General features: G+C 41.0%; 5 protein-coding genes across 11 annotated transcripts; 1 reads left to right on the top strand and 4 right to left on the bottom strand.

Annotated features, from left to right (window-relative positions):
• Positions 1–7,941: 7,941 nt before the first annotated feature.
• Positions 7,942–30,547, bottom strand: TDRD12 (tudor domain containing 12). Its single transcript, XM_050311268.1, has 30 exons — positions 30,503–30,547; positions 30,156–30,314; positions 29,722–29,858; positions 28,218–28,337; positions 27,441–27,496; positions 26,366–26,451; positions 25,256–25,457; positions 24,684–24,760; positions 24,481–24,539; positions 23,698–23,758; positions 22,904–23,008; positions 22,320–22,505; positions 21,522–21,675; positions 20,317–20,444; positions 19,435–19,623; positions 17,978–18,106; positions 16,920–17,037; positions 16,021–16,154; positions 15,708–15,928; positions 15,414–15,513; positions 14,328–14,515; positions 13,802–14,012; positions 13,152–13,244; positions 11,869–12,038; positions 10,338–10,447; positions 9,389–9,443; positions 8,774–8,887; positions 8,534–8,687; positions 8,379–8,445; positions 7,942–8,027 (listed from the first exon to the last, which is right to left on the bottom strand). Exons 1-30 carry the CDS (start codon positions 30,545–30,547, stop codon positions 7,942–7,944), a joined length of 3,714 nt encoding a protein of 1,237 aa, XP_050167225.1.
• A 2,676-nt stretch (positions 30,548–33,223) lies between these two features.
• Positions 33,224–38,059, bottom strand: NUDT19 (nudix hydrolase 19). The gene is made up of 3 exons (XM_050311085.1): positions 37,382–38,059; positions 35,406–35,613; positions 33,224–34,374 (listed from the first exon to the last, which is right to left on the bottom strand). Exons 1-3 carry the CDS (start codon positions 38,042–38,044, stop codon positions 34,148–34,150), a joined length of 1,098 nt encoding a protein of 365 aa, XP_050167042.1. The 5' UTR covers positions 38,045–38,059; the 3' UTR covers positions 33,224–34,147.
• ANKRD27 (ankyrin repeat domain 27) lies at positions 38,046–91,025 on the top strand. 5 transcript variants are annotated; one of them, XM_050311081.1, is made up of 29 exons: positions 38,046–38,205; positions 58,434–58,564; positions 59,502–59,612; positions 60,511–60,667; positions 62,136–62,290; positions 62,607–62,666; positions 62,762–62,815; positions 62,902–62,967; positions 63,046–63,122; positions 63,482–63,603; positions 64,551–64,629; positions 65,209–65,341; positions 70,010–70,102; positions 70,937–71,064; positions 71,505–71,587; positions 72,342–72,457; positions 73,172–73,264; positions 73,665–73,862; positions 74,169–74,228; positions 74,339–74,458; positions 77,943–77,987; positions 81,517–81,639; positions 83,148–83,345; positions 84,427–84,546; positions 85,093–85,254; positions 86,119–86,227; positions 87,029–87,110; positions 87,623–87,695; positions 89,260–91,025. In XM_050311081.1, the coding sequence occupies exons 2-29, from the start codon at positions 58,463–58,465 to the stop codon at positions 89,533–89,535; spliced, it is 3,195 nt and encodes a 1,064-aa protein (XP_050167038.1). In that variant the 5' UTR covers positions 38,046–38,205; positions 58,434–58,462; the 3' UTR covers positions 89,536–91,025. The 5 variants fall into 5 exon arrangements, with proteins under 5 accessions (XP_050167038.1, XP_050167041.1, XP_050167037.1 ...); XM_050311080.1 differs by lacking the exon at positions 38,046–38,205 and adding an exon at positions 48,254–48,481; XM_050311083.1 differs by lacking the exon at positions 38,046–38,205 and adding an exon at positions 49,007–49,479.
• RGS9BP (regulator of G protein signaling 9 binding protein) lies at positions 43,957–48,363 on the bottom strand. Of its 2 annotated transcripts, XM_050311088.1 has the most exons (2): positions 47,427–48,363; positions 43,957–46,826 (listed from the first exon to the last, which is right to left on the bottom strand). In XM_050311088.1, the coding sequence occupies exons 1-2, from the start codon at positions 47,892–47,894 to the stop codon at positions 46,617–46,619; spliced, it is 678 nt and encodes a 225-aa protein (XP_050167045.1). In that variant the 5' UTR covers positions 47,895–48,363; the 3' UTR covers positions 43,957–46,616. The 2 variants fall into 2 exon arrangements, with proteins under 2 accessions (XP_050167045.1, XP_050167043.1); XM_050311086.1 differs by having other exon boundaries at positions 46,685–48,352.
• Positions 91,026–91,426: 401 nt separating the features above from the next.
• PDCD5 (programmed cell death 5) lies at positions 91,427–95,494 on the bottom strand. 2 transcript variants are annotated; one of them, XM_050311089.1, is made up of 6 exons: positions 95,354–95,494; positions 93,729–93,769; positions 93,397–93,458; positions 92,865–92,956; positions 92,571–92,642; positions 91,427–92,247 (listed from the first exon to the last, which is right to left on the bottom strand). In XM_050311089.1, the coding sequence occupies exons 1-6, from the start codon at positions 95,417–95,419 to the stop codon at positions 92,200–92,202; spliced, it is 381 nt and encodes a 126-aa protein (XP_050167046.1). In that variant the 5' UTR covers positions 95,420–95,494; the 3' UTR covers positions 91,427–92,199. The 2 variants fall into 2 exon arrangements, with proteins under 2 accessions (XP_050167046.1, XP_050167047.1); XM_050311090.1 differs by lacking the exon at positions 95,354–95,494 and adding an exon at positions 95,186–95,243.
• Positions 95,495–120,102: the final 24,608 nt, after the last annotated feature.

Here is a 120,102-nt window from a genome sequence, read left to right on the forward strand (position 1 = left end):
GCCCTGAATATCCCACTGTCTCGAGCACAGACATATCCCTCCATCCTGAGTGCAGGGTCTGAGTGGGAATGTGGGGGACAGCTGAGTGGGAATGTGTGTGTGGGAACAGCACAGAGACTGACCAGGCAGGAGGATCCAGGTCCCAGATAACAAGGATGCCAGCTGGGAGAGCGAGGAAGGCAAGCATTATTCCTGCCACAACTACTCTGTCCTCTCACAGGGACCATGAATTTGCCTTCTATAAAAAAAAGAAGCCCATCTCAAATTAACTTTATTTTTGATTCCTGGATCGGGTAATGCTGTATTAAACATTCAATTGACAAATATTATCTTTCATAGTTACCCCAGTATGTCCAGACTAATTCTGTTAGTGCACACCACGTGATCAGTGTAGCCAATAATGAGTTACAGTAGAACTGCTCTATAAATCTACCATGCGCTTAAACTAATTACCATTCTACATATTTAGCTGAGCAATCAGTCTAAGCTAGATAAAGCAAAGTGAAAAATATCAAGATTAGAAGGATGAAACAAACTGGGCTTGTATCTGATTAGGCACAGAACAATATGCTGAAGTGCAAACATGGATGCTGCAGGCAAATGTGTTTTAGGAAACCTGTCCAAGTTTGAGAAGGCACTATTTCAGGTATTTTCACTGTAGCCGGATGAAGACTGAGATATTTGTCCTGGTTCAAATATGTATATTATATTTATAATGTTACAATTTTAATTGGTTAGAGAAATGAAAACTACATCTGTTCCTATTGCAAATATATTTCATACATGCTGCACAAACTTAAACCATTTACTATAAAAATATGGCAGATACAAAGATTTAAGACTGTGTAGTCTGTAGTGTTGAGGCATAATTAGGTCCACTAGGTGCGAAACAGCTTCCTCTGTTCCAAGCACCAAGGCCAGAGGTTCAAGCATTGTCTTCAAAGATGTTTACTCATCTAACTTTCTCTTGGCTCTGGGGTTATTGACATTATCAACCCATTCTTATTGTTAATCATCATATGTATGACCTGCAACCATCTAGCATGGTCTCTTGCTTATTAAAACACAACATTTGCTGAGAATATTGTTTACCAAGAACCACTGTAACCATTTTTGAACATTATAAAAGATAGTTGAAAGGCATTGCTAATAAAATCTGTTGTGTGAAGACAATGATGTAAATATTGCTTAGTCTCCAGTTTATAAAACCTTTGGTACCAATTCTCTTTTGCATTTACTAATGCAAAAAGCTCAGTGGAATTTCTCCACTGCTTTAAATTAAATTAAATTCTAACTGCCTTATCTCCTAGGCTGCTTCCCATGTCTGTAAAATGGAACATATATAACTGTTTCAAAATGGTATCAGGTGCAAAATTTTACTAATATGCTGCAGTACTTGGAGATCTTCCTAAAGAATTGCTATGTGTGTTTAATCTGGACAAGAGATCTTCCAGTGAGGTGTAATGTTTTTGTTTATGTTTTCTTGTAATTTATTCCTGAGTTTAACTGACACAGGACTACATTCTCATGGGCTGCTTTTGGTGTTCCCAAAGAAGGTGAACCACTTCATGCAGTTTCCCTAGCAAGTAAATCACATATGAATATTGTCTTTTAAAGGTTCTTTTCAGGTGATCCTGTAAGAAAGCATTTATCTTGAGACTAGCCAAAAAGCCCCTGTGACAGTGGATGGATCTTGTGGAGAATCCAGCTGAGTTCCTGGGATCAGCCCAGATTACATTGTGGAATCCTGGAATGCATATGAAGCAAATGCAGCTTTTGAGATCAGAGTCAGGTACCAAAGAAAACATCTTCAGCTTTCCCTTGAACACTCTGCTATGGAGACACCGGAAAAATGGAAGACAATGGGCTCATAGGGATTCTATAAGCATGTGAATCTTCCCAGACTTTGCCCTGCATGGCACTATAAATCTTCCTGCAATATATTTGCCAATACATGGCATTTAAGTAGCATCCACTGGATCTTGCAAACATATCAGGGGCACTAGGAGACTTGATGCAGTCCCTGTCCACCAGATACATGCTTTTATGCCTTTTTTTCAGAATTTTAAATCCAGATTTTTCAGTCTTCATTAGATGCCCTACTGAAACTTGGTGCTGTACCAGTGTTAAAATAAAACCAGAAGGTTTCTTAGGAAATATTAACTGTACCTGCTGACGTGTGTGTCTGTGTGTGTTTGCAGCTGTTCAGTAATGTTAATGACTAGAATCTAAGTTCTTAAGTACACTTCTAGAAAGAGTTAATGAAGAGTTAATGAATAATAGCACCTTCCCTAAAAAGTGTATACCATACATCACTATACCTCAACCTGGAACACTGATGGTCTGCCAGACACCACAAGGTAGCCTGAAAAATGGTCTCTCTCCTTTCAAAAAATCAGTCCCATGCAGATGACCAAACTATCAAGACAAAATAAAGAGATATGTTAATACGAATAATAAAAATATAATAAAGTTGCATGAAATACGTTATGGCAGTGATGCATAAAATATTCCATTTCCACAAGATAGTAGGTGCCTTTTGGTTTTCGTAAAGGTTGAGAAGCACTCTAAGCACAACAGAAGAGCTTTTGTAGTTATAAGCAATTTATTGGTTGGTTGGTCCATGTAATAACTGTTTATTATGGAATACATCAAGCACTCTGTAACCTCTGACAAATTATTTATAAGTGTTAATTAATGAAAAATATCTTTTTCTTAGCATGCTGCCAACATGATCAATCTGTTCTCAGTATCATGAAAGACATATGCCCCCAATAGCCTCATTTGGTTTTCTTGGCAAGCGGGAATAAGTAGGAGTGAATAAGCAAGGTCACATATGAAACACTGATTAGAAGGAAATGATTACCATATGAATTGGGTAATTCTACTGAAATATTGAGGGAAGGTGATCAGAATAGAATGTTCTGGAGACTCTGCCAGGTTTTTTTCCCAGGCATTGCATTTAGTAGTATTGCACTGAAAGAAAAGAGAAAAAGGCCATTGGTCAATAGGCAGGGAAATGTCAAGCTTTACTCAAGGTACAGATGTTCTTAATTACGCAGGATACATAAAATCTGAGAAAGAAACTCATTAGTAGAGTTGGGTAAATAATGGGTTGTCTGGTTTTGTGGTCAAGCAAAAAAAAAGCAGGAGGAGAAAAATGATCAAGCAAAGCAGAAAATTTTTGAGGGTTTGGGGTTTTATTAGTTCTATTTTCTTGGAGGAAAGAAGAAAGAGAGATTAGATACAGAGAAGGGGGCTAGGGAGAAAAGAAGCAAAAAAAAAAAAAAAAAAAAAAAAAAAAAAAAAAAAGAAGAAGAAGAGCTGATCTCTGATCTCTAATCAGCTTTACCTGGTAGCAATTTTACAAGGTATCCTCTCCAGAACAGCTGATGAGAGCAGAAAATTTTCAGAATTGAATGATAAGGGTATGTCTACAGTGTCAAATCCTTTAAGTTACACATCCTGAGACAGCTAGCCATGAGTTTCCTCTTTGGAAGCTATGTAGTCACTAATCATAGAGCAGAAGAGCTTTGCTGATAACTGTCTGCCCCAGATGCTAAGGGTGCACCTTTTGTCTTTAAACTCAAACCTGATAAGGAAGAACATATCAACTGTTCCATAAGTCTTCCTTAACTGCCATGTCAATCAGATACTATTAAAAGATTATTTTAATACTTCCTTTTGTCATGATACAGTAAACTTTGCTGGAAATATCTTGGTAGGTTAAGAACTTCTCTTACCTGTGCTTCTTTCCACCTTCCTGCTTGACAGTGCTGTATACACTACACAGGCATCTCTGCTTCCCTCTTGTGTCAGGAAATAGTTTAGGTCTTCACATTCCTCTGTTAGATCAAGATACAGCTGACTTTTATTGAGGAAAAAGTTAAATAGTACCTTATCAAGCTCTGCTGCCAAAGGGATGACATTTGTTGTTAGAAGCCAATGAATCACGTGAAAAACATTCAGGAATATGATCTTTAGCTGAGAGGACTGAGATCTGCTTTTCAACACTGCTATATGTTACATTTGACTACTCCAATCACTTGCTGAATATTTGTAGCAGAGGGTACCCCCATTAGAGTCTTGTGGGTAGCTTAGGGCTACAAAAGTGTGTGGAGATTTTTATTAACCTATTTTGGGAGTTCCATATTACCACTGAAGACAGAATAATTGTGAAGAGTTTTGTGAGTTGCATTAAAGAGTTAAAACGCTGGATTCTCTCCAGCAGTGGAACAGAGACTCCACCACAGAAGTATTTTGTGCCAAGAAAAGTAATTTAAAAATGAGTAATGAGGGCATATTGTTAACCATTACTCTTTAAAGATGTATTTTTCATTTTTAAAGTCTGCACAAGCCACAGACTATTTTTGGAGGTAACTCTCCCTTTGGTCCCTCTTCAAAACCACAGAATATATATATTCTCATTCAGTAGGGAAAGGTGAATACCCCAAATCAAACGTCTTGTGCATGACTTTCAGGGTAACTCATGACCAGGTTTTGAGGAGTACATTTAGACTTGAGACCCAAGGTCCAACAGGGTTAAACACTAAGCAATTAAGACCCGTTGAAAATCCAGCTACTTGGTGCCAACATGAGATTCTAGCCATTGGAAATTTCTCTGACAGGGACATACCAATGCACTGTTTTTTCCAGGTTGAAATGAAATCCAATATATCCATTAATTTGCACTTCCACAAATGCTTTTTTTCCTCATTAGATCATCTTAACACTAAGTTAGTAGATTAGGCAACTGTGGCTGCTTTTTTTTGTTACTCAATTACAGGATCAGCAGATGTCAGGTTGTAAATGAATGTAGTACTAGCCTCCTATTGAATTCAAATTGATTTTCAGGCAGAACAAAAATTAGCTGAGAGTCCATAAAATAGTCCACTGAGTTGTATTTAATGTGCATAGGGGGAGAATTCCTACAGTCTTGCCAAGGAAATAGAGTTATGACTGCAACCAGATGTGATGTTCTTCACTGGGATGACAAAGATTCAGATAGAGAGTGAAACAAAGGCAAGATAAACAGATAAACAGTGCACAGTCATCCAAAGGAAAATGAGAGGGGAAGTGTAGGACTTATGATACTTCTTTCTCCAAATGCATCACACACTGAAGTTCCTTTAAAACATAAACTGGATTCAAATCCCTCACAAATGAAATGTCACTATATTACCTGCTTTTAACAGCCTTCAACCCAGTGGCATCCCCAAACCAGAAATAACCCTTAAACCTTGGTGGCATTGCCCAAATCCAGGAACAAACCCTAAATCCAGACGCACCCCACACCTGGCAGCACTCACCAAATCTGGCAGGACACACCTGACACAAATGGTAACCCTCCCAAACCCTGGAGTTTCACCCCAAACTGGCAGCAGACACCACACCCACGTACACCCCCAAAACCTGTTGGCAATCTCCAAACCCACAAACACTCCCAAGCCCAGGGACACATCTTAAACCTGCCAAAGGTCCCACAAGTCCAGAAAGAACCCCCAGACACACCCCTGAATCAGGCACCTTCTCCCAGGCCAGGCAGCCCCCCCAAAGCTGGCAGCACCTCCCAAAAGCTGGCAGCACCTCCCAAAAGCTGGCAGCACAGTGTGCTGAGGCTGTGCCATGACCCCCCAGCTCAGCCAGGACAGGGAATGGAGGCCAGAGCATGGAAGGCGCTACCAACCCTGAGGGACGAGACAACCCCTCCCTGAGCAGTTCCCTCGAGAAAGGCGGAGGAGGATGACTGACAAACGAGTGTGGCATCTCCCAGAGCAGACCAGCAGAGTTTAATGTGCCGGGTGAGAGGGTTCAGCACCGGGGGCTGGCACACGGCTGGCCCTGCGCTGCCCTCCTGGACGGCTGTAGGGCTTTCTGGCCCGCCGTTCCTGCCGTAAGAGGTGCCGGATCCGTATGGGCCCAAAGTGGGAGCAGTTGTCCCTCTTGGTGGCCACGGTGCCGTGGGAGCCTCCCGAGCCGGGGTTGTGCTGCACCATTGTGAAATGGAACAGGCTGATGGCGAGCACCGGGAGAGCCTCTGTCCCAGCAGTGCCGGGCTTTGGTTTCCTGATGCTCCACCACCAACCCAGAGGGAACAGAGGCCCCAGAGCCCCTGCAACTACCCTCTCCTCCCTGAGCAGCCCAGGGCAAGCAAGCTCCTTCCTCCACAGCCCTCTCCTCAGATCACTGCAGCTCACACTGATGCCCAGTATCCTTTGATGCTGGCCTGGGTGATGGTGTCACAGTGGCTGCCGTGACATCACCACCGCCCATTTGTGTGCACCCGTCTCCCCTGATCTGGGGGACTTCACTGAGCCTGGAGCTGGTGACAGCATTGAGAATGTGCACGGGTTTTGGATTTGTGACCAAAGCAGTGCGGGTGACACAGCACTGCCTGAGCCATGGCTGAGCAGGGAGAGCACAGTGCTGAGGCCTTTTCTGCTCCTCAGCCCAGCACCAGTGAGCAGGACGGGCACCAGACACAGGGGACAGAGCTGGGAAAGCAGACCCCCTCTAACCAAAGGGATCATCACACACCTCATGATGCTCAGCCCCACGACTGCTGCAGCTCCTGGACCAGCAAGGCAGTGGGTGGCTGGTCACGAACCATTCTTTTTGCATCACTTGTTTGGTTCTGCTTTGTTTTCCATAATAAACTGTCTTACCTGAGCCCAAGAGATTTTGCATTTTTACCTTTCTGATTGTGTCCCCCCTCCCCGCGTGGAGGGAGGAGGGCGAGTGGCTGCGAGGGTCTCAGCTGGCCCCTGGGATTAATTAGACCCGGACAGCACAGGACACGGGCACTGCTGGGCACAGGGTGGCATATCTTTTGCTGCCTGCTGTGGCAAGAAGGGAGGATGGAGTACGGAATTCACAGCTCAGTTTCAGGCTGCAGCACCGGGCGGTACCACAGGGCAGCAGCAGCGGCCTGAGCCAGCTCTGGCACTCAGCCTGTGAGGGACAGCGGGAGCAGCTCCCGCCTCTCCTCCCGCAGGGAACACCAAGCACAGCAGCTCCCACCCGGCCCGGGAAACAAGGGATTAGCCCCTGCAACCACTGACCCACTTGCAATGGTACCACTGGGGACAAAGCCCTGCAGCTCCCACCTCTGGTTATGGCCAGGAGGGAAACATGCTGATGGCCAAAGTCAAGCCTCTTGTGACCCTATAAACAGCGGTCCTGGGTGATGTCCTCTGAGCTCTCCAGGGCTGCAGGACCCCTCTCAGAGCTCACAAACCCTCAAGCTGCTGCTCTGACTACCACAGTCACGGACGAGGCCTGGGCTTGAGGCCAGAACAATAGCACTGGAATATAGTAATGTATTTTATACAGTGTTCTTTATAGACTGGCACTTTCAGCTGTTAATAATGTATGGCTAAACCCAGCTTTGGCTTCAACTTCATGTAAGGGGTCTTATTTTTCAAACAAAAACTTGAGGTAACTTACATCTCCTTAAATAACGCAGTAGGACTATGGTACCAGCAAACAAACAAACAAAAACCAAACACAAAAACAAACAAGTAAAACAAAAACACCAAAAAGAAAACAAAACAAACAAAAAAAACCCCACACAAAACCCCCCACTTTATATTTAGATATTGGACAAGTCAAAGAAGAACAAAACAGGCAAAAGAAAACATCAGCCCCGGGGCTCTTTTTTTCAAGTAGGTGATTTGACAGTTCTCTGTTTGCCTCACAGTACAGAGGAAGACCAAAACACAGGTACATCAGTTTTTAAGTACTGTTGCAACAGGTACAGCTTTGCAGATACCTGTTCTCAGGTGAAGGTTAGAATTAAAGCATAGTTGTAGTCAGGTCCTGAGTGCACTAATGTTTTTAATTAACAATTACATCAACAATCAAATCAACAATAACCAATTACATTAACTGTTTATTTAAAAATTAACAATTCTTATCAGAGAAGAAAGGAATTTCTCTTCCCTATTCATCACTTTCTGTATCACTGTGTTCTGAGGAGTCAAACCATTCCTCACTTCCTGCAGCAGGGAAAGTCAGTTTTCCAGCACCTAAAAGTAATTAACAAAGTGCAACACTTATAAACCAAGAAAAAAATGAACTTCAGAACAAGTATGTGATGGTATTAAATGACCATAACCTAGCAAAACACACTTTAGACCACAAACTAGACCAAAACACCCCAAACTACTTTTAACTGCCAAATTTTGTCTGTGGCATTCTGATAGAAGAATGTCTGCCCCTAGGTTGCTATTAGAGGTCCTCTCACCTCTTTCTAGAGAATCTGAGCAAGCTGGCAAGTGTCACATCTCTGAAATAAATGAGTATTTCAGAGAAAGCTGATGCAGAAACGAGAATGTTCATTGTTTCATGTATTATAAACAGACTCATTCAATCCTTACCAACTGTAAGAGAGCTTTCCTCTTCAGGCTCCTCCCAATGTTCAAAATCTAAAGACACGTGAATATTCTGTTGACAAAAACATTGTTTGAAGTATCTGCTCTGATGCACAACAAATACTTTCAAAACATTCAATAATTCTCAAATGAATTTTCACCTTTTTCTTCAGCAATTTGCACCATGCTCCTTGTTTTTCTTTTGCCAGAACAATCACAGCCTCTGTATCCTTAATCACACACATGGACTTCTCTGCAAATACAGACTCTTGAAGCTCCAGGTCAGCCAAATAAAGTTTTTCTCCTGACCTAGCACTGCAACATACAAGGAGTTTAAAAAAATTAAATGCAAACTGATCATAAACCACTTTTTTTGTTATACTTAAGTTTCTTAAACCTACCTGAAAACCACCTTGTCTTTAGAGAACTCGCATTTAGTGTCAGCTGCACTCGGTATTTTTACCTTCAGTGTAACAGTCTCGTTATCTTGAAACCACTTGATTTCTGGATGATAGCTGAAAGAAAGGTACTTCAATAGGATTATTTTCCAAAAGAGAAACCCACAAAGAGGTCTAACCAGGCTGTCCCACACACTCAGCCGAGTGTCCCTGTCTGAAGGGGCACTGACACCAGCAGCAGTGCCGGGCAAGCAGGTGACAGGGCACCACTCAAGCTTCCCACAAAAGCACCACAGTCCCAAGTCTTTGGAGGAGCAAATCTACTAATTCAAGTGGGGAGGCACACTCCATTGTTTGATATCCAAAAGAATCACACTTATTTCAGGATGACACCACAGTCTGGTCTTGAAATGCCAAAGGAAAGGCTAACTGTGGTTCTTGTAGCTTATTAAATAGCTGTTCTAATTGTGTTCTGCAGCAAATACTGTGCTATGTGCTAGCAAGACCAATCTCTGACAGAGTGAAGAAGCTTTTCAGCTGACTACAGACACAAATACAGCCCTTTCTGGTAGTTCTCATAAAAGCAAGATGGGAACCAATCACTCTCCATTTTCTTACCATTTATGCTGATATAGAACAGAGTCTTCTGCTTCCTCTGCTGGAGCTACATCATCTGAAAAGACAACATCCAGAAACATCTCTTATACTACAGAAACATGTATTTCCAGAATATCCCAGTACCATCACAAAAATAACTTGCTAGCACTGAAATTACTACCGCAAGACTGAAATTACTATTGCAAGACTCTATGAGTACTTCCTATCCTGAATGATTTCATAAAGTTAATAATTAAATGAAAATTTTAAGTAACAACAGTATTACTGATGGTGTAAGAAAATAAAATAGTAAAAACCAAAACAAACAAAACACACACACACAAAAACACACAACACAAAAAAACCACACACAAAAAAAAACAAAAACAAAAAACCAAAACCACACAAAACACAAACAAACAAACAAAACCACCACACATGCAGTTTTCCAGGTCAGGTAAAAAAGTTTATTGCAGTTTCAAGATGTATTTATTTGAAACCCAAAACATGCCATTTTGGAAACTGATGGGGACTTTCAGGGATGAAACAACTCACATTGGTGTCACCACCAGAGTTGGAAATGCAGCATTAATGTGACTCTACCACATCAGGGGAAAAAAGCCTTCTATGATAAGCAGCCCTGGATCTCACTTGACTTTTGTCTGCTGCAACTTTTGCATCTCTCAGTTTTCACTGCTCCAAACTCATGTGCCAGCTGCTGGCAGGTAATGCTCTTCCCCCTGCTATGCCTGAACACTTCTAAGCCTCTACTAAAAATACCACATCCTTGAGATTAGATTATAAAGGAAGGGGGGTGGTGGGAGAAAGAGCTATTTTCTGCCACCTCAAATCTCAGGAAAAAAAATAACCTCCCGGATAACACTGTTATTCAAGCTGATATTTCAACAGACTTTAAGCACCTAACTTGAATTCAAGTTTGAAAACCTTAGGAAATTATGAGAAGGTTTACCACATGGATAACTCCCAGAAGTATTACAGCTTTCAGGAAAATCTTCTTCTGTTGACATATCCTGTGGACTGGACACCTTCTCAAGATCAGCTGTGCCCTCCTTTATGCTTCTGAACATAGAAAAAAGATGTTTTAAAAGAAACTCACAAATGATACCCAGTCAACCTTACAGAAGCTCTCTGAGTCCCCCTTACTTTACCTCTAGCTTACTAACAAGGCCTGCAATAAGTTCTGAATGTTTTCACAGTACTATCAGGCTTAGTGAATCTATAAAAAGTGATCCAAGCACTTGAATTACACATATCTGAGATGGAGCCACAGCACACAGCACAATAAAGTTGGGTGGTCTCTGGCATTACACGCTTTGGTGACCATGTGGAAGTTCCCAACCTTTCTCTCCTGTTCACTAACAGCATGAAAGAAGAAATGAATGCAAAAAGGTTCTGCCTGAGGCTGCAGAAATCTCACAGCCTGAGAATCCTCTGTAAGGAACAAAACCTGAAAAAAAAGCCTTCCAAGCATCAGCAGTGCAAACACTGTTCTCATACACCAAGTCTGAACAGGGAAAGCCAAATGCTTTGGTTAAGATTAAAATCCAGCACAGTTCTAGACAGGATTTCAAGAGCCTCAATCTAAGATGGAAGTGGAGTATGGAGAAGGTCAGGGTTCCTCCTCTTGCTGATCAGTGAAGTCACAGAACCAACAGCCTAAATGAACTTGCTCAGCCCTGTGACAGCACAGCCTGTGCTGGTATTCCAGGACCTTTCTTGTCTACCAAGCAATAGCCACTCTGGAAGAAAGATATTTGAGATTTCTTTCTTCCTTATAAATACTTTAAAAACCCTTGGCTGGTCAGACAGAAGTACTAAAATTTATTTTCAATGACGGCTCCCAGACTGAAGATCAAGTGGCTGCACTGAGGGCCATGAAGGGGCCAGAACAAAAACACTACAGACATCTTGCTCATAAATATTTTACATCAAGGGCCTAAGGATCTGCAGCAGAGTGAGATGTGCCCTCCCACCACACACTGTATTTACTCAGTTCTAGAAGTTTCCAGTTTACAAGGGAAAAAAAGTTCAGCGCTGCTTCTGCAGAACTCCCCCTGCAGCCACAGTCCTTAAATGTACAGCTCTAATCAATTCAAAGGAAACTGGTTACATTTTCCAGCTTGCACTCTGCAGTTGAACACACACAAACAACATGCTCAGCTGCTCTGACTCAGTACTAGGTACTGACTGGTAAGCATTCAAACCAGCCACTGACCATACTGAACAATCCATTATTTTAATCATTAACTTGACTGTCTGCATCAAATTCTGGTGTAACATTTCCTAGAACTACAATTTTCTTTCTCTTGTGGTTACGTGGCTAAAGAATAGTTAACGAGAAGCAGACAAATCACAAACACAATTGTTTCTACGTTTAAATGAAGATCACTGTATTAATAAAAAAAATATTCCATTAAAATTAAATAGTATTTTTTTCCTCAGAAAAAGATCTGCTGAAAAAAAAATCTGTGAACACTTACAAGTGCTCCAAGTTCTCTGCATAATCTGACACTCGCACATGTCTGCACAGCTTCTGAATTTCTTCTAGATGTTCTGGATTGTCAGTTCCCAGACCGGTGGACAGAATCTCAGATCGAATGTTGTATTCATTGATCCACACCTTGACACTGGAAAGGCTGGAAACCCTGATCTTGAATTACACAACACAACAAAGACAAACCACAGTTCTTAAATGGTCTCAACTCCAACTCAAAGCTGCTCTTTAAGTCTAACTTCAAGCACAGCCCTAACTAACTTATACCTGTAAGCAATTTGTTTTCTCTGATTTTCAAACAGGAACCCACCCATGTTTGTTTTCCAAGTGTCATCACCTTTTCCGTTGTGATTATGGCTCAAGTACCTGGCAGTGTGTCCTGTCTAACAGAACCAGGGGGGGCAATGAAGTAAACAATCCCAGCCCTCATCATGTAAGTGACACCAAAAATACACAACATATACTTGGAGTAACTGTGATTCCCAAACGGGAAACTGCTGGGGAAAGGAGGGTGAGGGGCACAGTAAGAAAAACTGTTAAGTAAAACCAAAGCCTAAAAATTGGTGAAAGGTTGAGATACACCGTATGAAAAGAAGTTACTGAAGAGAATGACTTCCAGATCCCTTTCCACTCAATTTTTCAGCTGACTCACTCCGCAAGATCAAGTCACCTGCTGGATGTTAACATATGTGAAACTGTAAAACAAAGAAAATTCAAGAAGAGCAGCCATTCTTCCTATTCTGATCAAGAAAATGAAGGAGAAAAGCTTCAGTATTTTTTAATTTGCAAAAAAATTTACACTAACTAGCAAAGTAGTGCAAGAGCTGTAAGAGACAGCAGACTCAGAAATGTAAATAGAATAAATTAAACTTAGTTCAAGAGCTCTTTGGATATCAGAAAACCATCTTGGAGCATCCAAGTTTCATTCTTCCAGAGGGATGTGTGAGGAACTGCAGAACTGATTTTACATAACAAACTCCTGAAAACTAGCACTGCCAAAATACACTTTTGTTACTAACTTTGTGGAGTAGTCTTGGACCATGTCCAGATTGCTTCTAAGCACCTCCAGGGATGGAGACTCTACCACCCCTGAGCAACCTGTTCCAGTGCTCAGACACCATCACAGCAAATTAACCAGCACCACTACGTGAGTATCACACAGGATAAAATCACTTACAGGGACAGACACAAGGAGAGAGAATAATGGGTGCTCTTGTTATAATGCAGGTAAGACACCAAGATTTCACAGTGCTGTCATTCTATACCTACCACTGGGTCAACCCAAGCTGTCTTTCCCAAGGTATGGACTATTTTTGCATGATGTAGTCTTCCTTTAATTTTGTGACGAATGTGATCAGTCACCTGGGAAAAAACAAGGTGTCACTGCACCTGAGATGTATCAACACCAACACAGCTTTACAGTTACTTTAACTATAGAACTCACTATAATGGAACAATCTTCTGAGCTTAACAATGCAAAGCAAAGTCAATAAATAAATAACAGTTTTCAGTAAAACAGTGGAATACTCCACCTTAACTGTAGGTTAGAATAGTATTAGCCTTTAAGGAAGGAGCTTCCTCAATGGAAGAGCACTCATACATAAGTCAATTTACAGAGGCTACCCTTCTGCTGTTTCTCCCCCAGATTCAAAAGCAGCAGTAATCTGTTCTGGTAGAAACTATTTAAATCACAGAGAAGAAAATCCCATTAAGTTCACTGTATTATTTTGTAGGAAAACAAAAATGGAAATTGACTTCTTGGAATCTGGCCATTCACAGATATTTAGTGGTAATACTGATGAAGCAGAAATTTGGTACCGAAGTTTACAGTTTGAAACTCTTTCCTTGTAGGAAGTAACACAGAGCAAGGAAGGTAAAGAATGTAAAGGAAATAGCATACAAAACCTGCTCAATATTACCTTTGGGTTCCATTCAATTTCATTATCAATGGGTTTCACTCTACAAACTACAAATTCCACAGCCTGAGGTGGCAGACTCTGAAACTTTGCAGGTAAGTGAAGCAGCTGATCACTACTGACTTGACTTGTTCTGCCTTCATCTATATATTTAATTGTGACCTTACAGTTAAAATTTTCTTCCTCTTTTGCTGGAATGTCTACCACCTGAACCCTTCATTTGGTAGGAAAAGAAACACAGAATTATTATTCATGTAACCAGTGGTAAAAGGATTTTTTCATCTCTCATTTTAAAAATGGCATTTTCACAGCACTCTTAACTGGGGAAGTGGGGGGACCATCCTGTTTGCCATTCACCAAGTTAGAGAGTAAGTGAGAGCTTTTGAAAAGCATGATTTGAACAGCAGTGATTTTTTTTTGCTCCTTTTGGGGATGGACTGACTTTTTTTTTTAACAGAACAGTCACATATTTAAAAAGCTTTGTATAAAAACATGCACATGAATTAAGTAGAAAGCCAATGAATTTTACCTGTGGTAAAGGGCTCCCTCACATAACCCATAAAACGCTGACTTCTCCACGGGGTCTACAAAAATCCTGTGTCCTGGTACCTTAAAATAATTCTGCATTTCTTCAGCAAGAATTGCATATTGGTCATTTTCTTTATCCACTATTCGGCCAAAGTAGTTTGTTGCATGTACAATGTGGAGAGGTAGAATCTGAAAGGATCAAACACATCAAGCAGAAAGGAGGGCTGCAGGATTCCTTAAATCAATGGAATGTAAGCCTTTATACCCAAGAGTACCTACCTCTTTGCAGCCCCAAAAGGTGCCAGATGCTGCTGTACACACACATTTCAGAAGATGAGTTATTGTTATTATTATTATTCTCAATCCTAAGTGCCCGTAGTTCAGTGGACAGGGATTTATGGAGCAAGAGCTGCTAGGTCTCAGCTGATGATATCCCACTGCAGTGAACACCAGTGAACCCTGCCAAGGCTGCTCACCAAGGCATTCCACACCATTCCAACTCAACACTAAGTGCTCTCCAGCCTTAAAGGGAGTTTAAGAAGAACTGACTGCTCTTTTTGCACTAAAATGGCTTAAAAATGAAAGACTATGAATGTCTGTACGAAAATGTCAGTTAAGAAAAAATCCTCACTTCCAACAACACACCTGTCACCCTCCACTTCAACTTCCCTTCACTCCCAAAGATTGTGTTTCCTCTACAAGAAATATAACTGATGTTTCTGTAAACCTTCATCTTTGTTAATTTTGGTACAAGGTCTCAACTTATAAAGAGAAAGAATAAGCAGAATACAAGTCCTCCTCCCATGAAACGTGAATCTTCAAAGCAGAAAAGAATCTGAAGTAAGCTCAGAATCACCTGCAAAACAGTTCCAGTTCAAGCTCAGGACACAAGGAAAATCTGGCACACTTACTTAGGTAAGGGAGAAGGGGGGAAAGCTAAAAAATAACAAATAGCCAAGACAAATGGGGTACATACTGCAGCAGGATTAATGGAAAACAAACAAACAAAAAAAAGGAAGTAACAAGCTAAGTAGCTGTTTAAGACCTGTCCTCTTGGTACTCAAACCCAAGGAAAACTCTAACTCACCATCACACGTTCAGGTGTTTTTATCATTTCATCTGGGATATTCTGGGCCATGTCTATTGATACATTAATTTGGTGCCGATCTGGACACGCTGTTCTATTCCTACATTAAAAAACACCGCAGGTTTAGAAAAAAGCTCTTTGTTTTCAGTTATAAACTATTTTTACGTGACTTGTAACAGACAACATGGGAAAAAAAAAAAGAAAAAAATCATGAGCAAAACCTGTTTCAGATAAATTCATCAAGGAAGAAGCAGCAGTCGTCATTCAGAGCACAAAAACTTGACATCTCCTTACCTGCAAATGCCAAATGTTTTAAGAGAGGCACACAGGGGCCGTGACAATTTTTCACCTTCTTCAGATTCCAGCACCCTGGCAGCCAAATCATGCAGCTGTTGTGGAATTTCAGCCCCTGCATGCTTCAGATAGCCCAAAATCTCAGGTGCATGACGCGGACTGTTCTCTGTCAGCAGAATGACTGATCTGGCATTTGTACGTTCCTGACCTACAGAAGAATCCTAAAAATCATAAAAAAATGTTTTTTAAGGCTTTCATGTATCCACCACTAACAACCCAAAGTGGCATTAACCCACTGAAGGTTTACTCAAACCTTTCTCAGGGTGCAGAAGTTGTCAGTCATGCTCTGTAGGCGTTGGCCCAAGATCCTTAGAGAAGGAAAACTGAAATGGATCACACAACTTGCATCTGTAATTCCCAAGGGCTCCAGGCAGTCATCTGTTAAAACTAAACACATGTTTCACACAGACATGTAAACTTCAAACATTAGAAATATCACATCACATGAATAATGGCTGATTTCCTTCTCCCTTTCACTGACTGGAAAATGAAGAAAAAGGTCTTTTCCCAATATACTTCCATAGGACATTAGATTTTTCCAATCAATAAATTCCATCAGCGTATGGCAGACACGCCATTTCTTGCCAAGCTCTAGCAATCTGGCATAATTCTGTATCTCCTGTCAGCATCACAGAACACACAGAACTGAGCACAGCCAAGTATTTCACAGGAGTGAGACACAACACACTTGAAATACTGCAGGAATGCTCACAGCTCTGTATGAACCTACAAAGCAGAGAGAAATCCACCTTCTTGCTTTCAGCGTATAAAATGGAAAACTAATTCAGTTTGAAAATGGATAAAAAGCCTTTGTTACTGAAAAAAACTTACAGAAAATTCTACTGAAACTTATGGGAAATTATTACAATATATCTTTTTTTCAGACTTAAAATCTCTGTAGTGGATACAATTGTGAAATTATGGTAAATCTTTGAAAACATTGGTAATTATTAACTTACGCAGGGACAACAGTAACAGGGAAAAAGAAAACAAGAAACACCAGCTGCAGCACTGAGAAGTAAATGTACAATTGGAAAGAGTTCACAGGGATCTGCTTCAGTGTAAGTGATAACTTCAGTGTAAGAACTTAGTGTAGATCTTAACTCAGCATGAAGACATAACCCCAACTGGACAGAGAGAGAGAATCCTCACCCAACACAACAGGAGAGCCAGAACTGTGCATTTTTCTCCACTTCTCTGAGACACAACTGGCATTACACTTGCTCTCTTTATGTTTCTTCAAGGTAACTATTGAGTTGCTCTTTAGTGCCTGGATGACAAAGTGAAAAAAAAAAATTAGACATTTCTCCAATGCAGCAGTAACTTCTCTAATCAACTCTAATAAGCACTGACTCTTACTAGAATTCAGCACACTCCAGATACTGCAAAGACACACGTGGAAAGAGTTACTGAAATTTAGGTTCCTTCTATGAAAAAAAAAATAATATGGCAACTAAGTTCCTTAATTTCCTGTATAAAAGAAAACTAAAATCTCAGGTTCCCATGGATTAATAGATTAGGGAAATGTTTAAGAAAGTAAGTTTCACTTCAAGCTTTTCCCACCATTAATGTGTCCTCTCTGAGTCGATCCCATCATCTAACAACATGCAGACTCACCTTTCAGTCTCTGAGAACAAGCACTCTTAAAGTTAACCCTTGGAATATTTTCGTAGGCCAGGTAAGATACTTGAAGTTGGTGTACACAAGGATTACTATGAACAGATTCAACCTGACTTTGCATCAACAAGCACTTCCCTAAGTGTTGGCAGGTAAGCAATTCTGATATGCTTGAAGAAATGAACCCTCAAATATTCAAGAAGAACGTGTTAAATAGTCACAAGCCCGGACCAAATTTGCTTCCATTAACAATTATCAAAAAATAAACACTCCAGATACACTAATGTTTGCATAAGAAGAAACCTTCAAGTAGCACAGGATCTATGCCAGCTTCTGCTGGAAAAAAGTCAGTCTGATTCAACTCAAAGTCCCAATCTGACAGGCAGAAGGCAGGTAAGAATTCAGGAATGAATTAGCCTTTTTTTTTTTTTTTTTTTTTTAACTAGCAGGGCAGGCTGGGGTTACTTTTAGCAGAAATAATTAAATTCCATAATTTGCACTCCTCCTTTATTTTCAGAAACCAAGGTATTTTTGTTTAACTTCACTATTAAAAAAAAACCTACTTACTTATGTAAGTTTAAATACTTTCTTACCTTATGAATCATCTCTACTTCATTTTCTGAGTCAGTGAATACCAGCACCTTCTGAAGATTCGTGTGGGTAAAATCCAGTATTTTGAGTAATTCAGCAATTTTGCTGCTGTTCATGCAAGGCTGCACGACCTAGAGACAGGACAAAACAGAGGGCTGGTAATTCATGTCACCCAGACATATTTCACCATATAATTCTTCTTTTTAATAACCACTAAGCTTTATTCTGTAATACCAAAGAGAATGTAGTACATGGCAGCTCTGGTAAGTGGCAGGCCTTTTGTTGAACCTACAGGAGATACAACTCTCAGAATGCATGCATTCAGCACAGCTTCCAGAAGCATAATTAAAATCCATCACATCATCAAAATCCCACACTAAGGTTTTACATCAGTTTGAATTGATTTACAAGTTTAAGTTTGGAATTTTCAATCACCACTAAAAACAGAAAAGGAAGGAAAGACGGGGCAAGATTATTTACTAGAGCATGCAGTGACAGGACAAGGGGGAATGGCTTCAAATTGAAAGAGAATAGGTTTAGATTGGATATTAGGGAGAAACTCTTCCCTGAGAGGGTGGAGAGGCCCTGGCACAGGTTGCCCACAGAAGCTGTGGCTACTGCAGATCCCTGAAAGTGTCCAAGGCCAGGCTGGATGGGGCTTGGAGCAACCTGGGCTAGTGGAAGGTGTCCCTGCCCATGGCAGGTGGGTGGAATGAGATGATCTTCAAAGTCCTAACTCAAATCCTTCTATGATTCTACAAAAAGTTTCACACTCCCAAAGCATTCTGCACCAGCGCAATACTCTTAATAACTAATGCATCCACACACCAACATGTTTTGTCCTGCTGAATGATTAAGACTTCTCACAGGAACTCGTGGTCTTTCAGTTTCCTGTCATGCTTGAGAACGGCTAGTCTTGGAGATTTCCAGCATTTTAAATCCTCAAACTATTCCATTTTTAAACACAGAACAATTCAAATTACACTTAAACCATTTTGTATTATTCTTAAGGGCTACACCACACTGACTGGAAATTAGGTGAGAAGACACCCAAGAACATGTAATAGACTTTCTGGGAATCTGAGGTCAGAAGTTCAGTACTGTGTGGCACAGAGCAACATAACAAGTATTTTACTATGTCTGCCTTGTAGTTCTGCCACTCAGAGTTAAATGCAAAAACATTCTGATAACACTCTGGTCACAAACTATACTGTTTGCGAATAACTCACATCAATTTAGACTCATTTGCACTAACTATGCACTAACTATCTGAGGGACTATCTTCACCTCAGTCCTAAAACAGACCTTCAGCTCATTCAGTGAGTCCCTTGCAAAGGACTTGAACATTCCTTCCAGCTCACACATGGGAGATGCACCTCAGCAGCCCGAGCTCCACCTGCTTCCAACAAACCATCCGCAGCCACACGCACAAGCAGTGACATCATTCCCCAATTTTTACCTGTTGCACATTCCCACAGATGGCAGCTTCTTCGACAACTGTTATCACAATGTAAGGATTGTTCATGAACTCCTCCATCAAGGGTGGGATGTGTTTGTTCCACTGAGTTCCCACAGCAATGATCTGATGTGGTGGATTCCCCCACGCTCGAGCAGTGGCCTTCTTGTAACAATCTAATATAGTGAACACCTACAAAGAAAAAAGGAGTTTTCTCTCCTCTCATCCTATTCCAGGGAGCATGTGACAGCATGGAAAAGTAACACTGAGCACAGTGGGTTTTCCAGTCACAAAACCACAACCACAGCACACCACAAATTTCACATCCCATAAGGAAGTGTTTGGTATGTACACTTTTATCCTATTCTTTAAATGACTTCTGAAGGAAGAGAAGTGACAGGACAGCATGAAGTAACAGCATGTGCATGTACACAGACTGTAATGCAGGATTCTGTCCAAAGATGGAAAACTCAGGAAAAGGATTTGTTCAAATCTACAAAGTACTAAGGCTACACAAAGTAGATCCAAGAGGCCAGAGGCAGTCAGCAAAAACTAGGAGGTAACCAGAAGACAAACCCAACCTGCCAATACAGTAATTTACAATTAAAAAAAATTAAAAAAGAAGAAGAATCTGTTCCTGATGACACTACCTTAAATAAATGACAAGCAGTCCAGTTGTGGAACAATGTCAGGATGACCAAGAGCTTTGATTAAAGAAAAAAAAAAAACAAAACCAAAAACAACCCACCACCACCTAACAGGGCAAGTCAGATTCAATATACCAGAGCTCACATCTTCCGGTGTTATTTCCCCTCAGTATGAGCCACTGTTTCAGACACGCACAACTGGAACAGCATTTTACCAACTTAATGTGTAAGCCCTTACCTGTTCAGAGGTGTCAGACAACAGCACCTCAATCTCATCAAGAACAAGATGGCAAAGTCTACACAATAACCAGCTCTTACGTTCCAGCAGTCTCAGAAGGCTGTGTGGTGTAGTCACTAACACTTCACCTACCAGTCAGAAGAAAGACTTGACATTAACTTACAACTTCAAATAATATTATTAAGACACCAAAGAACACAGTAGCTTTATTAAAAAGGCCACATTTGCCTTTCAAATGCAACATCTTGAAGCTGGGGAGTTTTCTGTTGTTTGGTTTTGGATTTTGGTTTTTGTTTATTTGTTGTTATTATGTTGTTGTCTAAATAGAGAACATTCAACTCCATTTTCTGACTTCTGGTCGATAGTTGTTTTAAGTTTCCTTGTATTTTTCTACTCCTGCATGTCTTCCAAGACCTGAGTGGGCAAAGCTCTGAGATTTTGGAATTGAGTGAAATGTCTGAAGGCCAACAAGTTCACAAAGCAGGATGCCATTCATTTTCCAATAAGGTACTGAAAGTAGAGATAACTTCAGAACCAAACAGACAGAAGGGAAATAATGAAATATGTGCAAGAGTAACTACAAAAGTTCAGTTTCAAAAGTGGAATAAAGCACACACTGTAGCTTAGCTATCTACACACATGTGTATGTGTGTACCTATATATATAAATAAAACCACACCAATCCTCATCAGTGCAAATACACCAACAGCTCCACTACTAAAAGATCTGGATTCATCCACCAGCCTCAAACCTGAATGATGGATGAAAGTAGACAAATTGCTGAAATGGAAAGTCTTACATAGTTTTATCCACAGTTCTTGCTCCCTTGGCACAAGAAAAGCCACTTTTGAAAATGCAATTATCAACCAAGGCTTAACAAAGGGACCAAACTGGACTAATAAACTGAATTGTTCTAACTACATATACTTAAGCAGGGCAAGTCTCCCTACAGCTTTTTTATTACTTCCATGCTGTTTCTCCATTGAGCACCCTCTGCATACTACTGAGTTATATGCACAAAGTACTGAGCATTTATTGCATTAACAAGTTGTAAACCACCATTTAAACAAACAAACAAAACCAAACCCCCTTCACTTTACAGAACCAAAAACTTAAGAAGCAGAAATTGCTTCTTTCATGCGTTCCTGCAATTAAGGCTGCCCACATTGCCCTCAAGCACAGCTAAGATGACAAAGTATTCTTACAGCCTCGGGTTTCCACATGGTTGGCTGCTTCCTTGTTCTGCTCAAGGGTTATCAACACTGGATGAAGGTCTCTGCAGCCTTTCTTGTACGTTTTCAGTAGGTCAAAAACAAGTTGTGCCTTCTTCCATCCAGGACATACAATAAGTGCTAGTGGCTAAACACATGGGTACAAAAAAATGTGACACCACAGTACTAGACAGAAGTAAAGAACCTGAAGAATTGTACTATTTCAGGATTTAGGGCAAAGCCACAATCTACAACACAGCTTTTAAGTACTTCAAAACTGAGGCTGTCAGTACTATAACACCTCCTGAATGCAGATGTTGCACACCCAAAGGGATGCATGCAACAGTAAAAGGTCCAAAAATTTAACAGAAGCAGGAGCATCTTGTCACACTTGTTTTACTGGGCCATTTTCAGAGGTCCCTTATAAGTTCAACAATTCTGTTTCTCTTATCTAATACAAGTTAGAAAATGAATTATAGTATTTAAAACAGGTAATACCCATTTTAATTTAATGATTACATACCACTCCTATAGAAATAAAGCTTTATCACAAACTGAAGTTCCAGCACATGAACCACTTGTTAGGGATTACGTGATAGGTAAGTCTGGAACTCCCCTATTCACACAGCCCAACTCTGTAAGTTTCTAAGCAGAGGCCTTATAGACACTGGTAGGTATCATGAAGATACACTGAGATCACATTCCCAACATTCACTGGCTTTCTGATCATTATTCTACCGTTGCACTTGACAGGAGTAACAGGTTTTCTCTTCTAGTATAGTATATACATACTCCACTCGTGTGTGGCAAGGCTTGGGAGGCACTTTTCAGCTGCAAAAATGTAAGAACTGGTGGAATATATAACAGAGGATCATTTCCCTGCTGGGAGACGGCAACAACATCATATCCTGAAGCTACTGGCGGCCAACAGTAAGACTCTGTGAAGTTAGGGCCTGAAAACTTGTTCTGAGCAAGTTCCTGCAGAGAAAGAAATTAAGAGTTCCACATGAAAACTGTGTGCTTAAACAATAACAAACCATGACAAAACACAACACCGAGCAATTTAAAAGCTGACCCACTACAGACTACATGTCCTTAGTGGGTAATACGAAAAAAAAGTTCTTCTGGGCTGAGCTGTTAAATCACTGTATTAAAATTCAAGTCCCAGGACTCGCAGCAGTGGTTGATATACCAGAAGAAATAGGTACAACTCTTACAGCATCTCTCCGAAGCTTCACTTACTCAACCACATGAACAACCTCCTACACATTCCTCAACCAACCTGAGTTATTACTTTCATATTTAGTATATAAAGTTAAGGTACGATACTTGCCTTAAAAAAGATAAAAAGTGCAACATCATGGTGTTAGCAATACCTTTTTCAGACCATCAGAAAGTGGTGCTGTTTTCAAAACTGGTGATGGCTCAATTTTCTTGCTAAGGAACACGAATCCTTCCCCAAGATTTTGAAAATCCTGAAACTAATGACAAATATGTGATGAAGGCAACACTTAAAAAACCAAAAGCTTACACTCAACTCAAAAGCACTCACTGCATTTAAAAAATGGTATTTTGATGAAAATGAGCCACATAAATTGTAAATACACTTAAATATGATTCATGCACACTGATGTGTTACACAGACCAGTGACAAGACAAATACTCATTATTACTAGCTCTTAAAGAAAGGTTTTTCAAGAGGATCTTAACACAACCACGTCGAACCCCTCAAGAGCAGAAGTGGATGTTGTGTGTACAGCTGGCACTCGGCCCCACCCCTGAGGCAAAGAGCAGCACAAAGCACGGACTGCAGAACAACACAGATGGCAATTTCTCTGTTGCTCCTTCCCTCTCACTTCTTTGCTTCAGTGTGGGCCCTCTGCAGACCACAGTCCCTTTAGGAACACCTGCATGGAGCTCCCACTACTCCTCTGACCTTGGCATTACCTCTGTTTCTCACCTTTCTCTTTTCTTGTTCCCTCCCCTGCCTTACATTCACAGAGTGTCCCTAACCTGGCTGGCTGGCTCAGCTCTGGCCTGCACTGGGCTTCGTTGCTGATGCAGCTGCCATCAGCCCCTGACCTCCTCCCACAAAGGCCACCCCTGCAGACCCAACACTACCAAAACATCTGCACAAGAGAAGTTAAATGAAAGATGATGCTTAAAATACCTGCTGGTCATTTTCACCCGTGTGGGTCTGAAGGGAATCGGAATTTAAGAACTGCGGAAGCCTGAGAAACACACAAGTATCAAATCCAGCATAAATATAAAAGTAAAATATTATTTATAAATACTACCACTATTTCCAAAATGTCATGAAGCAACGCAAAGTATTTCTGAGGTATTATCTATGCCAGTGAGAAAACCACTTGAACATGGAAGAAATCAAAAATCACCCCTTTGAAAAAAGAAACCCCACAGTGAAAGTAATCCTACAGAACTTTGTTCAAAGGTAATTGGTAGGTTCCTTGACTTTGGAAGAAAAATAGACTGGGCTGCAGGAAAAAGGTTTTTTAAAAGTTTCAAAACATGAAACAATCGATCTTTACATCAGTTAGAAACTAAGATAGAAAACACTCCTGGGGCTTATCACATATGCATCAACTGACACGCAGCACAGTAGAAGTACTGCACAAATAAGTTCTGAGTCATTTTTCATTAAGTTTTAAAACTTTATATATCACATTAAGAACAAAATAAATCAAATTAACACCTTCAGTGTGCAGAAAAATATCATTGTTGTTAAGCTACTGATTAGAAAGAACTGCTATTTTTCTTGTAGTCTGGGTAACCATCAGAGCTTTATATTCCCTTCCTTCCCCACAAGGATGTGTATGCACCTTCCCTTACACCCCCACCCTTTAGCTGCCTAAGAGCAGTAACTGGAAACAATTACAGCTCCCAGTTATCTGATTCCATGATCACTCAAAATATTTAACATGCTGCACCATACCTCTCTGTTTGAACTGCTTTATTTTCCTTCAAAAGCAAACCTGGAGTTGCGTTGACCATCTAGAAAGAAAACACATTTTAACACTAAAATACTGCTGAAAAGCAACATTTAAAATATAGATCTGTGTTATACTGAATGACTACAATGTTCCTAACCTGGCCTATGTTTGTATTTCACTATTTAATACAAAATACAATACTTACAGGCACAGTATTTTCATTTACAACTTGGCTTGGCCTTTGGGATGTCTCTTCAAGAACAGAACTAAACCCAGGAAGACCTAGAAAGGTAAGTAAAAAATGCAGACACACATTTTTGATTATCTGAACACATAAAAAGCCAGTATTTTTATTTACTGGGTTGCCAGTGACTTGTTTAGTTGCTTGTATCATTTCCTAACAGCAAAAAACAACAACAAATAGTTGTCTTTATGTAAAAATAACTACACAGGTGAACTGAGTGAAGAAGGGGAGGAGATGGAAGGTTCCATACTTTTATAAAGAAAGACATGAATCACAAAGACACAAGTCATTGTAAATATTCCTTTCAGAAGTAATTGTTCAAATAAATCCCTCCAAATTCCAAACAATCCAGTAATGCATCAATGATCAATGCCACAAGTAGTATCAGTGACACCCAATGCTACTACCATATCAACAAGCACTTGTGTGATCACCTCAGCCTCCCTTTGCCTTACACAGCACAAAAAGGGACTCAGACTGAGGCAGGAGGTTCACTGCTGTATCTATCACTGTTTCCCACACACAGTTCCCACCTGTTTCAGGATGTGGTGACACCTTCCCCCCAAACGGCAGTTTTGGCCTGGGGACAAACGTAGGACCCACAAACTCCACTGGAACACACTCAGCATTTAGTGATGCTTCCGTGTCTGAATCATCTGCAGAACCCTCTGCATTCCCTTTAGGTTCCTCATAACGAGCAAAGTACTTTGTGACCAGATCATCATTAACACATATCTGTAATACAACAAACTCTTTACTGATGACTGTCAGTAAGCAATAAGCTACTTGTTTAGAATTTATTTGAAGTTTTAAATAACAACAGTAATTTTATAAACTATAAAACATCCTCAAAGCAGCCAAGCAAACAGAACCCCAGACACAAGCAATACCAGCGAATGCTTTCTAAAGAATATTAACTCCAGAAAAGGAAAGTCAGTCTCATCTTCCTGTATGTTCTTTCAACAGGTGTTATTTAGTTGTGAGTTTCATGCTTCTGGCCAAAATTCTGTACTGAATTAACTTTTTCTGTGAGCCCTATAAACCTAAAAGAACTCTCTAGTTCAGTCTAGCTGGTTTATTTCTTTTGGACTCAGCACATATCAAAATCTCGCAGATATAAAGTAATATTAAGCTAAAACTCCTTGTATCTACCATACAGCTGCTTAAGTCTGGCAGTAGCTACAGCAGAGATTTGGCACAAGTTGCAGATTTTGGCAAGTGGAACTAGATTGTGGGTTTTTTTCCCACATCCTTCAGGACTCAGTTGTATGCAAAAGCATGAACTTCCAGTTATTTTTAGAATATTATGCAGCTGCCCTACTGAAATATCTTCAAATTTGATACCACAAAAAGGTGAAATCACAAGAAGTGCACCAAATAATTCACACAGTTGTTCACTTGAAGTACTGACTGGATTTCACTTGTCATTAACTTCCAAAAAAAGGTTCACGTACAGAAAAATGCAATTTCTGCCTCTCAGAATTTCTCCAGAAGTCTACAACAAGTAAAACTACACCTCTAAGAAGTTGATGATTTAGCACCTATTGTATCTGACAGAAATTGCAAAACTCACAACTCATGTTTTCCAGTCTTAAACTAATAGCAAAGTGCATCAATAGGTTTAGAGATAAAAAAAATCTTACCTTTTCATCTTTTACAGTCACAAAAAGAAACACCTGAAACACATTATCTTCTAGTGCCTGCACCATGGCTTTAACCTCAGTAGCCTCTAAATGTAATAATGAAAACAAGAACAAGAAAAAAATATTAAACCCTTATCAAAGTGTATTTACTTGAACTGTTCGAGACAGACAAAAACAGTAATCACAATTAAATGTAACCTATTCCACTAGAGAAGCTGGAACAAATGTAATAATGTTTGTTATGTCACATAAATGAAACAAGAAAGTTAACAATAAACATTTATAAGTTCAAAAAAGGAAACTGCCCTTAGTCTTTGGAAAAGGACTGAGACCTGCCACAGACGAATGACCTCTCGAGATAAACTGCTCTTAATTCTACACTGAAGTCTTGGTTTATCTTTTAGACTCTGACAATCTGGAGCACCACTGTGTGCTTTCCAACAGCGACATTTACTTTTCTTGAAAGAAGCTGTATGTGCACACCTGTACAGCTTTGTTAAGCATTTATTTAAGCAATGACAGAGGATAAAAGTCCATTCCCAAATCCTGAAGTAGTTGTGTACGCATTAATGATGGATTAGCAATTGAAACAAGTATGGATTGCTACTTGTGGAACAGTCTGGGAATATCTATTTTGTTATTGCTCCCTACTAACCTTTACTTTGCAGTGATACTTTGATGTGTGTAGAGGGGGTGAAGTGAATAGCAAGAAGTGCTATGCCTCAGTTGCTGTGTCAAATTATCAGCCTAAGACCTTTTCTGGCTTTCATAACTTATCCCCTCCTCCCCACATACCTTCTGTGTGGAGTTTGATGTACTGCTAAGTAAGCAGGTAGGCAATTTTTCAGGTAGAAGCAAGTAAGCCAGTAGAAAACCTCAGGAAACAGCTACTTTTTTACTAAGACCAAAAGCTGTCTCATATCAAAAGGAAAGGTTTGATATGCAGCTCCTTTATTTTTAACACACAACATTCTTAAATATAATCAAGTATACACAAGTAAAATAAACTTGTGTCTATACAGAAGTACTATATTTCTCTAACAACTTTTTTCCCCAAAATAGAAGCATTTTTTACCTTTGAGAAGGTCTCGAAAATGCTGGATAGCAGCAGTATCCCATCTTTTGGCTGGTCTAGGAAAATAAACACAAGTTGTCCCACATCATCAAACATGAAAATGGTCATTTCAGAAAGAACTTTGTGCTTGCAAAGAAATTATTTTAAGTGATGCCAAAGCTTACAAAGTGCACCAACTGTAGTAGCAGAACCTTACTACTAAGAACATAACTTCAGTCCTGGTACTATTGTTTCAGCTCACCAATAAAAGGAACTGAGTAAAATTACAGGATATTGCTTTGTCCAGGTATGATGGCCTACATGCAACATAAAATATAATGGAATCATAGAATCATTTAGATTGGTAAAAACCAACAAGATCATCGAGTCCAATCATTAACTCAGTACTGCCAAGTCCAGCACTAACTCATGTCCCCAGATGCCACATCTACACATCTTTTAAATCCCTCCAGGGATGGTGACTCCGACACTGCCCTGGGCAGCCCTGCCCAACCTTTAACAATCCTTTCAGTGCTGAAGTTTTCCTAAACTCAATCTAAACCTTCATTGATTCAACCTGAGGCCATTTCCTCTTGTCCTGTCCTTTGTTATCCAAAAGCAGAGCCTGCCCCCCACCTGGCTCCACCCTCTTGTCAGGGAGCTGCAGAGAGGGAGAAGTTTTCCAAGTCTGGTTTCCTATGTTCTTCTGAAACATAATCCTTTCTAGAAGAAAAATTTCTTCACTAAAATTTTTCTTAGAAATGTATGAATAGAATGTATTTATTAAACTCTACTTACCCTATTTTTGCAGTGTTTTCACAGAAGTCGAGATGCAACGTCACTGGCTTTGTGCAATACAGGCTACACTTCTTTGCTCTGTATGGAAGCTTTGTAAATAGTTCCACTGGAACTCGAATGCTGAAAAACAAGAGCACAAATTACCTCATCTTACAGGGCAGATTTTGTTCTCCAGAAGTCATTGGTCTCAGACACATCCTCCTGTTACCCTGTATCTGACAACACAGTTCCTCCAGGAATTTGGCTCCCACTCTGGAACCCCTGTCCTTCCCTGAGAGAAGTGCCATCAGGATTGGTGAAGGGATTTACTTTGGATAGGAACACACACACTATTTACTTCGAATCTTTCTGATCCTTTGTCACTACAGTTTCAAGTCCTCTTGATATTTATCTTATAAATATCTTCCTTTTTAACCCTCCCACTACCACATACCTCACCTGGCACTGCATATTCCAGTTTACATATTTTAATTATGTGCTAGAAATCAGGTATGGTTAACAAGAAAATTTAATACACACACAAAAAATTTGCAATTGTACTCGTTTTCCTGAAGAAGAATTTATTCTTTACAAATGTATCGCCAGAGAGTTAGTCTTACCCTTCACACTCTGGTTAGAGATCTTTAATAATCAGCAAGATACTGCATACAGCAAGCTTTTACGGTGAATGTATTTATCACTTTTGTTCAATCTTTTAGTGTATTATCAAAAAAGCAGCAAATCACACATTTATTTCTAATTGAATATATTTTAAACTTGGGGCATTGTCACATTGTTTTAAATTGACTGTTGATGTGTTAGGAAACACTATTTAACTTTAGAATTATTTTGAAGTATTTTATATAAGCTTTAATTCTTTGGACTACTATGAAAAATGATTTAAGTTTCTTGTACTCTAAGTTGCATATTTTAATAAAGAAACAAACTTTAAAACTAAGAGCTGGAATAGGTTTCTCTAGAATAGATTTTTCAAGATTTTAGGAATAGAAGGTTTCCTAATGCCTTTCTCAAAAACTTGGAAACTGTGGAAACTCTTAGTAAACAATTAGGAAACTGCAGTGGGAAAAACCCCACAGATTTCTGTTCAGATGTCAAAAGCTGTTACAGAAAGTGAACCCCTGCTTCCATATATGGTTTGTAACTGAACTTCACTGATCATAATTTTTAATTTTTAATATAGAGCTACTTACTACAGGAGGAAAGAATATATAGTGTTAACCGGCAGTTATACACTTCAGTCATAACAAACTGACATTATTTCTATTTTGAATCTTTAAAAAAACAAAGCCTGAGATGGAAAGCATCTTTAGAAGTTCACAAATTAAGGACTGGTTTGCACCCACACCTATGTAAGAGACTATCACCCAGCTAGCAGCTTCTGTGGACCCAACCCACACCTCAATTAATCCAAAGCCTCATCACTGTGAACCTGAATAAGTGTTAATAGCATCAGTATCCACCATCTAACAAGTATCTTAGAGTGATAAAAAAATCCGACACATACTTGTGTGATTCCACCAAACTGTATTTGGCATAATCCACAAGGAAACATCTGAGTGGGTGATGAAGAGCATGGCACTGCACCGACTGAAACACCGCCCTGCACCAGCACTTGAGCTCCTCACTGAAAACCACATAAATCTGAGGAAGAAAGAAGACAGCAGATTCCTGCAAATGGCCTGAATTACACTCAAAGTCTTTCAGATGCAAGAGCACAGTATTTATTACACAGCCTTCCATTTTCTTTGTAAAATGCAAGCATTGCAGCGTGTGCAGTTATGAAGCTTACAGATAAGAACACACAACCCACAGAGACCTCATTATCTACTTTCCTACAGAGCAATAGAAACCCCAAGAAATGCATGTATCTGTTACTTCACCTCAAACCAATGCAAAGAATAGACTATTTCTACGTGTACAACAGAACAATGACTTTACCTGGCCTTCTTGTATCACCTCTGGTTTTAAGTTCTTCACACCTCTATGTCTGTCATAGAACTGATTCATTTTAGCATTCAGGTTTTTGTATGCCACTTCATAGACTAGGCCTGGCACACATTCTTCTACAGCAAGCCAAAAGCAACTTGGATCTTCAATCTGGGGCAAAGGGATAGAGAACAAGTACTATTAACTCCTGCTAAAACGACAAGATGCTTTTAAGAACATCTGACCAGCAAATATAAAAATAAAACTTCATACACAAGCACCTTGTTTGTAAACCTCACTTCCAGAAAGTCACATGGAAATAAACATCAGTCCTTCAGACTTTAAAAACACCAGCATACCTTTAGTACCACAACATCCATGATTATCCCCTGCGGCACATTCATCCCTTCTGTAAAAGAACGGCAAGCATTTGATTAACAATTTTTAGAGCCACCATTTGTTTTGAAGTGTATCTAAAGAGCAGACACCTAAAGCACCTACGGATTTTTACTACGTATGTCAACAGTATTAATCTAGGCAACTGATTAACGTGTTTCAAAGGGTTCAAACCAGCCTTCTTAATGAGGTGCTGTGCTAAGGTATAATTAAGATTTGCCATCCCTTCCCTTAGAAGGGATACATAGGCTGATTGCAAACAAGCGCTGCTACAACCTACCTGCATGACCAAATGGACACCAGAGGGAAATATTTACGAGTTTAAAAAAACAAACCAAAACAACAAACCAAAAAACATAGCCTAAAACAAGAGAGGAGTCCCAAAATTAGGGATTACAATGGAATAATTAAAACTACCCGCACATTGAAGTAACTTGCATTTCTTTTTGGCACAAGCCAGCTCACCGCGGTATCATCCCCGCAGTGTCTAGCTTACAACCTAATTCACACTGGAAATAAGTGTCTAATAAAACGTTTCAAGAAAAGAAAATCAGACGTTGGTCTTCCACTTCCAAAGCTACTGCTGAACAAGTCAGCACTAAGTAAGCAGCAACAGAGCTACCCTGCGGTCATAGCGAGCAACGAGCTCTGCTAAGAAACAGCGCTAATTATTCCCAGTTTAACATGACAGTGGAACAGCCTGAACTATTTCGGAGGCTTTAGATAAGGTCAGGCGACACCAGCCCAGCTCCCGAGTTACACACAGGTCTCTTAACGCTGCACTACCACACACTCCAGCGAGATACACTGTGCTGCCTTAGACATTTGAAATAGACACTTTTTTTTTCCCCAGCAATAACAAGTGAGGGCAATAAATAACCTAAACTAATGTCTCAGGAGGATTGGTGAAAGCACGGTAAATGGCCCAAAACAGCAGCGGGGGCGAAGCACGCCCACAGAAGAGGCCAGTGCTCCCAATACATTCCCAGTAACATTCCCGCTTTGCTCAGAACTGAGCAACATCAGAAGTATTCACTCAAATCCCGCACCCACCGCGCACAGAGTTACCTTGCAAAAATGCAAGAAGCCACTTATAACGCCCCGCCCGAACCCGCCGCCGTGACACCAACCTGGGAGAGGCAGGAGGAGGCTCTCCGGCAATCCCAGTGCCTGCAAACCCTCCTGGAAAACACAAACCACCCGCTATCCCTCTGCTCCGTCCAAAGGAGGAGGCACAACACGCGGAGCGCGGGCACACGTGCTGCTAAAACTCCAGCTTTTCCTCTTTATTCCGCCTCCCCCCGGCCCGATCCCCCCTCCCCACCCTGTCCTGCCATAGTTCCATAGGGTCCCCCGTGAGGACGATCCCACGGATCCTCGGTGTCCAGCCTCGCGGTGTCCCAGGGCCGGCACACGCCGCCCTGCCGACGATCCCGCTGGGAATCTCCGCGACGAACCTTCCAGAAGCCTCTTTTCCCGGAAATTCTCGCCGCCAGAGCCCCTCCCGTGCGAGGGCGGGCTCAGAGCTCCCAAATGGCGCATTCCCGGCTCCTTAAAGGCGTGGGTGGGGGGCAAATGGCTCTTCTAAAGGCTGCGGGAGCGCTCCCAGCTCCGCCCTGCAAAGCACGTGGGAGCCCGGCTTTTGGCGTTCCGGTGTATAAAATGGGAAACGAAAGCCTTGGCATAACGTGTAAAAGCCTTTGTTACGGCGAACAACTTGAAAGAGAAGGTTCTACTGGAACCTACGGGAAATTAATACAATAAATCTTTGGAGTTTGGGAATGATTTCAGACTTAAAAATCTCCTTTGTAGTGGAGACACTTGTGAAATAGCGGTAATTCTTTGAAAATGCTGGTAGTTCTTTTAACTAATGCAGAGAGAACAGGAAAAAAAAGAAAAGAAGACCAGCTGTAGCACTGGAAGCAGGAATATGTATCCGTAAGGGAGAATAGAGGGATGGTGCTTGGGTGTTTAGGAATGGAATCAGGAGAGCTAAGGCACAGCTGGAGCTGAATGTGGCAAGGGATGTGAAGAATAATAATAATCACTCCTAGAGGTGTGTTGATTACCAAAGGAGGACTTCAGCAAATGCACACCCCCCCATCCATCAGAAAGGAGATCCAGTGGTAACCTTCATAGAAAAGGCTGACAGGGTTTCTTTGACATTTGACAATTATTTTGGCTCAGTTTCTGCTGGCAGTCACTCTTCTCCCATCTCTCAAGTCCCTGGACCTCAAGCTGGGGAAATAAAGTACCTTCCCTTGTAAGAGAAGAGCAAGTTCGAAACCACCTGAGAAACCTAAACACAGACAAGTCCTTGGGACGTGATGAGATGCATCCCAGGATTCCGAGGGAAATGGCAAGCCTGGGTCCTAAACCACTCCCCACTGTTATTTGCAAAGTCACGGCAGTCAGGCAAAGCCTCCAGCGACTGGAGAAAAGGAACATCTCACCCGACCCGAATGTTTGGAAGGAGGTATTTACTGTGTAATATACATAAAACACAGTGCTCTGCTTCCCTTGGGCTGTGTTCAGCAGGTTTACAAACCTCAACTGCAAAATGAACAACAATCTGGGCATGTTCTGAGACAGCAGACACACTTTTTTTTCCCAATCCAAATGAATACTACAAACCAATTTAATGGAAGTGTTGCAAATTTTAATTGAAACACAGAACAAAAAGCTGGAACAAAGCTTTCTGAACAACTTTATTGAGTAATCCCAAGTCATCACTCATTCTTCTTCCAGATGAAGAATTTACATCACTACTCCACTGATTCCACTTATTGCACAAAAAAAAGATAAATCCAACCAACCAAAAATCCAAACCAAAAAATTAACTAGCAGTCCTTCCTCTGAAGTTCTTAAATCTCAGATACATTTAGTAAAGTAGTTAAGAAGCAAAATGTGGGATGCTGGAATATGGAAGTGGGTGTTTCAAGGAGGAACATTATTCCCTTAAGTTGTGGATATCTTTTTGAAGCTAGCAATTTGAAGATTAAAAAAATATAATGATAAAAATAATGCACTTGATCTGAGAGAGGACTTTGTTTAAATTATCTCTACCTTTGGAAATTGTGAAGTTTTGTATAATTACTATTAGTAAAAAGAATTCAGGTATATCAAATATAAAAATGAACTTTATAATATTCTTTTTAAAATTGTCTTTTAGCTAATAAATCATTATATAAATACACATACATACACTGCTTTTCCCAAAAATGAAAGAGAGAATAGACTGAGAGATGTCAACAAATATGGAATGAGGGATTTCATTCATTTGTAGACACACATTGCACTTATCCAATGGGTAACTTTGGGAAGCATAGTAAAAGAATTCTTCAACTCAAAACATTCTTGTTCTGAACAAAATATATCCTTAAAATTTTCAGTGAGAAAAGGACCTTTGTGACCCAACAGTGGCACAACTGTTTCAAAGACTCAGAGAATTAGGTACACATAAATCAGACAACACGCACACACAGACAAAATTTCTCTGGCAGGACAGAGCAATATTTTCCTGACTATTTGGCAACAGTTAGAAGGCACCAAACCCACACTGAATATGTAGGTAAATAAAAATATTCTAGGTTTGAACCAAACACATATTACAGTTTGCTGTTGTAATCTGAACTATCACAGTTTATCATCACCGGATTAATATGCTTATATTTTGCTTGAATATTAACATAGACAGCATAATTGTAGATAGTTTTTATTACTATTCTGTGAAATATACTGCCCTCTTTCATGAGCTCTTCAATCTTCTTATCTGTTGACATGATTGCTTTCTTTTCTCCTGTATAATCTGGATCTTCTGGATATAACTCATCTCCTAGGGGTGGAAAAAAAAAGTTTTAGTTATAGACTACCAAATTTTATTTTTCAGCTTTTTCATTGAGTGACACTGGCAATTTTTAAATATTTATCAGGATGTGAAACTCACTGGAAATGTATTTTGCGATGCAAAAGTAAATTGCCTCTAAATGTCTTCAGATTTAAAAATAGAGCTATGAATTTCCAGAAGCATCTGTCAGTGAAACTGCAGTGCTCATTTGAGGTGTTGACTTAAATGTTCCAGAGCTCCTGATAGTATTAATATGCTATAATTGCAGCCTGGGGAGAGGGGAGTTTTATGTAACAGGTGGAAAACAGGACAAATGCTTCTTCCAGGGTACAAAGATAGGACTAAGAACAGAAGCTTTCCTTTGTTGATGGAAACAGTGTTTTGCCATATCAAGGCAAACTGTTCCTGTGCAAGACTCTTAATATACCCCAAATACAGAAAGTCTAGAGGTCAATTGTGACAAAAAAGAAGGAGAAAGCCTAACGAAAAGCAAACTGAAAAAGCAGAAAATAATAAATAGTACATGCAGCTTTTCTTAACGCTGCTTGTACATGATTATGAAATGAGAGAGACTTTAGGAGAGAGAGCAGGAGGAAGGTGACTTAATGTATGGTTTTAGTGCAGTGCCCTGTCACTGCAGTCGTGAGGACTGATAATGCAGCTGTGCTCGAGTCCCTTATCCTTACAAAGACAAATGGATAACTGAAGTAAAAGAGAATTCCCACTGAAAAGGACTAAACAGGAGGAGTTGTAATACATTCTTCAGATTAAAAAAATGCTAGAATTTCTTCATAAATAAACCTTATGACAACGGTGAGACAATGACGTTATGAGTAAGTAATAATTGTGCTGTCTGTGATCCCCTGGCTCGTCTCTGACAGCAGCCACTGTCACAACTGGAGCAAACAAGGAACCACATGGTACAAACTCGACCTAAAAGAGTGTTTTCCTTACAGATGGTTTATGTCATGTGGCTTGAGATGCTGTGTGTTTAGGAGAACTGTCAGGTGTTCCCTTACCTGGCAAGAGCTGGATTGAGCCATCAGAAGCAGTCAGCATCACCGGCATCCAGTGCTCACAGCCCTCCAGAGCTCGCTCAGAGCTGAACTTGTGTAACTCACTGAGGGAAGAGAAGTTGCAGAGCCTACAAAATTCATAGAACTGCGGTGGAGGAAACCATATTTCTTGAGACTTAAAGCGTTCTATGGCTTCTGGAGGTGATGACCACTGTAAGATGAAAACAACCCTTGAAACAGTAGTTTCATCAGCAGATAGAAAGTCTGAGTAACCTGAAAAATCACTAGTAAGGACGTCTTTACAGAAAAAGAGCTTGCAACATCTCCTGAACACAAAAAACCCCATATATAAACTATACCAAAATAACAACCAAGAAATTTTAAAAAATGAAAAATGTAAGCCATCTATAAAAGTTTGGCCTTTCTTTCCAATAAAAATAAATTTTTATTTTACACATAGACATGTTTATAAAACAATATTTGTTTTAGGGGACTGACTAAAAGTCTACTGAAACCAACAGAAAACATTCAACTCAGTGCCACCAGAGGCTGCTACTGATGCTCTGAGAATTAAAAGTGCCTCTAAACATCTGTTTCTTACACACATTGTTTTCAGAGCGTGAACACCCTCAATTCAAGCTTCTTCTGCATACTTAAACTATTGGGGATCTTGATTGCATCTCACATGGTGAATTTGGCAGTATAAATGTGCGCATAAGCATTTGCAGTACATTTATGCTGTTATTAGCAAAATTATAACAAACATGAACTCTTTTGAAGATGAGATCTTAAGTACTTCTAAATTTCTTTAGAAAATCTGTAAAAAAATTAAATATTGCACCATCAGTGATACTAAAATCGTTAGGTAAGCTTTTACAGAACTGTCTGGTTTCTCATCTACTTCTAACTTGCTATCAAACTTTTCAGAATTCTAGAAAAACTTAAGGACCCCAATGTACCCGACCATGAAAGAAGTTTCTTTATGAAGTTTGTTACTTTTACTCACTTAATAAAAAAAAAAATGTAAATACCCCAAAGCTTCAAATTTTTTAATAGACTATTTCAACAAGTTTGTATATTACTTAAAATATTCCAAGTAACTCCAGAAGACAAAAATTACTAGCATCTCTTGCAGCCCTGGAGTATACCTGTTCATCCCACACGGATGTCTCCCAGCATACTGTGTTATGGCCATGTGAGAACCCTCCCCTGCACGAGTGAACATATAAAAAGTGATACTTGTCATCAGCCTTTGAAAGAGACAGTAATTCAAGGTGAAAGTGATGTGACAGGACACGGATCCTGTGCTATAACATGTCAGGTAAAACGACCTTCACAGAACACCCTCTCCCAGCAGCAGCTCCAGCCGCACCCCGGTCAGGGGGCAGTGGCAGCTCCAGGGGTGCAGGGGAGAGGATTCCCTCCCTTCCCTTTCCTCATGTCTTAAGGGCGAGTTATCAGGATGGCTTTGATGCACTGTTCGATCTGTACTGTGAGGAGCCCTGAGGGACCGGGGGGGGCTCAGCCTGGAGAAAAGGAGGCTCAGGGGGGACCTTCTCGCTCTCTGCAACTCCCTGACAGGGGGGGGAAGCCGGGAGGGGGATCGGGCTCTGCTCCCAGGGAACTGGAAGCAATAGGACAGAGTCTTAGGCTGCGCCAGGGGAAGTTTGGATTGGCCATTTGGAAAGATTTCTTCACAGAAAGGGTGATTAAACACTGGAATGAGCTGCCCAGGGAGCGGTGGAGTCGCCGTCCCTGGAGGTGCTCAGGAAGGTCAGATGTAGCACTTAGTGCCAAGGTCTAGCTGACACGGTGGTGTTTGGTCAAAGGTTGGACTCGATGATCTCAGAGATCTTTTCCAGCCTAAATGGCTCTGTGATCCTGGGGGCAGGAGCGCCCGTGCCCATCGGAACACCCGCCCGGCCGCACCGTGCGGCATCCCCGCATCCCCATCCCCGCGGCGCGGGGGACCCTCTTACCAGCACGGCCGTCACCTCCTGGTCGTCCTGCGAGCCGTGGGGCGGCCGCTCCTCCAGGCAGCACAGGTAGAACGCCGTGTCATAGCGGCGGCCGCCGCGGCCCACGGGCGTCAGCCAGTTGCTCCACTCGTGCAGCGCCCAGATGTTGGGGGCGCAGCCCAGGTGCCGGCACAGCTGCAGGAAGCAGGACGGGTCCTCCTGCACCCGGCGCCGCCACCGCCCGAGCTCGGCGGCGGGCGGCAGGCGCTCTGCGGGCAGCGGCGGGGCCGGCCCGCGGCCCGGCACCAGCAGCAGGATCCCCGCCTCCTCGAAGGTCTCCCGGAGAGCGCAGATGCGGAAGGCGACTTCGCCCGGCAGCGGCGAGCCCAGGCGCTCCCGGTCGGTGGCGAACAGCGGGGCGCGGCCCCCGCCGGGCGGCGGCGGCTTCACGGCGCCCAGCCCGCAGCGCGGCGCGGCGGGCAGCACGGCCAGCCACTCGGCCGAGAAATCCGCCGCCTCCACCAGCCCGCCCGGGAACACGTGGGCGCCGGGCATGAAGCCGCTGCGGGCGCTCCGCCGCAGCAGCAGCAGCTCATAGTCGGAGCGGCCGGGCGGGCAGCGCGGCGGGCGCGCCGCCAGCAGCAGCGTGGCCGCCTCCCGCCAGTGCCGCAGCCGCGGGTTCATCTCGGCCGGGCCGAGGGAGCGGGGGCTGCCGGGCGGCACCGCCGCCTGCGCTCCCGGAGGAGCCACTGCAGCCGCGGGAGCGGGGCGGGACCGCGCCGGGGGAGGGATGGAGGAGGCGGGCCGGCGGCAGGGATGCCTCAGCCCACGCCAGCCCTAAGCCGGTAAGTTAGCGTGTGTCCTCAGAGGGCGAAAGCTTAAGGAAACGCGGGGGGTTTAAGGCAGAGCGGCCGAGAGGAGCGAGGACGTATGGATGGCTTTCGGTGCGCTTGGGAGACACGGCTTGGGATGTCCCGCGCGTCCCGAGCGTGTTCACAGCGCGACGAGTGTAAACGCTGACCTTCCCCGGAGCCCACGCTCTTCCCGAGTGCCCGCGGAGGGGCTGTGGTCGCAGCCCCAGGAGTCAGCCCCGGGTCAGAAACCAAGGGCTCGGATTTGTAATCGTAATACCGCTGCTGACCCGCCAGCTGGCCTCGCAGAAATCTCCTTATCTCAATTCCATAGCAAGCCATGCTGATAACAAAAGTCATTTTAGGTCTGTAATTAAACGTAATATGCACTAAGTTGTTTGAATATGTTCTAGTAGGCTTCAGCGGGGAGGACTGTGTAGAGTTTTAGTTAATGATTATACAGAGCTCTTCTGTTTTGAGGTTTTTAAGTACCTTGTTACCTGAAAAACATATATTCAGGCAAGATAGCAAAGCCAGGAAAAAGCCCTTTGAACCTTTAGGAAATGTTTTATTTTTGTTAATTTAACTCTTTTTCTTAATTTGTAAGGATTTTAAGGAGAAGAAAGCTGATAATAGAGGTTGAGAAATGTAAGAATGGTGTTTGCATGTAACACGGAGAATCCTCCTCCTATCCATAATCCTTCTCTTGCGAGGTTTGCATTTGGCAAATACCCACATACCTGTACATGCTTCTGACAGCTTCTCCATTTGATTTTGTATATGAGCATGTACTTGATGCCTGTGAGATGTGTGTCACCGGAACTGAAAGGATGTTTAGAAGCAACTGAATCAGTGGGATGCTGGAATATGTCAATTGACAAACCCAAAATTGAACTTGAGGTGTACCCAGACACAGCTGGGCAATAAATTCACCCTGCTGCCAGGCTGCTGATGTTGCTAAAACATATAGCCAGACAATATACAAGCCTGCCCTCCCTCTCCTTCTCTTGCTCATCACCGAATATACAAGCAAAACCAATAACATCTTGTAACTTGTGTGTCCCTTTTTCATACTAACTTAATCCTTATTGCTTATCTGTGATTACCGTCTTAGCAATGGAATCACTAGGCCCACCAGTGTGCCTGTTTACTACTGGAAGGTGTTTTGAACCTAAAATCATTACATTCTCCTTGTATTTGTTTGCCTTTTGCACTCTTAGTGTAGTTAACTATTTTACTGTGTTAAGTATACATCTTGTTAGGGATGTGCTTTGCCTTAAAGCTGCTTTACTAGTGAAATATTAATAAACTACTGAGATTTTTCAAGATTTAACGTCCAATGAGCTTGATGGCTGATCAAAAAGATTTAGGGTCCATTAAGTCCGATCATTTCAGCATAAAGGCATTTTAAGAAGGAAGTACTCATGTAGCAGTAATGAACAGTGTCACTTTCAAATCAGCCGTCATGCCAGTACATACACAAAACTGTCTTAGTATGGCAAAAATGCAATGTCTGATAGCCCTGGAATACATCTAGGAAAATCTGATACTGGAGAATGGGAGTGATTATTAAATACATATGTTAAGTTACTAAGTGAAATAGTTTTTTGTGATTTTTTTTTATTTTTATCTAGGACAGTCTAAAGTCTCACAAGTTCTAGTATGCAAAGCAGGAATATCCTGGCAAACAAGTCATAGAATCATAGAATGGTTGGGTTGGAAGGGACCATAAAGCCCATCTCATTCCAGCCCCCTGCCATGGTCTGGGACACCTTCCACTATCCCAGGTTGCTCCAAGCCCCATCCAGCCTGGCCTTGGACACTTCCAGGGATGGGGCACCCACAGCTTCTCTGGGCAACCTGTGCCAGGGCCTCACCAACCTCACAAGGAAGAATTTGTCAATAGTCTCTCTCCATCTTCCTTGCAGGCTCCCTTCAGGCACTGCAAGGCCACAATTAGGTCACCCCAAAGCTTCTCTTTTCCAGGCTGAACAATCCCAATTCTCTCAGCCTTTCCTTGCAGGAGAGGTGCTCCATCCTTCTGCTCAACGTGGTGGCCCATTCCTCTGTTTTCATTGGTATCCCCTGGTATCAAATCTCACGGGTCTGATTTCATAGGCATTCGTGCAGGGGAGTGAAAGTGGAATGTGTGGCTGCACGTAGGCTGCTGTTTGCAAACTCAGACACAGAGAGAACACCAGGGCTGTCAGCAGAGCTGCAGTGCTGTGCTTACAGCATTGTTCAGGACTGTGCTCAGCATCTGAAGCAGTCCTTTGGGCACAAAGATAGCGAGTGCAAGTTAAGGCAAACATTCTTCCCTACTCCAGTTACTTCTGTACAAATTGTGAATAAATGTCAAATCTAGGAAATGCAGATTTATGATTATTACCACCGTTATGAAGAGTGACTAGAAAGAAAATAAAAAATACAGCGACCTTCATACCAAATTGCATTCCAACAAATAAAGCAGATGAGAAAACTGGGTTACAGATAGTATTAACAACTGGAAATGTTCTATTTGCAACAGACGCATAATGGATTACGTGTCTTATGGAGACGGAAATTATGGTCCTAATTCTGCAGCTTTTAATTACATGAATAGTATTCACACATGTAATTTCTCGCCAGACTGAGTAGCGATGCCTTATAATATGAGGAGTGATTTGGAGCACTCCCTCTAGGACCCAGAATTCAAATGTGTATTTATAACTCAAGTTACACCTGCAATTAGCATATTAGATTAAGTTGCTAAGGGAGTATCATGTTTGGTGTCTCTGGTAGTCCTCACTTATCAGTCACTTTATACAGTATAAATAGTTAAATATTTTCTTTTGTCTTTTCTCGTTGCCCTCTTTCTTGTTTTTTCTCCCCAAGGTTTATGCTATTTATGTGTAGATTCTTCTGGATCATACAAAGAAATTGCCCTTGAATTTTCTTTCCCTAAGACAGTTATGGATGGCTGTAAGATCTGATGTTTAATGTTCTTACAAAAAAACCCCATGATTTTTAAAGTCTATGTAATTCCTTAGTGCTGTGACACATCAATGAGTTCAACTGTATATGTTCTTTGAACATTTGTGTGTTAGAGACAGACCTGAGTGTAGACTCCAGTGATAATTTAAAGCACAGGGAAAAATTATCAAAATAACAGACCATATTTATATTATGATTGTGACTTCCTTTTCTGTACAGTTGAATTAGAACTAGCTTTGAGAGGATTTGTTTGTTTGATTGATTTGGTGGAGATGTTATTATTAAGTACATGATAAATAATGCCAGGCAATACAATGTAAATAAAACATACAACTCAAGCAAAGAAATCAAACAAACAAACCAAAGAATCCTCCCTGTGGAGGCTCAAAAAGTCAATTTCTGTCACTTTGGGAAAACCATAGTAGATATTGTGGCAAATTACTGGAACTGGGCAATAAACAAAGCTGCATTTGCTAACTGGCCTCTGTGGGTGGCAGAATTTCAGAGATGCTGTGACTGAATTTACATTTGCCTACATGGCTTTCAGTCACATTGCTTCCAGCATGAATCCCTTGTGCTTGGCTGGCTGAGGAGATCCACAGTAGCCTAGACAGTGGTTAAATGCTGTGTGACTTTTCACCTTTCCACAGGTTTCATCATTGGTAGCTGATGAAGCTGCATCCCAGCAGCAAGCCATCAGGATGGATGATGGAATCCAGCCTTGTGGAACCGCCTTTCTCCAGAAAAAAAATTCCCTTGTAGTGTGAGACTGAGAGAGAAAAAAGGATTAACTTTTGTAAAATTGGCATCAATGTGTAGCAAATCAAAATAATTTTACCCTTACTCTGTACTGAATTAATCAAAGAATGGATGGTCAGTTCCACTCAGGGATATTTTATATTCTTTGTCCCACTGGGCATAAGATACTCCCTCTTTTTATAGAGAAGCTGTAGCTTAATGTTGAGGTGCTGTTGGATTTAACAAAAAGCAAACTTCGCTAACATATTTACTACATACATCCATCTCTTTCCTTTTTTTGTCCTTCTGTTAACACATGCAGATAATTTTATGCAAAAGGCATTCTTTTCTAATCCCACTTTTGTTGTACATTTAACCATAGCAAATGCTGCTCACGTATAGACTGCTATTTTGTCCAGATCTCTTCCTGCATTAAAAGACTTATATAATCGTATTGAGAGAAAGCACTTAGAGATCTGTAATCCACTGGTCTTACTGGATGACTTTTTACATAATGAAAATCTGTGAAGGGTAAATATGTTGACTAGGAGTTCCATTAGCACTTAAATAGAAGGTATTTCTGGAAGGTGTACATAAACAACACGAAGCTTCCAAGAGAAGGAAAAGCAAGTCCATAACCAGCTCTCTTGGACTATAAACAATAAGCACATGTTTAATAATACATGATAATTACATCAGTCATTTAGTCCAGTTTTAAATAATTGCATTACTGTAAAAAATACTGTCATATTTACGTGAAGAATTGTGAATCTAATTTTATTTTCATAGTGCAGAAGTTTGATGTTACATTGTTTCCCACATAAGGAGAATCACTTTAATTATAGTTCTGTCTTTCTTTGGTTAGTAAAGTGAAAAACAATGTAAAGAGTTTTTATGGTGATAGACTGGAAATCCTGGAATGAAATTACAATTTTTTGCATTTAACAGACTCACTTCTGATAGTGTGATACAACTGTTGATCATTGTTGCTATCAATACTGCAGGACCAAATTTCACGCTCCTTAGGTTGTCTATATTTTTTGCTAAATTAAATGCCAGCTTTGCTGGCTGAAAGGGACAATTTGGATCCTAACACAAGGAGAATTTAATCCGTTGTTCTGGTCTAATACGTTCCCTGGTTTTCAATTGTCCAAGCCAATGGTTCTGTACTTACCACTGAACAAGTAGTGCTGAAGGCAGTGTCATCTGTTAGCCTGAATGTTATTGTAGCTGTTTCCTAAGGCAGAGGTTTCCTGACTTTTCACACTGCTGATTCTCTTGCACTATAAATTAAGCTACATCACTACATTCAACTTTATGAGCTTGAGAAGGGTGTGTTTATGTTAAGAAAACTGTTAATGAGAGGGTTTAGTACTGTTTCGTTACTGTGGCTGAAATAGGAACTTGAGTTTTTAAGAGCTTACTGACAAGCTGTACTAATATTCCAGATTTTCGTAGAAACAGAGAATAGTTTGGGTTGGAGGGGACCTTAAAGATCTCATTCCACCCCCTGCCATGGGCAAGGGACACCTTCCACTAGATCAGGTTGCTCCAAACCATGACCTAGTAACCACAGCAGTGTTGGATCAAGGGTTGGACGTGATGATCTCAGAGGTCTTTTCCAGGCCGGTTGATTCTATGAATCTAAGCCCTGTCCAACCTGACCTTAAACACTCCAGGGATGGGGCAGCCACAGCTTCTGTGGGCAGCCTGTGCCAGGCCCTCACAGGGAAGAATTTTTTCCTAATATCCCATCTAACCCTACTCTGTGTCAGTGTGAAGCCATTCCCCCTTGTCCTGTCACTCCAGGCCCTTGTACGTAGTGTGTCTTCATCTTCCTTGCCCTTCAGGCACTGAAAAGCCGCAATTAGGTCACCCCGGAGCCTTCCCTTTTCCAGGCTGAACCAATCCCAATTCTCTCAGCTTTCCTCATAGCAGAGCTGCTCTATTCCTTTGATCCTGGGATCCCTCTGATCCTCTGGACTCAGTCCAACAGGTTTGGTTTGGTTTGAATTACTGCTGCAAGCCAACCAGTAAGTTATAAGGAAGTACTTTATTTTTAAATAAATAGTGACAGTAACAGGTTTGCATTATTCAAAGTGTAGAAAATACCACCCATGCACAGGCAAAACCAGTAGAATTCAAGTCAGGAATAAGATTTCAGTATACAGCAAATTTAATGTGTGTATCCTGTGAATAAAGACGAACTGAAGTAGATCAACACTGAAATTAAGGAATAACCATCTTCTTTTGTACTACAATTCCCATTGATCAGCATCAGAATATGTGTTCTTTCATCATGCTCTTAGAGTATTTTGAAGTACCAGTTCGCATTTTTCACTCACAAAATAGCATTTCCAGTCTCCTTCCCGTTGCATTCTGGTAGGAGGAAAAAACTAAGACTGCAAATCTACATCTCTATATCTTAATTTATAAGAAGCCTCAGTAGTTTTGGGCAATGGTGGTTTCATTTGTTTTGGTTTTGTGCACTGTTGTGCCAGAACTCTGTCACACAAACGAACATTTGTATCAAGTGTAGGAGATGAGTGGCAGGAACATTATCAATGTAGGCAGTGCCAATTTTCTCTTAGAATTCTATTCAGATAGCTTAAATACAATATAGATTTTTAGGAACAAACTAATGATGAATAAATCTGCATCTGGCTTTGTCTTATGATTTGAAAATTCATTTTCTGAGGCCCGTCCTTTAAGTACTAATTGTGTGCATATTCATAGTAAAGCAAGACATTTATAGGCCACTTGTATGAATTTGAGTCCTGTAGGAAAAAGTCAAAATTAAAAAAAAATGCAATGGACTGACAACTTCCAATTTACCAGCTCACTGAAGTTTGCTTTAGGGGATGACATTCCCTATTCTTAATAATTCTTCCGCACAACTAACCATGGATAAACTGTTTATCTATGGCTAAGTGTGGAGGAGATACCGAGATAGAAGATAATGAATGCTGTCAGTGTTACCATTTATTCATCCACCAGAAACCACATGTGCATTACTTGGGCTTTGAAAACATGTGGTTAAATGATCTGATTTCACAAGGTACATGGAGTTTTCGAGCAGCACAGAGTAGAGTCCAACTGCTTATCCACCTTCCTGTGAACTAAGTAAAAGGAGAGTGCAAAGAGTGGAAATACTCGAGGTCCTTAGTGATTAGTGGTGGCAATCCTGCAGCTTTTGCTGCATTTTCCTTAAATATGTTTACTCAATGTGATTGTGAAGGAGATCATCTCATGTAAATGAACACACAGGGATTACACCTTGTCTAGGCAGGCTGGAACTGTAGCACCAATACAGACTTGACTTTGTTAGAAAGCAGTCAGGGATCTCTATGAACATAGATTAGCTACATATAAAACATATCCTGTGGAATGAGTGAAACGTGACCAGAATGTGGAGTTGTCTTCTAACACTGTGAATTTCCAAGAGAACGGAATTAGAATGGATCAGTGTGCAGAATTCACATTATCCTTCAACATAAGTATAGTCTACAGCTTTTAATTCAGGCCTCTGCTTACTATTTTTTTCTCATCTACAGGTGACCAGATTCAAATACACTTTTTTCGTCAAATCCAGTTCTCCTAAGTTTTAAAAAATAAATTGTTTGCTGCAGTTTTTCAAAGTATGTTTAGTTGTTAACTCAAAAAGATTAGGTGTTTATATGAGTGTTGTCAGTTTTATTTAACAAGCATGAAGACTGTTGTCTAGTAACTTCACAGAACATGTCTGATTATTATTTTGATAATATGTCCATAATAAGCAATGAAGAACAACTTATTAAACCCCCAATATTATGGGGTCTTTATATTTGGCTGTGGAGTGCCTCATACACCTATGGCACTGTCGTGCATGGACCAAGCATTCCTGAACGGACAGTGAGTGTTCACAGTAATAGAAGTTACTTCCATAAGTTATCTAATAAATACCATAACACAGAGTCCTTCTACAAAACATTATGAAGCTTCTCTACAAAGTTAGTGTCTGTCCCCTCAACTTTACATTTAAATGTTGACAATTTTATAGGGAAGCTCTGGAAAGTTTTATGCTGTTGTTGCATTTATCTCTCAAAATTGCAGCGTTTCAAATGGGATCAATCCTAGAGGCTTCCTTCTCCCAGATGATTAATCAGACACGAATGAGATTGGAAACTGAGACACATTTTTAGCTTTGTCTAGATTTCTGCAAAGAATTTGGGAGCTTGCAGAAATGTGACAGTATCCATACAAGCATCAGTCCCTGCCTGTCAACAGGAGAGGGGATCCTGTTGGAAAGGTGTGCTTTAACTCAAATCTGATTTTTGTTTGCTAAAATCTATTTTTAAACGTTACTGTATCTGCTCTGGGTACATTCATTGCTCCTGTTTTCATAGTTAATTAATTGTAAAGTGCAAACTGCTGCTACAGAAAGAAAAATTCGAACTAGTGGCAAGAATCAGCCTTTCTGCAGGGAAAGATAAAATTGTGGTAAATTTGAATGAGAACCACGAAGCTTGCTAGTATTTTTCTGAATATGCAGCTCTCCCTTTTTTCTCTCTGGATTTGGAAAGCGATTAGTCATTCACATGTGCTGTGCCAATTCATGCAACTGGGTTCTGTACAATCCAGTCTAAATCAACAAGTTTGTTACAGTATGTGGTATCAAACATTGCTTGTTCTGTTTTCTCCCCCCTCCCCAACCATTAACTTATCAAAATCAGAGGTTGATCACATTCTTTTATTGGGGTTTTCATCCTTACCCCTTTCTTCCACTGAAACAATAGTTTTGTGTATTTGATGGGAAGGAAAAAAAAGTATTCTATCCACTTGGTCAGACAAAACACCCGTGTTAATCTCCAAGTTTGTCTTACTTTCGAATACTGTAAACAGTGACCAGCAGCAAACACCAGAGCCTAGTGAAACAACAAAAAATACAGGCTTCTGAGAACAGTGATCTATTAATAGCAGACAAATCCCTGTTACAGCCAGTAGTGATAATACCCTGATACTTCAGTTAACTGTTACAAGTCCAGCAAATGAAGACCTCCTACTCTGCAGGCTGATTTGCATCCCTTTTCTTCAAAAAGCATGAAGAAGCAAATCGTGCATCTTAGGATATTGAGAGGTGAAAAGTTCTACCTTGTTCTTTCCAGCGCTCGGTTTAAATTCTCACCTCATCCAAGTGACACATTTTGAAATTCAAGGTGAGGCATGAAACACTCCAAGCAGACCTGGAGGGGGTCGCTCCCGTCGGAGCTTGCACCACCCTAAGACAGTTTAACCACACACACTGCCAGGACTATGGCGATAATGAGCACAGCAGAGAAAACAATCCCAGCTAGAACCTTGCTGATATCGCAGAAGGATTTATTTTCCTCCACAGAGATCATGCCAATAGAAGAAGCGCCTACGCTGATGGTGGATTTTAGTTCAGCCCCTGGGTCTTGCTTAGCCTCCACTGTCCACTGGGGGACATTGACCTTCATTTCCATCTCGTACATCATCTCTCCTACCTGGTTGATTTCGTTCTCGAGGTCTTTCAAATCCATCACGTCTATGTTGCGCTCGGCCTCGTATTTCATGTTCTGGACGCTCATGGCTCTGGCGGCCACGCCAGAGGTCCCCCCGCTCATTCCCGTCTGGATGAGGTGCTTTTTGGGGACGTTTAGCGGGAACTCGTGGCCCAGCTCCAGGGCTCTCCTCATGTCGATCTCCAGGATCTCTAGGCACGTGGAGAAAATCACCCATAGCCTCTCGAACTCGGCTTTATCTTCCTTACTCACGGTTTTGTCTTTCAGGACCGTGGTCAGCTTGTTCCTGTTGGCCACCGCCAGCTCCTGGGCTTTCTGCCGGGTTTTCTTGAGCTCCTCCCGCAGGTTCTGGGAGTCCGAGGTGCCGCCGATGGTCAGCACCATGTGGCGGTAGCAGGCGGTCACCTTGTTGAGCGCGTCCAGCAGCGCCTTGCACTCCTCCTTCACCATGGTCGCGGTGCGCCCGGGGCCGCCCCCGCCCGGCTGCCGCCCCGACTACCCAGTGCCGGGCCGCGGGCGCTGCCCGAGCCGGGCGCTACCAGCGCACATGGCAAGCGGTGCTTTCGGGCAGTTCCTGCATCCAGCGCCCTCTCCCCGGGCCGGTCAGGCGGTGGCGGGAGCGCGGTCGGGCCGCGGGGAGCCCCGCCGGGCGGGCGGCATCGCCCCCGCCTCCCGCAGCGCTCCCGGGGCGGCGCGTCCCGCACCGCGCTGGAGCGGGGCGCTGCTCTCTGAAAAGTGCCAGGCGCGCGGGAGGGAAGGAAGAGAAAAGATGTATAAGAAATAAAACCAGCGGAGGCTAAAGCTCCGGGAAGCGACAGCCGAGCAGCTGACAGTCCCCGCCGCCGACACTTAACCAGCCCCAGCTGGGCGCCCCGCGGTCACATGGCGGGGAGCGCCCGGCCCGGCCCTATAAGCCCTCGCAGGCTCCGCCTCCGCAGGCAGCGACCCCGCGGCGTTCCCGGCTCCTCGCTCGTTCCCTCCCGCCGCCGCCCGGCCATTGGCTTCGTGCGGCCGCGCCGGGCCCGCCCTGGACCCCGGTAGGGCTCTGCCGGGGCGGCGAGGGGAGGCGGGCGCGGGGGCTGCGCGGTTGGGGCGGAGGGAGGCGGCGGTGCCGGTGTGAGCAGCGCTCCCGCCCCGGGGCTGCCGCGCAGTGACCGCGAGGCTGCGGGACCCGCTCCGGGGACCCGCCCGCCGGGCTGGGACCATCGGGGCGCTCCTGGCCCGCCGTGCTGCGCTGCGGGAGCCGCTCGGCCCCGGCCTGGGCAACGCGGCGGGCGGGGCGGTGCCGGCCCGGCCTTTGCCCGGAGCGCCGGCGGGGTCGGGCCGTGCGGGCGGACACACGCGTGTCCCCGGTCAGTGCTCCCGCGGCGGGGTCGGGCACAACCCGTGTTAACCCCCGAGCCCGGCTGTGTGCGCTGTGCAGGGCGGGCTGGTCCCGCCGGGCCCCCCCCGTGTCCCGCGGGCGCTCCGGGGCCCGGCCGGGGACGGAGCCGCCACCTGTGAGCGGGGCAGGGGAAGGGCCGGTGTGCGACCCGGGGCGCCCGCGCTTGGTTCAAGCGAAGCACATCAGAGAGCGCAGGAAACACAGCTGTTGTCGGCAGCAGAAGTGATGCTCGGCCGCTGCCCTTGGCAGCGCTGCGGTTCCGCTCGGGGAGCGGCGATGGGCGCTAGGCCGTGCCTGTGTGTGCGTCTGCGGGGACACGGTTGGTGGTGTGGAGTGCCACTTGGTGAACTCAGCTGTGTTGTCTCCAGCACGCAGTGTGCCTGCTGGAGTGACTGCTGGAGAGCTTGCTGCTAAACGTACCTTAGCGTTTGTTGGTAGCACAGTGGTTTTCTGATGCTTGCCAAAGCTGTGAAGCCATACTCCTGTGAGAGGGGAGCTTGACCCTTTCCCTTATCACTAGCCCTGCAGTGCAGTGTGTGTTATGAGCAAGATAATTTGCTGTGAGGAGCAGAGTCCAGGAAGACTGACTTCCTGCTGCTGAACACAACCTGAAGAATCTTGTCTAGACTACGTTCGTCCTCCTATATCTTGGTAAATTGGACTTCACTGACTGTTTTTTATTTTACTTTTTTTAATTCATATTTTGTTCTGCTTTAATTTTGGCCCTAGTTCAAAGCCATGTGCAGGTCGTTACCTGTGGAAGAAACCACTTTTTAACTTCTGTAGACTGCCAAATTGTTACTGACTAAACTGAGTAGCACCCTCCCAATTTGTGTGTTGGTAGCCTCGAAGAAACAAATCAGTCATGCCTGTTTCCTTCTAGGCATAAAGAAACACGGGATGATTTTGACCTGATTGTAAGTGAAGTCTTATAATTGCTTAATCATTGTCAGGTGGAAAAAGGATTAGCTCTGGGTTTGAATCTGGAGTCCTGTGTGGCATAAGTGTTAAGCTTATTGCTGACTAAACTGTGCATATTTGTGTGTGTCTGTAGTAGCTGTGTTTAAAGTTTGCCACATGGCACTGAAGTGGCACGTGAGAATCCTGGAGCTGCTTCTCTGCAAGCTTGTCTGGGAAGGGGAGGGAGGGAGTATTAGTTCAGAAACATGTGACTACTTAAACTTGAAGGTAGTAGTAGTTATGATATGTATCAGGTGCAGGTAAGGTAATGCTTAAGTGCATCTTCAGGTGTGTCATGTGGAAGAAAGTCATTATATTAGTTCTAAATTAAGTTCAGCTGCGTGCAGTTATAGGATTTGCTTGGATTGTGGAAAACCTTAAAATTCAGTTGTAGTTTGTTAGGTGTGATATTCTGAAAACCCAAATCTTGATACTGCTATCAAACAAGATGTTGACTAGCTAAAATACTGTCCTGAGAAAACTTTTAGGATGGAGTAAAATCGTTAGAACTGACTTAGGAAGCAGCCTAATGAGTAGGAGGAGAAAGGTATTTCCTTGTTCTGTGCCAAGGCTTTCTTGCAATAGATGTAAATGAATATATTCATATGAAGTACCCGTAAAAACGTCTGCAAAATATTCTGTGGTGCTTCTTGATACATCACTAATTAAATGTTACATCCTCATTTCAATAGAGTAGAAATTTAGGTAAATGCAAGTTTATTTTGTTTAAATGATTGGTAAGTCTTCTCTGAGGGACTTGCTTTTTCAAATAAGCTCATAATACTGAGTTTTGTCTGTACACTGCTGTGGCCTGGGAAAGCTTGAAGCCACGATGACACGAAGAAGGAAAATAAGGGTGAAATACAGTGAAAATAAAATGTGACATCAACCCTCTCCCTCATATCTGATAAACTATGCACTTCCTTAAATAACTCTTCTCTGATTTGCTTTTGGCTAAGCATTTTGCTGGTTAAGTGTCTTGAGACTCCATCCTTAGCAAGAATCTTAATTTATATCATGGAAGAATGTTAAGACTGAATCTCTATCATGATGTTTACTATCAGGAAGCTCTTAATTACTCAGGCTGGTTATGGTGCATTGTGTAGCATCAAAACACTAGCGGTGGTGGAAGTAATTTATTTTGCTGGTTAGAACTTACCTGCTAAATTGTTTTCCAGCCTTCCTTCCCCTTGCTCTGCTGCCTAAAGGAGGAATCTAGTGTAATTCTACAGTGTACTTCATAATTAGTTTTTCTTGTAATTGTCTATGTTTAAGGTTCTTGCAGTGATGAGGTAAGACTTAGTGCTGGCCTGCAAGGACTTGGTTTTCCTATTGAGATATGCAGGGAAAGAATTAAATTCCTGCCCAGTTGTCTGTCTAAGGACCACTGGAACTGAGGGCAATGGCTGGGGGGTTGCTGGCTGCAGTTCCTTTGTGTTTCTGTGGGTGGCCTGTGCTGGGTCTGGCCCTGCAGACTTGGTGTCTTTACTGACTTGTCCCTAATCTTAGAGTTGACAGCAGCCTGCTATCAGTGAGTGGTGGTGGTTTGTAACTAGGCAAGAAATTACTTTGTGACCTGTACGTAGTCTGGGGAAATGTACCACTGTTTTCCTTCTGTAACTAAAGAATGAAAATATTTGGCTTAATTAAATCTCTGTTTATACATGCATTTCAACTCTACTGTTTTTCTTCCCCCTCCAAAGAAGTAACAGTGTTTGACACCTCTCTGAACCTGAGGAGATGGCCTTACATACAGCTTGCAAATATTTGGGGAAATCATCTTTGTTTGAGGAGCTGTTTTGGGAACTTTGTCTTTTCTGTGAATGTTCTTCCTCTAAATGTTCACTGTAACTGTTTGTGGTTCACTGACCACCACTTGCACTTTGGTCTAGGACTTGCTTGAGAGTAGCTCAGGCTTCCTCACCTGAGAATTAAATGCAAGTTCAATACTGGTAAGCCAAGAAAGTTTTTTGGCAGCTGCTCTAGTGGATTTCTAAGCCTGCAAGAATTGAGAATTGGGAATCTAGTCTCCATTCTGTTGTGAAGAGGAGAATGCAGCTTGTTCCTAATACTTGGCTAATGAAAAGTAAGATGATCTCAAATATATGGGAGTGACTAGATAGAAGTGGGAGGTTTACCTGTTGAAGGATGATCCACATATTGAAATGTCCTTCCCCTGGGTGAAAGGAACAGGTGACTGTGGAGAGTCAAGCCAGTATTTTCTCTGCCCTCAAGTCTGGGGAAAGTAAGAATTTGTCCAGATCAAACTATGATGCATATAAATACACTGTTAAAATACAAAGGGTGAACTTGCTTACTTTTCATGGGTGAGCTCAGTTTTCAAGTTTCCAAGGCTGATGTTCTGGCATCACAGAACTTAGTTTTTCTGTGGTTGCTAATGAGCCTTGAGTTGACTGATGCAAATTCACCACTCTCTAATTTGATAGTTGAGAGGTGTTATTCTGACATACTTCAGTTTTACAGAAACCAATAGAAGCTGAACCTGAATCTAAAAGGGATAGGAGTAGCTTGTTTCTTTCTTTATTCCCTTGTGGTGAGCAAGGTGTGCTGGAATGTATCTCAGATGTTTTTCATAGGATGCTCAGTGTTCATCCTTTAGGAGAGGGAGTAAGGTTTCTGAAATGCTCAGAAATAGATTTTTTTTTTTGCCTTTTTTTTTACTTGTTTTTGTTTTTATGTGAATGCTGATTTAGGGCTCAAGTTCAGATTGTAACGTTTTCCCAGAAGCAGAGTAAATGAGGAGTAATAGTGCAGGTAAAACTGGCTAAAGAAATAACTAGGATTGTATTTGGACTATTTAAAATTCACTGCTTGCTTGCTTGCTTAGTGCTTTAAGATCTGCCTAGCTTTGGTTGTTCTGTGAACAAGGGGTGCTCTTGAAGTGTGTGGGGGAAGCACTTTGGTTAAAAAAAGAATTTAACTTGCAGCTGGGGAAGTACTGCTTCCTCTTTTTTCTGTGGGGCTGTGCAGTTTGCTAGCATGACAAAAACTGTTAGAAATGTCTGCTACTCTGAGATAAGTCTTCTAGTTTAATAGTAAGTTGCTACTTGTTCTGATTTGTTCATTGTTTTGAGCATTTCAACAAATGATATTCTAGATACTGCTTTACTAAGCCTTGGTTGTTCCTGTTGTAGAGTTTTCAAGATAAGATGAAATTGATACTGTCATGTGACACTTCAGTATTGCCATGCAAGTAAAATTGAGTGAATTGATGCTTCTTGAACGTGCCATGCTAATGGACATGGTGTTAAAGGTTTTGGAGAACATGGCATTCTGCTTCTATGAAGCTGGGCTTGTGTGGAGAGGGCTCTGAGGTACTTGATGTTCAGATCACAGTGTAATAACCTAACTTGCTTTCCTGGAGATGTTTCAGGTTGTTGAACTAGGCTGATACTTTTTGCTAACTTTGGTAGCTGTTTTATGTTGTTTTGCTGTTGTAATATTAAAGTGCCTTGGTGAAAACAAAATATTATGCTGTTCAGCAGTGAAGTGTTTGTATACACAATCTCTAACTCTGCTGTGAAGGGCATTTTCTCCAGTGTGTTTTGTTAAGTCTTTAATAGAGGTATAGCAGGATGTTCAGAAGATGATGTGCCTAAAACTTAAGTAAATAGCTGTATAACTTGAACGTGGACTGCCAAGTAACAATGCCAATAAAATGATAATCTACTTTAGTGGCTGTTTGTCGAAATTTCAAAATGCTTCTTAAAAAGAACTGAAACCTTCAAGGTCTGGAAAAGGTACCTCACTTGACCATCTCTAAAGGAAAACAATGACAAAATGAACTGTCAGGGTTAATTCCTGTTCACTGTTTTCAGTACCAAAGGCTTCATTTCTGGTGTTTTGGAGAAAACAGTGACAAGCTGAGATTTCATGTCTTTCACTTAAGCTATCTCTTGTACCATAGTTCTGTCATTAGAATTATCACTCTGCTTTTGATCCAGAAAGGATTTGGCTGTTTTAAGATTATGATTGTGGGTTTTTTAAGCTGTAACATAATGCTTATTAGATTGTCTGATCCAGACAGCTTCTGTTCTTCCAGCAATTTGAGCTATTTCTGTGTTTACAGGCATGAAGCCACACACTTAAATGATTCCATTTAAACCTTTTACATAACATTAGTACTTGAACATTGCTTTATAGATCAGCATGATAGAATTAAGTAAACTTAATAGTGAATATAGTTTGACAGTTTTTAGTGAACCTTCTGTTAAACATTAAACAGTTCTAGTAATGTATATAAAGCTTTGTACATTTTCTGCTTTCTGAGTGTTAGTAAATCTGAAGCTGTCCAAGGTGTAACTGGGAAGAGCAGGTCTGTGTCACCCCCAAGTTAAAGTAGGTTGAAGTTGGATGTTGTATTCTGCCAACAAACCCTCACTGGAGGATTCTAATGCATTCTTATAATTATAGCAATGCATTAGCCAGTATTTTCAGATGCATTTAACTTTTGAGGTGGAAAGAAATTGACTTAATCTCAAAAATGCCTGAGCTTTGGGGAAGGTTTAATGTATTCTCCTGAATCTGTAGACTAAATGCCTTTGGTTTTTTTAATTATGTACCTTGTAAATGGTTTCTACATCCACACTTCTGTCTCTCTGAAGAATGCTGTGGGTAGGTGATGGAGGTCCAAGTGAATATAATAACTAAACTGTTTTAAGTAATAAGTATTCTACCTGTTCTTCATATTTGCATTTTAATCAAATATTGCAGGTGTCATATACATAGCTATAAATTCGTGTCAATAAAAGAATAAAACAAACAGATTGTAAAACTTAATTACACCCCCATAAAGAAATAAAGCAGACTCTTTGTAAGACCATCAAGGGCAAAAGCTACGAATCATCTCTGCTTTCCTAAAATGAATTATATGATCTTTTAGGAGTCTTGTAGTCTAAGAATATATGAATTATAGGAGAACTATCACTTTAGTAGAGCTCTAGTTGTGAAAATAAACATATGATAAATGTATATGTATATCATGTAATAAATATGCATGAAGTAGCTAGAATAAATATTAGTCGAATACTCTTTGTCAGGTGCACAGAATCTTTCTGTTGCCCAGCATGCTGTTTGCTTTTATCATAAAATAAATTCCAATTTGAAAACTGATTGATTATATCCTGAGATTCTGTTTCTCACAAATTGGAGAATATTTAGAGACACTTTCTCACAGTAGGTATCCACTAACGTGGCACTGAGCAGCTGCAGGTGTAAAGAAGAGAGAAAAAGGAAGGAAATTCAGAACTGCGATTCTCAAAACAGTGCTAATGTGGCTGGTGGGGGTTTTCTGCTGTGTGGGGACCAGCTCAGAGTTTGTAATCTGCTGCTTCTCAAGATGGGTGACAAATATCCATGTGAACTAAAAGTTTTGGCTCCCTTGAGTACAGCATGTCAATGGCACCTTAGTTGCATTACAGTAGCTGAAATGCTGGAATTCAGCATTTGAATACACTTTCTTTTCACTTCTTGCTGGAGCTCTCCAGGGTGATTCAACGCTGTCAGCCCAGTAGCTCTGTAGTGAAAGAATTTCTATGGCCCCAACTAAGTATTTTAAAACTAGTTACTTGCGGTGTGTAACACACACCAGGAATTGAAGATTATAATTTCAAGTTCTTCTGTGATGTTCTGTCAACAGTGATTCTTAAAGTACTCCAGTTGCTTGTGTCTTGTGGGTTTTTTTTGTTTTTGTTTTTTTTTGTTTTGTTTTGTGTTTTTTTTGTTTGTTTGGGTTTTTTTGTTGTTGTTTTTGTTTTTTGGGTTTTTTTTTTTTTGGGTTGCAGGCAGTGATGTAAGAGCTAGGTTAGTCATACAAACCTCTTAAAGTCTTCTTAAGAAAACCTGTGGGAACTTCCCTCCTCCCCTAAATCCCTTCCCCCTGTTTTGCTGGGGAGTTAAATGTTCTTTTAAATTTCTTTCTGGCTGAAGTTTATCAGTTGGGTATTTTTGATGGTGAGGTTCAGGTTTCTAGATGAGGAGGATGTGTGGAATGTGTTCTTCTCCTCCCCTCCTTTTATGGGAGGAACTCTTTGAAGATGTGTTAAGTTGAAGAAGTGGCAGTGTAGCTGTAGCAATTGGAGACAGTTGTGCAGTGCAGTTTTACTCTGCACTCTCATGCTTGGTTGCTTTGTTGTGTCAATGTGCTTTTTTCACCCCAGCACAGTTCATGGTTTAATACTTTCTCCATCACTGTCTTGGGAGACCATAGCAACCTCATCTTCTGCTGCTTGACCAGATACATGAATTCACCAAACAAAAGGCAGATGAAGCTACCTCAGTGGGCCAACTCCATTAATGAAAGCTAGATTTAGAAAGTACCTGGAGACACTATGTAATCCAGCCTCCTGGCTTCACTGTGTCCATTATCGCCCCTGGGAAAGGTTTGTCTAACACGATCTTAGAGATTTACTATGTGAGACCTGATACCTTTGCAAGCAGTCTAAACCATGTGCTTATCTTCTCTTTTGAAAGGTGTTCCTGATCTGTAATCTGAACCTGTTTTCTTCAGTTAAGGCCTGTTTCTGAGATAGATGTGGAAAAAATGCCCTTCACTGAAAGCTTGATACACCTGGGGGAAAAAAATTCTTAGCTGGTGTTTCATACAGTTTCTTCAGCATAAACATCACTGCCTTTCATGGACTGGATTCTGCTTACAGGACCTTCTTGCCTTTCTCACTTCAGATTCTTCTCCGGTCAGTTCATCTCTTGTGATGAGGCCATCAGAGCATCCAAAAAAAGCATGTGGTACTCCCAAATAAGTCTTGCTGTGGCAAATTATTTTGCAGACTGCACACGTGTGTACGTACAGCTCTGCTTGGTCCTTGACTTATATGTACTAAATTGTATTTACTTATATATATATTAAACTGTCTGAGTCATGTTTGGACTGTAAGCTACAGTCACTTAAGATCTTACTTGGAATTGTGCCCTATCCAGATGTTCAGCAGGCAGGTGGTTTTTTGTAGCTAACTAGTTGTGCTTATTCAGATCAGTGATGAGACACCTGTGTTCCTGCTGCAGACCTGACCCTGGGCTTGCGTTGCCTTTTCCCCTTCCCCTGCCACTGGCTGAGGGAGAATCCCACAGCTTGAACTTGGACTGCAGCTGCCTACCAAGAAATGTTTCTAGTCATCAGCAGCGGTGGATTTCCTGGTGGTAATCCTGTTTACCCAGACGCTGTGGTGGGGCAGATCGTGGAATGATTGATGTTAGAAGGGACCTGAGAGATCATCTCTCTCTGCTCTCCTACCATGGGCAGGGACACCTTCCACTAGACCAGGTTGCTCCAAGCCCTGTCCTGTGTTTAGCTCTCTAAGGCAGCTCTTCTTGTGCCTAATAGGAGGACCAGAGCCCAGCTCAGTTAACAGGCTGTAGATCAGTTAACAGCAGGGCTGAAACCCAAAGGCTATCTGAAATCAGTGGGAGTTGGGTGTGTGTTTTTCCACTCTCTTAAACTGCGATACAATGAGCTCACACTGAGTAAATAATGTGCTAGGTGTAATTCTCCATGTGAGGAAACAGAGGGATACTGATTGTCTAAGGGTGGCTTGCACAAACTGAAGTTTGTAGCTCACCCTTTCCCAGCATGTTCAGCTGAAAGTGTGTGAGGAAATTGTGCAACTTATTGATTCCTAAGGGAAGCTGGATGAGGGACAAAGATATAGAGCCAGGTTGTAAGCATTTGTAAGCCTGTTAATCTCAATTCTTCTTAAAAAGAATAACTCTGAAGTTATTCCAGTTATTCCAACCATTCTTTTGTTGAGTTTTTTTTGTACCCCTGGGTGTAGGATGTCATAGACAATTAGAATTGAGAAAGCAAGCAGTCAAGGCTCTAGTGCCTTAGGGTTATCTTTTCCAGGGCACTGTGACACACCTAGTGACAGCTTTTTCCAGTGCTTACAGATTTGGGTTTTCTGTCTCCAGTCCCTTTTTTGCTCACTATTTTGCCAAATGTTGTGCATCAACCTGACCACAAATCATTGGGACCTTTTCCCTGGGCATAGAGATGACCAGAAATTATGAAATTCACAGTGACTTTTTAATTATGACATGGGTATTCATATCTCCCTGGTGTCCTCTGTAACTGTCCCTGGAAAGTTGTGGATTGCCTTACACAAGGGTGTGTTACCTTATCTGGGTGTCTCATTGATGTGTGTCAGTAATCCTTATGCAGGTGAGTTTTAAGACTTACATGAGCATAGTGCAAAAGCATCAGTGTCCTGTGGGGCAGTAGAATCTGCTGTAAAAGAGCTGCTGACTTGTCTCTTGACCTGTTTTAGATTTCAGCAGAAGTTAGCTTGTATGTCAAAGTGTTAATAATTCTGATCTTAATTTCTCTCCTCCTCTTCTGTATTCATTGTTAGACTCCAACACCTGGAAGGCCTAAGGAGACATTATGAGGATAAATGTGGAATTGGAAATTTATATTAATGAAAAGAATGTCTGAATAACTTCTGAGTAACCATAGTTATAGCTTAGTATGCCACTGTCTGCTTACATCAAGATCTGAAACTGCTTTGTCCTTTCAGAGGAGAATCAAAACTATCCCCTGGGTATTCCCAAATAGCTTGTTTTAACAGATATATTGTGTGTGATACATCAGCCATTCTCCATATGTATTTTAGAAAATCTCCTTGGAATACCTCAAGTCCATATGGCTATGTATGATGAAGATATCTTGAAAAATCCCTTTTATTTGGCCATTCAGAAGCGACGCCCTGACCTGTGCAGCAAAGTTGCAGAACTCCATGGCATTGTAAGTGTAAATAAGTAGATTTAAAAGCTGATTATTAAGTACTAGGTGTTTGAGTTTCAATCATATGTCTGACATGAAACATTTAAAGATTAGTTTAAGCCTGCAAAACTTGGAAGTGAAGCAGAACAACTTTTAGTTTAAGTTGCATGTTATTTATTGATATGGACCTCTTGATATATTAAGGTAGTAAAAGGTTAAAATTGGTATTGTTTCTAAACTTTACTGGAAATTTCTTTTCTTTGCTGTGAACTGAAGTTACATATTCTCTCACCTGCTTATAACTGAAAATGAAATTGACCTTTTGAATTCCTGGCGAACAGATAGTCCCTTATTTCAGACAGCATTTTGCATAGCAAAATAAAGCTATGAAATTGAGCTGGAATAAAAACTCCAGTCCTTAAGATTTCTAATCTGGGTGTCCTGCAATTAATCGTTCCAGATTAAGTGTTTGGAGACTGTATTAAACATGGAGGTTATTGTTACCTGATCATAAAATTTGTTGCTTTTTAATTAAGAATTAGTCCCAAACTGCCAATCTGCTGATGTAGAACCAAGATGCTTCTCATCTTAAATTTTTTTCTTCTTTCTGATGGATTTTTATTTTAGTTTGAAAATATACTTTTATTAGCTGCTTAATTTTAGGTCATTTGCGTGACTGGTGCTAAGTAACTGAAGATTTCATCTCCTCTTAGTATTGTCTTCAGTTGTCTGTCATCCTTTGTCAGATAAGTCACTAAGTGAAACCCTGGGTTAATTACTGGATTGTATCTAGCAATAGCCTTTCCTTTTGTTTAAACAAAAGCACCTATAGTGGCTACTGTTTAGTAGTAAATATTTATAAACCAGATTTAAGTGCTTGCCTCTAAAGGACAAAAGCTATTGATGTTTAGTCTAGCAATACATGGCATTTCTCTAAAGCTTGATTTAACTCTTTCAGGTGCTAGTTCCATGCAAAGGAAGCCTTTCAAGCAACAGTCTTTCTTCCTGCCAGTTTGAATCTTATGTTCTGAAGCCACTAGAAGAAAACTTTGAAACCTTAAATGGAAAGGTATTTCTGTAGCTTGGGGACACTCCAATAAGTGATTCATTGCTGCTGATGACTGATAGTGTGAACCTGTGGTTACAGGAGAGGTAACCAGAAGTGAGACTGCTTTCCAGAAAAAGCTGTATTGGGCATGCCCACAACAGTAGGAGTTTTGTTGAGTGGCAGAAATGCCTTTTTCACTTAGTTAAGAGCTACCTCTTCATCTTTCAGGCAAGTAGCAGCATGCCTGTATTATATGCAGATGAGAGTTCACCAAGGCTTAAGACAAAATTATGATGGTATTGAATTGTGTCTGAAGTCTGTCTTAGTTCAGGGAGTACAAAGTGACTGCTGTAGCAGCAGGCCATGCCAAAAAAGGCTGACAATGCATAGGATCCCAGTTTTTTCACTTGTAATTTTACAGCACAATCTGAGAACTTGCACCTGTAGTTTGCAGGCTGTCACCTAGATCTTCCTGTTGCAGATGTGCTCACTGGAGTTACTTGGGAAAATAAAACTAGGTGTCAGAAACATAGACAAGGTGTGTGGTGTTTTTCTGAGCTGAGCTTAGGTTCTAATTCTAAGTTGTTGTTTGTTTGTTTTTTCAATTTCCCTTCTACTAAAGTGCTCTAAAATCTGCAAATAGTCACTTAGACCTTGGTGATTGTCTGAAACTTCTGAAATGTCCTCTAGTAGTAGACTTGTAAAGAAAGTGGCTGTAACCAAGGTTCAACCAGCCATTGTAGACTGAAGGAGATTTCAGTGTCTACACAGATGAGAATGTGAAGTCTTTTCAATCTGTGGCTTTCTTGTCTTGCAAGTTTCTCTTCTTTCCCTTGAAATTTAACTATGCAATGCAGAAGCCAAAGAGTAACTCTTCTAGCAGAGTTTCACGCTTGATCTGGTCTTTGTTTTGTTTCAGGAGATCTTCATACAAGGAAACCTCATCATTTTAGGAGCCGGTTTTAATTCCCATCTCTCGGTACCCGTTCTCTTTGAGGAAACATTTTACAATGAAAAAGAAGAAAGCTTTAGTATACTGTGCATAGCTCATCCCCTGGAAAAAACAGAAAGCTCAAGTATGTGTTGAAGTGTTAACTTGGTGGCTGCCTTTGCACAGTGAGCAAATAAATGTGTTTGATGTGCTTAATACATTTGTTCATTCTGAAAAGTGTTGGTTTGGTTGAAAGCCCTTGGCATTCATTAACTTCCTGGGGCAGATGTTGGTGTGCTGCTGGAGAGAAACATGAAGTTGCTGCCAGGCAAACTTCTGTTGAATTTCTCCCCAAGTCTCAGCACTAGAAGTCAGTGGAGTAATTAATCCATCATGATTTTTTTAGCAGTGCTCAGTTTAGTGCTGACTGCTTAAAACAGGGATTTAGTCTTAAATATGACGTGTATCTTGAGATGAAAGGTGGATGCACAGAAAACTGGAGGGGTAAATTCTTTTGTGATCACTTTGTCAGTGGATAGAGGTTGAATGGCATAGTTGTGTAGCAGCCCTCCTGGTTGAATGTCTTATTAATTTTTTTCCTGTAATGAAAGTGCCCTGTAAGGCTGGAACACTATTTTCCAGACTGACTGTTAATGCTGTGAATGTAACAGGATTTCCTTGTGAACTTTTATCTGTGTTTACTCATTAAGAGGAATAGAAAGGTCCTTAAGCAGCTAAGAAGCTTCAGCTTTTTCTGAAATAAAAACATTAGTCTTCCTAAATAAATAAGACTTGAAACAAGTGATGAAAACATGAAATAATATTGGGGTAGTGTGAAAATAGTACTGAGAGGGAAGAATGGAAGTGGTTCTGAAAAAATTAGCTGGCCTTAAATTCTATAAATATTAATCTATATATCAAAAATTATTCTTGTGGCATTCTTTTTAACCATTACTTAATAGAGTTTATAGCAGCCTTTCAGAGAAGTAGTAGTTTCTAATTTCAAAAGTAATTTGAATTGAATGATTTAAACCTTTTATTAGTTGTCTGGCTTTGATTGCAAATGAAAGATTTGCCCAGGAAAAAAAACTTTGGAAAAGCAATATGAATTCTAAGTGAGGTATTGTTGTTTTATTCAGAAGGAAAGTGGATTAGGTTTAATATTTACATGAAGCAACTTTGCCCTCCCATTCAGAGAAAGCGTGTCTAAATAAAGAATAGGTTATGTAAAAGTCCAAGATGGGATTTTTACAGCTCACTTAAAGCACCCTGACTTCCTGCATGTGCACTCAGTCAATACTGTAATGTGCTTTTCTTCTACTTTCAAGCTTGACTTACACAACTCATAAGCTGAGTGCATGTGGCAGTGGGAAAAAAAAAATTGAAATCTGTTTCAGCTATTCCAAATAAATACTTGACATAAAAAGCAAGAGAGACTTCTCAAATGTGATGCATTAAATTCTTTTAGTTAAAAGAAGTACCTGTAGTTAAAGGTACAGTAAGCTGAATTAATGTTTCATTGCACGTAAGCTGGCTGTGTGTGTAGGGACAAAATGTATTTTCCCCATGCATATGTATTAACCCTGTGTGTTAATTCTTGGCTTTCATTCCAGGTGAATCTACAGCTTCTTCAAACTCCTATTCTCTTAAAAATATCGAAGATGTTAGAGAATTCTTGGGAAGGCACTGTGAGAGATTTGATAAATACATAGGATCTTTCCACAGAACATTTAAAGAACATGAAAGGAAAAGCCTCCGCCACTACATAGTCAGTACCTTCCTTATTGATGTCTAATTTGCTAAATACAATTTGTTTCACTGCTCTGGTTGTCTGAGTGTACTGAGCTTTTCTATGTCAGAGTTAGCCTAGAGTTGAGTAAGAGAGGGAAGGGAGAAAGTGAAATTCTTAAATGTGAATTACCACATACTAATGTTTTGGTAAATGTAATTATTCTTCCTTAAACTCTTAACGTAGTGCACACTTCTGAGGAAGAGAAGGCTTCCTTTATTTGCTTATTTAAGCTTTGTTCCTTCAAGTCACATTATGTGAATCTGATGGTTTTTCCTTCTTTTCTCCCTCCTAGGATTCTGTCAATGCACTTTATACCAAATGTCTCCAGCATCTTTTGAGAGATTCGCACTTGGTAAATGCTTACTCCCCTAAATACATAGTACAGTGGTACTTAGGCAATAAATTATCTGACTTTCTCATGCTGTTTGTGTGGCTTTCCTTTTCCAGAAGATGCTTGCAAAGCAAGAAGAGCAGATGAATCTGATCAAACAAGCAGTTGAAGTAAGCATCTGAAATGAAGGAAAATAATTAGCAAGCTATTTTTGACTCTCCCTTTCATGCCTAAAGTACTGGGTTTTTTCCTACAGATGTATATCCACCATGCTATTTATGATCTAGTCTTCAAATACGTGGGGACTATTGAGGCAAGTGAGGTAAGTTTCTTTGATTGCTAAATGGTGGTTACATTAATCTAAAGCATTTTAAAAAAATTGTTACTTTTCTATTGACAGGATGCTGCTTTTAATAAAATCACCAGGAGCCTTCAAGACCTGCAGCAAAGAGACATTGGAGTAAAACCTGAGTTCAGGTGAGAGAGATGATGGTGGTGGGCTTCTTTGAGGAGTCACTGAGATTTTATCTTTAATAGGATCAGGTCAGCTAAAAAGTGTCTTCCTTCAGACATTATTTAGGTTTTTATCTTCATTTGTTTGAGGCAGAAAAACAAAGCTTTGCAATTGTTGCATTGATGGTGGTTTGCTTTGCTTTTATATTTTTATAGTTCCCTCTCCATCTATAAGGTATAGAAATGGAGGTGTGCTTGGAGTAGAAATAGAAACACTTTAAAACCATCGCTTCAGTTCAACTCTGAATAAGTTAAAACTTGGGCTTTGGATGTCCTGCACATGAACTGTGTATGCTAATCATTCCTTTCAAATTATTTTATAGTTTCAATATCCCACGTGCAAAGCGGGAACTGGGTCAGTTGAACAAATGTACTTCTCCTCAACAGAAGCTTCTTTGTCTGCGTAAAGTTGTACAAATCATTATGCAGTCTCCTAGCCAAAGAGGTCAGTAATTAGTGAATCAATAATTTTCAACTTTTTTTTCTTAACCAGCACACACAGCACTTCAGTATATAACCCACTGTTTGAATGGCACTTGTAGATCAAACACAGCTGAGTTGGGATCTCTGAGGTCTCCAAACCAAACTAAATGGAGGCAGGGTAAACATTTCAGTGCTCGTTCTTGTGGGGTAAGGTGGGGTTCTGGGTTAGCTATATATATATGTATTAGCTGGGGCATGTGGGAAGCTTCATCTGCCAGGACAGTTCCTCATGCAGCAGAATTGAGAGTGATTCACTTTAAATGCTTCTAGATAGTTTTTTGTCTGTTGGTCCATGCTCCTTGATATCTTGAAATTGATACTCTTGAGATGCATCTTATTCAAAATGCAGTGTTGGTGGGGGAAAAACAAACCTGTGTGCTGCTTTGGAAGTGCTACTGTGGATTACAGAGATGATTCTGTGATAGGAAAGCATGAACTTCTTAACCTGGTATTTATTTTTTTCTAGCTTGGAAAGAGAAGATACTTCTACTAAGCAAATAAGAGTAGCACAGTTAATTTATGCTTTCCTTATTTCATCTCTTCCTTTCTCCACTAAGTCTACTGGGTTATGGAAAACTGTATCAACTTTGAATGTAGTCTTTGCCTTCAAGAATTTCAGAGCCAGAGCTCAAGATTTCCTTCTGTGTAGGAAGAGAGGGATGCCAATCAAATATTGCAGTTTGTACAGTACAAACTTGTAGTTGTGTGTTGGCTCCTGTCAGCTTATTTTAGTGAGAGACTGAGAACACTTGGAGGCTGCCTTGGTTATTTAATGCATTCCCTACTAGTAGAGCTGGGCCTTAGTCTGAGGAGGTAGAACTCCCATTTAGGGTTTCTGTATTTGACTTGAACCATGACATGAGTAACATCAGATGTGAATATATATATATATATATTTTTTTTTTTTAGTTAACATGGAAACCATGTGTGCAGATGATCTTCTCTCTGTTTTGCTGTATTTGCTTGTAAAAACAGAAATCCCAAACTGGTATGTAAGTACTTTGGCTATACAGAGCTCCATATCTTATGTAGTGCTGCTGTAGGACCAAATGTTTCTGAGTATGCAGTAATAACTTACAACAGGCCCCCTTACACTTCCAGTAATGGAGAAAACTATTTGTTACTAGGACAAAGGCCAAAGATGTGTTACTAGTGAGACTAAATTAAGGACCTATCAGGAATGTCTTTGTTTTGATTCCCAGCCTAGAAAAAAGTTTTAATGGGAGGCCATTCTATGAAATCTGCATGTCAGTATGAACTTCACAGTGGTTCTCTCTCATCAGTGTTGGGAGCTGTGAAGCCTTTATGCATCTTCTAGATGTTTGATACATTTCTTATAGAGAAACTAGATGTGAATGTGTAAGTGCTTCCTTCTGGTCTATGCCACTGTACTTCTCTCCTCACCTTCAGTATAAGTCTTAAACCTTCCACATGGACCTGAACTGAATTTCAGTGTTGGTGTGTCCTGTGTGTTGCATTTTACATGTGGCTATCACTGTGCACTGATGCTTATAGTGCTTAAAACATTAACATCTTTGAAGTTCATGGCTTTACCTTTCTGTTTCAGGATGGCCAACTTGAGCTACATCAAGAACTTCAGGCTTTGCAGCTCAGTGAAGGATGAGCTGGGATACTGTCTAACCTCAGTTGAGGCTGCAATAGAATACATACGACAAGGCAACCTCTCTGACAGACCCGCAGTAAGCCACTGTTAAACCCTGTCAAATGTCTGTCTCATGTCTTGTAGGACTGTGTACCACTGCAGGGGTAAATCCAGACACAGGATACAAATAACTAACAGAACAATTCCCTTTTTTTGCTGCAGAAATGATGTTGAGGTGACTACCTGAAGCAAATGCTAAAAGTATCTAATGATTACAACAAAGTCCTAACCCTGTAGCCATACTTGTTGTTCACTGTATACTCCTTGATGAAGTAGGTAAATGGTGAAGTCTTGAATCTTGATTAGGGGAAAAATGACAACACTGTTTTTCTACAGCTGAGTCTTCAGTAAGTCTGGTGTTTCCTGTTTGTACTCCATCATGGTTGTGAAAGCAGTGCAGTACTTGAGAGTAGGCATGGCTTAAACAAATTCTTGTGTCGTTTTAAAAAGCTTAGCTGTGCTATCAGAGTGGAGATTGCAGTGTAACTTAAAATAATTCATTAAATCTTCATGCTCTGAAAATTCAGCATGTTTGCAGTGCAGGTTCCTGTGCTGTACCAAGCTGATACATTAGTGGGACTGCTGGGCTATGAGAGGGTGGTGTTTGAAGGTCAAATTTGGCTCTTGGGATCTCTGACCTACAGGGGCAGGAAGTTTGTGTATGCATGAGTTATTTGCTACTGGGCAGCTAGACCTTCTGTCAGTCTGGTCAATCCCTGCAGGCCAGTCAAGGTGATAGTGGTGTGACTTTAGAAACTTCTGTGATTAAGAACTTTGTAGCTTATTTAGTAAAGGAATCCAGTCTTACCGTTCCTGTAAAATTTCCTACTGTTGTAAAACTAGGTTTTCCCAATCTGATGTGGAAATCAAAAGGAGTGGACTTGGAACCAGAGTGAATTCACTGTCTGTCTGCCCAGCTGCAAAGCATTGTAATCTAACTACAGGGGCCAGAATAATGGCTCAATGTGCAGGGCTTGGGATGGGATAACCTGGGGCACAATCTTAAAGAAGCAGGACTCAAAATAACATTTTAGCCTCTTGTTATTTTTGGGTTTGTCCTTGTCTGGGGTCTTTCCACAAACCCGTTGTGCAGGTTTGTTTTGTACACTGAAAAAAATCAACACTTTCATATTGTTTAAACAGACTGTGGTGGTATTTCTTGTCTGTAATGCTGTATTGAATTGTGTTTAAAAAATAAAAACATTAGTTTAAAAGAAAAACAACTTGACCTACAATTTTGCTTCCTGCTGTCATTCACAATCAATATACAAATACCAAAGCTGGTAGCCTGAATGGAGAACTGAAACCACAGCAGAATTGTCTTCCATAACACTACCAGCAAGCTAAAAAAGAATATATTATTCTTAAATTTCTAGAATAAAAACTGTTTCCTACTAAATACCTGATCCTATCCCTCCTTATGCAGCTAAGCAGAGCAAGCTTTTATACTGGAATTACCCTCCTTTGAGTATAACTTAAATGCCACTGCCATTAAGGTGCTGTATTTATTTCTTCGGGAGGCACCTGCCTTGGAAGATGAACTATATATTTGAGAAGTCTAAAAGAGGACATGAGTGTCTGCACCAAAAGGAGAGCAAGCAATAAGTGTTCCTGCCAATACTTCAGCTGGAACAGCTCCAGACCTGGAACACTTTCTCACTTCAGGGTGTGTACAGTGAGTGTGCAACACAAAATCCTTCTGCTTTGCTTTCATGATTTGAAGGCAGCACCCTGAGGTGAGGGGAGAAAGCAGCAGAACCTTGAAGATGAGGAAGTGGGTGATGGCTTGCCCTCAACACAGCAGAAAATAAAAGAGCTGGACCACCCTTTTCTCCAGTGTAGGAGAGGGGAGAATGTGGTACTCAATGAAGTGAAAGACGATGAGGTGGTCAATACCCCTCTGACAGGAATGGAAAAAGGGTAGTCAGGAGAGGCAGGAGCACTGCTCTCCCTTCATGAACTTAGCTGAGATATTTCCTTCATTCTCTGGTTAAGGAGATGAACTTCCCATTGAAAGCAGTACCAGCTGTCATGTTGATGCCCCATGGTTTTCCAGATTGTGGTGGAAGGGGTTGTGGGATATAAGCAAGCAGGAACATTGCTGTGCCCTGGGGCTTCATTACAGCCCTTTATGTGGCTATGCTTAATTTTATAGCTGGCTTCAGATGGAGCTTTTGGCAGCTGAGTAATGCTGCTGTCCAATCCCTAATGAAGCAACTACAGAAAGAAAACTCAGCAGGGAACTAATGTACCCTGTGGGATAATGGGCATATTATCACCCTCACATCAGTATGTGAATTGCACTTAGGACATTCTTGCCAGATCCCTTCCCCAAGGTCATGCAAGCTGTGCTGAGACACTTTGGTTGTGGGGAGGAGAGGAGCCTCTAACTGGTAGCTCAAAAAAAAATCAGTTCTATTTTCTGGGAGTTGTCAACTTCATTAAATTAGAATTTCAGTCAGTAAGTGTTGGATGCTAGTTATGTTCCTATGCCCAGTCTGTTGTGTAGTAAGACTCTGTAGTTCAGAGTGTTGAAATCAGGTATAAAATAGGGAATTAGAGCCAGTCATGATAGGATGGGCAGCATTTTGTTTTATGTATGGAAAAACTGTAGGTAGGGAAGAGCTTGAGATGGGGAAATTATCCCTGCTCTGCTCCCCTCCCCTCCAACCCCGTTATTAGCCTCAATTTGTGTTTGAGACTTCCTTTCTTGGCTTCTGCCCCCAAGTCATCAGTTGTAATCTGTGAAAATCACTTTGGATAGATCATTACACAAGCACACCCTCATAGGTACAAATATTTTATTTCTCTACACTGAGAGTAGTGTTCAACAAAAAGATCATTAATGTTTGGATGTGTAGTTTCTAGACAACATACACTTAAAATACCTGACAGTCCCACTCAAAGCAGTTTCTTTTAAAAAACAATTAAAAACTTACAGACTGAAGTAAGGCTGTTACAAGTGACTTTTGACTTGAAAGGCCCAAACTTACCTAATGCTTCAACCAGTATCCGATTCTTTTGTCATTCTGTGTTTCAGTTTTGAGGATAGGGGGGATAACCTCTTTTTTCTGACTTAAATGATAAATGTATAATACTGCTTTATTAGGGTTGCTGTCTTAGGTGACTTTTAAATAATTATTCTATTTGGGGAAGACTTTTCTTGAAAATATACACTGTGGAAGGAACTGTTCTAAAATTGCAGTAGTTCTTGCAGGTGATTACTGAGGTTCTTCACAGTCAAAGTAAAAAGCTGTCTGGGAGCATCCATATTAAAAATTCTGATTAGACATCAGAAACTTGTATCAGTCAAACTTTTGATTGCATATTTCTTAGGGAAGTTATTCCTGGTCACACTGAAAAATTTATCCAAGGAAAATAGTAGTGCATGCCTTTTAAGTCTGAAAAAATACATTTGGGTATCTTTAACTAAAGTACTTAGATTTGAAAAGATCTGTGAATACATGTCATCTTTAGGTATCTGAATACAAACAATATCCTGTAAATTACAGATACAGATTTTTATCTCTAGACCTCTCAAATATGTTTTTAATGACATTATTTGTGGTACAGTTTAGGGGTCTTTTAGACAGCTTTATGAGAAGCATCTGTGTTGAAACACAAATGATTTAATTTCTAGAAAATCTGAACTCTATATTTTTAGTATTCAACCAATCTTGTATATTTGCAGTTCATGAGGTTCTTAAACTTCATAGTGATGTTAAGAGTGGAGTCACACTGGGTTTACTCATATCTGGTCTTCACAGACATAGTTGTAGAAGCCACAGCCCAGATCCTAAACCATCAAAGCTTACCTCATACGTGGATGTGTATCTTAAGGATAGTGGTCTTATGGTTTATGGAGGCTGAGGTCTTTCCATTTCTGGAGAGATAGTCATTATCCAAACAGCATCCAAAAAAATTATATTCACTGCCAACCATATGCAGCTCTTGATCACAATCAACTATGGGCAAGTGTTTTCTTTAGATATTTGTTTTATTTCATGGGAGGCTCAATGTTCTGACTCAGTAATTTGCACTTGGTTTTGGGGGCATTTATATTCTTTAGTGCATCCTGGAGCGTATCTTCAGGTATCTCAAAAAATGAGAAGTACCAATGCAATGGCACTACGTGTGCTTGGCTCAAACTCCAATTTTCAAGAAGTGCCCAGTGAGAAACACAGCATGAATGAATCTGCTGCAGAATGCTTTGCCTGGTGCAGTCTTTTAATTTTCAGCAAGTAGCAGAGAGTTCAGCAAAGTCTTTGAGTCAGAGTTGTATCTGGGTCATCTTTTTTAGTAGCCACCAGCAGACATGCCTTACATGAAGCTGTCTTGTTTTGTCCTGGTGAGAAAGCTCTGTTGTACCTCTTACAGTTCTTGCTGTCTTTGATATGTCTTTTCTAGTTTTGCTGTGTTCTTTTTAGGGTGGTACAGCCATAATTTTGTTAAGGTTCAGCTAGTTCACAGCAAGCTGCAGTAAGGGAATATTTTGGTGAACATCTACTTACTATTTCTTTGAACAGCAGGTGCACAGTCTTTTGAGTCTCAGAATCTTAAATGTGAAACTGATTTAAGCTTCAGCGTGTCTGGTAATTCATACATGGTAAATAGAGTGTTTAATGTTTTGAAAACTTAATTCCACTGTTAAGGTACTTTACTTATGCTTGTAAATTAATAGATAATTTATATATTTTATTTTCAGGAATCTGAGAGTCTGTGTGACAAGCTGCTTTTGAGACAAAGGATGAACTTGTTGTCCCAGATGTCTGCTACACCAATAGACTGCTTGTTTAAGGTTAATAACTTTTATGGTAGAATAAATGTGTACCTACATATTGCGTGTTTATATCCCTCCCTTTCTGCTATTTTCTGGAATGTTATGAAGTGTTATTTACATTACTACTGCAAAACGTGCTTTAGATGCTAAAAGTGTCTTTTAGATTTAGTACATTTCTGTGCCAAAACTTAATATATCCTAACTTAGTATAATCTTAGGGATTTCAGCATGTTACATGAAATATGGAAGCAAATGAGGATGAAATGCTACTGCTGCTGGTATTGTTTGGCCCATTTAATTCACAGATGTGATATCAGTGTCTGGTTGTCCCTCACAGCTTTTGGTGCTTGAAATTGAAAGAGTTTTCTGAAATAATTTAAATGTGGTCACCTGATAACCTCTCTCTATTGTATGTTAATCTCATACTGTCATTCTGAAAGAATTTTGCCTCTACAAGGACACAAAGCAGAGCTTCTAATTATATATGTTCACAGCTTATAGCTAGAGACTTAGTAATTTTATAGAAATGTTTTTGCACAGAGGGAGCTCAATTTCATGATTGAGTCTAAAGAGAACAATGGGAATTGTTTTAATTTTTTATAGAAAGTGAAGTAAGCCAAGAACAGATTTTTTTTTAATACTGAGTGCCCATTAGGGGGTTTTGTGCTGTGACATTGTTCATTTCTGCTTTCTGATGCTTGAATATGTCTTTTATAATGGGTTCCTTTCATTTTGTGCTTCAGTAAATTACTCTTGTTGGTTTTGTGTGGTTTTTTTTTTTTTTTCCTTAAAAGGAGGCCTTTTGTATTGGTTCCTCATTCTCTTTTTTTCTGTGTGGGTTTTTTTTTGTAGCATATTGCTTCAGGTAACCAGGAGGAAGTGGAGCGACTGCTAAGTCAAGGTGACAATGATAAGGACACTGTGCAGAAAATGTGCCACCCGCTCTGTTACTGCGACAAATGCGAGAGGCTGGTTTCTGGGTGAGCACTCTTCATCCCCACAGATACACACAAAGCTGTGTAAAAGCCTGTATCTTTACTTCAGAAAGTAAGCTGCTTTTGGTTAAAGAGGAATTTGGTAGCGCTTCAGGATGGGGGTAGAGAGAGTGTGCCTGTGTGGTTTGAAATAGCAGAGGAAATGCTAGAAAACAGAACACCTTGGAACCCACCAGTTCTGTGATGGAGGCTCTGTGTCCTTTGGTAAATGTGGTGTTTCTTCTCTTGAACCAAACTTACAGATCTCGGGCAAAACCACATCCCTTACCAAAATGTAGAGATCTCTATCGAATAACTTGTCAATGTGAAAGGATAAAAAGTTCCAGAATCAGTTTTTTGTCGGCCTAGGACATTTTTCTCTTTCTGTCTCCTCACCACTGCCATGTTGGGTGACTGGGCTGCTTCCAAACCATTGTTTTTTCCAGGAAACTGAATGATCCTTCCATTATCACTCCATTTTCCCGGGATGACCGGGGATACACACCACTTCACATAGCTGCTATTTGTGGTGAGTGGTGTTGGTTCTCCTCACTAGTGTTTACTATTCCTTGTGTTTCTTTATGTCAGCATGTTTTCCAACTTTACAATTAAAATTGGAACATTGCATTAAATTGGTTTTTTGCTTCTTTTCTATTGAAACAGTTATCTGGGCACAGACTAAAGTTATTGTATATTCTTTTAAGCTCAGTTTCTTATGGCTATTTTATATTATTCTTTATTTGCTGGCTGTTTACTTTTGCTGTAGTGGTTACCACAGTAATGCTTTCTTCAGCTCTGAAAAAGGTATAAATGTGAAATCAGAAACCAGTCTTGTTTTAAAGAACTGGCAGATTGAGAAATGAATCTTTTATCTCTCCTGCAGCTGGCTATGCATGCTAGATCTGTAACATCTGTATTTTAACGTTCATTGTATCATTGATCTTTTATTAAAAGATGTATTATTTTCTTAGTGGGTTTTTTTAATAAATAATTTCCTCTTTTGTTATTATATTGAATCCAAATAGTTTGTTAGTCATAGGGTAAAAGTGTAGCTTGCTTTTACCTAGAGGTTCTTTTCATGACCTTGAGTAATCTGCAACAAAAAAAACCCAAAAAAACCAAACAAAACAAAAACCAAGGAAATTAATATAGAATATATAGAAACATAGTATGCAGAAATGCAGGGTATCTTGTTTTATAGTTCCTGCTTGAATTTGAAAATTAGCAATGTTCTTGGGCAAAGTTTACTTATTTTTTTTTTTAATATCTGCTTGTTTTCCAAGGGCAAACATCACTAGTAGATTTACTGGTAGCCAAAGGAGCCATTGTCAATGCTACAGATTACCATGGTTCTACTCCACTTCACCTTGCCTGTCAGAAGGGATATCAAAATGTTACAGTAAGCACCAACACCTAACTAAATAATAAATAAATGACTCTTACTGAGCTGTTTTACTGTTACTGTCATTTAGGTCTTCTGAGAAGCTTTTACCAGAACTGTGCAGTGTCAGAATTGAGGATCTTTTATCATTGTAGTTTGCAAGATATTTTATTTTGTTCTTATGCTGCACAGGTAATAACCAAGCAGTTGACAGCTATGCATGCCTGATAATTCATCCATTTTGTTAATACAAATGTCCAATATGTGGTACAAATGGAGAGCTCTTGATTGAGACAGAAGAACCATTGCAGCCACTGGAATGAGTGAAATTACTTCACTCTGTGTTTGATAGACTGTGTAACTCCAGTAATTATTGTCTGCTTGAATTTTACATATGTGATACTCTTCAATTAGCATCGTTGAAATTAAGCTGTGTCTTCACTTGCATAGGCCCTTAAAATATAATAGTACATGTCTTGCAGTGTTTACTGCAGTAGAGAATTCATTTTTTTCAGTGGCAATTCTGAAAATGTAAGAAGTGGCTTTTATTTGGTTCTCAGGGTGGGGCACAAACAGTGCTGCAGTGCCAAGAGGGTGGTGTCTGAAGCAGGAGGCACAGGGTTTCATGAAGTGCTTCATCATGGTAGAACCCTGAAGGAATCTGCAGAGCAATAATTGTTTTTCCATTAATTTTTTAGTTACTTAAATGTCTACTTCTGTTTTTCTTTTAAGCTGCTCTTATTGCACTATAAGGGAAGTACTGATGTTCAGGACAATAATGGAAATACTCCACTTCATTTAGCCTGCACTTACGGTCATGAGGATGTAAGTAATTGTTTGGTAACAAACTAAATGGACATTCTAATGGAATGGAATTAAGCAGTGATGCAAATTTGCACTAAACTTACATATTTCAAAAGTAAATAAAAAGATTTGGAGGCCAAACTATTTAATACGCTAAATCAGGACTTTATTTGGTAGCTCATGGCAATTTCTATTAAGAATTCATATTAAAGATAGTACAGTGCAAATTTAGTTGAGTTATTTAACTCTTTATTTAATGACACTGAACCATTTAAGCCTTCTCTTTAGACACTGAATTATATGAGCAGCAGTGAAAGAAAGCTTTTTAGGATATATGAGCAGCAATGAAAGCAAGCTTAGGATGTTATCTGAATTGAGAGATAACACCATGATTTATTGATAGCTTTCCTTTTCTTTCCAGTGTGTCAAAGCTTTAGTCTACTATGATGTGCATTCCTGCCGACTAGATATTGGCAATGAGAAGGGAGACACTCCTCTCCATATTGCTGCTCGCTGGGGCTATCAAGGGATCATAGAAGTGCTTTTGCAAAATGGGGCAAATCCAGAAATTCAAAACCGGATGAAGGAGACTTCCCTACAGTGTGCATTAAATTCCAAGGTATTCCTCTTTATCTTCTGGCCTGAATCCTGTCTGATGCAAAGCCACAGGGTGTAGATGCTCACCTGCTAATAGGGTTTCACAATAAAAGTGAAAATGTGTGTTTCACTTGGAAGGAGGGTCACATTTTAACTCCAGTAGCAGGAATACAGTCTGTGGGATAGAACATGAACTTGTAAACGGGTACTTTTAATCTGCTCAGTCATAATCTGTTACTAATATTAACTTGTCACCTAACTTGTGTTTCAGTCACTGGATTCTTCTTCAAGTGGAGTTACACTGATTTTCTTTAATATTTTTATGCAGATTTTGTCACTGATGGAATTAAACTATCTAACGTTTGAAAGAGGACAAAGTGCTTCTGAGGTAACAACCAAAGCAAATTGCTAAATTTTTTTTGCCTGTTTTTAACTTCCTTAAATTGATATGTAACTTTGTTTGTTTGTTTGAATTTTGTTTGTTTTTCCAACTGCAAGTCACCACTTAGGTCTCCTCAGCTCTCAACAGAGACTTTCAGCAGAGGATCATCTGTCTCAAGCCTGTCCTCAGCATCAACCGATATAAGGCAAGAAGAAGTAAAAAATAGTTACAAAGAGGTAAGACTGAGGTGTAAGTTTTGACAATAAGCAAAGTGAAGGAAGGTAGAAGAGTGATATTTCGCCCCAGTTTTAAACTGGTTCTTCAGGAATAGCCTTCTGTCTGGTTTGGAAAATTACATGCTGCTGACCTCAGGGGCTTCTCATCTCAGTACCTGAGCACTTATTTTTTATGGTATCAACTGCTCTGTTGGTTGTTGCTGGGGAAAAATTGAAAGCATATTTGCAGTGGTTGTTCAGATTCACTGAAGTTAACGATGTAACTGGAGAATTTGCTCAGGTTTACAACAGTACAGTGCCCCAAGGACCTTTCCAGGAAATAGATGCTATTGTTAGCTTACAAAATCTGTCAGGGAAAAGAGAGTAGTACAGGCACACTGGCAAACAACAAACTGGAATGTTAAGACAAGCTTTCAAGATAGGCACAGGAATCAGTTTTGTAACAAGTGAAGAATACAGAGTATATATAAAATATCTTACATTTATGTGTTCACTATTTTTGCTCTATCCACACCATCCAAGATGCCATCCTCTGAATCTTTTCATGTGGGACCTCAGGTCCATACTTCCCATTTATCCCCTCCTAAGACAGTCATATCATCATTCATTCTGATGCTTCTCTTTATTTTTTCCATAGTCCTCCTATGCAATTTTTTCCAAATTGACCTCCTTAGTATGTTTGTTTCTCTTCATCTCACCTCTACATTCAGATTCTTTCTTTCCTGCTGTTAAAAGGCTCTTGCCAAAAGTTTCAGTTTGCTAAAAACACTGAAGAAACACAGAGATGTAAATTTTGACTGGACAATATTACTTCCCACTTCAGTTGGTCAATGAGACGCTCAGTGTAGGAATGTACCTCCCTGTTTGTACAGAGTCAAGGACTCTAAGTGAATAGATTGAGGATTTATTTTTCCTTAAAGGAACAAATTTATGACACTCAAGAGCTAAGACTGTAGTTCAAACCAGGGAAAAAGATTACAGGCAGCTTACACCTGAGGTCCTTGGGGTTAATGACCTTCTCCTGTAATCCAGCTTTAGTTCATTTCTGTCTGCCAAGTTTCACGTGGGCTCACTGCTTTTATTCTTAGTAACCAAAGAGGCAAGAGCCTGATCCTGGGAGAGCTCCATGAGGGGAATGCTACTGGAAATAATGGAAAGCTGATATGGTCAGTTTTCCAGATTTCCAGGTTCACACCAGGGATTAAGGGGATCCAGTTAGACCTTTATTATCAGTACTGAAGCAAACTATTCACTTAAATGAGCTAGTCATGGTGGTTTGCTTATGACTTGGAAAAGAGAGAGTAAAAGAGCCAGGACTGTAAACTGGGACTTGCTCTGTTGGAACTAGTAAGTCCTTGCACAATTTCTGTTCAGCAGCTGAAAAACTGGGCATGCAAGTGAATTGTAGTAGATTTGTTTCATCTATTTTTACATTTAAAGGAAGGTACTTCTGTTCCATGGAGGAATGAGAAAACAAACTGGAAAGATGGGGAAATGCATGTAGCAGACATTTTGCATTAAGTGCTCTTAATAAATTATCTATAAGCTGCATAACAGATATTGTACCACTGCTGGGGCCTGAGGCAGTTTTTAGAACTGTAAGGAAGTTGTTATTTCTGGAAAGAAATTATCAGAGCTTGTGGATCACTGGCTATTACTCTTTGGCATCTTGTATGTGTTAAAACGGACTCCTGAAAATCTTTATTCTCCATAACCCTGTATGTTATGAGGAAATTTACAGGAGGCACAGATCTCCCTAGTTTATATAGTCCATTTTAGATTGGGATTCAGCTCACCCACCTTCAGATGACTGGAAGATGGTTGTCTTAACTTCAGATATCTATTTTTCCCTCCTTAGTCAGTGGAAGGAAACTGGTACCTCCAGAGAGGAATTAACCTCAGACATGCTTAGTCTGACCTGAATTGCAGTCAAGTGTTCTTTGTCAACTGCATTCTGTTCTGTAGGTACCAGAGGGGGAGTTTAAATGACTGGCTTAGATTTAGACATTCAAAGGTAGGAAAGAAACATCAAAGAATTGTAGATTCTGCCTTGAGTGGCTGGTGCATGATTTCAAGGACCTTCATCCTGTATTAGAAAGATAGTAATAAAATAAAACTTCACATCTTTCCTTAAAGGAGATAAAAATAGAGAAATTAAATCTAGCCTCTGATCTTTGAGCTGTTTGTGTCCTGTTTGAGCTGTTTGTGTCTGAGATCAGACCAGTCAAACACAAACTTCAGCCTCATTCTTCCTCGTTTGCCTTGCCAAACACCGCTGTCACACTCAGCAAGGTGGTCATTTCTAGATAAAGACTGAAATGTGACTGTAGCTGTCACTCTGTGGTATCTTCCACTCGAAAGATGTTTCTTAATATTGAAACAACTTTGTTAACACAGCAGCATCTTTGGTGATTCTAGCACAGTGCTGGAATAATTTGCTATAATGCTGAAACAGACTTTCACAAAGCTTATTAAATGATTCTTCAGCAATCTGCAGAGGCCGGGTGAGGTACCCAGTGACAGGACTAATGGACTCTCCCTGCCCTCTTGCTGGCACCTTTCCCATTCCTATCAGGTCAGATCTCCGCTCCTTCACGGGAGAGTAGGCAATCAGAGAGGTGGGGAGACAAGTGCATCTCCTTGTCCTGCTTTCACAAGCAGTGCAAGGGCTCAGGGGAGTGGCATCAGTGCACTGCAGAGCTCCTGAGTAGGAGAGGACCTTCCCCAAGCAGCCCTGCTCAGGCATTATCTCACTTGAGCATACACGTATTTAGTTGATCTAACGCTGGTCCCCTGCAACAACTCTCTGAGCTGGAGACCTGGCTTTTGCTAATGCACACCCTTTGATATTTATATCTTTTCAGATTTTAAGTAAGAAAACAATTCCATACTTACAGTGAAGTTAGGTTTGTACGTGTTTGGTTTTTAGCATAGGAATAAACCAGCAATCTGCACATGTGAAGGGAACAATTGGAAAGAAACTTTTTCAGCTCAAACTGCTGAAATGTTTCTCAAATAGCACAGTAAACCCTGCCACCCTTTGTGCTTCTGGTAGCTTAGAGTAGCTCAGCAAGAGTCCAAAACAGTATTAGTGTTTGTTAGGGTAGAAATTTGTCTTGACCAGGGGTTTTTAATGTTAGGTTCACTGCAGAAATGTATGGGGCAGCTGCTGCTGAACCAGCATAATAATACATATCAGCTTATGTTGCTTTGTTTGTGTGTGGGTCACATATACTCAATTTAGATAAGTACTGGTCACCTTTAACTAAGCAAGTCAGAGATCATCAGATGGCCACAGGCCTTGTACAGCTTTTGTATTTCATAAAGGAAGGTTTTTCCCTTAAAACTTTATCAATAAATATGAAATGGGCCAGCAGTAATCCTGCTGCGTGAGCTTAGGAGGTTAGCAAAGGACACAGGATTTTCTGTGTACTGCTTAATATCAATACTAACAAAACAAATAAGTTATTTTCTTCATACATAGGTGGAAAAACTCCTGAGAGCAGTTGCTGATGGAGATCTGGAAATGGTGAGTCTTAGCATGGTTGTTGAATATTATTGAATTCTAATTTGTCTCATTCCAATTGAGGAAGCTATTTGTATATAATATAAAGTGAAGAATGCTTTGGGTAATACCTTCCTTCAGCAACTACTTATCAAATTCAGCTCATTTTCCAGAAAAAGTATTCATTCCATGTCCCCAAATTATTTTACCTGCAGTGCTTTAGGGCCAATTATTTTGATATTTCCATGACCTCTTGCACTAAAGAAATTACTTTAAATTGAATAATTCCTTTGTGAAAGCCTGTAATTTAAAAATGTATGCACAGTCACCTCCAGGAGATGTAAAGGACTTGGGAAGAACAACACTCAGGGCAGGCATGTTGAAATACTGTGGGAAAGATCAGTTTATCTGCTTGCAGGTGCTCAAGGTGCTCTCTTAAATGCCATTGTAGATGGGGGTATGGTGCATTGCAGGGCACTGCTGAGGTCAGTGTTGGACTGGATATGCAGTCAAAGAAAACAAAAAAAGAAGGCAAAAAGAGGAGCTTTCAGGTAAACCTAATTTTTGACAGCCAATCCAACAGAAAATATTATTCCCAGTTCCTTGTTTCTGTGCCAGTTCTGGATATTGAATGGTGGGATTTTCAATTTGTGTTTGACTTGGGAAGCATTCCAGTAATATAGTGGTTTTTAATCCACAAATACTTTTTGGTTCCTAAATTTCCAGGTTCTCTAATGCTTTAAATATTGCCTACTCTCTGTTGTATGTTTAGTGCCTATAGTAATGGTGGATAGGTGCTGTAAACGAGAAATGGGCTCTTATTTTGTTTGTTGAGGTCTGTCTCCACAGGAGCAGACCCAGCAGCAGGATCATAAGGGTTGTAGATTTTTACTGTGACAGCCAACTGAGCTTTGCAAGAGGAGGCATTAAAAAAAGTGCTATGAAACTGGAAGACTAAAAAAAAATACTATGATGTGATTGTTCAGGAAGCCAGAAAACAACCTTTGTCATCACCATAGAGCCTGCAAACTTGGAAAGCAAATATGCTTTATATTGGGGAATGGTTTGGGTTGGCAGGGACCTTAAAGATGATCTTGTTCCAAGCCCTCTGCTGAAGGCAGGGACCTGTGGCTCTGTCAGTGAAGTGTGGTGGAGGAGTGTTTGATCCTGCTCAACATCAATTTTCAGTCTTTCCTTCTCAGTGATTGGTTTGGTGGTCAGGTGTCCACCATGGCTCCATAGTGACGGGTGAACTATTCAGCTTTCCACAGAGATACTTAGATTTAAACAAAAAAAGCAAATAAAAAAGCCCCTTTTATTATTAGGGTGGGATAACAGAACAGACCTGGGAGGTTACAGAGCCTCTTCTGTCAGAAGTATCTGAGCAGAGATTGCTCAAACTTCTGTCCATGATATCAGGGAAGAATTGACATTGTCTCAGCATAGATACTGGATTTGGTGCTCTTCTGAAATTCCTTCTACCCAGCATAACCAGTGGAATGGATATGTGCAAATCCACCACAAAAAAAAAGCAAATATCTTGTCTAACATAGATCTTGTGGAGCAGCTCAAGGGCTGGCATACAGGGTACAGAGCCCCCAGAATGCTTGGCTGAGCTTCCAGGGAGTGTGTTACTCTGCAATGGAAAGAATGTTTCAGGTGACAAATTACCTGGGAAATGGAGATTATGGACAGCTTCCTGAGCTGGTTCAGTGTGTGTCTGCTCGAGAGTACAATTAATATTTTGGCCAAAAAACCCTTTAAATTAACAAAAACAGCTGTTCTACTGTAGTTATACAGAGGTGTGCATGGGAGTTCTGAGTTTGGGTTTTTGTGAGCCACTGGTATCAGCATGTTGAGAGCTGGGTACTGGATAATGAGAGCAACAGTACTGAGCTGTGGCAGGAGGAGGAGGAATTCAGTTGTGAGGGTCTTGGTCAGTGTGCAGGGAAAGGGGGAAGTGAAGTGACAGCACTATTTATTTTAGAAGTAGTAAAGCTTCACTAGGCTGGCCTTCCATAAACAGGCAAGCTTGAGAGAAGATTACTTTTTACTTCAGGAGATAACGTGGAATTTGCAGGGAAAGCAATATTCTCTGTGGAAAAACATCCTTTTTCTGTCTCAATTATGTTGTCATTCAGAATCGGGTATTTGGCCCTTACTAGTTGTCCTAGGATTTGTTCTAGCTGCATGTGTTTAATTGGATAGATTATTAATATGTTGGAGCACAACCTGCTGACAAGTGTGAGAGTAAATAGAGTGGGAGGAACCTGCAGGAAATTTTGTTGTCCCCATTCTCTTCTTGACTATGAACCATAGAGCTCTTGGCTTGGCCCAGGTCTGTGACACAAAGCCCAGCCCACAACTCCAGCAAAGCTGCCTCTGTCTCAGCTCCAGCAGGAAGGGGTTCCTCGATTTTGCTGTCACTGTTCAGTAGGGAGGCAAAGGGCCAATCTTCCTTCACGGTAACAAGGCAATGATACATCTTTTCACAGCTCTCTTAAAAGCTGCTAAAAAGAAAAAAAAAGAGTAAAAGGAAAGCCCTTCACCAGATGACATGCTTCACACCCACTCTGTAATCCTGTTGCTCACTGTGTTTGGGAACTTCCCAGAGGATCTGTAGGAGCTCTGGGAGATCTCACCAAAACACAGGAGTGACCTGATCTTTCTTGTGCCGTGATGTTAGTCCTTGGCATGCACTTAGGCAAAGGTGACTGTTGATGGACTGTCCCTTGCATTAAGAGACCAACTGAATTCCCACTTCTCTCTTGAGTTCCTGAAACACTCGTCCCATTGAGCTTGCAAACTCAGAATGATGCACTAGGTAGGTGTCAGGCTTGACATTGCCAGGTGGTGTAATAACGGAGACAATACAGTCACTGCTAATTGTGGGATGTCTTAGTGAACAGTAGATTAATGCATTTCAAGGTAAAAATGTATTTCATAAACAGCTATTTTTTTGTTGTTGCCTAAAATGTAATGTAAAATTAACATGCAGTAATCATCACTGCTTGCAAATTGCACATGAATGCTCTGAGTCCTGAGACTGTCTTCACTGAAGGGCCTTTCCCTCAAACATGAGGCATTGCACATGGAGGAAAAACTGTCCAGCTCCTGGGAATTCACAGACCTAAGAAAAGTCAATGCCCCTGCAAAGTTTTGGGTGTCAGTTACATGTTGTCATCCTTGTCATTTATGTTCTTTAAAGCAAAAGATGAAACAAAATTCACATTGATATGAAATGGCACAAATCATCTGAGCTAAAAGGATTTGGAGGGTTTGAGAATGGGTGAACAATGAAACTGTGATTAGGCAGCAGGAAGTCATTTATAATTCACTTCACTGCTGTACTTGGAGAACTTTCTAACTGCTTTGTCAAAGTAACATTTGATTTAATTTGGCCTGTGGACAGCTGATGCCAGGAGATGGTTGTATAATCTCCCTCAGAGATTCATGAGTGTATATTTGTGAAATCTTACTTATCTACATATACAGATTTATTAGGACATGGAATCTTTGGACCCTATAAAGAAGGACTTATTTTTTATACCAGGTACGTTATCTCCTGGAATGGGTGGAAGAAGACCTGGAAGATGAGGATGACACAGCCAGTACCTCAAAGCCAGAATTCTGCCATCCATTGTGCCAGTGCTCAAAATGTGGGCCAGCACAAAAGGTTGGAATATTCATTCAGTAAAAAGAATAGTTTATATCCTTTTAATGTAAATTTTAGCTCCAGGGAAATAGAGTTCCTATGGCCCAGCACCTCTGTATCTCTATCTAAAAAGGAATTAACTATACACAGATCGGCACAGTTCATCTGATGCTGTGAAATTGTTCCTTTTTTTAATTGCACTGTTGAAAATTTTGGATACAGGAACAGTATTCAAAGACTTGCTTGATACCTAATGGAGTGGGAAAGCTTAACAGTTCGCTTGTAGAATATGTGGGCAACTTTGAATAATAATACTTTTCTAAGGCTCTGGTTCTTTTTTGTAGTTTACATTGCTAACTGTCACAGTACTTACCTTGGTAATCAGTTTAGCAAGGAATACCTGCTAATCCTGTAATCAATGTAATGCTGATAAAGTCTTTTTAATTGCGTGACATCTTTCCTACAGGCTACATCTAAAACCTCTTCAGAGATTAAATGTAATTACAAAGACTTTGTTTTCAGTTGCAAATATTTCCTTCCCCCTCATTTATCACGAACTGTAGAAGACAATCAGGCTTTACAATACACTCTCTTCTTTTTTTTTTTTTTGATAAGGAATGATCCCAACTTCTTGGAAGTAGAAGACCAATTACTTGCTTCACATTCACACTGTGCTTTAGTCTCTGGTAATGGGTGTCCATGTGCCCTCAGTACTGAGATCATGTGGTAAAGATGCCAGAGCCAGAGACCATAAAGCTCATTTTATTGCTGGCATCTGCTGTGGAATTTACTTGCCTGCTGAATGAGGAGAAGAAGGAACTTGTTAACTAATCATAACCCCTGTGTTAGGCAGCACACACATAGAAAAGCACACTGGGGACAGGCAGAATGGCTGTCCAGCACTGTAAATGTCAGGCACCCACAGTTTGAGAGAGGAGTGAAAGAAGGTGTTCTGTACTGCTGTGTAAGCTATCCTGTAGGTAGTTTCCTTATTTTGGCTCCCTGTGGGAATCTGCTCTCTGGGCCAGTATTACTTCCAGATGAGTAGAATTAATGTTAGTTTTTATCCTTATTACCTCAAGCTTCACATAGCAGTAAAACAAATGTGTAGTGTCTGTCTTGAATAGCATAAATGTCTGTATAAATAAAAGTAACTCATTAAAACTGACTAATATCCAGTATGAGCATCCTAACAGCTGTGTAAAGACTTTAAAGTTTTACTTCCATCTCAACCTGTGCTGCTTTAGTCTCTTTTTAATATCATGAATACTTTACCTGGAGTTTCTGTCTATGAAGTTATCGTGTTGGAAGAAAAGAGAGAACAATAACATTGTTCTGTCCAAAAATACCACCCAGCTGCTCTGGTTTGCTGACTTTCCCTGGAGTCCCCAAGTTAGGCTCTGTAGCAGAAGTTGTTGTAATATCCATCTACCTGGTTTGTGTAAATCTACCCGGTATTTGGCTGCTCTTTGGTTAACAGAAAGCAGCATGATTGTTTTCATAGTTTTGTGGTGTCTTTTCCTCAACAGAAATTTTCAAGGGTCTCTGCCAACGGGCTGGGAGTCAACGTTTCCAACCAGGACGGTTTCACCCCGCTGCACATGGCAGCGCTGCACGGGCGCTCCGAGCTCGTCTCGCTCCTGCTGAAACACGGGGCCAGTGTCAGTGCCAAGAACGCAAAACACGCAGCTCCTCTTCACCTGGCCTGCCAGAAAGGGCACTTCCAGGTAACTCATCCTCTTCATAAAGCTGTTTGACCCTTGGCCACCAACAAAAAGGCTACTGTGGGAAATTATCAACAAGACTAAAACAGTAACAGAGAAAATTAGTTCGGTGATTCTGCTTTTTATTTCAGTGTCTAAAATCTCCAGATGGAAAGGGGATTTTTGAGCTGAAACTGTTTCAGTAGACACCTTTTCTTTCTGAATGATCTGAAATACTGGTTTAATGCAAGTGCTGCCAACAGCTACTGTCGTACTCCAGACACTTCAAAAATGCCTTGTGCAGATGAATCTTCCTATGTATGTTCCTCTATATTTTCTCTTCAAGGAGGTTACGTGCACCTCTTGGTATCTTCAGTAGCCACAGTATTAAATATTTGCTGTGTTTTCAACTCATGAGCCAGTTGGAGCTCTGAGGGTAGCAGATATACCCTACCCTCAGTGAGGGACGAGGTTTAATACAGGAGGAAGAGTAAATGAGAGGGGAAAAATAACAATCATGAAAAAGCAGGGGCAGACAAGCAAATGGGAAGATACAGAAAAGTGGAAAACTAGGGTTATAAGAATAAGGAGCTGAGGACTGCAGGAGGGAAAAAGAACTGTGAAGATGATGGGAAGACAAAGCACTAGGGAAGCAGGAAAATACAAGAATATAACTTGCACTTGTAGGTTAATGAAAGTTAGTTCATGGGAGATTTACCACATAAAGAACTCCTTCCAAGTGTTCTTATAAGTTGGGAAAAGTCTGATGGGTATTGCTGCTGTGGTGGTTTGGTTTTGATCTTTGGTTATGTATATTTTCCACATACCTCGAGTTTTATTTTCTATCCTTTCTTGCAGTTGCTTTAAGTTTTTATTTTTTTTAAAGTGTCTTTCATTTTAAAATATGAAAATTAGTCTGATAGGAAGAGTTGTTTGTGGTTGTCATCTCTTTGGCAAATGTGACACTTGTTTTCTCCATCCTTTTTTCTTCCATCCCTTTCTCAATATAGATTTCAAAACAGTGGTTAAAAAAAATAGGGGGGGGGCTTTCACTGCATGATTGTGGTGCTGGTATCTTAAATTAAAAAGTTATTTCTTTCCATAGGTGGTAAAATGTCTGATGGATTACAATGCTAAACAAAATAAAAAGGATATATATGGAAATACTCCTTTAATTTATGCATGCTTGAATGGTCACTATGAGACTACTGCCCTGTTGATACAGGTAACATCACTGAAAACAGAATGTTCAGAGTGGTATTTCTTATGTGGTATCTGTGCTTACCCACTACTCAGGATCAGTATTTTTAGTTCAATATTTCTCTGTCAAAACTACTCAGGGGAAAAAAGAAAGAGGGTTTGTTAACTCGCTCTTTCCAATGCCTCTCCTTCACAGATTTTAATTACGTAAATATTTTGTTACTATTGTACAGTTAGCTGTTTTTATGGAACTTTTATGTGGCAGGTTTTTTGGCTTATGATTCTGTACCAAAGGGGTTTTTATTGTGATTTTGGGTTTTTGTTTTAAAATATCTCCTAAACTTGGACTATATTGTAGATATATGCAAAAATGAAATGAGCTGATCCAGGAAATTGTGGCTATGAGAGAGGAGGAAATAATATGATCAGGTGGCTTATGGTGACTGCAGAGGCCTCTGCTGCCTTGTCCTTGCTCCTGCATGGGAAAGGAGAGGAAAGCAGAATAATGTGCCATCTCCAGTCCGTGCTGCCCTGCCTTTGTAACCGGGATTTCGTTTTGCTGTCCATCCAGCGTGGAGCCTCTGTGAACCTTTCCAATGCCAAGGGCAACACAGCCCTGCACGAGGCCGTGGCGGGGAGGAACGAGGCCCTGGTGGATCTGCTCCTGCAGAGCGGGGCCCTGACGCACCTGAGGAACGACAGGAGCTGCACCCCTGCAGACTGCGCTGAGCCCGTGAGTGCAGCCACCCCTGTTCCCAAAGTTCCACGTGCACAGCGGGGGAAGGGCAGCAAATAGAAATGTTTGTCAGGACAGTGTCTGCCAGACTTCTGTGTTTAACAGTCACGTGTGATACAAAGACTCGAGATGCCTGTTTATTGCACAGCGTACAGGTGATCCTAAGAAACCTGTTGTGTTTCTAAAATAAGACAAAAAGGATGAGTCTCGAAAGAGTGAAAGCACATATGAAAATAAAAATGACATTAAAATTATGTAATGGCAGAGAGAGCAGAAGAAATGCTGGCAAATGAACACCTTTCACTGATCAGTTGCACTGCCAGCAATCTTCCTTTTTGCACCCACCACCTTCTGCCCTTCAAGCCTTTTCATACCTTTTATCTTGCAATAGAGGACTGTGAGCTTCCCCTTTATTAATAGCAATAATATTCTCATTCTATCTAATATTAAATGATACAGAATTTTTTTCATCCTTAAAGGATTTGATGCATAGTCCCTCTCTTTATATGCTTAAATAGCCTGAGATGTAGCATAATGACCACAGAATTCTGTACTGAATCAATTTTAGTATGTATATGACCATTTGAACTGAAATTAGCTTAACCATAAATTATATAGTTTAAAATAAGAGGTCAAGGCTACTAAACCATTGCTCTGCTACAGTGCAACTTGTGGAACACTGATTTTGCCCCTACTCAAAATGATACAATTTCAGGTTTATGTTTATAATGAGATATTTCGCGTGTGTTGCATTCATTTTGGCAGCAATTAATTGACACACTCTGCACAGACTAAAATCCTAAATTGTGCTGATGTTTTTCTTTAATAATGGTGAAAAATATGAAAACTCTTAAAATGAAGAACTCAAATATCCTTAAGTTACTGGAAGCAGCAGCAAGCTCTGTACCCACATCAGCAGAAGGAGAGAAGGAGAGTGAGCAGCGTGCTACTGTCAAGATAAGGAGAAAAGGTATCTGTCATATTTCCACTGGTATGAATAAAAAGGGATTTAGGAATTCATATGCAAATACATCAAATATTTAATGTAATTGATTTACATATAATTAAAGAACTGTCAATCATTTTGCATATTTATGATAGGTAACACTTCGAATACTGTAATTGCAGCAGACTTTGTGTTATATTCATGACATTGCTTTTGCTGGTCACAAGTGTTTCAGGGGCATTTTGAAGCTGGTGGAGTTCACAAAGCTGGGGCAAGGGACATAACAGGTTCTGTGCTGAGCCAGGGAGACAGAGGACAGGGAGGCTGCAGAGCAGGAATTGAGGGAGATGAGGAGCAGGAGTGCCCATTTCAGTGTCCATGAGTTTTCAAAATAACTCTTGCATTCCACCCTCAGAAAGATTGTGAATGTCTGGTTAATGGAAAGCCACGATTAATCACACAGTGTGCTGATGCCTAAAATTGAGATAGTTCTTTCAAATATTATGGAAATAGTTCTAAAACAACAATTGAAGATATTTTTGGCATCTGTGTGTTAATTAATTCAGTTTTGTAAAAATTACACAGTCTCTGCAGAAGCCTGGCCAGTCATGCTAATCTGATGAGGAATGTTTACTCCTGTGAATTAAAATGCTTTAAAATTTCCAAAGACAAGTTGCCACTCTGATTGAAGTTAGTACACTTATAGTTCTACTGTAAAATTTAGAATCTAATGCCAGTAGATAACACTTTTCATTCAGAACTGTTTTTTAATTCCTAAGTGTGACTCAGTTGTAATTTTAGCTGCCTGTTCTTTTAAACCCGCAGTGCATTCTAAGTCCTGTGAGAAAGCCGATGATCCCGTAAGCAGACAACTTCAACTGGTCCAATCAATTAACAGATTTAACAAGTAAGCAGAGGAGCTTCCTCAGAGTATGTTTGTTGTTTCCCATACATGAACAAGAAATACAGCTGCTAATAAAGCCCAGAGAGGGTCAGTCATGGTTACACATCTCATGCTGGTGTGACAGTGGATGTTAATCCCCTAACGCTTGCACGTTCACATCCCCAGGCAGATGTTCTGTGCGCGAAATGCTCACTGGGGTGGTGAAGGAGCACTTGTAAATGTATTTAAAATGTATTTAAAATTGGGTCTGCACTAATACTTGGTGTACCATCATTTAAGGGTTTCAGAGCCAGACAGCTTAAAAAATGCAGTGTTCAGTCATTGGTTGGGGTTTGCCTATTATATTTTTTAATGTTAATGTTTATTCTGTAGTAAAATACAGGGAAGGTGGTGTCAGGGAGCAGCCTGTCTCTGGTGAGAGGGTTCCACCTTGTGGAGCTTCTGTGATAGAGGCTTTTATGAAAGCCTTATATAAAGACATTTAATCTCTCTCATTTCTTTAAAATCTTCCTTAGAGAGAAACATTTACGGAGAACAATAACAAGAGATAAAAGTGTCCCTAATTTTGACTATCAGTTACTGCACCAGGTAAGTGGAAATACTTGCTTGAATTATTTGTATAATATACCAAATATGTTTGTTTTCTATTGCTATGGGTACATACAAGAGGAAAGTTTCTTTACTTGTGATGGGTGTTGAATCACTTGACCTGTTTGCCAAATTGCTGCTGGTTGTTGTTCAAACTTCAGTGGGGCTTCAATAACATCTCTTAAACACCTTACTCTTACTTTTAAACCTCCTAAGCCTCTTAGTTTTCTGTGTCATTGCATCAAAACCTAGGACTGAAAAACTGTGCAGTTTTAGGGGCTGTAGCCAAGCAGGGATTCTTTGCCAAGAGACACATTTTTCAGTAGATTAAAATTAGGGCTTGCATTAAGAGGAGGAGACTGCTTGCAAGGCTGACAGCAAAGTGCACGTTGCATTGTCAGCTGTGACACAAATGTATGTGATAGATCCATCTCTGCCTGGGTGTGTGGTGGCACCCCACACCAACCCAAATGCTGGATGCTGCCCTTCACCCAGAGCATGTGCTCCCTCCTCCTCCTTACGCTGCCTTTGGCTCTTGTTGCACCTTCTGCTGAGCCATGTCAGCACTTTAATCAAGAGGAAAACTAACCTGTCCAAAACAAAGCGGGTTTGACCAGGTTAGTCCAGCAGCTGCCCATCATTAGACTGACACAGTCCTGGAAATGCAGACTGTGCTGCTCATATCCATCTAGAAAATGGGATAGTGTTCTATTTCATAGAGCCCTTAGGAGACTGAACATTTGCAGAGAGCCTTGAGAACACCAAATTAATGCTATAAAGGTGTAATGTTTTATTAATTCTTGTATTAATGATAATAGTCCACTACTTAATTAAACATGGGGTTTAGATTTTATAACTGTGGCTCACTGAATGCAGTGTCATGTCACTGCACAGATGTCAAAGAACTAATATGTGACCATGATACACAGCTCTTCAGCGTGTGCTGGGGTGAGTTCATCCAGCTGTGGCTGGACAATGAATTCACAAGTCACACAGCTCTCAATTGTGCCAGTAATCAAGGAGAGCCACCCACTTTGTAAAGGAAAAATCAGGAGTAGATGTGGAAATGGAAGCTACAATAGTTGAGTGACTAAAAAGAGGCATTAAGGGAGAGGGGAAAGTGTGGTTGTGTCTTCCCTCACAGGTAACAACTGGAAACAGGGAAATTTTGCCTTTACCTTCAGCAGTGCCTGGTTGACCATGTCTGTATTGCTACTTCCATAATAGTAAAAGACAAGGCTGTTAATTTCAGGTACCTTGAGCCTTGCATTACAAAAGGTGTTTAGAAGAGTTAGGATGATATTGGGATACTGCAGTGAAAATAAGTTTTGGAATGGCTGTTATGTTTCCAGTTCTTGTACTGATGTGGCCTCTTATTTTCTCATATATAGCCTAAGTAAAATTACTCTCCTACAGAGTCTGCCATTTTTAATCCTTTGCTGTGTTCTCAGTATGAAGAATACCATGCAATTGATGTGATAATTATAACACCATATTTATTTCAACTTCTTTCAATGAAGAAAGTAGATAATGCTCTTAACGTCCCCTTCCTCTCTCCTCACAGATGGCTATTAAAAGCTTTGACAAAACCAAGTTAAAGTCTGTGGGAACGCTGGCCCAGAGCACAGTTCAGGGTATGGACACGGGAAGCAGTGGTGAGTTTGTGGAACAGGATGACACGATGGAAGTTCCTCACAGGAGCCAGTTAATGCAGCGGAGACACACAGTTAACGTGCCCCTTCCAGCAGAGGATGGCAGTGACAGTGGTTCATCCAGCCCTGGAAGTCTGGGTGTTTCACAGTCACAAGACTGCTGTGAGGACTCCATTTCAGATCACTGAATTTGATGCCAAAAGCTGAGGAACTCGGTGGTGTGAATTTTGGTAACCCTTCACTGTATGTCATCAGTGCCACGTGCAGGCCTGTGCTCGGAGCAGAGGACAGGACAGCTCTGCAGCACAAATGAATGTTTCAGCACTTTGAAGAATGACTCCTGTTTATGGTGGAGGTAACACAGCCAGATCATTACTGATCTCACAGACAGGGACGTACCAAGATGTAGACAGCAGAATTACTTTCCTATCCTACTTAGCACTTAACTAAAAAATTCTATGTAACAGGAAACCAAATGAAACCCTGTATTGTATTTTTCAGCCACCCACTTTGTTTTAAAAGTCTTTGAATAATTTTTGCATTTTCAGTTTTTATCACTACACTGAGAATATATTTATATATATATGAAAAGATATATTGGATAACAAGGTATTTATTGCCAGAGATAACTGAAATGTCTCTATTTTTATTGTAATGTTACAAACCGTTATAGTATATATTTCTGTATAGTTCAGTAGCTGGGCAGACAATAGTCCATAACATCTGCAGCACTGCATTATTAATGTGAAGAGATGTAATCCCTGCTGATTCCTTGGCAATGCTCCCCTGTATTGGAGCTGCAGCATCAAGTTCTTACACAGGAGCCAAAATACTGGGGGAAAAGTAGAGAGACCTTAACAAAGCTAAACTTTGGACTTGCTCTTCACAGCCTAATAAAAACAATGCAGAAGCTTGTAAGGACACACAAAACAGTTTGGTTTTTCCTTCCTCTAAAGCAAGTAATGCCAAAATGCACAACTGTTCATGATTCTGAACCTGGGCAATGTCTGCAGACAGAACTGCTTAGGAGGCTGCTCTGGACCGCTCTTAAAAAGGTGAGATTCCCATATGAAAGGTATTTCTCACATCAGTGAGCTTTGGTTGGAATATGCCAAATCCCACCCCATTCCCAGGGGTGATCACTGAAAGCTCACAGGGAACTACAAGGTGGCTGCTTAGATTTCAACTTCATTTTCCACTGTTCAGTTACGTGTAAATAGCACAAGCCAGGTTTGACCGTCCCAGTATTTTTTGTTCTTGGTTCATCACATCCAGCTTGCATTTTATTTCTCTTTCCAAACTGTCTGTATGGATAATTTTATTTCTTTTAACTGTGGTATTAGTAACCTGCCTGGCAAAGTACAAAGCTGGAAGAGAGACTGATGGGTTTTTCAAATAACTTTTTAATCTAAGAGTTAAAATGTCAAATGACATTTGAGTTTGAGGGCAATGTGTTTATTTTTCTAATAATTTATGAGTTCGTATGATTTTCTGATGTGCCTTGGATTTGTGCCAAATGATGGAAAGCAAAAACTAGTAAAGTAACTCTTGAAAATGCTGTTTTGAGTCCTTTTGTCCAAGCATTTTTCTGTTGTGCAGATTTCCTTGCTTGGTTTTTTAGGCATTTGAAGATTTCACCTTGTATTGAGTTGTAAATTAAAGGTTCTCCTGGAATTTACTCTTCAGTTCAATATGATTTTCTTCCCTCCCACATTCATGGATTATTAGGTTGTGTGGTTTTGGATTTAAGGCACAGAGGTGTACAAAATATAACTGATAGTGAAATTCAACATTTTCACATAACCTCCTTTTCCAGCTCTACATTCACATTAAAAAAAAATAAATAAATGGATGGATGTTCAGCGCTTACAAGCCAAGACTTCAAAGGAAAGAGACAAATGAGGTCTTCTTCCCTCTTGTGACACTATAGAAGAGCCAGAGTAAGTCACTGTCCTTACCTGTAAGAATAACTTTGATATTCAAGAAAAATTCCAAATCTAGTCCAAATGAAACAAAAATAACAACTATTTAATACTTTTTCAACCACATTCACACAAGATGAAAAACACTCACTAGTGCTCACTTGAAACCATTTTATTCTGTTCCAAAAAACACTGCAGGTGGAATCATACATGATCCTGTTATGTCAGATAAGGGGTCTGTGGTAGAGTGTTCATCAGCACATTACAGTATTTATCCTACTAACTTCCATAACCATATTTTTGAATAAAGGTGTAGCACAAGTTCAGTTTTAATTTATGCATGCAGGAGTTGCAGAAAGTTTAGGAAAATGGTCTTTTTTTTTTTTTCCAGTAAGAAACACTCCAGCCATTTGATAAAAGTGGAGGTAGTTTTAAGAACATACGATACCAAGTGTCTGAACAGTGCTGTGTTACACAGTTAACTTGCTTTTTTGGAGATAGCCAGGAGCTCAGGAAATCTCCTTTCTAACACTTCTGCGAATTGGAGGCAAGACTTTAACCTCCTGAAGAGAGAGTGGCTGTTCCCAGCTTGTCACTCGGCTCCTGCTGTGTTTGGTATCTCCAACAGCAGCAAGTTAAGTGTGTGCAGGGGCTGAAAGCAGAGCTTACACGCTGAGTAAGGGGCAACAAAACGTTCATGCTCATGAAGCCGTGGGGAACTCTGCTCGGGCCTCTTAGACTACAAAAAATTTAAGTTATAAAATCCCCCTTCTCAAATTTATTTTACAAGTTCATTTGTTGGCCTTTTATAATAATAATAATAAAAAAAAAAAGTGAAGAAGCGTAAACATGTTCAGATCTTGCGTTCTGCCTGATAACAACAGCAAGTTGCCTTTCTCCAGGCGTTTGTTTGGCAGCCTTACAGTAGCATCAATAATCATCCTCTTCATCAGAATCCAGTACTCTCCTTCTGTTGAACTGAAGTGAAATAGGTAAGGTGAAACTTAGAGGGGTCACAGTGAATCCAGGCTGGCACAAGCCTTTCCCACCCTGCATCTGACTATGCCCTACCTGGGGCAGAACATCCTCCCATCCCTCCCCTCCCAGTGGGACAGGACGGAGTGACACAGCCTGTGTCACACACCAGCTGCAGATGTGCCTGCTCTGCTTTCATCCCAGCACTTTCCAGTGCAGGGCAGACAGGTGGAAATACAGAAGTTCTGCCCTGAATCAAACTGGTCCAGGATCTCTTATTTTTCTGCTGTTTTATAACAACATTACATTTAGGAAAGAGAGCTTACCTTCACTGTTGTTTTCTTTTCTGTTTGCTGACTCACTTTTTCAAGTATTTCTATCAAACCTTGTTCTGATACCTAGGAGAGTGAAAGAACACCTGTACAAACACATTCTGAGAAATGCTTAGTATCAAACAATGAATCACAATTTCCTTTCTTATGAAAGGTTTTTGATGGAATTATATAATATTTAAAAGCTCTCAATTGCCTTTTCCTTTATTTAATTTACAGCTATGATAAACATCCTTTTTCCTTTTTAGAGTCAATATATGTGAGAAAGAATTAGGAAAAGGTACTCACCTTTCCAGCTAGCTGTCCAAATCTTGCCATCTGTATAAGATAATTCTCTACTGCTTTTGCTTTGTCTGGTTTCACAAGTGCTAAATTGCTTACTGCAACAAAAACAGGCTCTGCTCATTTGGGTTTAAAACATTCTCAAACACCTTCACCAAGTAACTAAAAAGTGATAAATGTCCCTTTGAAATCGTCTCCTTCATGCCAGGGTTGTGAAATAAGTTGAAAAAAGCATTTTCACTTATGCCAGACACAAGGCAGTTATATTTTTACTCTTAAATATTTGTTCATTATTAGATTAGCCAGTTTTGACTTTCCCTACAATTCCTATTATTAATTTAAAACAAATAATTGATTAACATTACTCAGATGTCAGATGGCCCCTCCCCTCCAATCACTGATATTGCTGCAAGTTTTATCTTCTCAGCAACAACAGCATTTTTCTAGTCTGGCCTCCATACAAGCACCTGCTGGATTTGAGCAGCACAGGAGCCCACTAGGTGAGAAATTTTTAACAGAAAGTTACTTGGATACTCACACCTTGCACGAGCTGCTTGATCAAGAACTTGGGCTAAAATAGTATTTCTTATCTCTGCTTCCCTGTAAGGGAAAATGAACCTCACATTAAAAGTGGGATTTCAAATACCTAAAATAACATGCGCAGAACAGCAAACTACAGAAGGCTTTTGATTCATGGAAGGTCACTTCAAACCTTACATTTACATGATTTCTTTTACAGCTTTTCCTGTCATGGGCAGTTCTATGTACATTGAAGTTACACAGCTGGCAGTGTCTTCCAAGAAATCAAAAAAAAAACCGCTTAAAAATTATTATGAGATGCAAGACCAAAATTCAATATCTCATTGGTACCTCTGCTTTGCTTCCTGTTGCGATGGATCACCGGGAGGCTCCTAAGGAATGAGAGCGGAGTAAATACCACAGTCCAGGAACATTTCACACAGGACAGTCAGTTCAAATATTCCAGCAGCATCCACGGACTCTAAACCTGCCTGAACCCGCCTGGCCGTGGATGAGATCCTGGAAATGGGAATCTGCTGCCCCAGCAAATAAAAATGCCACGCTCTGCTTTCCTCACAACGCAGCGATGCCAACAGTGGGATGAGTGCTGCTCCTGGGTCTGTCCACAGGCTGCCTTCCCCTTAGGTCTAGGATAATGAACTTCCCCGAAGCCCAGAAAACTGACAAAAGCATTATAAACCCATTAAAGTAAGTTAAGGATAAGTGAAATTAAATTTAACGCTTTGTATTTATCAGAACAGAAGAAAACCCAATCCCAGCTGAGATCAGAGAATCACAGAACCATGGAATATTCTGAGTTGGAAGGGACCCACAAGGATCATCAAGTCTAACTCCTGGAGCCAATGAAAAGTCAATGAGGGGGATTGTGCAAGAGTTGGTCCTGCATTAAATATTAATACATGTGAAAAATAAGAGGGGACAAACTTCCAAGCCACTATTAGTGATGACTATTCAGAAGCAAGTAACAAAAAGGAAAAAAACTGAATTTTATGTGGAATCTGCACATCAGAATTTACAGGTAACACTTAAAAGTGTGGAAGCAGGATGGGGAACTGTACAGAAAGAGAACAGGGCTGCTCAGAGGTCTGGGAGAGCCTTCACAGGGACAGCAAAACTGCCACTCCATATAAATCCATACAAATATCTCCCAGGGGTGTCAGAGGATGCCAGACTCTTTCCGGTGGTGCCCAGCGACAGGACGAGGAGTAATGGACATAAACTAAACCACAAGGAGTTCCACTTTCACATGAGGAAAAACTTCTCACCTTGAGGGTGGCAGAGCACTGGAACAGCTGCCCAGGGAGGGTGTGGAGTGTCCCTCTCTGGAGACATCCCAAACCCACCTGGACGCGTTCCTGTGTCCCCTGCCCCGGGTGACCCTGCCTGGGCAGGGGGGTTGGACTGGGTGATCCCCAGGGGTCCCTCCCCACCTGAACCATGCCGTGACTCTGTGATTCAGCTCTGAATGAGAACCGAGATGGATGGAAGGTGATCGATCCCTGGCGTAGTGAGTGGTGCGGAGCAAGGTCGGGGGAGGAACCTCCCAGGGCAGGAGGGCTGATGAGGGGAGGTGTCCGCGGGGGCACCGACGGCAGCCAGGGCTCCGGGCACGGCCGGGCCGCTCCCCCTCAGCCGGCACAGGCCGCTCCCATCCCCGCTGCCCTCCAGCCCCAGGGGCGGTCGCAGCACCCGCCGAGCGGCCCGGGCGGGGGCACGGGCGGTGCCTCAGCCAGTCCCGGCTCTGACCTCCCGAATCCCTCACCCCGTGCCCAGCTCTGATCGCTCACCCCGTGCTCAGCTCTGATCTCCCCCATCGCTCACCCCGTGCCCAGCTCTGATCGCTCACCCCGTGCCCAGCTCTGATCTCCCCCATCGCTCACCCCGTGCTCAGCTCTGATCGCTCACCCCGTGCTCAGCTCTGATCGCTCACCCCGTGCTCAGCTCTGATCGCTCACCCCGTGCCCAGCTCTGATCTCCCCCATCCTCCGGGCCCGCAGCGCCTCCAGCTCCTCGTCCGCCATTGCCGAGCCCAGCCCCGCCCAGGCCCGAGCAATCCCCCGCCGAGCGCGGCGCCCGCGCCAGGCACGGCCAATCCAGCACCGATGAGGCAGGCGGGGCCGCCCGGGGCGGGGACACCGGGACGTGTCCCTCTGGATCTGGGATGTGTCCCGCTGGATCTGGGACGTGTCCCGATGGATCCGGGACGTGTCCCGCTGGATCTGGGCGGTGTCCCAGTGGATTTGGGACGTGTCCCGCTGGATCTGGGACGTGTCCCGCTGGATCTGGGATGTGTCCCGCTGGATTTGGGCGGTGTCCCGCTGGATTTGGGACGTGTCCCGCTGGATTTGGGACATGTCCACGCCCTCCCTGGGCTGCTGTTCCAGTGCTCCGCCACTCTACACGGAAAGAAGTTCTTCCTCATGCTGAGGTGAAGCTTGTTGTGTTTTCGTTCTTGGCCATCCTCGTCCTGTCCCCGGGCACCGCTGAGGGTCTGGGACCCCCCTGACACCCCCGGACATTTGTGCCCTTGGACTCGTGGCTCTGGGTCTGCCACAGGCAGCCCAGTTCCTTCTAAAATCCAGGCAGAGGGGCAGGATTTGGCCAAGCATCCCACAGGGGCAATATGGATTTGTGCTCCCCCAAGCTCCGCCGGGCTGTGACTCCCCAAAAGCACCTCACTGTGCTGTGCCCACTGCATCCCACAGTCAGCAACTGGGACTGAAAGATCCTGCCCCTCAGCCATGGCCCTGTCCCTGGAATCAAATAAAAACAAAAAACCCAAACAACCAAAACCAAACAAACCCAAAACCAAACAACCAGAACCACAAAACAAACAAAACCACAACAACAAACACCCAAGAACAAACAAAACAAACAAAAACCCCACAAAAAAAAGCCACCACCCCAACAAAAATCAAAGCCAAAACCCAACAAAACCAAAAAACCCGATCAAACAAACAAACTAAAAAAACAATAATAAACCAAACTGACAAAAACCCCAAACCAAAACAAAAGCTGACAAAGGTACCGGCCTTGATCAGACTGGTTGCAAAGTCACCCTAACAGCAACTCAAAGCAGTTATTGTTGTCACACTCCTTTAGTAGCTTCAATCATGTTAAATAAGTGACTTTGACATCTCAAATTTCACCTTTCAGTGCTGGTCACTCACACATTCTCATTAAAGGCTGCAGGTCTTTCACTCATACTTTGAGGCTTAATTTAACCAAAGCAACAACTTGAACAAGAAAACCTGTTCTACCAGGATGAATAAACCCCAGCTTCCTGATAACAGAGGTTTCTCTAAGGATAAATTACCAAGTATTTCTGGTCTGGTTTTAAAACGTAACAAAATGTGCCAACTGCCTTTTCATTTAACAGCCCCTGCAGCGAATGCAAACAGAATTGGTGGACTGGAACTAATTTTCTTTGGATCTTTCCACGTTGCATGCTCTAAATGGATCAGAGGAGCCTGTCCATCCTACCTGAACACTTTTCATCCATCCACATAGCCCGTTTAGTCCTTGGTAAATAGAAAATCTACTTCGGGAGCACGTTTTTAGTGGTTTTTTGGAGTCAGGGTTTGGTTTTAGTTCCTTTTCTCTTCCCCGCTGGCAGCAGAGGGAGCCCTCGGTCCACGGAAGAGCATTTGGTGCTCGTCGTGCCTTAAACCAGAAAACAAAAAAAGGTTTGGGTTGGTTTTGTTTTTTTTTTTTTCGTTCGTGCAGTATGTTCTCACAGATGAAGCTTTAATCTATATCGTACATCTCTGCTGCTGTAAATTCATGCTCCATTATACCACCATATGCTTGGCTTCGCTCAGAGAAAGCTGCAGTAATCCTAATACTTCATCTCACTTTATAGATATTGGTGTTGCGGGTTTGGTTGCACGTTGTTTGCTCACGCACTTAAAGGTTATGTCTTAATAAGTTGTTTTGGATGAGTTTATTAGCAGTGAGCTGGCAGCTGATGAGTTTTTGTGTTTGAGAAGGTGTCACTGTATTGTCTATTGTAGTGTGAGGTTCGGGAAGCGAAAAGGGAGAGTTTGGTTCATTAAAGGGATCTGGAGTCATGCAGCACAGTGCTTTAGGTTGTGTATGATTTTTGGCTAGTTTCTTTTTCAGCTTTGAGGTACATACCATTTCCTCTGCAAACTGGGCAGCTCAATGTGAAAGCACGAAGGGACAGACACAGGATTTTCAGTATCAGTAGAGCTGCTTTATAACATTCAGGACCTTTAAATCTGATGCAGAAATGGTGGATTCCTGAAAGTTTTAGGCACATTTGGTACGTCCACAGAATTCTGCATGTCATTCATACTGATGAAAAATGGTAAACAGAAAAGAGATGTTTTTAAAAGTCTTTCCCCCCTCCCCCATTTTTTTAAACTGATATTCTGTATTCTTTAAGAATGTCAGCTGTGAAAGGTGCTCAGTATCGGCTGGGTTGCAAGGAATAATGCACTGTATGTACATTAGTAAATCAGTGGGGTGACAGGAAAAGTACTGTAAAAGATCTGTAAAAGTCTCAGGAGTATCAAGTCAATAAGCAGGATCCTTCCCGAGCCCTTTGAGACTCCATTTCAGACACTAGAGGGCTCAAGAAACACTTCTGATTTCCTCCACGAGGTTTTAATCACTATAAATGGTGTGTCTCTTTCAGTAATGCTCACATTGACCTCATAATCATCCTTGGAATGACACCGTATTACAGCCATAACAGAAGAATGGCAATGCATGAGTAAGCTAATGAAGAAAACATCTCCTTCCTCAAGCAATTGCAAATAAAGCAAAATACCTACAGTTGTGACAACACTCTGCAAACTCCATGTTTAGTGCTTCTGATTGGAAGATACACTGGCAATTCCTGCTTGACAAAATCCTTGCTTGATGAAATCCTTGCTTAGTCATCTCCAGCCTAAATTAAAATTTTACTAAAATTTAACCACGTAAAAATTGCTATTGGCGTTTAAAAAAAATTTGGCAAACATGGCACTGCCTTCGAAATAAGCACTGCAAGATTTTTCCACCTTACAGAAATTGAAATAAGGCATTCTAAAAAAATAATAATATTTAAAGAGAAAAAGAAAACTGAATTCAGTATTTGGTATGAGAGAAATTAAGAAAAATTTACATCAGCAGTATAAACCAAATATATAATCTTCAATAATTAACAGTGAATTTTAAGTCTCTAATTAGTTATTATACAATGATATTGTGCTTATTCCAAAGCTTACTGAAGCCATAGGAAATTTCCCCTGTAATTTCAATTATTCTCCAACAAACACACCAGTGCTAACAAGGATTGTTTGCAGTGCAACACTCAGGTGCCTCAGCAGTGGGCACTAATAAATAAATACAGCCTGGAGAAGCACTGCCCAGGCTGAGTCATGGGTTTGCAAAGATTTGTATGCAGTGATATCAAAGTACAGTAGAATAGATTTGGAAATGGAATGATGGTGTGGGAGATCTCAGATTGTAAAAGACAGGAGTGAAACAAGGAAAAGATTATTCATTACAATGTTATAGATAGACTTTTTAATTACATTTTATTTCAAAGAGTAAACAGCAGGTATAATCTATGTAGTGCCATCAGCTCTGAGGAGCACATGCAGATGTTCCTTTACATATATTTATGTATATATGTATGTATAAAAAGTAGGATAGTGAAGCTGTGAAGTTGCTAATAAGTATCTTACAGATTTCAGTAGGAAAAGAATCAGAGCTCCTTCAAAGTACTAGAGTTCATGTGTAGCTTTCAGTCCATGGGAAAATCCATTACATTTGGGTGTGTATATATTTCTATATATATATATATTTATATATGTTTGTATGCATTTCCTTGTTTAAGATTGCCATCACTCATGGGTTTGCTCTGCTGCAGAAGTGTCAATAGTTACTTTAACCTGGCTGAAGCCATTAATGGGATTTTTGTTGCTATATATCTTTCACGCCTTAAGTTTTTGAAACATCCATGCTAAGTGTTTTTCCTTGTGCTTTATGAAGAATTAGAGCATGAATGCCTTTGGGGTTTTTTTGGCTAAAATCTTATACTTGGGATTGTTTGTTCTCTTTCTGGACCTTGTATCTGTGCCCATGTGAAGACCAGCTGAGCAGGTTAAGCACTTTCTGTAAGAGAAGGTCAGGACTGTCCTCCTGCCTCAGCTCTCTGCAGCTGAACGTGAACATTGCTCCCCCTGAAACACGTTCCCCAGGTTCCAAATAAATGTCTGAACCATGAATAACAGGGAGTAGACAATTTAAAAATATCTCTGTAAGTTAAAAGGGAAGATATTGCAGTTGCCAGTAGTATTGTTTTATTTAATAAAGTTAGACAGTCTTAATTTAAAAAAAAAATTATTTAAGAGTTTTAGAACTGTTGCTAAACTTAGGTGTGGAAGTTTACCCTTGTTGTCCACCAGAATTACTTTTTGCTTTAAAAAAACCCAAAACAACCTCAAATAAACCCTTCCATATTTTTTGAACTTCATAAATTTGAAGCATGGCTCTAATAAAAGATACTACTGTGTAAAAATGAAATGCACTAACCCAGCAGTTCTCTCTTGTGTCATGAGTGTCTGCTTGCTTTAGTAACAAACATGAACTATTGCTGGGTTGTTACTTGTTTTTGGAAATGACATTGGTGAAGACATGCAGTAGATTATTTTTTTTTTCATTGTTAAGAGAAATATTTCTTGCTTTGCAACTATTAAATTTTGCTATAGCCTGTGGAAAAGAATCTACTTTAAATGGTATGGAACACTGTTGGTTCTAATTATTTATTTAACTAAGAGCCCATGCAATAGAAGATGCACATCAAAAATGTTGAAACCACCCACTTTAATCTACTGTCTTTTCTCTGTATCCTCTTGTATGTTTTCTCTATGCCCTAATTGCAGCTTTAGTTTCCAAATTTCCAGTGTTAATAAGCTTGAATATTTTTAACGTGTAAGAGCTCGAAGTGTAAGTCAAAAAAATTAAAATACTTGTATCACTCAAGAGCTTTTTTAATTCTGAAAGATGAAGATAAGCTAATTACTTTAAAACTTTAAAGGTGGTTTCTGCCCTTGTAGGTAGTATATTGTTCTTTATTACCAACTAAATCAGAATATTTCTTATAATAACTGCTGATCTGACTGACACATGCTAATTGAGATGGACAGTGTAAGACACCCGAAATGAGCACAGACACCAGCGTGTGGTATTGTCACACTGTTTGTAGTTATTTAAATTTTCTCTTCAGAGGATAGTCTATGTAAGGTTGTTTTAAGCACCTTTCTGTTAAATGTGCTGATTGGTGATATTTAAAAATTTGATTCCTTCCACCTAGGAGCAAACCCCTCTCAGCTCCAGAACGTCTCCATGGAAGAGTGTTACCCTGGATCTAGGTCAGTCCATCTGTGGCTTTCAGATCTGCTGACTTTGGCAGATGTGGGCTCCCTGGTTTTGTGGCAGTTGTCTGCTCCAGACCCTGGAAGCTTTCACATCCCAAGCCATAGGGCTGCAGTCCAGTGATGTGCTTCCCAGAACTGTGGAATCTGGAAGACCAGGCTTCTCAGCAGCCCTTTAGGATGGATGATGAGCAGCTCACCAGAAGCCTGCCTGGCTTGTGCTGGAAACTGAGCAGGATGGAATCAGATACATTTTCTTTGCCAAATCTGCAAATTCTGACCATGTAAATTGTTCTTCTGGTTAGTTCTGCTGTGGTGAAAAAAGTTTGGGGTTCTGAAACACAGAGAAATGTGATGACCAAAGCAAAAGATACTGAAGTTTTGGAGAATTATGCTTATAAATAGAAAAGACAAGGAAGAATGAATGGATTCTGTTTCCTGCATGTATATAAATAAATGAAAAATACTCTCCCGAAGGTTCTCTAAAATTTAGTGCTGAGCACATTCATTTGTTGTGGTTTATGTATTGAACATGAAAACAGCAATCTGCTTCTCACACAGGCATTTTATTAAGGCAGTTATAGGGAAGTAGCAAAGTTTTGAGAAAAATTAATGTGTAGAGAGTTGGATAAAGTCATATGCAAAGGTCATTTTTTTAAAGAAAAGGGAAATTACTCTTTCTGTGTCATCATGTGTATCAAAATTCTGGGAAATAGAAAAACTTTATCATGTGAAAACTCAGGATGCTTATGAAAAGCTTTTCTGGAAAGATTTCTCTAACTGTTTATTGACATTATTAATAACGTATTTAAATTGGTAAGCAGTAAGGCACCAACCAGGGAAAACAGAGCATAGCATTAGAATGTTATTGAGTGACAATTTATCATGACAGTGTTGTCTGATTTCAACACACCTCCGGTTTCACTTTTTGATATGTATGTATAGCTATTTAATTTGAGTGTAAGTCACGTAGGAGGTGTTTCTGGCTGCATAAGTTTGTCTTTTTAGGTACATTATTGTATTCTACATCTCCTTGGACTTGCATATAGCACACTACGCTTAACAGCAGAGAAGGTCTTCCAGCTGGCTGAAATAAACTGGGAAGTAATTGTTATAAAATACCGAAAGATATTGAAAATGTCAGTAGTTTTTCCCTTTTGGAGGAAGGTTTCTGCTTTTAGTATGACAGAAGGTATTTCTTGCACTCATTCAAGTGCTGCATTCCAAGAAAAAATTGTGACTAATATAGAGAAAGCTGCATAAAGAACTAGCAAGGATTAGACAGCAGCAGCTGTACTTCTGAATAATTTAGGTTTAATTTGCAAAATTATACAGGAAAGGCTTATCACTTGTACTTGCATTTGAGGAAGTGGAGCTACAAGTGTTGTTATAAAAAGTGACAATGTACAAACCATCTAAAATCACACGGGGGCTGTTGTGTTGCTTTGGGCTGGATCCTGCAGAGCTGTGAGCCAAGACACTTGTGGAATCATGAGTGGGGAGTAAACAGTGTGGGAAGAGCTTCCTTTGTCTAGATATGCAGCAGAGTAGAGCCCTTCCTGAGAGTTCAAACTAATGCTTGGGAGTAATGTCTGTCAGGTGCACCAGATGACAAACACACCAGTTTGCTCCAGAGGGGTTGATTAATTCTGTTATTGTTATATATTTATAGTTATTTATAGTAAAAGATCCAGAGGACTTCCAGCCCCTTTCTTCTCCTGGAAAGTATGTGGCAGTCAAGAGCACTCACTGCTTCAGGCATATCTGCCTTTTGATCAAAAGCAAAGTTGATTGCCCCACTTTTCCCTAAGCCATCCTGCCCTTCAGCTACAAGGTGTATGTAAACCAGGAAAAATGCCTTGCACTGCTCTCCTGCCTCAATATTGACAGTGACATTCCATATGGTTAAGGCAAGATTTTCCTCAGAATGGTTTCCTGTTCATATTTTAAAGCCATTCTAATTTGTAAGCTGCAATTCTGCATCAAATACTTATTATGATGTTTCTTTAAAAATTTACATTAATATATAAATCAACGAGTTACAAAGACTGTAATTCCATAATTTCCATTAATTCATCAATATTGGCAGAGGTAATGATTTTGTCTTGGCCTTGCCATCATCTGATCACGCAGGTGAACCTCAGTAACCAGCAGGTTGATTATACTTGGTGCTGTGTGTGACCAGGAGGTACCTGTGGTCGTGTGAGATCTCTGCAAACGATGCTCACCTGCACTCCAGGCTTGCAGGGATCTGTGCAGCCTTGGCATGAGACCATGAGGTTTGTAAGTCCTGGCTTTTACAGAACAAAAAGAGGGAAAATCCAAGTTACTGTAATAAGAGGTGCACACAGGTAATTTATGTCAGGAGCAAGAAAAGAATTCTTGGATTAGTACAAGAACTTGGTGCATCTTCTCAAATCCAGAGTTAGAGCACAGAAATAGAGGGAGTTGCTGTAAGTGGGAGAATGGTCTGGGACAGTCAGAGAACCCTGCTGGAACCTCAGGGAGTGCTGTTCCAGTCAGGAAAAAGAAGCAAACAATGTGTAAAGTTTATTTTACTCTCTAGATCTCAATAAACTTGTGAAGTAGAACACCTGAGAAGCTTGTACTGTAAAACTATGTGGTCAGGATTTCTGGAGATGGGCTGAAGTCAGAAAGAGTCTGACTATAAAATATCCAGGGCATCAATTTAGATTTCCACTAATTTGCAGAGTTAGTAATAGGATTACAGAGACTCAAGTATTTGTCTATGATTACCATCCTTTTATTTTTTTAACAAACAATCATATAAAGTCTTCATTTTTTTTCTGAAAAATCCTTGTGAAATCTCTCAGTTTCCTGTCTACATGTTGATTAAAATAATGTAGGTTGAATTCTGCATTTGAAATTATGAATGAGGCTCATCTTTGAAATCTGTTGGAACCACATTGGTTTTTAAATTAATTATCTCTTGAATTTTTGATGCAGAAGTGAAAGACCTTTCCCAATGTACTTCCTTTCCTGGTATATTTTCTCAGGTTTTTACAGAGAGAAATCTTAAGGGATGTAGAAAACAAAACTCATCAAAATGATCTCACAAAATAGTTTGATCAATTTTTTTCAAATACTAGTTGTAGGCTATTCATAGTATCCTACTAGTTAGGAAACTCTTGGAAAAGTTCCTTTTATCTTGGAGCCATGTCTATCTTTGTGACCAAGTTATGAGTTCTTCCCATCCCATTCCAATCTTTGTTGCCCTTTTTTCTGCACACAATCCACAGATGTCACAAATTTTCTAGTTTAAGACCAAAAAAAAAGCCTCCACAAAAGCACTGAAGATGACATCCCATAATGGAGGGTGCTTTTATACACAGATTTCAATATGAGGCATAAATGGAGAGCATATATTAATGTGTGAAGCTGATGATTGGTATCTCCTTAATTACTTGCAGGATGAAATGGAGAAGGTCACTCCCCACTGGTAAATAGTAGAGCACTTGGACTTTTCATTCTGAGTCTCCTGTAGTCTTCCTACCTGATCCTGCACTGCCAAATCCCCAAAAAGGCAACCAGATTCTCTAAAAGACTTACAGAAAGGTACAGTACTGTGTTTATGAACTTTTTCACAGTCTTGAGTGGGACACATAAGGAACATGCACTGTCTGGTTTATAAGAAAAGTAAACATTATCCAGTCTCATGACATTTGTGTAATGTGATGAATATGGAGTATTTTTAATTGTTTTGCATTGTTTTTAATCTCAGAATTATTCTTGATCTTAAATTATTCGTGTACTACATAAAAATAGCTAATTCCTATTTTATATTTTGCTTGAATTTATTCTTGAAAGCACAGTTCTGATTTGAAGAGGAACTTCAGATGTAGTATCTAGTATCAAATCTAGAATCTGCTTACTTTCTAGCAACACACCTGATTTGCGTAGCCAGTTCAATGGTGAAATTTGGCTTTATTTTTTTTTAGTATTACTTATGCTGAAAATCCAACACAGTTAGATGAATGTTGAATTACGTTTCTTGCTGTTTATATCACCAGAAACATCCTCTATCTGAGCTACATTTCGCCTAGAATTCTTTTTTACCTTCGTAACTCGGAAGGCATTAGAGAGCTGATTAATTGTGACCAAGGATGTGACTTTAGGCTCAGGTACAAGCTGAGAGCAAACCCGGTATTTTAGAACAGGTAGCTATCAAGAAATCAATGAAACGCTTTCAGAGCGCTGGGAGAGCCTGTTTGACACGTGTGACAGACTGCAGGACATCACCCGGGACGAGCGGACGAAGAACTTGGCTCCCGGAGGAGGGGAGGGAAGGGGGGGGCTGGAGGAGATTATTCCATCAGCAGGGTAACTGGGGCAGTTCACCCGGCACGGACACCCTAAACCGGGCGCCCGGGACGCGTGAACCCGGCCGGGAGGAGCCGGGGCGGGGGCGGGCGCGGCCCCGGCTGCCCCGGGCGCGGCCCTGCCCGCGGCCCCTCCCCGCCCGCCCACTCGCCGCGGGAGCGCCGCGCACTGCGAGCCGCGATGGGCGCGCTGGGGGCCGCCGGCTGCCTGGTGCTGCTGCTGTGCGGGGCTCTGGCCGCCGCCCGCACCGCCCCGCGCAGGACACCCGCCTTCGACGGGCAGGTGGCGGAGAACCGGCCTGCGGGCACGCGTGTGCGCGGGCTGAGCATCCCGCTGACGCGGCTGGGGCCCGAGCCCTGGTGCGCCAAGGTGCAGGGGCGCCGCTGGCACCTGCAGCTGCTGGGCGAGGGGCACTCGCACTTCCAGGCGGCGCTGGACGCGCGCACGGCCCGCGTGTGGCTGCGCACCCGGCGGCCGCTGGACCGCGAGGCGCGGGCGCTGTACTCGCTGCGCCTGGCGCTGTGCTGCAAGCGCTGCGCGCCCCGCGGCGCCGCGCCCGCAGAGCTGGCCGCGCTCACCGTGCGCGTCCTGGACGACAACGACAACGCGCCGCGCTTCGTGGGGCCGGGCCCCGCGCAGCTCCGCGTGGACGAGACGCTGGCGCTCAAGTCGCAGGTGTGGCAGGCGCGGGCCGAGGACGCGGACGCGGGCGCCAACGCGGAGCTGCGCTACTTCGCCCTCCCGCGCAGCGCGCACTTCTTCGTGGTGCCGCGCAGCGGGCGCGTCGTGCTGGTGCGCTCCCTGCTCCACCTGCGGGCGCCCATCCCGCTGCGCCTCTACGCGCGGGACCGCGGGCGGCCCGCGCTGCTCAGCGAGCCCCTGGAGCTGGAGGTGCTGCCGCAGCCCAAGCGCCTCCCGGCGCCCCCGCCCCGCCGCCGCCGGGCCGCGCTGCCGCCCGCCGCGCCCCTGGCGCTCGCCCTGCCCGAGGATGCCCGCCCGGGCACCCGCCTGGTCACGCTGGCCCCGGCGCGCTTCGCCGCCGCCTGGTTCGAGCTGCTGTCGCCGCCCGTCGAGGAGTCGCCGGTGCGCGTGGAGCGGGAGAGCGGCGAGGTGATGCTGAGCGCGGCCCTGGACCAGGGAGGCGGCGGCCGCCTGGGAGATCGTGGTGCGCGTCCAGGAGCGCAGAGGTGGGGTGCGGGCCGGGCGGGGGACGCCGGGGCGGGCGGGGGACGCGGGGGTGCCGCTGGCACGGGCGGCTGCGGCCGCCAAAGAAGTTGAGGCTTACTCAGAGTAGTGGTCTTGTCCCATCAGCTTTTGTCCCCAAGTGACAACCAACACCAGGTGGTTTAGCGTCAGGTGTCACATGCTGCTATGTTGTGGAATGTAGTTTTGGTTTTTTTGAATCTATAAATTGTTAATATTAAAGCACTGGAAGTGACAAGAAGTGTTACATATGGCTTAGGGAGCGCGGACTGTAGAGCTTTGTGGCAGTGCTTGGAGCAGCAGGGTGTTTAGCAGAGTTTAACTGTTTCACTGGTTAAAATTCTTAGTCATTAGTGAGTGGCCTGGGAAATACATAACATTTCACAGAATATTCTGAATTGAAAGAGACCCACAAGGTGTTTTGCCTGTATTACCTGTATGTCAATGCACAGCATGTTAGATACACCACACTTCTTACCCACAGGTGTTTGCTATTAAAATGTTCCCTATAGTTCTCATCCTGTAGATGCCTAACTTGAAGCATGCAGCTGATGTCACTCAGTTTTGAGTCATTGTTAAAGTTGTGTGTTCGACTCACAGGTACAAGATGGGTCTGTACAAAAATGGAACCTTTGCATTCATGTGACTGCTTTAAAACAAACAAACAAAATACCAACAAAACTGAGAAGTCCTGCGTGCACTGTTAAAATGGCACGTTTGTGACTTAAATTGTCATCATTTGCAGGCTCTTACTCAAGCAGAACAGTTAAGTTCATTTGCTGATTGCATCTACTGCTTTCAAAAATCCTGAGTTTTTAAATGCCACCTTAGCAAATATTTTACACCTATGAAAATACAACTTAGTTTAAGCATGTTTTTAATTTACTGGATGGTGGATATCTGTCCGTATTCACCACGTCTGTTGTTATTTTAATGTTACTTGTGATTGTAGCAATATTCTGAAGATTGCCCAGGATGAGTATTCTGGAGAAAATCGTATCAGCAGAAATAAGTTGTTTAGCCTGATTTCATCTTGGAAAGGTTTAGGAAGGGTTTGGCATTATGTGACTCCTAGTGGTTGTGAAAACGATTAACTTCTCAGCAGTGCAGCTGCTCGGAGTGATTTCCCTCAGCCACAGAGCAGCGCAGGCGGGAGAGATGAAAAGCTTCCCACGCGATCCTTTCCCTTATCTCGCCTGTTTTCTGACTGAGGGGCAGCCCACAGGAGTGCGAGGCAGTTTATTCCTTGGTGTCTGTTAAATCCCTGAGGATGCCTGCAGGGTTCTAATTAGTGCTGACAGTTTCAGTGACATGGATACTTCCCCCTCTGAAGGAGGCTGCAGCAGCAACTCCTTTCACTCAGGTCCTGAGGAGCAACTCTCAGATCCTTCTCTGTTTCTCCCTTGGGTTTTGTTGTGCCTGTCGCTGCCTTGATGTCAGTCACTCGCGCTGGCTTTGTGCTGTGTTCCAGCTTGAGCTTTGGCTGCACACCAAGAGGTTGATAGACCAGTTTCCAAAACACAAGTGCCTTCCCTGCCCAGCGCTCACTAGTCAATCCTGAGCAAGGCTACCTGCCGAGGGGGATGTCATTACTCCGGGGCAGTGACAAAATCCATCGGGTCAATCCGAGTGTGCTGCTGGGATGTTCACCCACTCTGTCAGGTAGCTCAAGTTTCAGCCCTTTGTTGGTGTCACAGCTCCCTCTGTCAGGATCAAGAAGATGATGTTAGAAAAGTGGTAGCCCGGGGTTACTGCAACTCTCACCTTTGTGATTGTTTTGGCTCTTATCTAGTCTGAATATAGAAGTCTGAGATTGCCTGGAACAAAGCTTGTCACTCTGTCACACCTGAGATTTCATTTCCAAAGCAATCCTGCAGTAAAAAATAATCCAAAACAACTTCTAACCTAATTTCAGTGTGGTTTTTTTTTTTCACCTTTGGAGTATTTTTCACTAGCCTGACATACTACTGTTCGTAATATGTAGTAGTAAGAGAATAAATCTCTAAGTAATATGTAGAACTAGGTTCTGACTCTGAGATTAGGTAGAGAACACTTAACTGTGGGCAGTGCAAATGGTATGCCTTAGATGCTGATGATTTTAAGTTTCTTGGTTTAAAGGAAAGTAAATTCAAAATATACCTTTATCAATACTATTGTTTTCATCAGTTAAAGGTTAATGAATTGACATCCTTAAAGCTTTCTAGTTGCAGAATACATACATACTCATTTTGTAGGAATTAAAATACATATATGACTTTCAAATAGATTAGCAAGTTGTGTCTCTATCCTTACTTGCAGTTCAAACTGCAGTAATGAGAGAAAAGATCACCAAAAGGATGGGATAGGAGAGAAAGATGACTAGCACAACTACATGTCTTAACTAGTCTGAAATAAGGAAGATATAGTATATAGCAAAAGCTCCAGGAGAAAACAAAATATTTACAGAAGTGAGCTCTCAGGATGAATTAAAATGCAGAGATGGTTACACTACATTTTCTTGTGAGTAAACATTCCAGTTCAGATTTTTTTCTCCAGTTTTTTTACTTTGCTTTTAACATTTGTGCTCACTTAGTTTACATTGTACATAACCATAAACATTCCAGCAGCTACAGTTCTCTAATACTAGACGTTATGGTGTGAGATGTTGATTTATGTTCAAGTGGTATAAAGTTGTATTAATTTCTTTAATTTTTTTTTCCACTTTCCCCTAGTTCTTGCTGCCTGGTAACTGAGAACTGAAAATTAACCAGAAATTAATTCTGTCATTAGTCTCTTCTTCAACGCAGGCAGTGATGTCAAGGATAAGACAAGATGTTTAAAAGCTTTAGCGTATAAAGTCTACCTTCTTTTCCTTTATCTTTTCAATGTAGTTTATTGTGATTCATTTGTAATATGCACTTCATTACCTAAAGTAGTAAAGAACGCTTAAAAGCATTGTGCCACAAGTGGTCCTAATGCATTGCTAGGGAGAATAAATGATTTTCCCCCCTTCTGATGGAGCATTCCCAAAATAGTAACAAGAAGATTGGTATAAAGATTGGTATATGGCAATAAGGCAACACTCAGTAATATTCCTTCCTCATTTATGTGACACCCCCACTCTTTAGTTCATAAATGGGACTATGTAGGACATGTCCTGTTCCTGAATTTTTCTTCAGAGGGGTACAAAGGGCTGTATGTTTGTTTGGTTTTTTCCCCTTCAGCTAAAATAGAGTTTGAAATGCTTTCCTGTTTACTTCCTCTGACTTCTATCTGGGATAATCAACACAGCAGCATGTCCAGGGCTGGTGTTCCATTGAAGCAAATACTGTTCCATATGCAACCAGACCTTCAGTGTCTCAATATCCAGATGATCTTCCACATGTTCATGGAGAAGGGTTTTCTCACTGAGCTGCACTTTGTGGAAGGTGTGAGTTCATCTGAGCTCACTGCCCTTGGCTTGGCAAGTAACTACCAATGGAAGAGACTCACTCTTCACGATCTGGGGTATTTTTTAGTAGGACACCATAGGTTTGGTACAGATACACATTTTTCTGTGTTAGGGGTAGTTTTGAGGGGCATTTGCAGAATGAACAACTCTTCAGCATGCAGGGTTGGGTTTCTGGCAAAGCTGCCGTTGAGCTCTGGAATTTATGGTAGTGATGTGGACAAATCACTGTTATTATTATCATCACCAGTGCAGCTACATGCTGTAGTTACTTTGTGATGGGACATATTTTGGTTATAAGTGTTGTTTGGTTTTTTTTTTTGTTAATGTAGATGCCAAAAACAATCCTTTCTTTTGTTTATTTATTCTTTGAAATAACAAATACTTGTGTGTATTTTACTGCTACAGTAAAACTGTAACCTGTAGAGGAAATAGCATGTTACTAACTCTCTTTATTCACTTTGTGGTTATTTGATACTGTGTAGACTTAGTTTTACCATAGTTTTTATGCTTTCTGGAGGCAGTAAGTAGTCACTAGCAAGTGTCAACAAGAAAATCTGGACTTACAGTGCTAAGTGCCTTTTTAATAGTGTGGATTGGAGGAGTAACAATTTCAGGACCTGGACAAGAGAAGAGATAGTGCCTTTGCTGGATTTTCAGCTTCAGGTGAGTTCCTTGCATGAATTCTTAGCAGGAAGGTTTAAAACCAGGCAGAAGTCAGTTTAAAGAAATAGAGAAGAGATCACAGATCAGTCAAGCCTGATAGTTTTCACAGACTGGTAGGATGTTCCCTGTCAGATTAGGGCTGTTCCAACAGGATTGTCAGGTCCTGGAGTGCAGTGACAGGTCCTGGAGTCCCTGGGTTTGGCTGCCTGAGTTCAAAGCCAGCTCTGGCACTGTGCTGGGATCAGACAGGGGGTGTCACCAGCTGTGTCTGTGGCCTCTGCCCATGTCCCAAGAGCTGTGCTGGAGGTCATGTCCTTCCCTGGGCTCCCCAGGGCTGTTCTGTCCCCAGCTGTGCCTCCCCTGCGCTGATACTTCCTTGCTCACTTGGCTCCCTGCTCCCCTGATCCCTGTGGATTTGTCTGGTGGCCAGTCTCAGGACCTGCTCTGCTCTTGCTCAGTGACAGTGAGGGCCTTTGACTCCTCTTTCTCCACACCCTGCAGAGCAGCCTGTCCTTGCTGCCCCTTGGCAGGTAAATTTTGCAGTTTCAGCAGCGATGTGTGTGTGCCTTTGTGTTAACCATTCTCTATGTGTTGACGACTGTGAGAGCTTCAACCACAGAATGTTAAGGGGTTGGAGTGACCCTTAAACATCATCTAGTACCAATCCCCTCTGCCATGGGCAGGGACACCTTCCACTAGCCCAGGTTGCTCAAGGCCTTATCCAGCCTGGCTTTGAACACTACCGGGGCTGGAGCATCCACAACCTCCCTGGGCAACCTGTGCCAGGGTCTCACCACCCTCACAGGGAACAATTTTTTTCCTGATATCCAACCTAAATTTCCCCTCCTTCAATTTGTACCCTTTACCCATAACTGTCATTACAGTTCCTGATCCAGAGTCCCTCTTCAGATTCCCTATAGCCCCTTCAGACACTGGCAATTTTGTGAGGTTCTGCCTTGACATTGGACAGAAAAAAATCAATCCTGAGAGATGAAAACACTCATTTGAAATGGAAATACGGCCTGACAATATTTACATTTTTCATAACTAACAAACATTTTAACTAAAAGAAAAGAAAACAAAACACAAACTTCACAACTCCAAACCGAAGAGAAACACCAGGAAAACCTCATACGTGAGTTTGAGCCACGAGATGCTAAGCAGAATTCCAAAATTTCAGGGCTTAACTTCGTGAGTGTGTTTTTTGGCACATGGTCCTTGAGGAGGAAATTCCTTGAGTGACCCCAGTGATCACTCAGCCTTGGTTTATATTCTTCAGCCTGCAAGGACCGATGGTTGTACTCATGTTTTTCGTGGCATTTCAGATTTCATCCCATTTAATTTATGGGGACGCAATTTATTCTGAGCAAAAGCATAATACTATTGTAAGTTTTTACCCAGTGAACAGAAGGTAAAATTTCTTAGACTGTCATACACATTAATATTTTAACATAGAGGTAGCATTTAATTTGAGAAGGAGCCATTATTATTCCATTAGTGCTTGGGGGAAGTGCATGAAAGATCCCATCTCTCTAATCCTCTGTCGTCTCAAGCTCCCTTGACCTTACTTGATCCGTGGGCATTAGCTTTGTAATCTCCTGTCATTCATTTTTTTCTTGTCAGAGGATTCACCAAGGGCCTTCCAACAGTTAACAGCACTCGTATTTTAAATATATTTTCCCTGTTTAAATCAACATAGAGAGTGGAGATACCAAGTTCAGTAATATTTTCAACCTTGAAGGATTTCATGCTTGGAAGTCAAGGATCATCTGTTTTAATTTTATCTGAGGCCTTAGTCCCTTACTAGCTGTATTGATTCTGGGGGGGATCATCCCTAAGAATTAAGTAGCTTCTGGATGATGTTTTGCCTTTTACAATTCTTATTACCTCTTCTGTGAATTACAGCCATATTAACAGTTACACATCAAGCTGAGCTCAAGTTGAAATCATCATCTATTATCCAGCAGATGGGTTTCATTAAACTGCACTGGGTTTCGTGCTATTAAGTTGAAAGAGAATGTACATTCTATGTGCATTTGGGACAGCTATGGGTGTTTACAGGCTTGGAATGTTGCTGATTTGTGGTAGAAAGGAATGTCTGGGGAAGCTGTAGAGCACTGTCTTGATGTTTGATCGGTCTGAATGTTTTGAAATTATCTGCTTTCTACTCCAGGCAGGCAGATTAAAAATACCTTTGTGAGACCCCTTGAACAACGAAGCTGTTTAGATCTTCTGGATGTTTATCATCTCAAACATTCAGTTTCTGCAAAAGAAATAAACAAATTTTTTTTTTTTTTTTGCTTAAGATCTAAATAAACTTCATCACAAACTTGATAATCTGACAGAACTAATAAATTATAGAACATACAGGCCAACTTAGATGGGCTTTGGAGCAACCTGGTCTACTGGAAGGTGTCCCTGCCCATGGCAGGAGGAGTTGGAATGAGATGATCTTCAAGGTGCTTTCCCACCCAAACCATTCTGTGAGTCCAAAATGATCCAAGGAATTACAGCAGGCTCTGTTGGTGAGGCTACTCCTTGTAGTGGCTGGATTTTCCCCAAGAAATTCTAAGGAAAAATTTCAGGAGAATTTCCCATCTTACAGTGGCCCAGTAGCTGCTACTGCTTTAGCCAGGATCTCTTCTTATGATAATGCTTTTTGGCAATCAACAATCATTTATTAAGACACATGTTTTCTTATTTAAGGATGTCTGTTGTGATTATTATTTCATCATCTGGGCATGCTTGGTTTTTCTGTCTACCACTCTCAGCAGATGGATGCCACACTGGGAAGTCCCTGATAACATAAATTACCGATTAAAATACATTAAGGTGATAACCATGTTAAGAACCACTCTGCCATGATCACTGAGCTCCTCTGATGCTTTCTTTACTTTTGTTTTCGGGTCTGCTTTAACTTCTATTTTAAAAGCCATATGATGGTAAGGAGCAGAGACATGCCAGATTGTCATTATTCTATCTGCAGAAAAGATGAGGCATATTAGGGGGGAATGCAGGCTGTCCCCAGCTTGAGCCCATCAAAGTTATCTCTTTAGAAGGTTTATGTTTTATGAATGAGCAAACTACTGTACTTAAAAGTAGCCCATCATATACCTCAGGAATTTTCAGAAATGACAGTAGAGAAATGTTTGTGCATAATTGTCCTATTTTTTTGAAGGATATACAGTAGGACTGGGTACAATAACCAGTAGCTTCTGTCTCATGTTATGGTCTGAAAATGGGAAAAGAGATTTCCCCTGATTGCAGCTAGAGGCTTAGAGCTTTAAGATATTTTTTTTTTCTGAAAATGTATCTTCCCAAACTTTAAGTCAGTAGGTATTTTACATGAAGATGTATTACAGAGTGAGGTTTTAAAACAGCACAGTATGATATTTGCAAAGCCAATTCGAAACAGCGACATCCTCTCAAGTAACCCCAAAATAGTTCACTTGCAGTAACCCAAACAAATAACAAACCCCTGTGCTTTCAAAGAATATTTGTCTATTCAGAGTAAAACTCTTAGAAGTTGGAGAAATGCAAAAAAAACCCCAACACAAAGCCAAAAATACCAGCTCGAGTACTTAAATATGCTGGTAGATGTAGAGCAGTATGTAATACCACTATTAACCTCAAGGCTTGCAAGACTTTTAACACTCTCATAATCTTCTTTTGAAAATAAATTGAAATGACCTGAAAATGCCAGGAGCAACCTAGCTTCTCACCCTTTATTGCTTAATCATGATAATATAATACCTCTGCCCTCAGTACATTTGAGGAACGTATAATGTTTGTCCACAATTGTAGAGACATGTTCAGTCAACTACATATTCTCTATTGTCAGATTTTTTAAATCAGAATGTCTGGCATTGTCAGTTTTATCAATTACACTGATGCAGAGAAGCCTACATTTTTAATGAATATAAGGATTTTATTTTTCAAGTCTCGTCTTATAGAATTATCCATTGGATTTTTGAGAGAAAAGGCAGTCATATAATCCTAATGCAATCAGAAGTCTGAGAATACGTTGGATTTCACAGATTGACAGCATCTTTTATAATTTGACATGGTGAAAAGAGATGGGTTTAGAGGCAACTCTGACCTACAGTATTTGAAATTGCAATCAGACTGTTTCAGCACGCATGATTTTCAAGGCTTGGTTTAACCAGTGTAACCTTCAAAAGTTGCTGTTAACTGAATGATTAAGTATTAAATCCCTCTCCTCCTTCCTGCCACCCCTGGAGTAGCTTGGTTGGTAGGTGGGAGAATATTTTTGGTCCTAGTTGCAGTATGAAATGACAGGGTTTATTAGTTTGCAGTATCTGTGTGCAACCCAGTGAATCTTTATAGCCCAGCTGCCATCCCAGGTTGGAGGAACTGGTTCATATTACTGAATGCTGAAACCGTTTCCTGGAAAATTAGTGGTGAACACCAACAAAAGAGTTTTTTTTCAGATAAACCTGGATTCAGTAAAGCCATAAAAAACTCTTGAAAAACCCAAAGTGGTTGTTTCCTGTAATTTCCAGTATGTTCTTCAGTTTTGACAAGTCTTTTTAACTTGGCCTGCCCAAGAGGTTCATGATTTTGAGAGGGCTTTCTTTTCCTTCTTAATACTGAGTTCTTCTATGTATCTTAAATTTGACATGAAAAATGGCAATTGTATTACAAGCTTGTGCCACCCTTTGTAATTTATTAGAAATTCTTCATAACTTTTTGGATAAAGAGTGTTCTTCACAGTATATGAGAATGAAGGTTCTTTCCTGTTGTGGTTTGGTTGGTTTTGATGTTTATAATAACAGTTATATTTTATTACACAAATGTGGTTTGTGTCTTGCCAAAGGGTAGATTTCTAACTTTGAGTAGTTAAAATGTTATGTTTTCTCCTATATATTTGATGCTGCCCTTATTAAAGCCTCTCAGTGCTAAAAGTGTGCTCATTGTGGAGACTTGGAGAAAGGAATCCAGTGGGAAGGCTGGAAGCAGACACTGCCCTGGATCTTCACTGTGCTTTTCTGAAAGGCATTGAAATAACAGGTTTTCATGCTTTTTCTTGGAGAAGTGATTTCCTTACAATAAAGTGAATTTTGTCTTAACCTAGGAAGATTTGCACAAATCCTGTCTGTATTATGGACCTTGTGGACTTGGAAGGAATGTTCTTGGATGAACTCTGATTTTACCAAATCAGTTTCCTCAGATAGCTGAGAGGCCTGTGGTTTTTACATCTGTTGGAAGGTTAAAGAAGTGTAGTGCTGAAATTGGTCCAACACACAATGATGGAAGTCTTAACACCCAGGGACACTGTGGAGGTAAACTCTGACATCCTTTGGAATGCTTCTGCTCTAGATTATGTTGATGTGTAACTCTTATGCAGAGTGTGTTGGTAGAGAAGTAATTCCATTCACTCTGTGGATCTGAAAGGTTGAGAAAGATGCTTTAGAGACTCTTTCTCAATTTTTTTTGGTTTTTTATGGCTTATTACCATTTATTTCCATTTTTACTATGATTAAACTTCTCAGCAAATTACTGAGTATTTTGCTTGTGGGTTTTCTTTGTTGGTTTGGTTTGGGTTGGGTTTTTTTTCCCAAAGGATAAAAATTGTGAGTGATGACATATCCCATATTTCCCATGAGCAGAAACTTGGGCCAGCTGGTTTATTATTTTAGCTAATGTAGTTGGAATTCAGAGTAAGGCACTATAATAAGTCCTTCTGTTTATCAGTTTTCAACCACAGATAGGCATGAAAAATAAGCAATTACAGATAGATACCTGTGATGAGGTTTCAGCAGCGGATTATGAAGATTGATTTTGGTGATAGGGAATGAATTTCAGTGCTGCAGCTTTTGTCAGTAATATTAAGTTAAAAGGAAGTAATTCCAACTGGAGGGAATATCAGAGAGAAAAAAAGCAGACTTCAGGATGAGCTGCCCTAAGAAGGATTTTTGATGATACAGAAGTTGACTCTAATAGGGAATTAAGCGGCTAAAGCAGGAAAAAGCTCTGGACTAGAGTTTATAATTTTAGTTTTAGTTTTTTGTATAAATTGAAAAGAGAGCTGTAGAGAGGGCTTAGATTTGATACTGCAGAGGGTGTTTGCAAATACATAGGGAAAGCAATCTGCTCACAGACACTGTTTTCATTAGTTTCCATAGTGAAGAAAAATAGGAGGAAAACCACTTTGTGATTATGTAAAAAGATGATTTTACCCTTTTGAATATGAAGTATTATTTTCTCTATGACTTTTAAAAATACTGATTTTTGACATAAGATGTTCCAGTGTTATCTTACTGTCGTGTTTGTGTGCTGCAAGGGCCATTTTGAGTTTTATCTCTTCTTGATCAGTAGCTGTGAGAAAGCAATTTAAATTTTTCTGTTGTCTGAAGCTAGGGAAGAAAATCTGTCAAATGCAAAATCCGTGTGTGTGCCAACAATCTAATTAGCAGGACCATTCTTTTAGTAGGATTTCTTTTGAATCGATGACATTGTGTCAGATATCTGTGGTGTGCCTGGCTTGGAAGTCAAGTATCTTAACATTTAATATGGAGGAAATTCTAATTGGTATGATGTTGCACAACAGTTTGAAAATTCTTTTTGGGAAATTAAGCCTGTTTCAGATTCCTGACTTAGCATGTCAGTAGTGGTCGACTTGCACTGCTGAATACAGTGGCAGGTACTTCCACTGGTTGTCAGGACCTGGTATTGGGAACAGATAATTTAAGTAGAACCTCTCTGTGTGTTTGTAGGACTTAACCCAAATCCAGAGAGGATTATCAGTTTTAAGCTGTTTCTGCTAAGATTTGAGTGGAATTGTAACATTATTTCTCCCATAATGTAGCAATATTACTGCACATATACTACTAATAAACTACTGTTATCATAATATATGAATGCAGATGCATAATAATGTTCTGTTATTAATATACTGATGTACATGTATAATATATCTGTGAGATACAGAGGGGATATTTTGTTAGAAGGAGATACCTTGAGATACCTGAACTGTTGAGAGATGTATGTCTCTAAAATTTCTTTCCATCCACTGTCTTGAAGCACAAATAATTGTCATAAATGAGGGAGAAAGTTAATTTTATGTACCTTATTAAAAATGAGTTAAGTCTGGTTTAAGGTCCATTCTGTAGACAAGCAGCTCTGCTGGTTACAAAACACAGGGGATGGCATTTTGTAATGTGTGTGTGTCGTGGTAACTGCAAAAAAAGGAAAAAACTTAGAAATATTTGCTGCCCTCATTAGGATGTGGAGTTATGCTTAAAAAAAATCATGTTCATGAACGTGTACTTTGAAATCCTTAATGCATTGTCCTGCTAGACATCCACATATTACACATTATTGTCGCTGTCAGTCTCTTCAGCACATTCGTTGTCCTCTGGCAAGTCCTTGTCCAATCATGCTTCGTTGGACACCCTGATGTTGTTTCTACAAGTTGTCAGGTCACATTTGTGGAGAAGTACAGCCCTGTCCGGTGTTCCTGCTGTAGTTTTTGCTTTGATATATGGTATACAGTCAAGGGAAAACTTACTTACAGTCATTTTCCTCCAGACTGCCTTTATCTGAAAGTGAAATCATGATGATTTATTTACTCTATATTTTTTTTCTTATGAATCGGATTGTCTGGGGTTGATGGAAGAAGGTAATATACCCATCAGATCTGTAAGGGGATATGCAGTGGGAATGCTTGCTGGTCAAGAGAGGCACCCAGGCCTGTCTCTTCCTTTACCTGCAGTGCAGTTCCTACTGCATATCCTAACAAAATTCTCAGGATTATTCACACATTTCAGAGGTAACCAGCATACTTCTGAAAGCTTTGGTCTTGCCAAGATATCAAAATGACAATCAGGTCTCTTAACTGTTAAAACAGAAGTAGGTGGAGAAATGTGCCTGAGTCCTTTTAGTTTCCAACCAGTAAAGTTTGCTAGATCACGTGAGGACTGATCTCAATCCTGATGTACTTTTGCACAGTTTCATTACAAGTGGTCTTCCTCAGTTACAATTGTATTGTAAGTACCAGCATATTAATTTTCAGTGCACTGGTTATACGTTAGGTGAAAAGAGTGGAATTTGTATCCAGAATTATTATTACTTCTTCAATAAAAACGAGTCATCCTTCAATTGGGACTTGTTTTTTGATAGGGGAATACATGCCTGTCAAAAACTTCAGCAGAACTTGTAACAGAGTGAGCTCATGGGTTGATCAGGGGAGTGATTTCCAGACTTGAGAGAGACAAACATCAATAATCTTTCTAGGTGGCATGCACATCTTTGATAGGTCTTGCTATTATAGGGGCAGATTTTCAGAGGTTCTTAACTCGGCTTCTAATTTAGTGCTCACTATTTTAAGCCTGCAGAATGCCCAGGCAAACTAGGCTAAGAGAGGGTATTTACAAACTTGTGGCAGCTTCCAGCAGACCTGTTCCTTTCAGAGGAGACAGGCAATTTTGTGTGACAGCAGGGAATCTAAACTAAGAAACTTGCATTTGACTTTTTCTGTCACAACACCGAGGAGTTTCGTTTACAACAATCCCCTCGTGGTTGTTTATAGATTGCAGATTCTGATGTGCTGTACTGAATATGCCACTTGCCAGTGGCCAGCAGTTTCTAAGTATGAAAAGCTGAACAGGCTGATGTGAAAGATGTGGGAGTGAAGGGATAACATCAGTAAGTGCACCTGTCACACAAAGGAACGGATTTTAGATATAACAGGGAAGTTTTTTGGAGAGGGATGTAATGCTGCAATTAAGGAAGCAGGGAGGAAGAACAAGTACAGCAGTTCAGCCAATGTGGCACAGCTTCCTGGGAGAATAGGCCTCTTTAGCGAGGTAACACTGTTTACAAGATTAGATATTTTGGCAACACTTTATATTTAGAGTCTTAAATACTAAGGTTTTTGTATTATTAATAAGATTTAAATTAAAACTGGTAACTTCAGATGTTCCTTTTTGTATGTTGTTTCATTTTCTGTAAAGCTGCTTTGGAAATAAGTGCATGTGTGTATATGTTTTCATGTATGTATAAATAATAAACACTGAAATCAAGTATTAACACCATCAACTCTGACTTTACATCCATTATTAAACCTGTGGCTAAGTCATGCCCTAAATGTAGATGGCTCTTGTTACCTGGGCCACATTCCAGGCTCTGTCAGTGCAGTTGTGCTGCCTTTGGAGTCAGTCAGGGTGTGAATACATCACTTTTCTGGGACCAGAGGCATTAAATATGCATTGCAGGAACACTCACCTTGTCTTCTCTAGCAAAACTATTACAAGTGCAGTGTCAGTCTGCTGGGAGCCAAATTGGTCAAAAGGCCTGAGTTATATTTATACTGAACTCCCTGACGTTACTGATAATATTTATCAGTTAAAAAAAAATACTCTGTCACTGTCTTGTGTTTCCTTTCTGCCTCCTTTTCAGCAATACCTGCCTAATATTTATTACTTGTTTAGGAGCTTCACTCTCTTTATGGGTTGATTTAATCATGGTAAAAGTATAGTAAATAATTTTTTGTCAGTTTTTAAGGGTGTTATCATGTTGATTTTGGAAAATTGAATAGTTCCATTCTAGGTATGGGGTTTATTTTGATTTTTTGGATTTAATAGCATTTAAACTTCAGTAGAAGTGAAAAGTATACTAGGATTTCAGTGAAGATTCTAAAATGGCAAATCACTACATA

This window comes from Myiozetetes cayanensis, unplaced genomic scaffold, assembly GCF_022539395.1.
Source record: "Myiozetetes cayanensis isolate MyiCay16 unplaced genomic scaffold, myiCay2020 scf16, whole genome shotgun sequence".
Classification (NCBI taxonomy): Eukaryota; Metazoa; Chordata; class Aves; order Passeriformes; family Tyrannidae; genus Myiozetetes; species Myiozetetes cayanensis.

Coding starts and splice junctions, on each gene's coding strand:
- TDRD12 (XM_050311268.1), bottom strand. CDS start 30,547: ATGAATGTGCCGCAGGGGATAATCATGGATGTTGTGGTACTAAAG. Junction 25,458..26,365: donor TGACTGTAAAAGATGAAAAG/GTAAGATTTTTT, acceptor GTTGTATTACAG/ATATGTGTTAATGATGATCT. Junction 8,888..9,388: donor GTTCTATATCAGCATAAATG/GTAAGAAAATGG, acceptor CCTTTCTTTCAG/CTATCATCCAGAAATCAAGT.
- NUDT19 (XM_050311085.1), bottom strand. CDS start 38,044: ATGAACCCGCGGCTGCGGCACTGGCGGGAGGCGGCCACGCTGCTGCTG. Junction 35,614..37,381: donor AGGAGGTGACGGCCGTGCTG/GTAAGAGGGTCC, acceptor TTCATCTTACAG/TGGTCATCACCTCCAGAAGC. Junction 34,375..35,405: donor CTCAATCCAGCTCTTGCCAG/GTAAGGGAACAC, acceptor TTCCACCCCTAG/GAGATGAGTTATATCCAGAA.
- RGS9BP (XM_050311086.1), bottom strand. CDS start 47,894: ATGGTGAAGGAGGAGTGCAAGGCGCTGCTGGACGCGCTCAACAAGGTG.
- ANKRD27 (XM_050311081.1), top strand. CDS start 58,463: ATGGCTATGTATGATGAAGATATCTTGAAAAATCCCTTTTATTTGGCC. Junction 74,229..74,338: donor GAGGACAAAGTGCTTCTGAG/GTAACAACCAAA, acceptor TCCAACTGCAAG/TCACCACTTAGGTCTCCTCA. Junction 77,988..81,516: donor CTGATGGAGATCTGGAAATG/GTGAGTCTTAGC, acceptor TTTTTATACCAG/GTACGTTATCTCCTGGAATG.
- PDCD5 (XM_050311089.1), bottom strand. CDS start 95,419: ATGGCGGACGAGGAGCTGGAGGCGCTGCGGGCCCGGAGGATGGGGGAG. Junction 93,459..93,728: donor CAACAGGAAGCAAAGCAGAG/GTACCAATGAGA, acceptor TTTCCCTTACAG/GGAAGCAGAGATAAGAAATA. Junction 92,957..93,396: donor TCAAGCAGCTCGTGCAAGGT/GTGAGTATCCAA, acceptor TTTTTGTTGCAG/TAAGCAATTTAGCACTTGTG.